The sequence below is a fragment of the Pinus tabuliformis genome, chromosome 6, assembly GCF_031772625.1.
Source record: "Pinus tabuliformis cultivar Carrire ecotype Pingquan chromosome 6, CPIR1, whole genome shotgun sequence".
In the NCBI taxonomy this organism is placed as follows: Eukaryota; Viridiplantae; Streptophyta; class Pinopsida; order Pinales; family Pinaceae; genus Pinus; species Pinus tabuliformis.
In genome coordinates, this window is record NC_142292.1 from 801273301 (window position 1) to 801417479 (window position 144179).

Genomic DNA, 144179 nt, shown 5'->3' on the forward strand with positions numbered 1-144179 from the left:
TACTCCCCAGGTCATAAATGCAAGGAGCCCAAATTTTTTCAAATTGATGCCACTGGCTACAACTCAACAGAGGAAGATCCACCACTGGAGGAACATGAGCCACTAGAAGAAGACAACCAAAAGGACAATGTCTCTGACGAACTAGTTATTTCGTTGCATGCTTTGGCAGGGATTTCTTCCCCTCAAACTCTCAAAATCAGACGTTTTATTAAACATCGCCCAGTAGTAGTCTTGATTGATAGTGGAAGTACACATAATTTCATCCATCAAAAAGTCGCAGAAGCAGTGCATTGTTTTGTACGAGAAGTTTCTAACTTCCAAGTTCAAATTGTGGATGGAGGCACAATGAAATGTGAAGGCCGCTGTGAAAATGTCAAACTTCAAATGGGGGATTATTAGTTGAAAACCCACATGTTTGCCATACACATGGGGGGTTGCGACATTGTCCTCGGCGCTGAATGGCTCCGCACTCTTGGGCCAATCACAATGGATTTCTAGGAGTTATATATGACTTTTAAGTAGAACAACTACACACATACCCTCCGTGGACTCCAGGTGGGAGACCCCTCTATCATCAGCTCGCATAGGATGGAAAAATTGTTAAAAAAGGGCAATCATGGAGTTGTAGCTCAATTTAATGCCATCCAGGAAGTCGAAACCAAGCCTCTGCCAATTCGTCCTGAGATGCAACAGATTTTAGGTAACCATCTGCCAGACTTTGACAAGCGTCATGAGCTTCCACCCTCGTGAGGGGAACATGATCATGGCATCACCTTGGTTCCAAGGGCCCAACCCCCAAATGTGCACCCATACAGATATCCATTCACCCAAAAGAATGAAATAGAAAAAATCATCAAGGAACTCTTGGAAGCAGGTGTCATTCGTCCCAGCATTAGTCCTTATTCATCCCCAGTGGTCATGGCACTCAAGAAAGATGGGGAGTGGCGGATGTGTCCCGACTACAGGGCCCTCAATAAGTTGACAGTCAAAGATAAATTTCCCATCCCGGTGGTTGATGATTTGCTGGACAAACTCAATGGGGCTCAATTCTTCACTAATCTAGATCTTCGCTCAGGCTACCACCAAATTCGCATGAAGGAAGTCGACATCCCCAAGACTGTTTTCAGAACTAATGAAGGCCATTATGAGTTCCTAGTCATGCCATTTGGTCTTTGTAATGCCCCCTCTACTTTTCAGAGCCTTATGAACCACATTCTCAAACCATATCTCAGGAAATTTGTCCTTGTCTTCTTCGATGACATCCTCATCTATAGTTGCACTTGGGCCGCACATCTTCAGCATGTAGATCTACTCTTGTAACTGCTCCGCAAGCATAAATTATTTGTCAAGATGTCCAAGTGTTTGTTTGGCATGGAAGAAGTAGAGTATTTGGGCCACATTGTGGGGCATGAAGGTGTCAAGGTGGACCCCAAAAAGATCCAGGCAATGCAGGAATGGCCTCAACCTAAGACCTTGAAGAGCTTGAGAGGATTTTTGGGTCTCACAAGCTATTATCATAAATTTGTCCACAACTATGGTCGCATAGCGAAGCCCCTCACCCAACTCCTAAAGAAAAATTCATTCTTCTGGAATGAGGAAGCACAACAGGCCTTTACAGCTCTAAAAAATGCCATGTGTTCCACTCGAGTGTTAGCACTACCTGACTTCACCAAATCTTTTGTCATTGAATGTGATGCTTCGAGTACAGGTATTGGGGCGGTCTTAATGCAGGAAGGGCGACCATTGGCCTTCACAAGCCAACAACTTAGTGGGAGGAATCTGGGCCAATCTACCTACAAGAAGGAAATGATGGCCATATTACATGCAGTAGAGACCTGGTGACCTTAATTATTGGGGCAACGTTTCCAAATCCACACAGATCATCACAGTCTTAAACATTTTTTGGAGCAACGCCTATCCTCCCCACAACCAAATAAATGGCTAGCGAAAATGCTGGGATATGATTATGAGATCATTTACAAGAAAGGGAAAGACAATAGTGTAGCAGATGCATTATCTCGCCAATTTGAGGAGGAAAGTACTCTGCTAGCAATTTCCCTCCCCATTCCAGAATGGATTGAAGAGGCTTGCAGGGAATGGTTTTCACACCCCGAGCTCTCCCAACTCATTTCTCAATTGCAGGTAGATCCAAATTCCACCAAGGGCTACTCATGGCAGGATGATATTCTTCGCTACAAGGACAGAGTCGTAATATCACCAACATCCACCCTCAAAAGTCGCATTTTGGCAGAATTGCACTCATCTCCCATTGCAGGACATTCAGGCTTTCAGAAGACGTATGCTCGCACCAGAAGATCATTTTTTTGGACAGGCATGAAAAATGACATCCTTACTTTCGTAGCAGAATGCGATGTTTGTCAACGCCACAAAGGGGAAACCGTCAACACACCAGGCACATTACAACCATTGCCCATTCCGGCATCAATTTGGACGGAGGTTTCTATGGATTTCATTACAGGTCTTCTAAAGTCAGGGAACAAGTCAGTCATCATGGTGGTTGTGGACCAACTATCGAAGTATGCTCATTTCTGCGCCCTACCCCACCCGTTTACACCAACTTTGGTTGCTCAATCTTTCATGGATCAGATCTTCAAATTGCATGGCATGCCCACTTCTATTGTGTCCGACCGTGACCCGATCTTCACCAGTAATTTTTGGCAGGAACTCTTCAGAATACAAGGCACTCAACTAAAACTCAGTACTTCCTATCATCCACAAACAGATGGTCAAACCGAAGCCATCAACAAATGTCTAGAAACCTACCTTAGGTGTTTCACTTCAGAAAAGAAACACCTTTGGGTATAGTGGCTACCTCTGGCTGAATGGTGGTATAACACCAACTATCATGCCACCACCAAAATGACTCCCTATGAAGTAGTATATGGTCAACTCCCGCCTTCACCTACTTCGTATCTCAAGGGATGCTCAAAAGTACAAGCAGTGGATCAACTCCTACAACACCGCACAACCATGCTAGCCCATCTTCGAGAGAATCTTCATCAAGCTCAGAACCGCATGAAGCAACAGGTAGACTAGCATCGCTCAGAGCGCCAATTTCAAGAAGGGGATCAGGTTTTTTTACGGCTCCAACCATATAAGCAAACATCACTCAAAGACAAGGGGTGTCAGAAACTCTCTCCCAAATTCTACGGACCATATCAAGTACTTCAGCGCATTGGAGAAGTGGCCTACAAGTTGGCCTTGCGACCTACTGCAAAAATCCATCCAGTTTTCCATGTCTCGTGCCTCAAGAAAGTGATTGGGAAAAATTGCAGAATTTAGACCAGTCTACCTGAATTGGACGAAGAAGGGTCCATCTGGCTTCAACCCGAACAGGCCCTAGACACACGAGACAAGCAACTGCGTGGCCACATTATTAAGGAAGTCCTCGTCAAATGGAAAGACACCTCTCCGAAAGATGCAACTTGGGAACCAACCACTATTCTTTAGCAGTTTCCGCAGCTTCAGCCTTGAGGACAAGGCTAGTCTTAAGGGGGAGGGCATGTTAGGGTCCCACCATAACCCCCTTATTTATGTAATGGGATCACGTCATAGTCAAGAGTCAATAAAGCCCATATTAATAATTGTAAGTGGTTAATCCGCAATTAATGATGGAACCACAATTAGTTGCAAATGGGCCGTAGTATTAGATAGATGGTATTAATAAAACCCACGGTATTAGCCCGTGGTATTGCATGTAAGAGTCATATATAAAGGATATAGACTCCTTGCGAGGAGCATCGTGTCTTATTTTGTAATCGAGCTCTGCTCTATTGGAGGTTGCCCCCTCGAAGAGGCAAGTGAACATTACTCTTTGAATAATAAAATCATTGCTATTCTGTGTTCTGGGTATCTTTTCTTCGCATATTATGTATTTGGGTATCATTTTGCAGGTTAAGAGCATAACATGCCATCTCTGGTTGGTTGATTGCATTCATTAATGAGAAATTCATTCCCTTGATTTTCATGTGTAAATGTATTGATGTATATGTGGATTTTATGGATGATATGCTTATGATATTTTTGTCCCTATTATGTTGGTTATATGTATGTTTTATGACAACAACTATGTATGGATCTTAGCATGTTTTTACTTGTAAATGAATGGATAATGTATCTATGGCCTAATAGATGATAATGCAGCAAATGACATGAGGGAACAATGGTTCATAGTGATTCTTAGATAAGTATGATATCCCTACACTTTATTCTATTGTTTACCCCTGTAGGTTACATGTTGATGATATGTTTGAAAAAATTCCTGTCATGGCTAGTAGGGGTCTGATTAAGTTCTTAATCAACTTGTTGCTTTTGCATCATTGTTTCCCTATTTTTTTACTGATCTTAACCTATCATTCCATTCTGGGCAGTGACCTAGGCTCTGGGAGTGAAAAAGTGGCTCAAATCCTGGGGACGCTGGCACAAAACCGGTAAATTGGGTCTCTGGACATTGGTAGGCAAGCTTGTGAGAGTGAATTTGGGATTTTGGATGCTCTCATGCCTATAACATGAGAGCAACTGAGGTTTAAGATGTATATAACACTAGTGAGACCCAGGGATAGGATGTCTGAGTAGCTGGCATGTCTCCTGAGGGTTTTGTTTCTGATGTGGAAAGGTTGGTTGATGTGTTTTGTCAATTCCACTTCCTTAAGGTCATGTAGGAGGTTGAATCCAATAATAGTAGCTTCTCGTTGTGTTTTTACCCCAGTTGGTTGGTTACTTTGGTAGATGTGTAAGGAGGATGTTACAAACATCCCCACTCATTAGCCCTCATAAATTTATTAAGGACCATACCCTCTACTTGCTAACATTAAAAGTTGGCATTGTTAAGGTTTTACTTCAAGAAGGAGATGACAATTGAGAACACATCATCTACTATGTGATTAAAACCTATTTGGATTAACCCTCCATTATGAACAATATAAAATGATTTCTTTCACTTTAGTGCGCACAATCCAAAAGTTGTTTTACCACATTATCCTCAAGACGATGAAAGTAATTGCAAATTCTAGCCCCATGTATTACTTGCTCATTTATAGAATGATGAACCATAAATCTACTCAATGGATAGTCATTCTTCAGGAATTTTATCTCAAATTTTCCTTTCCCAAAACAAAAACTCTCCTTATTGTTAGTTTTTGTATCATCGGATGTGTTCTAACCACAAACATTTGTGGAGAGGCTAGAATACATGAGATCCCCAAAACCCAGAAATCGTTTATGGAAATTCCTCCTATAAGTGTCTCAATTATATTATTAACCAATTTTTAAATATTTCCTAAGTCCAAACTTAGGGAATATGGTTAATTAATCAATATTAATTTAGATAAGGTGTGAATCATCTCAAAACTCACACGGATCAATCCAGAAATGATCCTATCCATTGGTTAAGTTTTAATCTTGGTCGTTGGTGCTCCAACAATGGATTATAAAAGAAAGTCGATGTGGTGATGGAGATCATCCAGTGCAAATAATGAGTTTCCTAGGCAATTTGATTTTCTCAGTAGGAGTGGCTCAGCAGAGAAGATAGAGCCAAAGCGTGAGTAGAAGGAGGAAGAGGAGAGAAGTAGCATTCAGAGAGGAAGTTTTCAGTTCCTCAAAGAGTCGAAGGAAGGAAGGTTGAAATCTTCAGAGGGATAGTGTAGGAACTGCATAGAGGGTGACCCAAGAATCACAACACAGAGGCTGGGGAAGCTATTTCATAGGTAGAAAATAGTTGTGGCATTCAGAAAGGAAGTTTTCAGTTCCTCGAAGAGTTGAAGGAAGGAAGGTCGAAATCTTCAGAGGGATAGTGTAGGAACTGCACAGAGGGTGACCCAAGAATCACAACACAGAGGTTGGGGAAGCTATTTCATAGGTAGAAAATAGTTGTGGGTGAGAGAAAATTCTCACAATATTTTTTCCAGTGTTTTATTCAAAGTATATTTCTAGTTGGGCATCTAAATCATTGTACTTAGAATTGTTGTTGAACATAAATAATAAAAACTCATATGTTGCACTGGTTTTCCCAATTTGGGTTTTTCCAGGAACAATTGTCCAAAAATAACTGCATCAAATTTATTGTTTGTGTGCTAGAATTTCTCAATCTCCAGCATTTTATTTTTTGTTGTTTTTTTATGGTGAAAATTGCAGTTGTGATTTTATTCGTTATTTGTTGTAGCAAATAAACTGCATAATTTATTTTTTGAGTTAGAAGAATAATTTCTAGTAGCTGCAATAGGAAAAATTTCACATGGTATCAGAGCATAATTGAGCAACTAGGAATCTCAAAAGAAAAGAAAGGAATTTCAATATTCAAAGGGAGCAATAGATCGATATTCCCAGAGAAACTGTACAGTGCCTAGAACAGGTAGCTCGAGTTGCTAGGGTAGCAATTCGATTTTTTCAGTTGAAAGGAGGCAGGAAGATCGAATTGCCCAAATTAATGATTCCAACAGTCAGAGGGAGCAGTTGCAGCTTAGTTTTTCACTAAGAAGAATCCTGGTTGGACACAAAGAGCTTTTCCTGTATACTATAGAGCAGAATCCACGTCAAGAGAAAAAGAGGAATAATACACAAAATTTGTTTATGTATAGCCATGGATAGAAGTAACATTCAAGAGACTTCAGATTTGTCTTCTAGATTGGAAGACAAAGTTGCTTTCTTCACAGGATCAACTTCACAGGGATTTTGGTATATATACAGTGGAGCTTCAACTCACATGATAGGGGTTACAGAATATTTCTCTAGCTACAAAGAGAAGCAGATGGATTTCTAGATTACCATGGGAAATAGAACGAAATGTAGTCCAATAGGGAGAGGTACCATAAATTTTCAGGGGGAGTCAGGAGAAATCACCAATGCTTCAAATGTATTGCATGTGCCAGGATTGGGTATGAACTTGATTTCAGTATCCCAGTTACATGATAAGGGATATGATATTCACTTCATGGGGAAGAAAGTGTATGTTAAACACCTGAGCTAGAAAAATGTAAGATAGATTGGAGTTCGAAGTAACAGGTTGTACCGATTACAAATCAATTCTCCAATGGCACTAATAGACAGTAACAGTAGGAGTGGGAAGGATATAAATGAATTATGGCACATGAGAATGGGACATTTACACCATGGATCACTCACGATGCTCAAAGAAACCATAATAGGGGTTCCTTAACATGGAACTAAACACGATGATGTGTGTAGAGGGTTCATTCTCTAGAAGTATGCTGAGGAAACATTTCCAAGAAGTGACAATGGAGTTGATGGCATGTTAGGACTTATACATTTAGATGTTTGTGGTCCGATGTCCACTAGAGATCTCGGTGGTGCCAAATATTTTGTCACCTTTATTGATGATCATTCTAGGAAAACCTAGATCCACTTCTTGAAGATGAAGGATGAGGTCTTCGATCATTTTAGAGAGTTTAAAGCTCTTTTGGAGAATGTGATAGGGAAGAAGATCAAGCTTCTTCACTTAGATAATGGTGGAGAATATATTGATAAATACTTCACAGACTTCTATATGAAGCAAGGCATCAAGAGAGAATGGACAACTCCATATATTCCACAATAGAATGGTGTAGCACAGCGGAAAAACAGAACCATTTTTGGAGCTGCAAAGGCTATGTTATATGACCAAGATCTACCCAAATTTCTATGGGCAGAGGCATGTAACACGAGAGTGTATATTCAGAACATGACTCCTCATAGAGAATTAGAGAAGAAAACACTAGAAGGAGTCTTCATAGGGAAGAATCCTGAAGTCATCCATCTCATAATTTTTGGCAGCGTTGCTTATTGTCACATGCTAGATGATAAAAGGACCAAACTGGATCAGACTGCAGAGAAGGGATTTTTCGTTGGGTTCAGAAAAACCTCAAAGGAATTTAGAATCTACATTCCTAGCAGTAGGAAGATAGTAGTAAGGCGAGACAAGAAGTTCATGGAGGATGGAGATTTTAGGAGGTATCATGAGATGCTTGCAAGTGATCAGAATCAGTCAGCAAAAGCTCCTTTAGTCCAGATATAGGGGCAGCTAGTGAGACAATAGGGGGACAATCACAATGGTAAAAAACTATGACCAGTACCAGTATTTCCTTAGGTGCAGGAAATCTAGGGAGTTCTCAGCAGATGGAGCAGTAGAGACAGGATGGGGAGGAGCTGGCATAACCTCCCACGACTAGTGGATGATCTAGTAGAGAGGTTTGTCAGACATTAAGAGATGTAGAGGATTTTATTGGAACTCCTAGGATGAGTAAGAGATAGCGTGGATAGCCTAATAGGTATCAAGAATTGGTAGCTCAGGTTGCAAAACCTTCCGGCTTTCAAGAGGCCACACAGCATCAGGTTTGGATAGATACCATGGTAGAAGAGTATAGCTCTATCATGATGAATGATGTTTGGGAGGTAGTGCCCAGGCTAGAAGATAGATTGGTTGTAGGTTCGAGGTGGATCTATAAGATCAAATATGCAACAGATGGAAGTTTGGAAAAGTACAAGACTAGATTCGTAGAAAAGGGGTATGCACAAAAGGAAGTGATATATTATGACGAAACCTTTGCCCTAGTTGCCAGATACACTTCTATTTAGTTAATTATATCTCTAGTAGCTCATATGGGATGGAAGATTCACCATATGTACGTCAAGACAACCTTATTGAATAAAGTGATAGAGGAGGAAGTGTACATAGAACAACCAAAGGGATTTCAGACTCAAGAGAGGTGCGCACATGTGTGCAAATTGAAGAAGGCTCTATACGGGCTCAAGAAGGCTCCCAAGGCATGGTATGGTATGATTGACACCTACTTGCAGTAGATGGGGTTCATCAAGAGTGACACAGATCCCAACCTTTACTACTTGATAATAGAGGATGAGCCACTCATTCTAGTTTTGTATGTGGATGATCTATTCTTGACTGGATCATCAAGGCTCATAGAGGATTACAAGAGGAACTTGGCAGTAGAATTTGACATGAAGGATTGGGGGTTGATGCACTATTTCCTAGGATTGAAGGTGTGGCAGAAGGATGGGGAGATATTCCTTGGGCAAGGAAGATACCCTACAAATATTATGAAGAGCTCCAGAATGCAAGATTTCTGACCCATGTCTACATCCATGATTACCAACTAGAAGAAGATAGATGCATCCCATGACAAGGATCTCAACCCTACTTTGTATAGACAACTCATTAGGTATATCATGTATTTGATCAATAGTAGGCTAGATATTTGCTTCGCAGTCAATACCCTTAGTCAGTTCATCGTGAAACCAAAAAGGGTATATTTTGCAGCAGTGAGGCATATTCTGAGGTACATTCACAACATAGTCGAGTATGGGTTGAAATATACTTGAGAGGATGACGTCAGACTTTTTGGGTACATAGATGTAGATTAGGCAGACAATTCAATGGACAGGAAAAGTACCTTTGGGTACTACTTCAATGTTGGATTAAGGATGTTTTGTTGGTGTAGCAAGAAGTAGAAGTCAGTAGCATTGAGCTCTGCAAAAGCAAAGTATATGGTAGCCAGCACAACTACATGCAAAGCTATATGGATTTGGAAGCTACGAGTATGCTTATTCAGGTAGAGGATGGAGGCAACCAGTGTCTATTGTGATAATCAGAGTTTCATAAATCTCTTTGAGAATCTAGTGTTTCATGACAGGTCAAAGCACATCGATATTAAGTGTCACTTCATCAAAGATTGTGTACAACGACGAGCAGTCCAGCTACAGTATGTTCCCATAGAAGAGAAGGATGCATATATAATCACGAAATCTCTATGGAGAGCTAAGTTTATCTATTTTAGAGAACAGATGGGTATGGTCGAGAACCCATTTTAGTAGTAGGGACATGCTATTTTGGATGTTGTAGTTGCAACAACAAAAAATGAGATGGAGTTGAAGTGTAGATGGAGCATTGGTAGCAGTATGGAAAGGTTAGCAGCAATACAGATGTAATGCATTTCATAGTCGTGTAGTAGTTGGTCGGCAGAAACAACCAGGGATTAGCAGCATAACTAGAGATGATGCAGAGATAAAGTGTTTCTATAGGAAGCAGCAATGCTAGAACACATTCCTTGCTAAGAGGGAGTGTTAGTTTTTTTAGCATCGTATGTGTTCTAGCTACAAAATTTTGTGGAGAGGATAGAATACATGAGATCTTCAAAACCTAGAAATTGTTTTTGGAAATTCCGCCTTGAATTTTCTCAATTAGATTTTTAACTGATTTTTAAATATTTCGTAAGTCTAAACTTAGGGAATATGGTTAATTAATCAATATTAATTGAGATAAGGTGTGAATCGTCTAGAAACTCACACATATTGACCCAGAAATGATCCTATCAATTGATTAAGCTTTAATCTTGGCCACTGGTGCTCCAACAATGGATTATAAAATAAATTCGATGTCGTGATGGAGATCATCCAATCAAGATACTCAGTTGCCTAGGCAGTTCAATTTTCTCAGTAGCAATAGCTCAGTAGAGAAGATAGAGTTAGAGGGTGAGTAGTAGGAGGAAGAAGAGAGTAGTAGCATTCTGGGAGGATGTTTTTCAGTTCTCAGAAGAGTCGAAGGAAGGAAGGCTGAAATATTTAGAGGGTCGGCATAGGCACTACAAAGAGGGTGACATAGGCATCACAATGTAGAGGCTAGGGAAGCTATTTTAGAGGCAGAAAATAGTTTTGGGGTAGGAGAAAATTATCACAACATTTTTGCCAATGTTTTCTTTAGATTAGATTGCCAACTGGGCATCTAAATCATTGTACTCATAATTGTTTTTGAACATTAATAATAAAACCCTCATCTGTTGCACCAGTTTTCCCAAGTTGGGTTTTTTAGGGACAAGTGTCCAAAAATAATCGTGTCAAATTTATTATGTGTGTGCTATAATTTCTCAATTTCCAACATTTTGTTTTCCACTATATTTTTATGGTGAAAATTGGAGTTGTGGTTTTATTCGTTATTTGTTGTAGAAAATAAACTACATAATTCATTTTTTGAGTTAGAAGAATAATTTATAGTAGATGCAATAGGAAAAATTCCACACTTATACTCATATAATTCATCATATACTTTCCACCAAACACCAAATATCCACCCATTGGTGATAGTTTCCTTGACTAACATCTCTTCGTTATCTCACATGATGATCCTTGGTGTGGTGAAATTCTCATATATTTTTAGGCAAAACAATTTAGACAACACCTTTCATTGGATAATCATTGGAACATTCACCATCAAGCCCCTCATTATTACCTCATTGGAGACATATTATATAAACACAATGTTGATACCATCTTATATTGATGCTTGAAATTGAAAGAAGCCAAGTAGGTATTGAATGAATTACATAGTGGGTCCTGTGGTGGGAATCTATATAGGATATCCACCACCCAAAATATCCTTCATGCTAGTTATTTATGGTCCACACTCCTCTGGGAATACACTCACACTATCAAGCAATGCACCAAATGTCAGTTGTTGAAGCACAAGACAAAATCACCCCTTTCTCCTTTGCATCATATTATCATAGCAGAACCCTTTCGTAAATGGGTCATTGACTTTATGACATGCAATCCACCATCAATTAATGGTCACAAATATATTGTGATCATCATTGACTACTTTAAAAAGTGGGCTAAAACCATGCTTACATTGAAGAAATGACAAACACTACAACATGTTTCTTCTTCAATCTTGTCATCACATGATTCAGTGTTCCCAAGGAACTAGTGTCTGACCATGGTAAACACTATAATAAAGAGATTTTCCAAGAAAATATCATCATTCCTCAACTTCACCCATAATTTTTCATTCTCTTACTACCCTCAATCAAATGGGAATGTTGAAGATATCAACAAAATCCTTAAAACAATGTTATAGTGCACGGTGAACAAGCAAAAACCCAATTGGCACCACATGATTTTATCTACCTTATGGGAACATTATACATTAGTAAAACCTCCATTATGTTTTCCCCCTTTCATCTTGTGCACAAGGTCAAAGTTATTCTCTAAGTAGAATGAAAAATCCCCACGTTACATGCAACCATCGAACTTCTACAGATACTACTCCTTGTTGCATTGAAAAATGTTAATGAATATTGATGCATTATTTTCCAACATAATGAGGCCTTAAAAAAAAATCCAAATCCTCATCTAACCATCATTTCATCACTTGTACCTTTAATTAAATGGACCTCATCCTTTATTTCGATGTCGCAAATGAAGCCATGGGTTTTGAGAAGTTTGAATCCTTATGGAAAGGGACCTATATTGTCAATCATTTCCTATTAAAGGGGGAATGAATTATATTTTATCTTTATGGAGTGTGTTTCAAGGACCCTTTCAATGGCCTCTATCTCAAAAATTACATCTATAATTATTACATTTGTTTCCCTCTAGAATTTATTGTACATAATATTTCTTTCTTCTTCTTTTACCTTAGTCACTCTGAATCATCTCTTTGATCTCTACACTCAGTTTTATCTATAGATAGATATACCATTAGTGTACATCATAAATTTTGTTGATTGTTCTTCTCAATGGACTCATAACCTAACCTTAGTAGCTTGGGACATTTATTCCCCGATCCAAACTTTGCTTCATCTAAGTGAAGTTTGCATCAGGCCAACCACAAACACTTAAGCCCAATATGATGCATTCCTATTCTTGTTAGTTGATGCTATCTAGATCAACATTATCCACCTTAATGTTCTCCTTGATTCACATGTTGTTGTCGCTCAACTAAACCATCCCATTCAAGTTCATGATTCTTTCCTATTTAGAATGTATATGCATGCAAACTTGTTAGTACATAATTTTATTCACACGAAATTACACATATCCCACAAGATAAAAATTATGTCATTCATCATATTGAAAATAAAATTTTAGATTGGAAATCATCACATTGAGAAAGATACATGCAAAGTTAACCATAATAAACAAAACCATGATGTATAAAATATCTCATCTATCATCGCAAAGAAAAGCATTATCCATCACAATAGATCTCATCATATCATAGACACGTGTCAAAATGAGCTATATGTATCATAATGTGTATATTTCATGTAAAACAAGGCCATAGAAAAATCATAACCATGGGGAATATTCTCATACTAGATGCTTCCCCTAATATAGAACATTGTGTAGAATAAACCCCATCTATAGGGGTAAAACTATTGGGGTTGTAGCAACAACATGATTTTATTTCTTTGTACATAAATAGTATATATATTCAAAAAGGGGAGGGGGGTGGGGGGATGGGGAAGGAAGAAGTTCGGTAAAAAAAATATATAAAAAATTGGAAAAAGAGACAAAAAAGAAATATGTGAAAATTAAAAAACTAAAAGGAAAGAAAACAAAAGAGAGAGCGAGAGGAATTAAAGGAGGTTTGTATGTCCCTAGTTAATTCCTATGCCAGGTGATTCAAAAATTTTCACAATCAAACTATGGCAAAGTGGGTTTTAGGAAAAAAATATTTAATGTTAAGTGGGGCATACGTTGAATGAAAAATCGAATGAAATGTGTCACAAGAAGCCATTTGAGGGTGTGAGAGGCCCCAAATCTTGTAACAGTGTAGAGGGAGGGGGAGGTCTATCCTTTGGATATGTATCCAAACCACTTATAGAGATTGATAGCTCATATATGTTAAGGGACCCCCCTCTTGGTTTTCAAAACTAGGAGAGGGGAGGATCTCTCAAAACCAAATAGTTATTTCTATTGGGATGTGTGTAAAGTTGGATGTGGGATAAACAATAGGTGAGCAAGGTATAAACGCCAACAAAATTGTCAACACAAAACCCAAAGTGCACATCTATGACAATTGGATATTGATGTCTCTATCCACATCAACACCTCATTAATGTGATGTCATCCACAAAAAGGGAAGTTTGACAATTTTGACAGTTATATCAGTTACATCTATAAATGAAAAGCAATTTTAGTTTTGCGACATAAAAGAAAAAAAGAACCACTTAGACGGTTGGGAGATTTTGAGATTTTTATAGTTATGCAATGTTTTGATCTTTTTTGAGAGATAATTTCATGAATATCAGTGTTGATTCTAGTCCGAGAGTAAATTTGTAGTCTATGCATTCTATTTCTTTGTGTATTTATTATTTCATAACTTGTATTTCTCTACCAACATGGATGTGTTAAGCGAAAAGAACATATTTTTCCTTATGAGAAATTAACATGATTTAAGATTGTTAAATTACCTACATTGTTGTTAGTTTCAAATGTGTAACACCCTCCTCCCACATCCACCCAAGTAACCATGCCAATCAGGGTAGTCATGAGACACGATGCTACTATGATTAGATTTGACCTCCTAGGTAACCTTAAGGAAGTGGAATCAATGAAACATCACACATAGTCATCCAACATCATCAACAGAACCCTCAGGAGACAAGTCAACCACTTAGATAGCTTGTCCTTGGGTCCCACTATTTTTTTGGACCTCTGAGACTATAGTCACTCTCATGCTATGGGAAAGGAATGACCAAAGACCTAAAGTCGCTCTTATAGGCTTTCCTGCCAGCAACTGTGGACTAAAGTTTCCAGTTCTGTGCCAATGACACTGGGATTTAAGCCAATTTTTTAGGCCTAAGCCCCAGGCCACTACCCAGAATGGAATGAAATCTCATAATCGCATAAAGTACAGGGAAACAATTATGCAAAATAAATAAGCTCAACAAGACCTTAACCAAACCCCTACTAGCCATGACAGGTATTTCGTCAAAAATATCATCGACATGTAACCTACAAGTGTAAACAACAGAATTAAGTGTAGGGATCTCATACTTATCTGAGAATCGCTAGGAACCATTGTTCCCTCATGTCATTTGTTTCATTATCATCTATTCAGTCATAGACACATTATCTATTCATGTACAAGTAAAAACATGCTGAGAGCCATACATAGCTAATGTCATAAAATGTGCATATAACTAGCATAATAGGAACAAAAATGAAATAAAGATATCAGCCATCAAAATCCATATATACATAAGTACATTTTCACATAGAAATCAAAGGAATGAATTTCTCATTAATGAATGTAATCAACCAACCAGAGATGGGACTACCACGTTCCACCAACCATAGAATGGTTGAGTCAAATCTCTCTTTAGCCATTCATCCCTGATTTGTTTTTGTATGATTTTTTTTTCTATGCTAATAACAATTACAATTTTATAAGCATGTGCTTGCTTCTTGCTTTTTGTGTTGAGGTTTCCTTAGTTGTTGGTGCTTATAAAAAGGTAAATTTCCTTAAGTTAAACAAGACATTCATGAGAAAAACAGCTTCAAAAATGAATAATGAACAACAAACATGTACAGTGCAGCATACCATCAAAGAGACACATTAACATAGTGTTTTTATGAAGGAGTTCACCCCTCCTGGGCTACATCTCCTTGGTCCAACGTCCATGGCTTGGGCCTCTATATTAGCTCAATGTGGAAAAAATGCTATTTAAAAATATCTATGGCTCCTGATACCTACACCAATGTGTTCAGAAGGTCTAAATTAGCCGAGAACACTTCTTTCTGATCTCAATTTGGTCGAAAATTGAGTAACTTATGCCTCAAACAATGTTTCCTAGAAAACCTCCGCTAAATCTAGAGAGACTCCAGTTAAGCCCGCCAAAACGGGCAGTTTCCACCTAATTTGGCATGCCGCAAAATCTGCTGCTAACTTAATCCAAAATTTAAGCTTGATTAATTAATGTTAAAATGGGATTAAGTTAGTTTAAGTGGGATTAGCGCTAAGCACTCCGCTGGCTCTTGGTTTCAAGTTTGTGGTCGCATGGAGAGGGGTTGGCCCCCTCCTCTCCGTCGTCAGTCAACATTTATGGTTTTAAATTAGACTGAGTGCGCCCTCCTTACAACGTGCCATGTTGTGGCTTAACGATATTGCACAAAAATAAAAGGGGGAGGTCACGGGTTCAAACCTGCCCTCCCCCATCACATCTTTTAACACTATATAATATATGCCATCGACTTTGTTCTATGCGCCATTTGAAATATATATGTGCCTTAGGACTTTGGTTTAATGAAATGTGGATTTAAATATTGCTTATTTAATATTAAAATATATGTAATCACATATATATTAAATATAATATATAGTTAAAAAAACTATATAATATAAATAATACTCTATAAATAATATTTAAAGAAAAAGAAATTCGAATTCTACTTGGAGGAGGCAACTCGGAAATTTCTCTTTCACACAACCACACTGGCAAGTTCATAGGTGACACTTATCACAACCCCATTGGGCGAAAACTGAAGAAGATTCCTCTCGCTGACTGGACTGCCATGTCATCATTCTGTCCCATTTTGCAATCTTTTTAGTTGTTTAGGAAAATGAACAATAGGCCATTTCTCCTTCATATGGACTTTGTTTTTGATGAAACGAATTGTGTTGTGATCGACTTGACGAGACGGACACAGCCATACAGTTTTCGAGCCAATCTGAGAACTATGAATTTTTGAGCTAAATATTAAGCACCTCATCATTCCTCCCCACTAGAAGCCTTTTGGACCCCAAAAGATACTATTATCTGACAAGTAGATGAGGATATAAGCCCCTCACCTTTTCAAGCTTAATCCTATTGGCTTTTGATAAAAAAAATTCCTTGAGCTCCTCCCTAAGGAAATCAACATCCACTTGCCTTGAGGACCTCGTTCTATACCTATACTTTTCTTTTCCCCTTTCAAGCTGATCTTGCACTATTTGTTGCACCATTTTTAGTCATTCATAGAAACTCATGGTTTCTTCCATGTTGCCATCAAAAGAAACATCCTTCTTACCATGTCGACATAAAAAAATATAATGAATATGGATGACAAATTTCACTACTTGGTTTACATGACTCAAGCCTGATTGTACATCTTGAAAGTATGAAATTTTATGAACATAAATTTCATGTAAAACATAATGATGCCTGAATACAAAAGTTACATAACTTGTAGGCCTAAAAGGCATAACAATGAACTTGCTTCTTATACCTCTTTTGTACCTTCGAACCAAGTGAAATTTTTGACAAGTATTCATCCAATGAAAGTGCATGGATCGCTGCAACTTAATCTTTACACCATGGAAATATTTTGAATGCAATAAGACAGTGAAGTTGCTTGCATGAACCTGAAACTCAAATGAACCTTTCAAGTTTGAAAGAGCATAAAAAATAATTTAACTGATCTTTTGTTTCGAAGCAACACATGCCTCTTGTTGTTTGCCTCCCCACTAGAAGACTTTGCACACACATGAAAATGCATGCCAAGGAGCTTTGAAAGAAGAAATGTCAACAACAACTCTCCTCCAACATTGGGCTTCTCCCAACAAACCTCTTATCAACATGATGATCTTTGGTGTTGACCAATCAACAATGGCATCCAGCTTGGAGAGGTTTGCCTTCAACTTACCTCCTCCAATATCATAGCCCAAATGCATCAAAGAAGTGAAACCAAACTTGTACTTTGATATATTCAAAACATCAAGCAATTTTCCTTCATAGATGACATGTGCATAAGAAAAATTTCTGAACATGTTTATGTCATCCAAGTGGACAATTTCTTCAAGAAAGGACTCTTTTTTGCCATAATTCAAATACATGTCTATAGCAAAAGTGCTACAAAGAACATACAACATTAAAATCCATTCTTGTTTGGTGTTATGTGTATTCTTCCACTGACCCCTTTTTACAACTTTGCTTTGGTGAAAACTACTCCTTTTGTTTGCTTTCTTGAAATACTTACCATTCCTCTTTGGCACCATAACCATCGATGCACAACATGGTGTAAGGGATGATTGAATGAGCTCATTGTTCAACAAACTTTTTCATTGCATTGGTGTCTCTACACTTTGCAATTTTTTCAACCCTTGCATGCTAACATCACAAAGAGAAACCTCTTGCTACAAAGATATTTCATGTGAATATTCTTTCTCCTTGAAGGACGATTATTTCACAACCTGAAATACTTCATCACTCTGATGAACTAAACCTACCAAATCAGAATTGAAACTTGCATTACATGCAACAACATTTTCATAAACAATATCATCATTTGGCTTGAGCATAATAAGTACTAAACTTTTACTTGAATTCACTACTCTTTTTGCCTCCCCTGCATTAACCAAAGAAATATTCAGCTTTTTGAGATGGGCTCTCACTATATACTCCAGTCCATCCTTGAACAAGTGATACATGTTTTCATGGCAGTAAAAGACTGCTTTCCGGTCATACAAATATGGACTACCCAACACCACACCTGAAATATCAAGCGGTACCACATGTATCTCCAACAAAATTTGTAGTGATTGCAAACTTAAACAAACATTTTCTTGTAACCTGTAAACTTGTGTCTCTTGTTATCCATCTGAAATGGTATGGTTTATGGTGAGGTACAATTTCAATATTCAATTTGTTGACTATGTCTTCAGAGATTAGATTCTCTTGTGACCCACTATCGAAGAGTGTGTCAATCTTTGTGTGTTTAGATATGACCCTAACATGAAATAACTCAATTCATCTCTTTTCATCTGGAGTAATAGTATTGTTACAGCTTTGTGAACTAGTGCTTGCAATATCTTATTTTCCTTTGATTCCCATGATAGTGATTTTTTTTTCATCACCTGATTGAGAACCTAAATCTTCTTCAGTGGTAGCAGTGGTTTTCTATTTCCCTTTATTGTTGAACTTATTTGGTCTCATTTATGGATGCAATTTACAGCAGTGGGCTTCATCATGCCCCTCTTTGGAACAATGTTCACATGTGATTTTCTCCCGTTCTTTCTTCACACTTGCATTTTTATTCCCTTTCCATTTTCCTCATTTCTCTTTCTCCTTACCCTTAGGTGGATTTTTATTACTATCTTCTTCATAAGTGTTCTTCCCTCTAGATTCAAGATACGTGGCTTGCACACATACCTCATCTAAATTATTTGGATTGAACATAAGAATAGTATGTTTCAGAAAGGAATGTAAACCCCTAATATATTTCAACAATGTATCTTGAGAATTTAAATTCACTCCTAATAACAAAGCCCTTTTCCTAAACTCTTATGTATAATCTTGGGTTGTTTGGCCTTTAAGCTACCTAAAATTTTTCCAACTCATAATGGCTTTTTGCGTATAGGCTAAAGGATAAAACTGTCTTTTAATTGTAGAAACAAATTCAACCCAAGTGATGGATATCTTACCATGGATTCTCATTTCCTCTTGATTTTTTACTTCTCACCAAACTAATGCAGCTCCTTCTAGCCTTAGTGAATCCAACTAGATCTTTATGTCATCTTCTTGAAGGTTCTAAATTCTGGAGTATACCTCCAACTGTCGAATCCAATTGTCTAACTTTTATGCATTCACTTCTCCATTGTACATGGGAAGTTCAAATTTTATGTCCAATTTCAGTAATGGATTTTTTTCCTTTTGGGGTTTTGGAATGAGTATGGGCAGTGGTGGTAGTGGAAGATGATGCTGTGTGAGATGGTGAAGATGATGAGGATGGTGGAGATGGAGGTGGCTTTTGTTAGGATATTCCGACACATAGGAAATAGTTAAGTTCAACTTGGTCTAGTATAGAGTTAGGTAAAGTGTGTTTCTTTACCTTTGTACATTTTGTAACTTACAATCTGACGGTCACGATATGTAGTGATCCGACGGTTCACTCTCTCCTCGGTATTACCAACACTTGATCTGTGGCTTGACACCCGATTGGTCCATGAGTTCTATTTAAAGCGCATGGAGGGTCATTGTTTGGGTAATCCATCTATGAGAGAAAGATTATGTAAATTTTCATTCTTTGATTAATAAATTGCCTGAAGTGGCCACGTTGGCTCAGGCCATGGACTGTTTCCCTCTTTGAGGGTTTTAACCACGTCAAAAATACTGGTGTATTGATTTGAGATCTAGTTGTGAGCGGTGTCCCTTTGGTGTTCTTTCTGAGGAACTTACCCTGTAAATTCCTACATGGTATCGGAGCAATTTGAGGGCCGCGTCCGTTGGTGATCCAAATCTGAAGCCGGTAGAACTGCATGCGGCTGTCGTTTCCTAGATCTACTGTTTCTGACTGCTTTCGGGCCGAGAGGACTACTCTGTTGTGTTCGGAGCATCTGTCCCAGTGAGGAACCCCTTTCGTTTCACGCGAAAAGGTTTCCGGTAGCCCTATCTGCGTTATTTTTAAGATCTGGAGGTATACAGTGTTTATCTGCAGTTTACTGTTATTTTCTCTCTGGTTATTTCGGTTTCTGTTTATTTAGCTTTTTTTATTACAGGATCTATACCTTTCATTTCTGTGTATGCTCTTTTCCCTGCGACTCTGTGCGATCTGGGCAAATCAGAAACAGAAAGGAAGTTTTTTTTCTCATGCGTATGCTCTTTTCCCTGCACCTTAGTGTGATCTTGGAAAATCAGAAACATTGAGAAAAATATTTAGTTTCCGGCTAAAGCTAACTTTGAGCCGTAAGGTTCATTTTTCTTTGCATATTCGTGTTGGGTTTTGTGTTTTTGTTTTGTAGGAAAAAAGAGCTTTCTCAAGGCAAGCACGCAACCCAACCCCCCCCCCCCCCCTCTCTCTCTCTCTCTCTCAAATTTTTTGTATAGCTCAATTGGTTCAAAGCTATTTTAAGAGAGTAGAGGTCTTGGGTTCAAATCTCCATTTTGTGGGGGTGTTTTTTTTCATTCCCGCACATTCGCGCACTTTGCCGGCAACTTCAACAATTTTTTTTCAAAAAGCCATAACTTCTTCATCCGGAAGCCTTTTTCAGAGCCGTTTTTTTTAAAACAGCCTAATTTTTCGAGATCTATCCAATGGAAAGTCCATGCCAAGTCATTCTTGACAGCACTAACTACTTCCAATGGATATCCTACATGGAAGATTTACTTAGAAGTAAAGGTCTCTACAGAATAGCCACAGGCCAAGAGAAGAAACCAAAAGATGAAGACAAGGCTGCAAAATGGGAAAATAGACAAGATCAAGCACGTGGTTTGATAGGGATGTCTATTTCTCCTGATCTTAGATTCCATATTGCAGAACTTGATACTCCTCATGAAGCATTGGAACAAATCACTAAAGTTTTTGGGATTAAAAATGAAATTAGAGCCCATCAACTTGAAAATGAGTTGCTTACATTGGATCCTAATAATTTTTCTTGCATTGAAGATTTCTTGTCCAAATTCAAGACCCTTAGATATCTCTTGGAAGGTGTTAAGGTTAAGAAAGAAGATAGTAACCTTATTTATTCCATCCTTACTAAGTTGGGACCAGCCTACTCTGTATTTGTTTCCACCTTCCATTCTACAAGGGAAGCTTTCATTTGTCAAGGAAAAGACTACAAGGCCCCTTCCTTTGACTCTTTTTGTGATTCTTTAATAAGAGAACAAGAAAAACTCTTACACCTTGGTCTTCTTAATCTTGGAAACTCTTCCAAGAAAGCGTTAGCCGCCCAGCAGCAACCAAATTCAAAGAATCCTAAGAAGTCATATCCTAAAAAGAATGGTCCTAAACCAAACAAGGGTCCTAAGCAAACTCAGCCTCAAAATGAAAGATCATTTCAGCAAAATGATAAGACCAATAAAAACAAATGGAAGAAGACTGATAGACATTGTAACTTTTGTAATCGAGATGGCCACTTAGAATCTAAATGCTTTAAGAAGATGGAAGCCTTGGAAGCCGCAATGAAGAAAAATAACATCCATGTGGAGCATTCTTCAACTTCAACTTCAACTTCATCTTCAGGAATGGCACTTTTTGCATGTCATTGTCAATCATCTCAGTCTGGTTATGCATTAAATGTATCTTCTTCTTCTCATTCTCATGAGTGGCTCATTGATTCTGGAGCCTCTTATCACATGGCCAAAAACAAAGCCATGTTTTCTTCTTTAAATGATTGTAACACCAAAAATATATATGTTGGTGATGATAGATCTCTTAATGTTGTAGGGACTGGAACTGTTCATCTAGACAATGGTCAGTTTAATGATGTATTATGTGTTCCAACCTTATCCTGCAACCTTCTATCTGTATATCAGATAACTCATTCAGGTGAAGGTAAAATTGTTGAATTTTCACCTCATGATGTTGTAATCAAGGATCTAAAAGATCCTAAACAGATTCTAGCTACTGGTATTGCTGATGATTCCACAAGGTTGTATAAGTTTCACAACTTTGGGTCATCAAATCTTCCCTCAGTATTTGTTGCTCATAATGATGAAGTGAGCAAACTTTGGCATGAGCGATTTGGTCACTTAAACTATCGCTCCCTTCAGCATCTATGTAAAGAAAATATGGTGACAGGTCTTCCTATGGTATCTTGCAGAGATGGTGTTTGTTCCGGATGTGTACTCGGAAAACATCATCGGGACAGTTTTGAAAAACGTGCCTCTTGGCACGCCTCAGCCCCTTTACAGCTTGTGCACAGTGATTTATGTGGTCCACTTCCTGTTGCTTCATTCTCTGGCTGCAAGTATTTCTTAACTTTCATTGATGATTTCTCCAGACGCACTTGGGTATACTTCTTAAAACTCAAGAGCGAAGTATTTAACACATTTTTGGCCTTCAAAGCCTTTGTTGAAAAACAATCTGGACATCAAATTCTTAAGCTAAGAACTGATAATGGTGGAGAATATGTTAAAAACACATTCATCAACTTTTGCACCGAAAATGGAATTCAAATGCAACATACTGTTCCATACACTCCACAACAAAATGGTGTAGCTGAAAGGAAAAATCGCACCTTAAAGGAAATGGCTAATTGTATGCTGCAATCTAAAGGACTCAGTCTTAGTTTTTGGGCCGAAGCAATTAATTGTGCAAATTATATAATAAATCGCACTCCTACTAAGGTTCTAAAGAATATCACTCCAGAAGAAGCTTGGAGTTCCATTAAACCAGATGTAAGTCACTTTCGTGTTTTTGGAAGTGAAGCATGGGCCCATATTCCAGATGAAAAGCATAAAGCTTTAGAACCTAAGAGTGAGAAATGTACTTTTGTTGGATATTCTGAAGATGTAAAAGGTTATAGACTTATTCCATTTAAGTCCAAAAATGTTATCATTAGAAGAGATGTAAAATTTGATGAAAATAAATCGGCCTGCGAGCCTAGTCCGGCGGATGTGCCACCTCTTCCTATCTCTTCTACTTTTGAAAACATTTCTTCTTCAGATGATGAAAGTGAGGATGACAATCCTCCCCCACCTTCTCAGGATCCTCAACTTCCAAGATGGGTCCGTGCTACTCGGGATGCAGCAGGTGATCTTGCTGGTGATCCTACAGATCAGCGACGTACACGTTCTCAGTTTGAAAAAGCCTCTTCTTTACTGGCTCAAGCTCCAGTAAATCATGATCCTGACACTTTTGCAGAAGCTTCAGGCCATCCACATTGGGAAGCAGCTATGAATGAAGAATATCATTCATTGTTGGCAAATGATACATGGGATCTTGTTCCTCTACCAAAGGGACGCAAACTTGTTAGATGTAAATGGGTTTACAGAACCAAGTATGGACCAGATGGGAAAGTTTATAAACATAAAGCTCGTCTTGTTGCTAAGGGCTTTTCACAGGTTGAAGGCATTGACTACACTGAAACCTTCTCCCCTGTTGCCAAAATGAACTCTATCCGCCTTGTTCTTTCCCTTGCTGCCTCTTTAAAATGGGAAGTCCATCAGATGGATGTTAAATCTGCCTTCTTGCATGGGGACTTGCATGAAGAAATCTATATGGAACAACCCTTTGGCTTCATCCAAACAGACTCCAGCCTTGTATGTCGACTTAAGAAATCTCTTTATGGTCTCAAGCAAGCTCCTCGGGCTTGGTATGCCAAAATGGATAGCTTTCTTTTAGAATCTGGCTTTTTTAGGTGTTATTCTGACAATACTGTCTACACCAAGAAAGTGGGCAACTCTCTTATCATCCTTGTTCTTTATGTTGATGATCTTATTCTTACTGGTAGTGATCCCAACCTTATAAACCATGTGAAGTCCAGCCTTAAAAAGAAATTTGAAATGACAGACTTAGGACACTTACACTATTTTCTCGGTCTTCAAGTCTTGCAATCCAAGGAGGGTATTTCCCTTTCCCAGTCCAAGTATGCTTGTGATATTCTTCGTCATTTTCACATGGAAGACTGTAAGCCAGCCCCTTCTCCCTTTCAGTCTGGAGTCAAACTTTCAGTCTCTTGTACTTCTCCTGAAGTTGATGCTACCTTATACCGTCAACTTGTAGGAAAACTCTTGTATTTAACCCATACTCGTCCTGACCTTTCCTTTGTTTTTGGCCTTGTTGCTCGTTTTATGCAAAACCCCCGTGAAAGTCATTGGAAAGCAGCTAAAAGAATACTTCGTTATGTTCGAGGTACAATACAGTTTGGGATTCATTACAGTGCCAAAGCAGCTCCTCTATTAGTTGGTTTCACTGATTCTGATTGGGCTGGTGACCCTGATGATCGGAAGTCTACTGCCGGTTATGTCTTCACTCTTGGTTCAGGACCTATTACATGGGGTTGTAAGAAACAGGCTACCATTTCTCTTTCGTCAGCAGAAGCAGAGTATCGTGGTGCCGTGGAAGCTAGTAAGGAAGCCTTGTGGCTTCATCAGATCCTATCAGAATTTGGCTTTGAGCAGCAGCATCCAACCACACTTTGGTGTGATAATCAAAGTGCCATTCAGCTATGCAAAGATCCAGTCCAGCATCAGCGCAGCAAACACATTGAACTACACATGCACTTCATCAGAAAGCTCATTCATGACCATGTTCTTGAAGTGCAATATTGTTCAACAGATGATCAGGTTGCAGACATCTTCACAAAGGCTCTCACAGAGGCGAAGTTCACTAAACTTCGGTATATGCTTGGAGTTCAGGAAGTTGTCACTAAGGGGGGATAGGCTCTAGTGCCTCCTTCCTTCTCCTATTGTGTCATATTTGTAAATCCTTCAATCCTATCCCAAGTTGTTCTTAAGGGGGGATGTTAGGATATTCCGACACATAGGAAATAGTTAAGTTCAACTTGGTCTAGTATAGAGTTAGGTATAGAGTTAGGTAAAGTGTGTTTCTTTACCGTTGTACATTTTGTAACTTACAATCCGACGGTCACGATATGTAGTGATCCGACGGTTCACTCTCTCCTCGGTATTACCGACACTTGATCTGTGGCTTGACACCCGATTGGTCCATGAGTTCTATTTAAAGCGCATGGAGGGTCATTGTTTGGGTAATCCGTCTATGAGAGAAAGCTTATGTAAATTTTCATTCTTTGATTAATAAATTGCCTGAAGTGGCCATGTTGGCTCAGGCCGTGGACTGTTTCCCTCTTTCAGGGTTTTAACCACGTCAAAAATACTAGTGTATTGATTTGAGATCTGGTTGTGAGTGGTGTCCTTTTGGTGTTCTTTCTGAGGAACTTACCCTGTAAATTCCTATAGCTTTCCACCATTCCCTTTGGAATCCTTCTTCTCATCATTTTTTTCCTCTGAGCTTCCTTCTCCATGTGGAGGTTTAGAACTCTCTCCAACCATTCTAGTGTTCCTCTCTTCATAGAGGACTTTAACCATCTCAGTCAAAGTATAGAAAGCTTTCTTGAATTCTTCCTCTTCTAAAGAGGGACCTTCAGGCTCTCTTTCTCCAGACATAATGGCTATGGATTTAGGCTGAGAAATTTGTACTGATTGTACCTCTTCAATCTCTATTGAAGGCAAACTTGAGGAGTTTCAAGTGCAACTGGAATTGGAACTTTGGCTGTTGGAGATTGTAGCCTTGTGGCTGTCCTTCTTCTGGGCATTACCTCAGGAGTTTCAACTGATAGCTTCCCTTCTCCTCTCTGCAACTTTAACCTTGTAAGCATCATAATTTTGCAACCGTTAAATCCTAATTGCACAAACTCAAGCAATCAAGCAATTCAACCTTGAGCTCTGATGCCAACTTGATCTGTTTTTGTATGATTAGTTTTGTTGTGCCAATAACAATTACATATTTATAAACATGTGCTTTCTTCTTGCTTTTTTTGTTGAGGTTTCCTTAGTTGTTGGTGCTTACAAATAGGTGAATTTCCTTAAGTTAAACAAGACGTTCATGAGAAAAATAGATTAAAAAATGAATAATGAACAGAAAACATGTGTAGTGCAGTAAACCACCAAAGAGACACATTAACATAGTGTTTTTATGAAGGATATCACCCCTCCTTGGCTACATCTCCTTGGTCCAGCTTCCATGGCTTGAGCCTCTGTATTAGCTCAATGTGGCAAAAATGTTGTTTACAAAGCTCTATGGCTCCTGATACCTGCACCAATATGTTCAAAAGGTACAAATTAGCCAATAACACTTATTTCTGATCTCAATTTTGTCAAAAATTGAGTAAGTTATGGCTCAAACAGTTTTTCCTAGAAAACCTCCACTAAATCTGGAGAGACTCCAGTTAATTCCGCCAAAACTGGTAGTTTTTGCCTAATTTGGCGCGCCGCCAAGTCCACCGCCAACTTAATCTAAAATTTAAGTTTTATTAATTAATGTTAAAATGGGATTAAGTTAGTTTAAGCGGGATTAGCACTAAGTACTAAGCTGGCTCTTGGTTTCAAGTTTGTGGTTGCATGGAGAGGGGTTGACCCCCTCCTCTCCACCATCAGTCAACATGTATGGTTTTAAATAAAATTGTGTGCGCCCTGTTAGCGTTCGAATTTGCCTCAGGCTGAGGAAGCCAAAACTCGAGGCAACATCAAACCAAGCTCAGCCTCGTAGCTAGCCCTACGAGGACAGGAGAGGGCTCTCTCCGGTCAATCTCGGCAAAAGGTAATCAAAGAGGTTCAAGATGACTGAATTGATGAATAATTTTAGGCTAGGTATGAAGTATAAGGATTATGGAATTTATTTTTTGAAGTTTTGTTGAATTCAAGGGAGAGGCAATTTTGGGTGCGGGGATGAGGCACAGCTTTTGCAGAGGTCTACTTGGGGCAAGATAGGCGATTGTTTTGATGCCTTTAAAGTGAGTGAATGAATAGTCCTGACAGGTGAGGAGCTAAGGAGAGCAAGGAAGTCTCAAGGATTCTCCTTAAACTGAAGAAAACATGGAAAATTAAACAAACTTAAAGGCAGAGCATAGTAAATTTATGGATTCTACCTTAACACTTCATTTGTTTAATTGCAGAAGATTAAATAAGGAAAATGGTACACATACACAACTTACAAGTACTGAGAGAAATACACCATCAACACATAAGGCCACATGAATCCCAAATAGTGCTGCAAAACCCTGGTCTATCCTTTGCCAAAATTGTAGAGAAAATATGTACAATAGTGTATCAAGCTATTCCCAAGAGTCCAACCTCTCCAACCATGAAAATGATTTAGAAAATACATAATATAGACCATGACAACCCATTCCCTAGCCTCTAGGGGTCGAGCTCATCATCCTAGGAGCTGTTTCAACCAATTCTAAACAAAGCACTACAATCTAGGCAGTCAAAACAACTTGCCTCTATAAGCTAGGAAACCAATTCATTCATTAAATTTTTGCTATTTTATGAATGAATCATCTAGAATAGGTAAATAAGTGTCAATTCAACATAAATCTCCATTAATTACATCAAGGAGGGTGAAAAATCCCATCACAAGTCAAAACTGGTCAAACTGGCTTCGTTTCCTGAGCTGAAGATGAAAACTTTTCAAAAAATCCTGATGCGTAGCGCGCCTTTCCACCTACGTTTGGGGCACTTCCCGGCATCCAAATTGAGCTCACGATAGCTTGTTGGAAAGTTCTTTGAGTCTATTTTGCAAACCAAGTATAAGTTTCCAATTTGGTGTCCATTTTCCCCTCCAAAAGTGCATTCTCCCAAGACTGCTTCCTGTGTGTCCAAAAAGGGGCAGTGAGGTCATTTTTTGCATGTCTTTTGACCTTTTGGGGACCCAAACTTTGATGATATGCCTTGGTAGTAGCTGAGAAGGTGTATTTAATCATGAAAAATCCAAAAATGAAAACCATTCGTGATTTGGACCTCCCAATCTTATGGGTAGCGCGCGGTGCGCTACGCGTTGAGCCAAAAAACCTGTTTTTAGAGCCAAAAATTCAAAATTGACAAAATTTTCTCCAAATTCGTTGAAATTTGGACTGAAGGTCCCCAATCAAGTACAATGCTCAGACAGAGAATCCTTGGCCAAAACTTGAAGTGGATCTAGCCTCTTTCGCCATTTTAGTGCTTTGCTCAACCTCCTTGGATCTAGCGATTGTATTTTTGACATTTCTCTAAAACCATGACACCTGTGTAAAACGTGAAGGAGGTTTTTCTTCCTTCGCATGTTGTGGAAAAAAACCTCTCTCAGTTTTCCCAAATTCATCTTTGATTGCTCAAAAACATCATGTGAGTAAAACCTATCCCGATGTGTGAAACAAGGGATTTTATCGAAATGAAGCGAAATGAAGGGGATAAGAGGCTTCTAAATTATTGGGGAAATTTTTGGAAGTAGGGAGGGATGTTAGGAAGCAGGGGAAAGTGGAATCGTGGAGATTGAGTGAGGGGAAGGGGTCCAAAAGGGAAAAACACAGGCCCAACCTAGAAAATTGCCAGGTTGTAGCAACAAACTAGGGTTTGTGAAAAAATGAGGAATTGGGGAATCTCAGTGATGGGAAGTGTTTGATAAGGTACATGAAAGATAGGGGAAGGTGTATGAACATCTGGATACAAGTTTTGCTAATGATCTAACCATCCAAGAGAAATTAGCTTTCAAAACCCTAGGAGAGGGAAATGACCTTGCCTAGGCGCAACTAAAGCATGAACAAGATGTAAAATGACTCATTAGACACTGTCATGATAATGACAACCCTATGAATGATGACAGACTTAGCAGAATGATGACATGGACCGACATTTGGACAACTTTAGAAGGAGTGAAAGCAAACCCTAGACCTAATGCCTAGTGACCAAATTTTGCTTGAAGACTCTTTGAAATGACAAAATTTGACCTTGACACTCTGAGACCACTTTGTAAGAGCATATTTGATCACTGGAGGAAGGTTGGAAAGATTGACACTAACATTGGCTCCAATGGGGATGGTAGCTCCTTGGAGGTGCCAAGAATGGCAGATCTTTGGGAGAGCAGACAGTGCCTTCGTCCACTGGGCAATGGAGTCAAAAACTCAAACTAAAATGCATGACTGAAAACTGATGACTCGAATGACACAAATTGACTCGATGGCAAACTGAAATAACTTGAAAAAACTCACTCAATAGACCAAACACAAATGACTCATGACTGACTTAAAACAAGACTTTACAAATCTTTTTGAAGGGTAGCAGTCCATCAAGATTTGAAATCATGATGACAACCACCTGTGTTTCTTACAAGACAATATATCCTCAAAATATATCAAAATGCCAATGCAACCAATCAAGAAGATGGCTTCTTGACTGATTCTTCTTATCAGATCTTCTGGTCAACAGTACAAACCTATCACTGGGCATCCAAAAACATAGTTGACCATGGCTGCAACAAAACACTGTAATAAACACTTTCACTGCTGGTTGCAACAAACTTGCTAGAGGATTGTAAAAAACATGAAGATTTTCCATTGCCACCTCCTGCTGAAAGATCAAGGTCTCCTTTGTTTCAAATTCTGATCTGCCTTCATCATGTGCTTCGGTAAAAGTATGCTCATGGCCTTCAAAAAACTCTGAATAGGTAGATGAGCAGATCTCCTCTTGTAAAAACATTTCAACACATGAGACATATGAAGAATCTGAAAGGTAATCCTGAATGTTTTGTTCTTCTGTGGTGTGAATGTGCTGTAGGTCATTTGTATATGATATGACGGCTAGGTTTTCATGTTCCTTATTACATTCTTCAATCATAAGGAAAGAAACTTCAGATGATCCTTGAAGCACAATATTATCATTTATGTTGTCTACCACAAATTCATTCAGAGAAACTTTTTCACTTGCTTGAGCAAAGATCTCACCTTGCTGTTCATGAGCTGACTGAATGACCTCCTCATGAAGACTCGGTTCTAATGACAGACTAGCAGCACGACTGAGAACATTTGAATCCATACCGCTGTCTATGATCTCAACAACAAAATTCTCCTTTTCAGGATTCAGCACAAGGTATTCTTGGTCATCATGATCTGAATGTTGATCTGAAATAGCTAACTTGACTGCATCACATTCTGAAATTGAATCTTCACTACCCTACACGCTGTCTTCTTCTGTCGGCAGATCTGAAACGACACTTTCTCTTTCATTATTTTCAACCATATGACCATCTTCAGCCTACTGATCTTGATTCTGCTGCAAAATGTCCTGATCATTTTGACAAGTATCCTCTAAGTTTTCTTTATGCTGCTGAAACAGATTTTCGTACAGGGCCTCCATGATTTCATCATCCATAAAATTATCATCTTCATAATATTTCTCAAGGCTTTCAATAAAAGTAGAAGCATGTTTGCAACAGTCATGAACAAAATTTAATGATCGATAAGATGCTTGATATCTTTCAATAAACAAGGCATGAAAATCCTTTAAACAGTAAATACAGGCCAGCGGCAAATTTTCATACCAGGATTGGGCTTCACCTTCCAGAGTGGCTAGGAATATCTTCATCAAGCAATCTTCAGGAAAATCCACCTTCAACTTGCGAATATGCATATGAAATCTAACTAGATGTAAAGCAGCATCCTTCTTACCATCATCATTAAATTTAGGTAGATTTCTTGACCAATCTACCTTGGGCATCTTATTCGGAAAACCTGGAATGTGATCTCGGCTCATGGGAGCATATCTTCTTGTGATTCAGTCCATCTTGAAAATCTCACAGCTACTGATCTCTCTGCAGTGAAGTCACCATGAAGCACTGATCGCTGGATTCTTCAGTGAAAGGAGTCGCCAGGTGAATGATTTCAGCCTTCTTATGCCTGATCGTTGTCCACCATCAACAATCAGATCTGAACTTGATACATGTACTGGGGTAATTAACAAGTTAAATGTCACGGTTACAAGCTAGACCAGAGATTGACTGAAGCAGCGTTAATCTACTTCCGCTAATGCAAAGCAAAAGCGTTTCGAAGGCTACCTGGCATAACTTCAGGCTCCTTCTGTAGCTTATAAAACAAATGACATCAACAAGTAAACCATTTTTTCTTCCCCAGTATGGTCGCCACTATGTTAGCGTTCGAATTTGCCTTAGGCTGAGGAAGGCAAAACTCGAGGCAACATCAAACCAAGCTCAGCCTCGTAGCTAGCCCTACGAGGACATGAGAGGGCTCTCTCCGGTCAATCTCGGCAAAAGGTAATCAAAGAGGCTTGAGATGACTGAATTGATGACTAATTTTAGGCTAGGTATGAAGTATAAGGATTATGGAATTTATTTTTTGAAGTTTTGTTGAATTCAAGGGAGAGGCAATTTTGGGTGCGGGGATGAGGCACAGCTTTTGCAGAGGTCTACTTGGGGCAAGATAGGCGATTGTTTTGATGCCTTTAAAGTGAGTGAATGAATAGTCCTGACAGGTGAGGAGCTAAGGAGAGCAAGGAAGTCTCAAGGATTCTCCTTAAACTGAAGAAAACATGGAAAATTAAACAAACTTAAAGGCAGAGCATAGTAAATTTATGGATTCTACCTTAACACTTCATTTGTTTAATTGCAGAAGATTAAATAAGGAAAATGGTACACATACACAACTTACAAGTACTGAGAGAAATACACCATCAACACATAAGGCCACATGAATCCCAAATAGTGCTGCAAAACCCTGGTCTATCCTTTGCCAAAATTGTAGAGAAAATATGTACAATAGTGTATCAAGCTATTCCCAAGAGTCCAACCTCTCCAACCATGAAAATGATTTAGAAAATACATAATATAGACCATGCCAACCCATTCCCTAGCCTCTAGGGGTAGAGCTCATCATCCTAGGAGCTGTTTCAACCAATTCTAAACAAAGCACTACAATCTAGGCAGTCAAAACAACTTGCCTCTATAAGCTAGGAAACCAATTCATTCATTAATTTTTTGTTATTTTATGAATGAATCATCTAGAATAGGTAAATAAGTGTCACTTAAACATAAATTTCCATTAATTACATCAAGGAGGGTGAAAAATCCCATCACAAGTCAAAACTGGTCAAACTGGCTTCGTTTCTTGAGCTGAAGATGAAAACTTTGCAAAAAATCTTGATGCGTAGTGTGCCTTTCCACCTGCGTTTGGGGCACTTCCCGGCATCCAAATTGAGCTCACGATAGCTCGTTGGAAAGGTATTTGAGTCTAATTTCCAACCCAAGTGGAATTTTCCAATTTTGTGTCAATTTGCCCCTCCAAAAGTGCATTCTCCCAAGACTTCTTCCTGTGTGTCCAAAAAGGGGCAGTGAGGTCATTTTTTGCATGTTTTTTGACCTTTTGGGGACCCAAACCTTGATGAAATACCTTGGAAGTAGCTGAGAAGGTGTATTTCATCATGAAAAATCCAAAAATCCAAACCATTTGTGATTTGGACCTCCCAATCTTATGGGTAGCGCGCAGCGCGCTACGCATTGAGCCAAAAACCCTGTTTTTAGAGCCAAAAATTCAAAATTGACAAAATTTTCTCCAAATTCCTTGAAATTTGGAATGAAGGTCCACAATCAAGTACAATTCTCAGCCAGAGAATCCTTGGCCAAAACTCGAAGCGGATCTAGCCTCTTTCGCCGTTTTAGTGCTTTGCTCAACCTCCTTAGATCTAGCGATTGTATTTTTGACATTTCTCTAAAACCATGACACCTGTGTAAAAAGTGAAGGAGGTTTTTCTTCCTTGGCATGTTTTAGACAAAAACCTCTCTCAGTTTTTCCAAATTCATCTTTGATTGCTCAGAAACATCATGTGAGTAAAACCTATCCCGATGTGTGAAACAAGGGATTTTGTTGAAATGAAGCGAAATGAAGGGGATAAGAGGCTTCTAAATTCTTGGGGAAATTTTTGGAAGTAGGGAGGGATGTTAGGAAGCAGGGGAAAGTGGAATTGCAGAGATTTAGTGAGGGGAAGGGGTCCAAAAGGGCAAAACACAGGCCCAACCAAGAAAATTGCCATGTTGTAGCAAGAAACTAGGGTTTGTGAAAAAATGAGGAATTTGGGGAATCTCAGTGATGGGAAGTGTTTGATAAGGTACATGAAGGATAGGGGAAGGTGTATGAACATCTGGATACAAGTTTTGCTAATGATCTAACCATACAAGAGAAATTAGCTTTGAAAACCCTAGGAGAGGGAAATGACCTTGCCTAGGCGCAACTGAAGCATGAACAAGATGTAAAATGACTCATTAGACACTGACATGATAATGACAACCCTATGAATGATGATAGACTCAGCAAAATGATGACATGGACCGACATTTGGACAACTTTAGAAGGAGTGAAAGCAAACCCTAGACCTAATGCCTAGTGACCAAATTTTGCTTGAAGACTCTTTGAAATGACAAAATTTGACCTTGACACTCTGAGACCACTTTGTAAGAGCATATTTGATCACTGGAGGAAGGCTAGAAAGACTGAAACTAACACGCCCTCCTTACAATGTGCCCTGTTGTGGCTTAACGATATTGCACGAAAATAGGAGGGGGAGGTCACGGGTTCAAACCCGCCCTCACCCATCACATTTTTTAACACCATAGAATATATGCCATCGACTTTGGTCTATGCGCCATTTGAAATATACATGTGCCTTCGGACCTTGGTTTAATGAAATGTGGATTTAAATATTGTTTATTTAATATTTAAATATATGTAATATATATATATATATATATATATATATATATATATATATATATATATATATATATATATATATATATAGATATATATATATATATATATATATATATATATATATATATATCTATATATATAATATTTAAATAAAAATAAATTCGAATTCCACTTGGAGCCAACTAGGCAATTTCCCCTTCACACAACCACACTAGCGAATTTAGAAGTGACACTTGTCACAACCCCATTGGGTGAAAATTGAAGAAGATTCCCCTTGCTGACTGGACTGCCATGTCATCATTCTATCCCATTCTGCAATTTTTTTAGCTGTTTAGGAAAACTAACAACAAGCCTTTTCTCCTTCATCCACACTCTGTTTTTGATGAAACAAATTTTGTTGCGATCATCTTTATGAGATGGATGCAGCCATATAGTTTTCAACCCAATCTGAGAACTTTGAATTTTGATATAAATATTGAGCACCTAATCAACCCCTGTGCCATATTCCAAGCACGAATGTGGGACTCAAGCCAAAAGAACTCAACCAGGGCATACCGAGGCTAAACCACCTCACCCTCATCAATAGAAACTAGGATTTACCTTAATCCATCATGGATATCTAGGCCAACACAATGACCACATCACAACAATATTTACCATGATCTCTAGGCGACCACTAAGCCAAACAAGCATGGATGCCACCAGATTTCTCCACCTACACTGTGAGAAATTTTCATGTCTCCTAGTTTCTCAAGCTTTACCGCAATCCAAACCAAGATCACTAGGCCCTAAACCGAGACCCACTCTCCAGTCTTTATCGTGTATCCCAAACCCGGGATTACTAGGCCAAACAGAGAGAAAACCACCTCTTTCCTTTACCATATATCCTCCCATTCACTGGCAAGGATTCCTAGGCCCACTGAGGCAACACAATCCTGCCTTTACTGTAACCCATAATCTGGCTCAAGGGTCACTAGGCCAGTGGCTTTACTGTGATCCATAGTCTGGTTCAAGGACCACTAGGCCATGTGTTCTATCATTCGGAGATCCACCCCACTCAGTTTCGAATCCATATGGAAATCTAGCTCAACCAAAACATGAGAACCCCATCACACCATGGCTATCCAAAAATGGCAAGGCTAGGCTAAAAAATATTGTTACACCTGGCAAAACCTAGGCCATGATAGAAAAGAACCACATGAAGTGCCATGCATGCCAAGTGTAGCAATGAAAATACACATGAAAGTCGATACCTGCAATGAATTCGGTTGTAGTTGCTTGATCCTGCTTTTCCTTGCTTGATCTTTTTTTCCTCTTGCCTTCTTTCCCTTTCTTTATCCAATGCCAAAGTTCTCCAAGACAACTTAAACTATCCAAGAGTAGGAGAGAGAGAGATAATAATGAGAGTGATCCAAAACTAAACTAACAAAAGGTTACCAACTGATCCTCATAAGCTTTTTTTTATGAATGAGGCCTCTATTTTCTTAATTTTCCATTATTTTCCTTCATTTTCCTCCTCACATGCAACCTGTGACCTTTCACCTCCTTTTTCTCCTAATTTCCATTATTTTCATTAGTAATTGTGCCAAAAATGCTATTTTGCCTTTCCAAAGCCTTTGTCATTGCCTTTGCTAATTTCTTAGCCATAAAAAACCAAATGACCACCCCTAGGATGTCATGCCCAACGTTCAACTTGGAATAAGTGTCCCATTCATACGTGGCTATTGTTTTTAACTTTTATTACATGAAATTTTCACCAGGGTTGTTACAGAACCCTCCCCCTTGGAGGACACTATCCTCAGTGTTCAATCATACATATACCTTAACAACCTGCCGAAAGAATACATACTACTCCTAGAGCTTTATAACATAGCTCGATGCAGTATTTACGATGAAATATATGCTCAAGAGAAAAACATCATGACAACATGATAACATACCGTATAGTGGAGCTTTATAACATAACTCATTACAATATTTACAATGATCATCCTGCTAAGTGCCAACTCATATAACATCATAACATCATGATAAAATAACCACATGATAGCATAATAACATGATAACATAACCATAATGACATGACACCCATACTACATAGTGGAGCTTTATAACACAACTCGTTACTGTATTTACATCGATACACATGGGTACATTTAACAACATCACCATAAATATAGATACCAAAACATATGCCAAATGATATTCCAAAACATATATCAAACATATACTAGTCAACATATCTAAGCACATATCAAAACATCATATAGCATATACCAAACCATCGTAAGAAAATACCAAACCACCATAAGCAAATACCAAACCACCATAATCAAATACCAAACCACCATATCAAGCTGCTTTGCCTCAACTAGCAAACAAGGAAGGATATATAGCCCACATCTGATCGCCATCTCCAATGTAGATTCATCGGGCCCAATGTGCTTCCATTGCACTTTAAATTGCTCGATTTCTCGGTTCGAGAGCATGAGCACTTTTTTCTGAAATATGCACTGAGGCTCTTGCTAAAGTTCTCCATCTAGTTCCACTTGCAATATACACCATTCAATCACATGATCAACATCCTTAACATATGTTTTAAGAAACTATACATGCAAAACATCATGTACTTTCATTGTCGAAGGTAGTGCAATTCGATAGGCTATTGATCCAATCCTCTCAATGATACTGAAGGGTCCACAAAAATGTGGTGCCAACTTTTCACACAATCTAATCCACAAGGATCTCTTCTTTGGTTTGATGCGCAAGTACACCTGTTCACCAACCTATAACTCCTTAAACAACCTGTTCCTATATGCATAACTCTTTTGCCTATCCTATGTTTCCTTTAGATTATTCTTAATCACCTACATCTCTTGTTTCATGCCTGCCAACATATCTGGTACAATCAATACTCTGTTAACAGGATCACTCGAACTGATGGGAGTGTTACAAATCCACCCATACAATGCCTCAAAATGGCTCATCCACAATGACTCCTGATAACTGTTGTTGTATGTGAAATCTACCAAAGGGAGATACTCTTTCCACTTTTGTTACTGTTGCACCACATACATCCTCAAAATATCCTCTAATATCATGTTGACCCTCTCTATGTATTTCCATCTGTCTGCAGATGATAATTTGTGCCAAAGGCCAACTCGGTGCCAAAACCTGCAAACAACTCCTTCCAAACTTGGAAGTGAACTTCGCATCCCTATCTGACACAATCTTCTTCGAAACACCATGTAGTCTAACTACATCTCTAATAATAACATGTGTCACATCACTAGCTGATAACGTAGACTTCACCTGAATGAAGTGTGAAATGTTTGTTAACCTCTCCATAATGACCAAGATGGAATCATGCTACTTCACTGTCTTCGACAACCCTATGATGAAATCCATGCAAGTGACCTCATTTCCATTCTGGAATCATAATCGACTATACCAGTCCATATGGATGTTTACACTTTTCCTTCACTCCTTGACAATCAAAGAATCTAGCCACAAACTCTGCTACATCCCTCTTCAAATTTGGCCAATAGTAATATATGTTCACCACTATCAGTGTCTTATGATAACCTGGGTGACTTGAAGATGGTTTTGCATGAAACTCCCTCAAGATCACCTTCTTGAGCTCACTACTATTTGGAATATATATCTTGTCTCAGACTCTGACCAATCCATCTATTGTAAGACTATAATCCATATCCTGTGCACCTTCAGCTATACATGTACCTGTACTTCCACCTATACCTATACCACTACATGTACTTGTACCATGACCTGTACTATCACCCTACTGCAACCTATGCATAATATCCATATACCTGACATCTTGATGTCCTGCCTACAAGATCCTATCCTGTAATTCTGTCCCATAGGAACTCATAGCTACCAAGTGATGTACCTCTACCCGTCTACTGAGAGCATTTTCCACTCTATTTTCCTTACCTTTGATGTATCAGATCTCGAAATAAAACTCGTTGATCGTGGCCAACCATCTAGCCTACCTAGCATTCATATTTGGCTGGTCAAACAAATACCTCAACCCATTATGATCACTCATAAGCACAAACTTCCTGCTAAGAAGATAGTGCCTCCACATCTTCAGTGCATGTATAATCACTGCTAACTCAAGATCATGTGTCAGGTAGTTCTTCTTGTGCTCGTTTAGATTTCTTGACTCATAACATACCACTTTTTTGTCCTGCATAATGACTCCGCCAAGCCATATCTTGCAAGAATTTGTGCATATCACAAACTCTTTTTTCATATCTGCAATATGTAGTACTGATGCATGTGTCAACTGCTTAAGTTGTTCAAAGCTAGCCTCACACTCCTCTATCCATTCAAAATTCTTACCTTTCCTTTGCAATGATGTAATGGGATAAGAAATCTGTGAGAAGTTCCTTATGAACCTCCTATAATAGCCTACCAAACCCATGAAATATCTCACCTCATTCACATTCTTAGGAGCTACCCACTCCATGATGGCCCTTATCTTCTCTGGATCTACTGCAATGCCTTCATTGGAGAGAAAATGTCCCAAGTAGTGCCCCTTAGTCTGAAATAAACTACACTTGTATATCTTAGCAGACAACTGATGCTCTCTCAAAAACCTCAATACTGTTACTAAGTGCTCAGTGTGCTCTTCCTCATTTTTAGAATATTCCAGTATATCATCAATGAACACAATAACAAACTTATCCAAGTATGGATGCAACACACTATTCATCAAACACATGAATGTAGCTAGAGCATTAGTTAAGCCAAATGGAACAACAACAAACTCATAATGCCCATACCTGGTCTTGAACGTAGTCTTGTAAATGTCCTCCTATTTAATGTGTACCTGATGGTATCCTGATCTCAAGTCAATCTTCGAGAACACTGCTGCTCCCTTCAGCTGATTGAACATGTCATCAATCCTCAGCAAAGGATATCTATTCTTGATAGTCACTTTGTTCAATTGCCTGTAATCAATGCATAATCTGAGGGTACACCCTGTAACTACTTCAACACTGGATATCTGTTCAACACCTCTGCATCCTCAACCTCCTTACCCTTATTACTAGAAATGTGTATTGCAAATAGCTTTCACCCTTCTCTGTGGATACGCTTTGCTTGCATAGTTGTCACCATCCTAATTGAAGTGGCTTTCTTCTTACCTTGCAAGAATCTTGGTTCTCCATTGTCATCAATACACTCAATAGCTTTGTCATAGCAGTCAACCTTGGTTCTATGTAGATACAACCAATCCATTCCCAACAACATATTGTATGATCCCAACGGTAACACATTCAAATGTGTTGTTATAGGCATACCATTTAAATCAAATGTGCAAGCTCTTACCCAATGATGAAATCGCTTCTTTGTACCTATAGCCAACTGTACTAACCAAGACTCTGCATGCAATTCCTTATTAAAACCACACTTATCCACCAAGTCAGGACTAACATAGATATAATTAGATCCAGGGTCAATCAAAATAGAAATAACTTGATCACAAAGCTTACCGTCCATTTCAATGACAGATGTCTGGCGTTCTGCATGCCTATTGCCCATTACTGCACAGATACATGGAATACTATGATCAATGTCCCCAATAATCTACACCTCATGTGCACTTTATATCTAAGGCCTACGTCCATGATTTTATGGACAATCTCTCTTAAGGTGTTCCTTGCCACATGTCCAACACTCCAACCGACTAGTACCAACACCTCTATGTTGCTATTGTGACTCATGTCCCTGTCTAGCTGCGTTAAATCTCTTTTGTAGTGCCACATATTCTTTCTCATTTTCATGTTGACGCCTCGTCTTCTTAGGCTTCCATTTACCTTTACCTTTGTCCTTTCCTTTCCATCCATGCTGATATATGTTCTTACTCTTTGATTTCTCATAACAATGATTGAGCTTCCCAATAACTTCTTCAAGTGACCGAGGCTCATCATACTCAATCTGATATCTAAATACTAATGGAAAACCACTGAAAAACCATTGAATTTCATTCTTCTCATCAGTCAGATAGGTACATAACTCAATAGCTCTATAAACTTGGTCGTGTACTCTTTGTCTCTCATTGATCCCGTCTTTAGCTCATAGAATTATTTTGCCTTACTGTCATAGTACCTTTCTGACAAGTACTTCTTCTTGAAAAGTCTCTAGAACTCCTACCAACTCAAGTCATCTGTCCTTATGTCTCTAACCCACTAAGAATCTTCCCACCAGATGTCTACTTTACTTTTCAAGCTAAAGATAGCTATTCTAGCCTTCATGTTATCCTTATACTCACGTAAATCAAAGAATTTGTTCATCCCAAGTATCCAAGCCTCTCCATCTTCCATCTTCTTCACATCTCCATCAAAAGTAGATGGTTTTTATTTCTTGAATTCATCTGGTAAGTATCCCCTATCATTCCTTCTATAGAAAAGATAGTGACGATGATCATGATATCTATCAGAACCGAAACTCGAATAATACATGTACTCACCGCTCCTTCTTTCTGGAGTGTCCAACAACCTGCCATCTCTCACTGTATCATATATATTCGATGTTATGAAACCAACTCACAAAAAGATAGAAAATATAGATAAATGCCTTAGAAATAAGCCTCTTCAAGGGGGCAACCTCCTTTACATTACACAAATCAACGATTCTTAGATGATACAAATGACAATACCTCCTTTCTATATAGAGGAGTCTAAGGGATCATAATATAATCAGACCCGACACAACAATAATAATGTAAGGGCACAATAATAACAATAGTGGGCTTCTATGGGGCACAATAATAACAATATGGGGACTACATGGGTACACCAATAGAATAAGGGGGTTGTACTAATAACAATAAGGGGTTACACTAGTAGTATAGGGGCCTAATATGCCCCTCTCATTCAAAAAGTGTTGTCCTCAATGCTTGAGTAGTTCTTGATGCTTCTGTATAAAATTATTGTCCTCCCATGTGGAATCTTCAGCGGGTAAGTTCTTCCATTTGATGAGATACTCTGAATTTGATTGATTTCGTAGCTGTCGGGTTCTTGTTTTTGTGACTGCTCCAGGTTCCAATATGATTTTTCCTTCCTCTTGAAGTTTTGGCAATATTGTTTGAAGTGAGATCTTCTGCAACTTTTGAATGAGTGACCACACTTCTTCATCCTTCTTCCATTCATCCCTTGTTTTGTTGATCCAATTTGGTTGGATAATAGAAATATCACAAAACAATGCTTCCACATCCTCATCCTTTCTTGAGAGTGCATCTACAACAAAATTTTGCTTCCCTTTTCTGTAGATGATGTCAAAGTCATAACCCAACATATTTGTGACCCATTTTTTCTATTCTTCTAAAGATAATATTTGTTCTAAAAAGTATTTAAGACTATCATGATCCATTTTTACCTTGAAGTGTCTTCCGAATTTGTTTCGTCTTTGAGAGTCACAGTAGCTTGACCGATGTTCCTCTTTTTCCTTCTCACCCGTCTCCGCAAGCGTAATACTTGCCTTCTCGACTTAGTAATTTCCATTTTTAATTGCATGTTCTCCCTAAACAATGACTGGTACCAGTCCTGGATGGAGGCCTTCCTTTTTTCACATTGTTCAATGAATTCCTATTTAATAATGACCTCTTCCATCGGTCTCATGACCGGTGTTTGGTTTGGCGGATTGACATCAGCGAACTCATCTGCCAGTTCTTGTTTTACCCATATTTCTTCCACTTGTTCAATAACACGGTGAGTGGCTTCAATGCCTTCTTCTGCAGATCTCGATACCTCCACATTTCCTCCAAATGGATCAATATCCACTGAAGGTTCCTAAAGAGTAGTACCATCACTATTTTCTTCTTGTGGTCGTTCTGTTTCCCTATTTTCTCCTTCCACTTGCTCAGGAATCGACTCTAGCCCTTGTCGATCAGTGCCAACAACCATGTCTCTTTCCAACTTCTCATGGGTTGACACTAGTTCTTGTGGAGCAGTGTCAACAATACCCCTTTCTTCAATTCACTCACCAGTCAACACTGGTTCTTGTGTAATAATGTCGACAATAATTTCTTCAATCTTCTCACCAGTCGACATTGGTTCTTGTGTAACAGTGTCGACAATAATTTCTTTAGTTTTCTCACCAGTCGACACTGGTTCTTGTGTAACAGTGTCGAAAATAATTTCTTCAGTTTTCTCACCAATCGACATTGGTTCTTATGTAGCAGTGTCAATGGTAGCTTCCTCTCCCATTGGCTCAGTAGTTGACACTGGTTCTTGTGGAGCAGTGTCAACAGTGGTGCTTTCTCTTGCAAGTGCTCCTACAAACTTTAATACCAGAGGAGAGATTCTTTCTCTTACTGTGTGGGTAGGAGAGTGGAATTTCCTTGCCCCTTTCGGTAGGGAAGCGGGGAGCAGAGAACAAGGAGTAACCTCCTCAATTTCCATTCTTTCAACACCTTCTGCCTCAGTTTCTCAAATTTTGTCTCTATCCCCTGTATCGGCTGGTTGTTCTTTCATTTCTTCCTCCCTTCCTTCCTCTTCTTATTCCACCACTCGTTTCCCCATTTCCCGCAATTTTTCAGCAGTTGATGTTGGTTCTTGTGGAGAAGGGTCAACTGTGGCTCCTTCTTCCTCCAACAATTCTTCCTCAACCCTTGCTGGCATCATAGTTGTGAGCTCCTCTTCTGCTAGTTCAACAAATTGTGGCTAGGTTACAGGGGTCTGTAATAGGGCATGCACCACCAACAACTTGACAAGTCCATGGTTTGTGAGGACTACCAATACTTGGTGCGACCGATGTGCAGACCATGCCATTAATTGAAGATTGTTCCACAAGAAAAATGGAATATCTAGAGAATGCAATTGATGGAACCAAAGACATGCTAGAAGCTTAAAATGATATTTAAACAGAGTAGAAAGCCAAACTTCACAAGTAATGTATCGCATGATGAAGTATGCAACCTCAACCCATGGATGCGTAAATGATTTTCGGTCATATCCTCTCCCCTTCTGAACCACGGTTTCTCCTGCCTGCAAGAACAATTCCAGAAATTTTGGCAAGGGCGTTTTCTGGGCAAACCATTTTTTCCCTCCTTGTGGTAATCTGCTAACAATTGAGATAATCTCTTTTGTTACAGGAATGTCCAGCCCGCAGAATTTTTGAATAATTCCCTTCCAAATTCAATGAAAACTAGATTGTTATGCCTTCATCGAACCCCTGCAACCTCTCAAAGCAGATGTGCCATCTGACAGCATGAAAAACTTTCCATACATCTGGGTGATGTTGAACCTGCACTGTATCTTCTGGCTCGGTCCTAATAGCTTTACCACCCATTCTGCTAGTTTCTCTGTAGTAGCACTCAGAGTAGCAACAATCCATTCAGGGTGGTTTGTTAGCCGGTAAATTTTGCGGTGACAAGGATAACAAGGAATGCGGTAATAGGGAAATCCAGCAGTAATAGGGAAATCCAGACAAGGATTATGGGAAAACCAATGGTAAATTCATGATAATTATGGTAATTAATCTGACACGTTGGAAAAGACCGCAAATTAATGTCATCGTACATGATTCAAGTTTCAATGTGCGTGGATAAGTGTGCAGGGTATGGTGGGGATTATGGATTGATACAGATTACAATGGTAATAATCATGGGATGTACGAGTTGACGTGAGGTTTAATAACAATGATGACATGAAATCATTGTTATTAAATATGATACCTTTGCTATTAAATGTGATACCTCCCCCCAATAAAGGTATGACCGCCCTCAATCATGGTCGATAATGTCATAAGTGAAATACCAATCAAATCCACAGAGTTGGTCGGGGACATACCTAGCGACTTACCTTGGCAGAGTATTAGCATGGGTGGAGTAACAACACCAGTGAAGTGACAACATCGGTGGAGTAACAACATCGAAAAAGTAACATTAGCAGAGTAACAACACTGGAAGAGTAACAACATCAGTGGAGTAACAACATTGGCGACGTAAAAACATCGACATAGTAACAACAATAGTGAAGTAATAATATCGACGAAGTATCAGCACCAATGGAGTAACACCACCTACAAGAAAAGGAGTACTGATAGAGTAGAAACAACATTATACTATATATATATATATATATATAGATTATGTTTTTTTCTTTTTTCTTTTTTTAAGTAAGAGGTGCAAAGGAAGAGTTCTCTACAAAAACAATTTCAAAACCAGAATTTTCGAAGAAATTCTTAATAAAGGAGTCCCTAAAAGTTGGACAGTGATATAATATGAGGCGATGTTCATTTACAAACAAAGAAGTATGTGCCTCATCGATTGTTACAAGTTTAACAGTCCCATTATCAAACATTGTGTCAACTTCATACGATCCCATCCATCTAGAGAAGAGCTTTCTTTTAAAGTCCTTGAACCAAGAGTCATAGAGTAACGCCCAATCTCCTTTTTGAAACACCTTTTTCTTGATGAATTTGTTGTGCCACTTAGTTCGTCGCTACTGAATTGCAGCAGTATTTTGTACAGCTATCAAACAAATTTAATCTAACTCATTTAGTTGTCCCAGCCAATGTTTGTGGGATGCATAAATATCCAAGCCTACTTCAAGAGTTTTCATGAGCGTCTTAATTTTGAATTCCACTGGAAACAAAGGAGATTTCCCATACACAATCTCATATGGTGAAAATCCTGTTGTATTCTGCCATGTTGTTCTATATGCCCAAAGTGCTTCAAGAATTTTTTCAGCCCAATTTCGGCGATGGTTCACTACAGTATTTGTGAGGATATTCTCCAATACCTTATTTGTGCTCTTGACTTGACCATTCCCCTGGGGATGATATGGAGAAGTCACCCTATGCTTGATTCCATACTTTTTCATGAGTGCTGCTATTAGATGTGATGTGAACTGTGCCCCTCCATCTGAAACTATCTCTCTAGGAGCTCCATACTGTGCGAGGATTTCTTCAAATAAAAATTCTGATACAACCTGTTCAGTAGCCTTTGCAACAACTTTTGCTTCTACCCATTTTGTCACGTAGTATATGCATACACGAATATGAAGTTTCTGATGTGAAGGAGTATTTAACAACCCAATGAAATCGATAACCCATTTCTCAAAGAGATCAAGAACTAATTGGGGCTGTAGTGGTATCTCATCTGACTGACTAGGCTGGCCCATCCGTTGGCAACTATTGCACCCTCGAACATATTTCCTAGTATCACAAAAATAGAGGGCCAATAGTATCCCATCTGCAACATCTTATGACCTATCTGCTTGTACGTGAAATTCCCTCTACAAGGGCCATTATGGGAAGCTTTCAGAATGTCATAGATGTCATCCTCACCTACAGAACACCAAATTTACTAATCATGTCCTATATAGAAGAGGTATCCCTCTATCCATGAGTAACGGGAACTATGATGGATGATTTTTTGTTGGTCCTTGTATGAAAAACGATGATGTACTTTTCTTGTAACAAGGTAGTTGCCAATACCTACATACCACGGGGTGTGAGTAAAAATTGAAAAAAAATGTTATCCTCTATAGGTGTACCTTCATCATTATTATTCAGCCTAGACAGGAAATTTGCTACCACATTATCTTTTCCTAGTTTATCTACAATGGTAATATCAAATTCTTGCATCAACAATAACCATCTTGTAACTCGTCTAGGAGTTATGGGTTTGTTCATCAGATACCTGATGGTTGAATGATCAGTGTGCATGAAAGTGGGATACCCTATAATATAATTCTAAAATTTATTAATAGCATAAATAACAACCAAAAACTCTTTTTTAGTTACTGTATAATTAAGTTTAGCAGGAGTTAAGTTCTTGCTGACATAGTAAATCGCATACGGTTTCTTGTCCTCCTGTTGTCCCAAGACTGCCCCTACTGCTGTATGAGAAGCATCTGTAGAGATATGAAATGGGAGTTTCCAGTCAGGACCACGTAATATCGGAGCTTTACAAACTAGTTCTTTGATTTCCTAGAAAGCTTCTTCACATGTATTTTTCCACACAAATTTTGCATCTTTAGGTAATAATTGGAACACTGAAAATGCTATTTCAGAAAAAGTCTCTATAAAACGTCTATGCCAACATAAGGAATAAAGGTACATACCTCCGTTGGTGTTTTTGGTGTAGGAAAATTTAAGATTACCTCAACTTTGTCAAGATCAGCTTATATTCTTGCAGCTGAAAGCAAGTGCCCCAAAACTATTATGTTAGGCCCCTATACTACTAGTGTAACCCCTTATTATTATTAGTACAACCCCCTTATTATATTTTTTTACCCATGTAGTCCCCATATTGTTATTATTATGCCCCATAGAAGCCCACTATTGTTATTATTGTGCCCATACATTATTATTGTTATGTCGGCTCCGATTATATTATGACCCCTTAGACTCCTATATATAGAAAGGAGGTCTTGTCATTTGTATCATCTAAGAATTGTTCATTTGTGTAATGTAAAGGAGGTTGCCCCCTCGAAGAGGCTGAATTCTAAGGCGTTCATCTATCTTTTCTATCTTTTTGTGAGCTGGTTTCATAACATTTGGTATCAGAGCTTTGGATTCTATGGTTTCGCTGCTTCAAATAGGTCATTGTGGCATTTTCACTCTAAATTTTTTTCTACAACGTTTCAGAAGTGAAAAAAACCCATTTGAGATGAAATTGCGCTAAACCTCGAGTCTGAATTTTAGATCTTTTTGTGCAATATTTTCAGAGATACGATCTGAGGAAGTTGGTCTTTTGCATACTTCTGAATTACATTCCAAACAGGTGACCTTGGGAAAATCCTCATAACTTTTGTTTTGAGCATTAGATTGCAATTTCATAAGAAGTTACAGAAAGAGGACGGACTATAGTTTCCTGTGTATATTTTTCAAACCTGAACCTCAAAACAATGACATGTGGCACTTCATACAAGTTCGATCTTCTGAAAAGGTATATAATTAGCTCATCTTGAGAGATTGTGCATAACTCTTTCTTGGAGAATATAAATTCGATCAGACTTGTGGCATTAGAAAGAGGATGTAGAGGGCTACTGTAGATCGCAATTTCAGAACTTAAAGACTAGAAAGTACAAAGTTACAGTCATTTCAAGATCGAGCTCCTAAAATCAAGAAAAAGCAAGATGAGGAAGTTTGATGGCAAGGATCCAGTAAATTGGATACTACAGATGGAGAAATATTTTGATCTACATGGTGTACCACTATTACAAAAGGTATGTATTTCATCTTCATATTTAGAACAAGATCAATTTTTACGGTATAAAGGGCTTTGTTCTCGTAAACAACTTGTTACGTGGTCAATTTTCATAGAGGAAATTATAGCACATTATGAGAATACAAAGAGCAACACCTTCTTTAGATCAACACCACAACAATTGGAAGAAAAAAGAGAAAAAGGGCTTTGTTACAAAGTGGAAAGAAAAATTATGGAAACAAGGAATTCTACCCCTCACATCTATAAAGATGAAAGTGTTGTTTCTCCTAGCCTTCCACAACCTACAAGGGTTACACCACAACAATTGGAAGAAATAAGAGAAAAAGGGCTTTGTTACAATTGTGATAGCAAATGCACTAAAGGTCATAAGTGTGCTGAGAAGAAATTATTTTACATAGAGTATGAAGAAATTTAGTAGAGGTCATGAAGCAGCTAGGCCTGCTAACCATAGCACACTTGTATCCATACAACATCAGGTGGCTTCACCAAGGATTAGATCTCTGATTCAGCCAACATTGTTGCCTTCCCTACAACATCAAGCCCTTCACAGATGAGGTATTATGTGATGTTGCTCCTCTCGATGTTTGTGATGTATTATTAGGACAACCATACTTATGGAAGAAACATGTTGTATATGAGTCTAGACCTCGCTTTGTGATTATTTCTTTGGGTGATATGTTATATAGGATACCAGAGGTAGCCCCACCTACTGCCACCTCTTTGATCTCTGCCAAGAAATGCAGTAAGATCATCTCCTAGACTAGGAAATTTATTTTATTTCTGGCTCGCTCTCAGAGTAAGGGGAAGATAATAGCCACATCCATGGCCCTTGGGAAGGGTTCCTCCACGCAATAGGTGCAAGTGGATATAATCATGAAAGAATACAGGGACATCTTCTCCTCACCCATAGGGGTATCATTGCACTGTCAAGTCAAGCATTCATTCGATTTGACTCTTGGAGCACCTCTACCCAATGGGATGATATATCACTACTCCATTATGGAAAATTCCAAGTACAAGTAGCGACATGATCAACATCGGGTGCTACACAAGTTTCAGGTGGGTGAAAAAGTCTAGTTGCATTTGCAGAAAGAATGCCTTACAAGAGGCCATCGGAAACTTAGACCACTCTGATATGGTCCTTACACCATTACCAAGGTTGTGGGAAATAATGCTTTGGAGCACAACATTCCTCCATTCCTTGGCTTTCACCGCCCTCGACCATGCTTCCCACCATTACTGGACACATCAGAGATTGCAGAACATCTCACCAGGGACCAAGTTCAACGAAAATTTCCTCATCTCATGGAGGCACTCAACATAATGGGGACAATTTCTTCCTAAGGGGGGAGGAATGATCAAGGTGGATATTGGTGGCCACCCACCTATTCTACTTGGACCCCCAATACTGTCTCTTTCATCTTTTCAGTTTCATTAATTGTAGCACAGTTTACTATTTTTGGAAATTTTTCTGGTCCTGAACTTCCGGAGCCATTTTGAGGCCGTAAATGACTTTTTCAGGGAAAATAGAGACATAAAGGAAAGTCCAAAATTGGATTTCCAGTTTCTTTTAGCCTTCTCCTTGAGATCTTCGAAACAAGGTATTATGATATCCAAATGGAGATCGTATGCCAAAGTAATGACCCCAGGAAGTTGATGTACCAATTTACCCAAACGGGGCCCACAGTTTTGGTGCTTTCCTAGGATTAGGTTTTTGGATGTTTAGGGTTATCCATTGTTTCTCAACAATAGATAGCCCTTTGTGCCTCAATGTAACTCAATTCAGAGGCATGTAGCCACCACATCTCTTCTCAGAGATAAGCTATCATCGCACGAGATAGTCTTATTTCCATTATGTTTGTAAGCATACTTCAGTATTTTTCTATTAATAAAATGAAGTGTTATTTTCACTGCATATCTATATTTATGGTTATACCTGTAATTTGTTGTGTTCCTGATTAAATCCGGATCAAGATGGATACATGCTAGTAGAATGACTCTACTCACATATTGCACAGGTTTCAATAGTATTGAGTGGTCATTCCTTCAGTGGGTGATTCTTCCTATATTGAGGGCAGAAATTGGAAATTACCTTCTCGACTTCCATCTATTTTTGGCTTTCCTACAAAACGTCCAGCTGTGAGGACAATGTGCTTAGAATATCAGTCCTCAAATTATCTAGCAAGTTTCCAATTTCTGCTTTTGTAACCCCACTGCTAGATGTCTTGAGAGTTCGTACTCCTTGCTTATGCCTCACAGCTCTGCGTGAACATTTGATGCACAACTCACAGATGATGTTGAATTCTTCCTTTGAGATATCTCCCTTTCCTACCATGTTTAGGAGTTCCAAAGATTCCTCCCTTAGTGCCCAAAGAAAGATTATCTTTAAGATACCCTTATCCAGATCACTATGGCCCGACCTTTGCAGACCATTTTTAAAGTGTTCCACAAATTCCTCCATATTTGAATCCTCTTTCTGCACAGTCTTAAAGATGTCCTCTTTAATATCTCGAGAATTGTGGTAGTCTTGATATTTTTCAAGGAAAATTGGCTTCATGTCATCTCATGTTGTAATAAATTTCCCCCTAAACCCATAAACCATCTTAGAGTTGTTCCTTTTAGAGTAGCAGGGAATATCGTCAATTGTTGAACATCATAAATATAATCATATCCCTAACAGACAACATCAAATTCAAAGAGGAATGTGTCCAAGTCTTCAGAGGAGAGACCATGGAAATTAGGTAATGTTGTCAAAGGAATAGGCTTCATAGGCACATCACCTCTAATATCTCCAATTGGGAATTCAATCGTAGAAGTTGGATGAGCCATGAATATCTTCCAATATTCACTTAGAACCTCAACAAGTTATGTTTGGTATACAATGTGGGGTCGAGCTTGTTTAACAACACTTCCTTGATCAAATTGTGGAGTGAATTCCTTGAAGTCTTCCTCTTCTTCTTCTGAACTTGCAATTCTCAATTCCTCTGATCCTCTGCTTCCTATTTCTTCTTCCCTGAATTTTCTTCTGTTATTGGGGAAGGTTCTGGTTGTGAAACTAACTGCCCTTCGGATCTTGTATGAGATTTGACCCTAACAATAACTCGTGATGATGCCCCTGACTAATCTCTTGAAATGATTTCTTGGATATAGGTAACTCTGCCTAAATCTTTCCTCCCTCTCCTTGGGGGTCTTCCTCTGCCCCTTTTATTTGGATCTCTATTCATGCAATCAGGAAGCAAAAGAAAAACATTTCAACAAATCTAAAGCTCAAGATCTAGACTAGGTTGGAGACTTCCCTTCCCAAGGCGAGAGAGTGCCCCCTAAAATAAAAAAAGACAAAATAAAGATAAACAAACCAACCACAAAATCTAAGCTCAGGACCTGAAACAAGGTAAAAACTTCCCTTCCCAGGACAAGAGAGTGTTTCCTATAATCAATAAAAAAAACAAGAAATTGAAACAACCAAATCAATTTAATACTCAGGACCCGAAACAGGGAAAAAAAAAACTTCCCTTCTTAGGATGAGAGAGTGGTCCTATGGTCAATACTTGTCGTACTTTCGCACCTTGATAGCCTCCCCAAAAATGACACCAAAATGTTGGTGTTCAGATATGAATTATAGAATTCACCCTTTTCCACATTAATTGTCAACCCAGGGCTCGTTTAATTGTTTCAAGGCTATTGTGCAAAGTCTATGCAAGCCACATTTTCCCTACCTAGCATCAAGCATTCAATCAACAATATAACAATGTGTAGCAACAAGCAATAACATCTAAGTAACAACAAATTAAGATTCACAACAACACAAACTTAATGAACCATTACAACGATGAAGAAATAATCATGACAGAAATAAATCTACACACACCACTAATCCAACAACACCTGATCAAGAGAGTGGGTCCAGCTCTTCGATCAGGGTTGTGGTGAAGATTGAAGACTAGATAATACTTCAGAAGCTCAATATTGCATTAATCAAAAAGGAAAATACATAAGTCTATTGTTACATTCAGAACTCTCGTCTCTCTCTCTACTCTCCACCTCCCTTTTATGCCTTTGTAACCTTACTTATACATTTTAATATTACAGGAATAGTATCAACGATTTCCAAATATTACAACAGTTGTCTGCCTACAAATACACAATGATCGTTGAGGCAGAAACACATTACAAAGATAGCAAATGAATTGGTCCAACAGGCTCTCATCGGTTGAACATCATTACAGCTAGCACCCTGAGATTAATGCTACCAACTCATCAATAACCATACATTGAATTGTAGCTTGTTAATCATCATCCTTTTGAGTCTGCAAAGAAACATGAGTTACAAAAGTTGCATAAGCAATGCTTCCCTAGGACTACACTTCATTGATTACTATTTCACAAAGGAGTGATGAATATATATACCTTCGTTGCTCGAGATACAAATTAACCTCGCAAAGACATGAAATTGGTGATGGAAAGGGATAAAAAGGCAAGTAAAAAGTAAGCAAATTTAGCAACCAACACAACCGACAATATGCCTAAGCAATGCCTAGTCAAATACAAATACGAATAAATGCACGTAGTCAAGCATAATCCATTAGTTCTTTCAATCAACCTACAAGACCAATACATGTAATCAAAATACTCAAGGATGTAACCTAACATACAAGGATGTAAGTAGGTGACATAAAATCAACTTGTAAGCGACAAATAACATATACAGTCAGTCACATACTCATGTCAAATACTCTTCACGAAATCAACATCAAATTATCCATGATAACCATACTACAACCCTAATCCAACATCAAGAAAATGCAACAAGTATATAAGTGTAAGAGACACACATGAAACTGACATGCATGCATGACTAACACATTCAACCCATCTAGTCTGAGAGTTGAACAATGCTCTGATACCACTCTGTAACACCCTCCTCCCACATCCACCGAAGTAACCATGCCAACCGAAGTAAACATGAGATGAGAGGCTACTATGATAAGATTCAACTTCCTAGGTAACCTTAAGGCAATGGAATCGATGGAACATCACACACAGTCATCCAACATCATCAACATAACCCTCAGGAGACAAGTCAGCCATTCTAATAGCCTATCACTTAGTCCCACTGCTATCGTGGACCTCTAAGGCCATAGTCACTCTCATGCTATGGGCAAGGGAGCGACCAAAGACCTAAAGTCGCTCTCATAGGCTTGCCTGGCAACGAATGTGGACTAAAGTTGCCAGTTTTGTGCCAGAGACCCCAAGATTTAAGCCACTTTTTCAGGCCCAAATCCCAGGCCACTGCACAAAATGGAATGAAAGCTCATAATAAAGTAAAGTATAGGGAAATAGTGATGCAAAATCAATAAGCTCAACAATACCTTAACCAGACCCCTACTAGCCATGATAGGTATTTTGTCAAACATATCATCGACATGTAACCTACAGGTGTAAACAACATAATTAAGTGTAGGGGTCTCATACTTATATGAGAATCTCTATGGACCATGGTTCCCTCATGTCATTTGTTGCATTATCCTCTATTACGTCATAGACACATTATCCATTCATGTACAAGTAAAAACATGTTGAGAGACATACATAGCTACTATCATAAAATGTGCATATAACCAGCATAATAGGAACATAAATACAATAAACATATCAACCATAAAAATCCATATATACATAAGTACATTTTCACATAGAAATCAAGGGAATGAATTTCTCATTAATGAATGAAATCAACGAACTGGAGATGGGACTACCACGTTCCACCTGACCGTAGAATGGCTGAGCCAAATCTCTCTTCTGTCATTCACCCTCGTGCCATATTCCAAGCATGAACATGGGACTCAAACCAAAAGAACTCAACTAGGGCATACCGAGGCTAAAATTCCTCACCCTCATCAATAGAAAAAAGGATTTACCATAATCCATCTCACATCACTTCCCAACACAATGAACACATCATAATATTCTTTACCGTGATCTCCACCCAATCACTAGGCAAAACAAGCATGGATGCCACCGGATTTCTCCACCTACAGTGTGAGGAATTTTCCTGTCTCCTAATCTCTTGGCCTTTACCACAATCCAAACCTGGATCACTAGGCCATAAACCGAGACCCACTTTCCGGGCTTTACTGCATATCCCAAAACCATGATTACTAGGCTCAACGGAGAGAAAACCACCTCTTGGCTTTACCGTATATCCTGACATTCACCCGCAAGGATTCCTAGGCCCATCGAGGCAACACAATCCTGGCTTTACTACAACCCATAGTTTTGATCAAGGGTCACTAAGCTAGTGGCTTTACTGTGATCCACAGTCTGGTTCAAGGACCACTAGGCCATGTGCTCTATCAGTCAAAGATACACCCCACTTAGCTTTGAATCCATATGGCAATCCCGCTCAACCAAAACATGAGAACCTCATCACACCATGGCTATTCAGAAATGGAAAGGCCAGGTTTAAAAATACTATTACTCCTGGAAAAACCTAGGCCATGCTAGAAAAGAACCACATGCAATGTCATGCATGGAAAATATAGAAAGGAAAATACACATGCAAGTCGATACATACAATGAAGCTTGTTGTAGTTTCTTGATCCTACCTTTCCCTGCTTGATCTTTGCTTCCTCTTGCCATATTTGCCTTTCTTTCTCCAATGCCAAAGTGCTCCAAGAAAAATTTAAGTATCCAAGAGTAGGAGAGAGAGAGAGAGAATAATGAGAGTGCTCCAAAACTGAACTGACAAAAGGTTACCAACTGACCCTCATAAGCCTTTTTATGAATGAGGCCTCTATATTCTTCATTTTCCATTAGTTTTCTTCATTTTCCTCCTCACATGAAACCTATGACCTTTCACCTCCTTTTTCTCCTAATTTCCATTATTTTCATAAGTAATTGTGCCAAAGATTCCATTTTGCCTTTCCAAAACCTTTTCCATTGCCTTTGCCAATTTCCTTAGCCATAAACAACCAATGAACATCCCCTAGGATGTCCTACCCAACATTTAGCTTGAATAAGTATCTCATTCATCAGCCATTATTATTTTTAACTTTTATTACATGAAATTTTCACCATGGCTATTACAAAATTGTGCTTGCAATTTGAGAAAAGTGCATTAATAGTGCTCCACCATTTTTATAAAATACACATGCATTATCTATTTTCTTGTTTCATTCATCATTTCACTCTCAGGGTTTAAACCTAAATTCTATTTTTCTTAGGTTATAAAATATCATCTCTTCTAATTTTTGCTTCTTACCATTACACTAATTTTGGGGTCTAAAACCCTTAAGTATTGGCCATTATAAATAGGTGTGATAATTATTTTACTTAAATTATTCATTCCACTTAAGTATTTTAACTCCAACCAATTTCCTTTAAAAGAATTCATGAAGGTATAGATTCCTAGGCATTGACTTCCTATAACTAGGAGTTGTCACTGTTAGGATATTCCGACACATAGGATATAGTTAAGTTCAACTTGGTCTAGTATAGAGTTAGGTTAGAGTTAGGTAAAGTGTGTTTCTTTACCGTTGTACATTTTGTAACTTACAATCCGACGGTCACGATATGTAGTGATCCGACGGTTCACTCTCACCTCGGTATTACCGACACTTGATCCGTGGCTTGACACCCGATTGGTCCATGAGTTCTATTTAAAGCGCATGGAGGGTCATTGTTCGGGTAATCCGTGCATGAGAGAAGCTTATGTAAATTTTCATTCTTTGATTAATAAATTGCCTGTAGTACCCACGTTGGGACAGGCCGTGGACTGTTTCCCTCCTTGCACTTTGAGGGTTTTAACCACGTCAAAAATATTGGTGTATTGATTTGAGATCTGGTTGTGAGCGGTGTCCTTTTGGTATTCTTTCTGAGGAACTTACCCTGTAAATTCCTACATGGTATCAGAGCTATTTGAGGGCCGCGTCCGTTGGTGATCCAAATCTGAAGCCGGTAGAACTGCATGCGGCTGTCGTTTCCTAGATCTGTTGTTTCTGACTGCTTTCGGGCCGAGAGGACTGCTCTGTTGCGTTCGGAGCATCTGTTCCAGTGAGGAACCCCTTTCGTTTCACGCGAAAAGGTTTCTGGTAGCCCTAGCTGCGTCATTTTTCAGATCGGGAGGTATACAGTGTTTTTTTTGCAGTTTACTGTTATTTTCTCTCTGCTTATTTCGGTCTCAGTTTATTTAGACTTTTTTTTTAACCGGATCTATACCTTTCATTTCTGCGTATGCTCTTTGCCCTGCGACTCTGTGTGATCTGGGCAAATCAGAAACAGAAAGGAAGGATTTTTCTCATGCGTATGCTCTTTTCCCTGCACCTTAGTGTGATCTCGGAAAATCAGAAACATTGAGAAAAATATTTAGTTTTTCGACTAAAGCTAACCTTGAGATTTTTTTTAAAATTTCTATTTTTTTGGCTAAAGCTAACTTCGAGCCGTAAGGTTCATTTTTTCTTTGCATATTCGTGTTGGGTTTTGTGTTTTGTGTTTTGTAGGGAAAAAGAGCTTTCTCAAGGCAAGCACGCAAACCAAGGCCCCCCCCCCCCCTCTCTCTCTCTCTCTCTCTCTCAAATTTTTTGTATAGATCAATTGGTTCAAAGCTATTTTAAGAGAGTAGAGGTCTTGGGTTCAAGTCTCCATTTTGTGGGGGCGGATTTTGTTCATTCCCGCAAATTCGCGCACTTTGCCGGCAACGTCAACAATTTTTTTTCAAAAAGCCATAACTTCTTCATCCGGAAGCCTTTTTCAGAGCCGTTTTTTTTAAAACCGCCTATTTTTTCGAGATCTATCCATTGGAACACTTACTTTCAGCATCTTTAGCTTCAGTGTTTTTATAAAAAATGGAAATTCCATGCCAAGTCATTCTTGACAGCACTAACTACTTCCAATGGGTAGCCTACATGGGAGATTTACTTAGAAGTAAAGGTCTCTACAGAATAGCCACAGACCAAGAGAAGAAACCAAAAGATGAAGACAAGGCGACAAAATGGGAAAATAGACAAGATCAAGCACGTGGTTTGATAGGGATGTCTGTTTCTCCTGATCTTAGATTCCACATTGCAGAGCTTGAGACTCCTCATGAAGCATTAGAAAAACTTGCTAAAGTTTTTGGAATTAAAAATGAAATTAGAGCCCATCAACTTGAAAATGAGCTGCTTACTTTGGATCCTAATAATTTTTCTTGCATTGAAGATTTCTTGTCCAAATTCAAGACCCTTAGATATCTCTTGGAAGGTGTTAAAGTTAAGAAAGAAGATGGTAACCTTATTTATTCCATCCTTACTAAGTTGGGACCAGCCTACTCTGTATTTGTTTCCACTTTCCATTCTACAAGGGAAGCTTTCATTTGTCAAGGACAAGAATACAAGGCCCCTTCCTTTGACTCCTTTTGTGATTCCTTAATAAGAGAACAAGAAAAACTCTTACACCTTGGTCTTCTTAATCTTGGAAACTCTTCCACGAAAGCGTTAGCCGCCCAGCAGCAACCAAATTCAAAGAATCCTAAGAAGTCATATCCTCAAAAGAATGGTCCTAAACCATCTCAGCCTCAAAATGAAAGATCATTTCAGCAAAATGATAAGACCAATAAAAACAAATGGAAGAAGTCTGATAGACATTGTAACTTTTGTAATCGAGATGGCCACTTAGAATCTAAATGCTTTAAGAAGATGGAAGCCTTGGAAGCCGCAATGAAGAAACATAACATCCATGTGGAGCCTACTTCAACTTCAACTTCCGGAATGGCACTTTCTGCATGTCATTATCAATCATCTCAGTCTGGTTATGCATTAAATGTATCTTCTTCTTCTTCTCATTCTCATGAGTGGCTCATTGATTCTGGAGCCTCTTGTCACATGGCCAAAAATCAAGCCATGTTTTCTTCTTTAAATGATTGTAACACCAAAAATATATATATTGGTGATGATAGATCTCTTAATGTTGTAGGGACTGGAACTGTTCATCTAGACAACGGTCAGTTTAATGATGTATTATGTGTTCCAACCTTATCCTGCAACCTTCTATCTGTCTATCAGATAACTCATTCAGGTGAAGGTAAAATTGTTGAATTTTCACCTCATGATGTTGTAATCAAGGATCTAAAAGATCCTAAACAGATTCTAGCTACTGGTCTTGCTGATGATTCCAAAAGGTTGTATAAGTTTCACAACTTTGGGTCATCAAATCTTCCCTCAGTATTTGTTGCTCATAATGATGAAGTGAGCAAAATTTGGCATGAGCGATTTGGTCACTTAAACTATCACTCCCTTCAGCATCTATGTAAAGAAAATATGGTGACAGGTCTTCCTATGGTATCTTGCAGAGATGGTGTTTGTTCCGGATGTGTACTCGGAAAACATCATCGGGACAGTTTTGACAAACGTGCCTCTTGGCACGCCTCAGCCCCTTTACAGCTTGTGCACAGTGATTTATGTGGTCCTCTTCCTGTTGCTTCATTCTCTGGCTGCAAGTACTTCTTAACTTTCATTCATGATTTCTCCAGACGCACTTGGGTATACTTCTTAAAACTCAAGAGTGAAGTATTTAACACTTTTTTGGCCTTCAAAGCCTTTGTTGAAAAACAATCTGGACATCAAATTCTTAAGCTAAGAACTGATAATGGTGGAGAATATGTTAAAAACACATTCATCAACTTTTGCACCAAAAATGGAATTCAAATGAAACATACTGTTCCATACACTCCACAACAAAATGGTGTAGCTGAAAGGAAAAATCGCACCTTAAAGGAAATGGCTAATTGTATGCTGCAATCTAAAGGACTCAGTCTTAGTTTTTGGGCCGAAGCAATTAATTGTGCAAATTATATAATCAATCGCACTCCTACTAAGGTTCTAGAGAATATCACTCCAGAAGAAGCTTGGAGTTCCATTAAACCAGATGTAAGTCACTTTCGTGTGTTTGGAAGTGAAGCATGGGCCCATATTCCAGATGAAAAGCATAAAGCTTTAGAACCTAAGAGTGAGAAATGTACTTTTGTTGGATATTCTGAAGATGTAAAAGGTTATAGACTTATTCCATTTAAGTCCAAAAATGTTATCATTAGAAGAGATGTAAAATTTGATGAAACTAAATCGGCCTGCGAGCCTAGTCCGGCGGATGTGCCACCTCTTCCTATCTCTTCTACTTTTGAAAACATTTCTTCTTCAGATGATGAAAGCGAGGATGATAATCCTCCCCCACCTTCTCAGGATCGTCAACTTCCAAGATGGGTCCGTGCTACTCGGGATGCAGCAGGTGATCTTGCCGGTGATCCTACAGATCAGCGACGTACACGTTCTCAGTTTGAAAGAGCCTCTTCTTTACTGGCTCAAGCTCCAGTAAATCATGATCCTGACACTTTTGCAGAAGCTTCAGGCCATCCACTTTGGGAAGCAGCTATGAATGAAGAATATCATTCATTGATGACAAATGATACATGGGATCTTGTTCCTCTACCAAAGGGACGCAAACTTGTTAGATGTAAATGGGTTTACAGAACCAAGTATGGACCAGATGGGAAAGTTGATAAACATAAAGCTCGTCTCGTTGCTAAGGGCTTTTCACAGGTTGAAGGCATTGACTACACTGAAACCTTCTCCCCTGTTTCCAAAATGAACTCTATCCGCCTTGTTCTTTCCCTTGCTGCCTCTTTAAAATGGGAAGTCCATCAGATGGATGTTAAATCTGCCTTCTTGCATGGGGACTTGCAGGAAGAAATCTATATGGAACAACCCATTGGCTTCATACAAACAGACTCCAGCCTTGTTTGTCGACTTAAGAAATCCCTTTATGGCCTCAAGCAAGCTCCTCAGGCTTGGTATGCCAAAATGGATAGCTTTCTTTTAGAATCTGGCTTTTCTAGGTGTCATTCTGACAATACTGTCTACACCAAGAAAGTGGGCAACTCTCTTATCATCCTTGTTCTTTATGTTGATGATCTTATTCTTATTGGTAGTGATCCCAACCTTATAAACCATGTGAAGTCCAGCCTTAAAAAGAAATTTGAAATGACAGACTTAGGACACTTACACTATTTTCTTGGTCTTCAAGTCTTGCAATCCCAAGAGGGTATTTTCCTTTCCCAGTCCAAGTATGCTTGTGATATTCTTCGTCATTTTCACATGGAAGACTGTAAGCCAACCCCTTCTCCCTTTCAGTCTGGAGTCAAACTTTCAGTCTCTTGTACTTCTCCTGAAGTTGATGCTACCTTATACCGTTAACTTGTCGGAAAACTCTTGTATTTAACCCATACTCGTCCTGATCTTTCCTTTGCTGTTGGCCTTGTTGCTCGTTTTATGCAAAACCCCCGTGAAAGTCATTGGAAAGTAGCTAAAAGAATACTTCATTATGTTCGAGGTACAGTACAGTTTGGGATTCATTACAGTGCCAAAGCAACTCCTCTGTTAGTTGGTTTCACTGATTCTGATTGGGCTGGTGACCATGATGATCGGAAGTCTACTGCCGGTTATGTCTTCACTCTTGGTTCAGGACCTATTACATGGGCTTGTAAGAAACAGGCTGCCATTTCTCTTTCGTCAGCAGAAGCAGAGTATCGTGGTGCCGTGGAAGCTAGTAAGGAAGCCTTGTGGCTTCGTCAGATCCTATCAGAGTTTGGCTTTGAGCAGCAGCATCCAACCACACTTTGGTGTGATAATCAAAGTGCCATTCAGCTATGCAAAGATCCAGTCCAGCATCAGCACAGCAAACACATTGAACTACACATGCACTTCATCAGAAAGCTCATTCATGACCATGTTCTTGAAGTGCAATATTGTCCAACAGATGATCAGGTTGCAGACATCTTCACAAAGGCTCTCATAGAGGCGAAGTTCACTAAACTTCGATATATGCTTGGAGTTCAGGAAGTTGTCACTAAGGGGGGATAGGCTCTAGTGCCTCCTTCCTTCTCCTATTGTGTCATATTTGTAAATCCTTCAATCCTATCCCAAGTTGTTCTTAAGGGGGGATGTTAGGATATTCCGACACATAGGATATAGTTAAGTTCAACTTGGTCTAGTATAGAGTTAGGTTAGAGTTAGGTAAAGTGTGTTTCTTTACCGTTGTACATTTTGTAACTTACAATCCGACGGTCACGATATGTAGTGATCCGACGGTTCACTCTCACCTCGGTATTACCGACACTTGATCCGTGGCTTGACACCCGATTGGTCCATGAGTTCTATTTAAAGCGCATGGAGGGTCATTGTTCGGGTAATCCGTGCATGAGAGAAGCTTATGTAAATTTTCATTCTTTGATTAATAAATTGCCTATAGTACCCACGTTGGGACAGGCCGTGGACTGTTTCCCTCCTTGCACTTTGAGGGTTTTAACCACGTCAAAAATACTGGTGTATTGATTTGAGATCTGGTTGTGAGCAGTGTCCTTTTGGTATTCTTTCTGAGGAACTTACCCTGTAAATTCCTACAGTCACCAAGAAACAAAACATCAAATTGGTGTCATTGTCAGAGAAAAAAAGAATGAATATATATTTCCTAGGTGTATGACATGACAAGGTATGTTTCTTGATGGTGAATAAGATTTATACATGAAATATTTGTTGCTTACCATTCACCTGGAAACTCTATGATCAAATACTCCACTAGGAAATGAACCATGCTAAGAAAAAAATCAGGATGTATTATGGAAATGCCAAGTATCAGATTATTATGTTTTTTGAAGAACATGTATTATTTTTCGTTAGTTCTTTCCTCTATTTTACCTTACATATCAAAGAATTATTTGTTGTTTTATATACTCGAGTAAGCACAAACCTTCAACTATATATTCCTCATTGAAACAAGAATATTTATCCTCTTCTTGCATTTTTTATACTGATTGGATTCCTTCCTTTGAGTCATATGAGAAAAATTATGTCCATATTACAATTTCTCCTAAATATGACCAATCATGTCAACATGTAGACAATAATGTTGATGTACCATCTCCTCTAGTCACTATTGTACCTTGCAATCAGGGCACTAAGTTTTAGTCCAAAATTAGGAATAACTTTAAAGCTATGAAGTTGTCATCCATTCTTCATGATTATCCTCCCAAATATTTCAAGTATCTTCCAAAATTAATCTGAAAGACAATGTTACAACAAAGGAACATATGGTAGCCTTTAAATGTTTCATAGATAATTTTGACATCATACATAAAGATCTGATTATGAGAAAATTTTATCATTTTGTAAATGGAGAGGCTAAGAAATGGTTCAAACATTTGGAGACTACTTCAATAAGTTCATGGCTATAATTTCATAATACTTTCTTGAGTTAATGGGGTGAAATCAAATATGATAATCAATAGTTTTATGCTATGAGGAGGAAGAAGGATGAATTTATTACTAGGTTTAATAGAAGATTTCAAAGTTTTCATCTTAGTATGCCTAAGGACATTCAACCTTCTGAATCTACTACCATGTTCTATCACTTAGTAGCTCACCATCATGATTTGGATTTTTATCTAAGAGAGAGGAAATCTTCAACCTTAGAGTAGAAGTTTACTTATGTCGAATAGATCGAAAATAACCTTTGGGCTTGTGGAAAAAATTCAAATCATATTTGGCATGGATACTTGGATGCAAAGGCGTAGGATGAAGGAGATGAGCAACGAAGACCAAATCTGAGTTTTCAATATGATATCACATCATCTTCAAATTTTTATTCTTCTCTAGATCTTAAAACTAGTAAATAATATTTTTTGATAGTCAAATATGTAAAAATCTTGTATCAAAAAGATGATGTTATAAATATAGTAGAATATTTTTCTAGTTATGAATAGAAAGATGATTTTTCTATCAAGTTTCTTGAAGATAATTTTCTAAATGATGATTTTACATGCTCACATTATATATGACCTTTTTTTGATAGTGGTGTAAACATTTATAGTCTTGATAAAGAATTGTTATATGATCATTTTTTTTTGGGGAGGAGCATATTGAAAGTTCTCCAAATTTTTCTTACCAGGTTAATATTTCCCCAGAAGCCTTTTGTGAAAGTGTGAAAAGAGAATTATGCATGCATAATATCTCTGAGAGTAAAAAATGGTTATCAAATTATGGTGAAGAATTTTCTTTTCTCGAATTCAATAAGTAAGGATATTTAATGATCATCAAGACGTTGTTCTTGAACTTTCTCAAGATATTGTAGTAGTCTATCTATAGATATTCTTTAGTTAAAATTCTTCACTATCATATCCTTATGAGTTTGATAACCCCATTATAGTTTGGATGGAGTCTTCTATTTTGAGGATCCTAAAAGTTACAAATTCTATCTTGCTATTAGTTTGTAGTAGAAAATATCAATTTACCATGGAAATTTTGCAGCGTACACTATGTTCTTTAGGTTTTTTCTCAAAAGGTTGTATGCAACTAGGTATTTCAAGTAGTCACATGCTTACTTGGTGTCAATGGAAATTTTCTTATACTTGAGAAAATCAGTTCAATTGATTAGAGTAGGATTTTACATAAATAAGCTCACCTTTTAATCATTCAGTTGGCAATAAAGTAGTGAATAAGACTCCATAGAGAAATGGAGAAGCACTGAAATATAGTAGCTTGTCTTCAAAAGATTAGAAGTGTGCATTAAATTTCAACATAGTTGTTTTCAATTGAACATAGCAGGGTTATAATTGCAAAACAGAAATGGATTAAAGACACATGCCTTCAAATCCATGAACATGATTGTTATAGCTCCAAATCTCACTCTTATGGTTTGTGATGCTGCACTTATGGCCTAGGGCAACCCCTCCTTCCAGACCTGGTCCAAAAATTTAAAAAACAGTGTTTTATTCCCTATACGCGACTTTTCCCTGTGTTAAACGCGTGTACACGCGGGTCTGTCATACCCAACCCGCGTGTATCTATTAAAACACTTAAAAAAATATAATTTCCTCTTTTTCGGGCGGTGATCGCGGGTTTACCTGCTGGATCACCTGTTAGTGCCCGTGGCCCAACTGTTCCCAACCAACTCCTAACTAAAAAACTACTTTGGAGAGGGTATAAAAAGACATCAAAGGGAAGGCCAAGGGGAGAGAGAAAGGAGAGCAATATTATTATGCTGAGATTTTTCCCTTAGACCAGGTCTGAAGTCCTTGGTGCATTCTGCATCATTGACAGTTTTATATGTGATATTCAGACATGTACTTACTCATTATGATCAGATGATCCATTATGTATTTTACAGTCATTTATACTTGTATACTTAGTGGATCCGCTTGTACTTGATATGCGGACATGCTTTACTTTTCCTGAGCATGGGTATGCCCGCCTCAGACAGTGTTTCTTTCTGATCTCCTTTCGGTGGCTTGGCAGGCTGAATTCTGGTGAAGTCCTCCTCGGTTTTTCGGCAGAGTTCCTTTCCTTGTACTTACTTAATGTATTTCGGCCATCATGTTCCCCTTCTGATCTCATACATTAGGGGGCATCTGTTATAGCTCCAAATCTCACTCTTATGGTTTGTGATGCTGCACTTATGGCCTAGGGCAACCCCTCCTTCCAGACCTGGTCCAAAAATTTAAAAAACAGTGTTTTATTCCCTATACGCGACTTTTCCCTGTGTTAAACGCGTGTACACGCGGGTCTGTCATACCCAACCCGCGTGTATCTATTAAAACACTTAAAAAAAATATAATTTCCTCTTTTTCGGGCGGTGATCGCGGGTTTACCTGCTGGATCACCTGTTAGTGCCCGTGGCCCAACTGTTCCCAACCAACTCCTAACTAAAAAACTACTTTGGAGAGGGTATAAAAAGACATCAAAGGGAAGGCCAAGGGGAGAGAGAAAGGAGAGCAAGATTATTATGTTGAGATTTTTCCCTTAGACCAGGTCTGAAGTCCTTGGTGCATTCTGCACTTCCCCCATTTTGCATAGGAAACCCTTGTTTCCATGTGTATTGGTGATCATTCATCCTTGACATCATCATTGAGTAAGACTTGGAAGGAGCTCTTGTTGGAGGCTGGAGGCTGGAACGAATCCGGGAGGAAGCTTGCTTGGAGCCTGCTGAAGGTGTTCAGGTGATATCTTTCCGAGATATGTACTTTATTTGCCTTTATATATAAAGAAACACGTCTTTGTTCCCGAATAATCTTTCTTTATGCTTATGAGATTCTTGTGTTGAATTCTTATGAAAGTGGTTACTTAAAGATTTTTTATAACTAACTTTATAGCATGAAGATGATTTATATATAAGTATTTGCACTTGTACTGTTGTGTTCTTTGATTTGTTTGTCTTGCAGGTCAAAGAAAGAAGAAGGGAACTCCAAGAAGGGTTTGCACCCTAACGGTCTTCTCGAACGTAGGACCTTAGGTATGTACCCTAAACATTAGAATTTGCTTAAAAGTAAAAAAAGATGGCTGTGTGTGTGTGTTTCTTTGTATAAGCAATTTTCAGTCTGGTAGAGTCTTAGCCCAAAGGACCCTAGGGGTACTTTCCCTTCAACCAATGATTAAATTCTATCAAGAGTATGATATCATCCTCAATCATTCTACTACCTACCCTCCTCAAGATAATAGCTTGGATGAGTCTTATAACAAAATTATGGTAAGAATAATTAAGAAAATTCTTACTAACAATAAAAAGAATTGGGACACCCAACTCAAGTATGCATTATGGGTGAACAGATTGAACACTAAGAGATCAACTAGGAAGTCTCCTTTTGAGATTGTTTATGGTACCTCAACAATGTATCCTAGTCAACTATATTTGCCTATAACCAAGTTGTTGTAGGATGCAAAAAGAAGAAAATAATTCCTTGAACATAAGGATAAATTAGCTAGTGGAACTGCAAGAGGATCGAGAGCAAGTAAAACATAATTTATAGAAATATCAAGACAATATGAAGATGATATTTGATAGAAAAGAAAAAGATAGATAATTCCAACAAGGAGATATGGTACCTAGATGGGACAGTAGTGTTGAAAAATGTGCAACAAGAAATGTTAAATTTAGAATGTGCTAAAAATAGACCGGCTAAAAATAGCATGTCTAAAAATAGTAGTTTGGCCAGTGAGGTCATTGGCCACATTGGGTGAGAGGTGAAACTGCTAAAAATAGAAAGTTATAAAAATAGCATTTCTGGGTCCCTTCCTATTTATAGTAGTCCCTAGTCTATCTATAGGAAGTAAAATTAATTTTGGTAATAACAGCAGTTGGAAATATTAATTAATTAATTCAGTTAAGTTAATTAGTTAAGGAAATTCAAATTTAAAGTCTTTGTGAGCATGCACATGATTTGTGTTAGGTTCCTATACCAATAGGTTACATTTTTCATGATTGACTATGGAAGTGCCAAATATGATCATCCTTTCCATGTTGCAAAGGTTCCATATTTTGTATACAGAAAAAGAAAATTAAAAAATGTAAAGAGGGTATGCCCTAAAAGAAAAATCAAAAGGCAAAAAGATTAAATTGGTCAAAAAAAATAATAAAAATGAACCCCAAACCAAAAGACCAGGAAAGTAGCCAGTCAAAAATGTCACTGCTATCTTAGTTGCAAGTTCACAAGGTGCAAGCACTGTTTCATCACACCTAATGGAGGGCCCAACAGTTCAATCTGGACCACTCCATATTTAAATTTATTGTTGTAGAATAGAGAATGAATATCTGTCCAAACAGTTCAAGCTTGGCAGATGAGTAGATAGATAGAGAAAATAAGGAGCCCAACTGCTTAATCTGGGCCCTTGAAAGAGATAAGGGTAGATTTAGATAGGAGGGCAGTCAAAAGAAAAGAGTTATATCAGGGTTTGCAAGTTCAAATACACCCAATCAAAATGAAGAAAAAATGCTAGGTGCATTAGGCTGGGTAAGCAGTTTGAGGTTGCAGAAGCAAGATTATGATCACTTTTTGTCTTGTCAAGAAGGACTCATCTCATCAATGACACAAGGACCATGGCAGTTGTTTGGCTGCAGAACAATGGAAGCATGACTTTCCCCTATCATTCCCCCAGAAATCATTTGCTAACATCCCCTCAAGGACCTTGGGATCTGCCCAATAGTCCTATTTCACTTCATTTTATGAGAAATGCTAAGTTAAACTATGGGTTTACTTAGTGAAAAGAAGCCACATTTCTTGTGTTAAAATCATCATTCCACACTCCTTTAATTTTCTTATGCCTAAGTTTTCACTTTATAAACTTAGCATTTGTTCTTACAGTTTCATTCCATAAAGTCATATTAACATTCAACTTTATTATTGATCTCCCTCAATCATTTTTCCTACCCCTATTCTACAAAAAACTATATAAAAACCCAAAAAATATAAATATCCCTACCCATTGGCAATTATAGCCATATAATACAAAGTTTGGGGAATATTAAGTTCATTTGGGACTTTATATTAACCCTTCCATGTCCGTGAAACCTTGGGGTTTATTTAACCTCTGGTTAAATAAATAACCAGGCTAACCCCCGCACAAACCATACATTTATACCCTCTGCGCATGTACAACAAGGAATTCGTTTAAAAGTTTGGTTAAACGAATAACCATGCCCACCCGTATAAACCAAAAAACCCATAAACCCTAAGTTTTTAACCCCCGCGACATTTTAAAATATTAAATATACGGGCGGGTCCCCGCGCCGTATCGTACCGGCACCTGCGCTTCCCGTCAACCATTGGATCGCGCCCGCCAGATCCAACGGCCTGCATTGATATCGGAGCCGCCCCGCAGTACGAAGGTTACCTCCTGATAGAAAGCGGTTTTGCCGCCGTACGTAGGGACGCGTGGCCCGTTTCTATTGCATCGGGCCCGCTCTGACAGAAACCGCTCCCGTACCAAAAGCGGTCCGATGCAAACCACTTACCGCTTGTCCTCCCCGCCGCCCACGTCATACACCACGCCAGCACCCGCGCTACTGTACAGTCCGCCGTGGCCGCCCCGTCACCCATCCACGTCAGCTGCCACATTACCCTCCGTACCATGCTACAGGACTAGGTGACATCATGCTGACATCAGCACAAAAAGTGCCAAAAAGTCCGAAAAACCACAAATTTTCGTTAAAACTCACGAAAGTGATGTTTTTTGTTTGTTTTTATGCGACCAATGGTGAAAGTCTATGCATGAGAATTACGTCCAATCCGCCATTGACGTCCCAGTCTGCCACCCAGGCATATTCAACCTGCAAACCCGACCTCCTCGGCTCTACCTGCAACTGCATTCCACAGCAAAGTCTCGAATAAACAGGTATTTACCCGGGAACGCCCATAAACCCTGTTTTTTCATAATTTCTCTGCAAAAGATCACCAATACAGCTAAATTCAACTCAAAGACATTATCGCTCGCAAGCTCCTCCGCTCTGCCTCACTGTATAACCATACTTACGAGCAAAACCTGCCAATTATATAACCCTCTGATAAAATTGTCCATTAAAGCTTGAAATCCAGCTCCTGTTCGCCTGCAAAACCACCAAAAAACCTGTAAAATCCCTGCTCTTTCCACTGTTTTCAAGCTTCCTCGTTGAAGAATCCTGTAGACTCTGTATTCCCGTTGAGTTCCACTCAGCAAGGACACCTTCGCACAGAACTCAAACTGCAAATTTCTTGCTAGAAAGCCCTCTGTCAGGACTCTGTTTCCTGTTAAAATATAGACCAAATCCAACTATAATCACAGTCAATCATGGAGGCTCCAGTAGCCCTAAATATTGCACCATTAAATGCACCTCATAAAGAGTTAGAGTGGCTGCCTCTTGCTGACAGAGACTATCAAATTGATGATATGGAGGGAATCAAGCCTCACCTTCAGGCTTTCTGTGAAATAAGGAATAACTTCAGAAACAAAGCTGACCTATTTGGAATATGGGAATCTAATATGCCTATATATTACCTGCCCTCAGTGAATGTCTTCCCTGACCTCATCCATCAATGTTGTGCTAATTATGAGCCTTCTCAAAGGGCAGTGATGGAACCTGCTGGAAATGTCCTCTTCTACATTACCCCTCAGTCCATAAATGAGATGTTGCAATTCAAGCCAACTCAGCTTTTGGTCCCCCTTTCCATGAAACAATTGCTGGATCAAGCCTCAAAGTTGTCCTTTGCAGAAGTTAACCGAATTGCTAAGCTGTTTATGCCACTAGAGCGTTACTCCAAATTCAAATCCTCTATCACCATGCTTGGTTTACTGAGGATGGAAAAATGCTCATAGACATGGTTTCCTACATCCTGGGATTCAAAACAAGTGAAATTGTGGATGAGACTGTCTTTGCTTTGATGTCCATGTTTACTCCAGGACAGCCCCCTGCTGTCAAGTATGACTATGCCACCTTCATAGCCAACAAGATTCATGAGCAGTTCATGAACTTAGAGAGGGAAAGGGTGTTCAAATACACTTCATATATATATCATTTGCTGTTGTACTATCAGTCTAATAGTTTCCCGATCTTCCTTAAAAAATTGGATGCTAGGGGGGAGCGAAGGTCTATAATATTTTGGTCCTCAGTGTTCCATCATGTAAATTACTCCCCATACACATACTGTGAGTTCATTGACCTTTTATCTATCCAGCCACTTACTTATTGTCAACAGATCCTCCTCCCAGGCTCACTGCTGAAATGCAAAGAATCCTACATCTCTCAAAGGGATACAGCATTGGTGACTGGTACTTCTACCAAAACCACACTATAATCAGGATTTATGGCTGTGAATTAACCCCCTACAGACTACCAAAATATGTCCCCATGAGACTCTTTGCCTTGGAGTACTATCGGCAATTCAACAGTGCAGATTTAACTCACTTCTATGGTGCTAGGAAAAAGGCACAGCTCAAAATAAGACACCAATTGGGCCCTTTTATCTTTGATAAAAGGGAAGAAGCATGGAAGGATGCTGACACTATTTTGAGAGAGAAACTTAAGCTCAAACTAAGTTTCCAGTGGTCACCATATGACCCTGAACATTTCATAAGCTTTAGAAGAGTTAAAACCAAGCTCACAGGATATGTGCACCGCAGAATCCTTGAAATTGAACAATATGCCAATAAAAAAGAATGGGTAGAGGGCACACTAGTGGAAGAGCTTACTGAAGAAGAGATAATGGAAAAGGCAATCAAAGACCTTGAAAAATCAGTTGACCTGGAATCTTTTGGACAGGTGTTTTGCACATTGCCTCGACACCTTGGAGCGGGCACATCATCTACCACAACTTCCCAACAACCTGCCCAAGTAAGTGCTCCACCTGCAGGGACAGCTAAAGGAAAAGAGGTGCAACATTCAGAGCAGCAGGTGCACCATTCCGAGCAGCAAGAGACAATGGCAGACCAGCCAGTTTCAACAAATGAACAAAGTCAAGGGCAAGACCCTTCAACACAAGCAAAGGTGACTGAAATCCCTGTGTTACAGACTCCTCTTAATGAGGAAAGGGCCAAGAAAAGGGATAGATAGGAAGAGACACCCACAGGGGCATCTACAGATCAGCAAGGAGAAAAAAGACAAAGATTAAATCCTTATTCAGAAGAAGAATTGCCAGAGGGACCAACTGAACAGCAAGTTCCCCCAAGTATGGAAACATCAGCTAGCTCCTTTCAGCCAGAGCAAGAGAGACAACAAGGTGTGGAGGTTACATCCACCAGGAAACAGAGCAGACAGGGCTCTGACATCAAGAAGGCATTCACGGATATCAAGGCCAGAAATGAGCCAGTAAGGTTCCAGCTCTATAACCAATTGCTAAGAATGGCTCCCACTAATCAGCAAAGGCTAATGGCAGCCTATGACATCCAAGAAGGGAAAATGACCCTCAGTCATTTTAGACCTACAATGCAACAACCACAATCAGCTGCTGACTATATCAGAACCAATCTGGAAGTTCTCTCCAAAGATATCCATCCAATGGACCAGATTGAATTACACAAACAAACCGGTGAAATGGTATATTCTACCTTGGCAGACAAAACATTACTGGCTCATAGATTGCAAAATTCATTGCACAATACTTCTGCCCAACTAGAATTAGAGAAGGCCTCCTCAATGGCTAAGGATAATAGAATCAAATCCTTGGAGGAGATTATTATAGAGTTGGGACATGATCCCAAGGATCCTAAGGGCATTCAGGCCTTGATCAAAAAGAAAGAGGAAGACATAGCAGCCCTTAGAAGACAACTCAGGCTGCCACCTACAATTCATCCTCAAACCACAGAAGTAGCACAACAAAAAGAAGAGGAGGATGTGGTTACTTTGCTTATGAGGATGCATAAAAGACTGATAGAAACAGAGAGTGCCTTGGAGGCATCACTACAAGGGAGACAGGGAGAGTTGGCCTCTCAGCCAGTTCAAACAGCTCACATTCTTACAGCTGCTCCTCCTATGGTCACCGCAACAGTCCCCCCTACTGATCCAACATCAATAGCAGGTACCTCAACTCCAACCTCAACTCCAACCTCAACTCCAGCCTCAACTTCAGCAATAGTTTCAGCAACAACTACAGTAGCAGTAGAGCAAGAGGCCAGCCTGAGTATGGAGGAGATGATGAAAGAAATAAAGGCTCTAGAAGTACAGATGGTAGAATTGAAAGAGGCCAAAGAAAAGCTGGCCAAAATTGAGGTAAGATATGACAAATCAAAGATGGATGTAGCAGAGAAGATAAGGGAAGTAAAGGCCTTGGAGAAAAGAATAAAGGAGCTGGAAAATGAGCTTACCCTTGATAAGACTCTAGTTGAAGTCAAGAAAATTTTGTGGGCCAAAATTGGCCAATCCATTACTGACCAATGGCAATCAATTGAAACTATACATGAGCAAATGGAATTGATAGGCTTAGCTCAATTCGAAACTCAAAAGGCTAGAGCATCACTAGGAAATATGCCTGAGCAAGCCAATAGAATGATTCAATTTCTGAACACTCATACCAAAGAGCAGTTGGCAGCAATAGGTATCAGGAACAGGACAGATACCATCTTACTAGTGAAAAGGGTGCTGACCCTAAGGAATTTTGTGCAGACTCTGGAAAGAAAATGCCAAGAAATGCAGGCAGAGATAAATGATTTCAAAATCAAGTTTGCAACATTGCAGAGCAAAGGGCTACCCAGTTTATTAACCAGTGCTGGAAGACTGCTATCACATGAGCAATATGCCCACAGGGTAAATAACTATGCCTCCAATCAAATTACAACATCCTCAAGCACCTCAGAAGAAACAGGGCCTCCCTCAGGACAGAGTCTCTATGACAAACTGGAAAATCTGTTCTACATTGAACATGAGATAAACCACCTTTTCGAAGTCCAGCCCAACTTTTATAGATACACTGAAGCTGATGAAACACTGATAAAGATACAAAGACATCAGTTGCCTACAGAGGATTGGTGGAAAGGAATGATGGAGATATTGCTCAGGTAACTTTGTTTTTATTTTTTCTTTTGGTCAGCTACAGGTCAACAATTACAGAGGCATGGTCCACCTGTCAAAGGGTGAAGAACAGAAAAAAAAAAAAAAAAAAAAGCAGAAAATAAATGGTGACTACAGCTCGTTGATGAAAATTGAGCATTGATGACAAGGCCAAGACAGCGGCACAGCAACATAGCAACATCAAGGCAGCAAACACAGAGTAAATGCGCAGAAACCGACCGACTCACTCAGTCCAAAAGGTCAAATATCTCTGACAATCTGGACAGCTAGCACATTCACATGTACTGCATCATTTATTTCCCTCATTTACTTCTTCTTAAGAGTTGGTAAAGGAAGTTATGACTTCAGAACTTATCTTGATGATATTTTGTATCTCCCTATTTGTATAAAAACCTCCCCATAATATGTATTTGGGGTTGGTGATTTTCTCTCTGGACTGCGCTATAAATCCTGAGGCTATTTTAATACAAAAGCTATTGAAGTTCATTGTTGCTGACCGTCTGGATGTGGATTTTATGTTCTGGGACCTGCTACAGAATTCCTGTGTCATTCTATGGATCAATAAGTTATTCTAAACTGTGTTTTATGTTTTCTGTGTTTGCAAATTTCACATATGTTCCATAATCTTGGTAACAGAGAAGAAGAATAGCCCAGGATTTGTTTAAATGCACCCTGTGTTCAATCTCTGCTATTAATTATGTTTTCTTCAGAATTAGTCATAAATATGAATTCTTAGTTGCTCATGTTTGCACTAATTCTTTCACTTTGAATATTACCTAGGAATTCTTCATTTCTCCTTGATAATATCCATGCACTCTCCCCCGGCCAGCATAATGAAAGATTCTTGATTGCCTTTCATTCCCTAACTTCACTCCATCAATTTCAGATTTGAAAATTGTTCCAAAACTGCCTATCTTGCTCTGTAGCATTACCATTTACCCAAGAAACACTTTCAGCAGTACACCATCATTGACTCCATTGCCCAATAGTATAGACTATTTTGGACTTGCATCCCAGCTCTGCCTGAAATCACCATCCAACAAACTTAAAACAAAATCCTATACATCATAACTAGCCTAAAATATTTCAAAACAAAGCTAAATTACAAAGAAATAGCCCTCTCTGGTTGCAGATTGGCTAGAATATGCAGCTAAAAGACTGGTTAGTGGTTACCTCGACCGTATTCCCTTCAGGAGGTAGGGAACAACCTGAGCGATAACATCATTGGCAACTCCACTGGGGATCTCTCTGAATGACTGTTTGTAACTGCTATCTATTTTCTAAAGCTATAGATGGAGCCTGAAGTTAGCCAGGTAGCCTTTGAAACTGTCTTTGCTCTACATTTACAGGAGTAAATAAAAGTTGCTTCAGTCAATCTCCAGTATAGTTTTAGGCTTTAAACAACTGTTCCAAAGATTTGCTCAGTTTCCTCTGTTTCAACATATTCAAAGGAAAGCCTAAAGCCTCCTATATTTCAAAGAAACTCTTGTAGAATATTGTGAAAAAACTATGATTTTAAAACATTTCCAGAAAATACCAAAAACAAATTCAGAAGCTAGCTCCAAAGAAGAAAACTCGTTACACCAGGTCAAACCCTGACCCAGACCCTCCAACTGTTTTTGAAAATCCCAACTTGATCCCTAAGACCCTTAGGAAACAAGAAACTCAAGAAAATTCTGCTGATTCAAACCTTCAAACAGTTCAGCAGAACTATATCCCAACTCCTTCTAAAGCGTCAGTCCGTCATCACATTACTGTTACTTCTCCTAGTTCTTCATCCACCTCTCAAAGCACCTTCTCCACACCTCCATCCACTGCACATATTTCCATCGCTGTCCCTGCAGTTTCCGTTGTCCCATTCCTTCCTGTTACCCCATTTATCCTTGTAAATATGGCAAACCGTTATGCTCCTCTACAGTTGCCTGGAAATCCAGGGGCTATGCCTCAAGATTATCAGAGCAAAATCACATATTTTGATGGTACTGGCTCCTATACAGCCCAGAAACACACTAAGAAAATGCAAGATTATTTTGAGAATTATGAAATAGATGATGATGATGTGAGAATGAAGATTTTTGTCCAAAGTCTAACTAGTGATGTAAGGATTTGGTTTAGAGCACTTGCTGCAAATTCTATAGCTGATTCAGAAGCTCTCTATCAATCCTTCTTAAATAGATGGGAAAAGAAGAAAGACCCTTTACACATCTTAATAGAATATGACAATTTGAAAAGAGGCCCACAAGAAACTGTCCAAGACTATTGTGCTAGGTTCAACAATGTTTATAACGCTATTCCTCAAAACCTTAGACCTCCACCTGATTTAGCTTTGATCAAATTCCCTGATGGATTTGATTCTGACATGGCATACCAACTGAGGGAAAGAGCCCCTCCAAGCTTAGTAGACATGCAAAATATAGTTGTTAGTGTGGAGGCAAACCTAATTGCTAAGCGAAATCGGGAAAGAGCTGAAAGAAGAACAACTTTCAAAGAAGAGCCTTCAGCATTTGAACAAAAACTTGATGCAATCATCAAAGGTATGGACAGACTTGGAGATAGGGTGGAAACCATTGAAAGGAAATCATCATGGGAAGGTCAACCAAGTAACACTGCAAGAAACCCAAACTTTAGAAAAAATCAAAATCCAAATGTTGGAAGGGCTGGCCCTGACCAGAACATCAGACCTCCATTTCAAGAGAACTATGTCGAAGCCTCAACATCTAGTGAACCAATAGAGGACACCCAAATCAACCTAATGGGGTTAAATAGTGAGCAACAAATTTTTCTAACACAAGATGACCAAGAGGCTCACAATTTCAATCAATTTCAAACCAAATCTGGAGAGTCATTTGATTTTATGGAAGGCTATGATGCAGCAGCCTATGAGGTTCATAAATAGTACAAACTAAGAAGCAAAAACATAGATGTTCCTAAACCTGCCAAACTGAAGGATACCAAGCAGCCAAAGAAAACAAAGGATGAAGCTGTCCTGATAGAATCCTCCACTAAAACAAACCAGACCCAAAAAAAGTCACTGTGGAAGATATATCAGACTTACAGCCTTCAAAGAACCAGTCATTCACACCCCATTCTTCAAAAGAAAAATTGAATCACCCTCCCGAAAATAATTTCAAATCAAATGTACCTCAAAACAACACTCCTAATCAAGAGAAAATCACTGAAAATTTAGTTGAAAAGGAAAAGTCTGCTGTCCATAATGCAAAAATTCAGATAGAAAAACCTTTTAACTTAGAAACAGAAATAGGTAAGCTGAAAATAGCGATTCCTCTCTCTGAATTGGCTAAACATGAAGTGTACAGACAACAAATCAATAGGTCACTACAAATACCAGAGAATAAGGATGCAGTCAATGTTCTAGATGATCAACCAGAACTGATTTTTGGTCCTGAAGTCAACGATAAAACAGTAGATGGAGGGATTCCTCCATTTTATGTGAGCTTAAACATTCATGACAAAGTGCTCCATAATGCTTTGTTTGATTCCGGAGCTTCCCATACCTAATGCCTAAATCTATGATGGAAAGATTGGATCTAGACATCACAAGGCCGTATAAAGACTTGTTCTCATTTAATTCCAGCCAGGTCAGGTGTCTAGGCCTAATCAAAGACCTTTGTGTATCTTTAGTCCAATATCTAGCTAAAACAATCTTGATGGACGTGGTGGTAGCTGATATTCCACCTAAGTATGGTATGCTTTTGTCCAGATCTTGGGGTGCAAAACTCCAAGGATCTTTGCAATTAGACATGTCCTATGCCACTATTTCAGTCTTTGGACAGCCAAAGAGATTATACCGGGAAACACTAATGAAATATGTGGTTAGCAGTCAAGAAAAACCCCAAAACTTCCCCATCTATTCGATGCATTCCGACATGGATTCATTCATTTTATATAATGTTGAGATGTGTCCCAAAATTGATGTCAAACTCCTAGAAACAACACAAACAGAGAGTATGAATGAACAATCTAGTGCCCAAGATCAAAAAATTGTTGATATGATTGATGCAACAAAGGGAAATGATATATCATATGAAATACAAGAGCCAAATCTGCCCACTGAACAAGCTTCTAAAACTCTTAAGGCTAGTCATAATCAAGAAATCTTATGGTACTTGGAGTTTGATGGCTCGGTAAACAAATTAGGAGCAGGGGTAGGGGTTTGGACACACAACATGCAAAATAACCATGCTGAAGGTCATGCATATAGGTTAAATTTCAGATGCACAAACAATATGGCCGAGTATGAAGCCCTTTTGTTAGGTCTTAAGCTCATTAAACGTCTAGGTGCAACCAAGGTTTCAATTCTAGGGGATTCAGATTTGATTATATAGCAGATGAAGGGAAATTTTGTTACAAATGATCTTAGGTTGAGAGCTTACAGAGGGGCAACCATTGAAATACTTAACACTTTCTCAGAATCGCAGCTCACCAAAATCCCTAGAAAGCACAATTTACATGCACACAGCTTGGCAACTTTTGCCAACACTTGCAAGCTACCATTTGAACCCAACCACCATTTCACTGTTGAAATCAAACACAGACCTGCTGTCCCAGATAATGTCAAAAATTGGCAGGTCTTTGAGAATGATACACAAATAAATAACTTCCTGACTTTGAAAGAGGAATTCTCTAGCATAAACATTGATACAAGCACCATGGATGATCAACAACAGATAGACAAAATTGAACAAAGTATATCAGCTGAAACAACAAATCTGATTTTGCACCCAACAACTTTTGATGACAAGAATTTACATGAACTAAAGCAAACAGATTTTGATGAAATAGCTGAGGCAGAAGCTGAAGTAATTGAACTAAAGGATAATTTTCTGCCCACGGGCTTAACTCCTTTAGAGGACATATTTGATTCAAATGACATTCCTAGAAAGCCAAAGATGCAACCTCTCAATGCAGAAATTGAGGACTGTAACATTGGAACTACAGAAAATCCCAAAATGGTAAAACTATCCAAGACATTGCCTGCTGATCAAAAGCTAAAATACATTGACTTGTTTAAGGAGTTCCAAGATGTCTTTGCCTGGAGCTATGAGGACCTCAAATCCTATGATACTTCGGTCATCCAACACACTATACCTTTGAAAGAGAATCAAAAACCTTTTAAACAAAAGCTTAGAAGGGTGAACCCTGTCCTCCTTCCCCTGATTGAAAAAGAAGTTAAACGAATGTATGAAGCTAGAATCATTGCACCTATCAGGTTCTCAAAATGGATTTCAAATCTAGTGCCTACTAGGAAGAAAACGGGAGAGATAAGATTGTGTGTTGACTTAAGAAATTTGAACAAAGTCTCTCTCAAAGACCACTACCCCTTACCAAAAATGGATCATATCCTACAAAGGGTAGTAGGAGCTTCTAGGATCTCATTGTTAGACGGATTCTCAGGATTCAATCAGATTTTAGTCCACCCGGATGATCAGGATAAAACTGCCTTCACAACACCTTGGGGAACCTTCAAATATGTCAAAATGCCTTTTGGACTCAAAAATGCAGGGGCCACATTTCAGAGAGCAATGGACATAGCCTTTGCCAAAGAGATCCATGATTTCTTAGTCATATACCTTGATGACCTCACTGCTTTTTCAAAATCAGACCAAGAACATTTAGAACATTTAAGGCAAGTGTTCCTAATTTGCAGAAAATATGGCATATCATTGAACCCAAAGAAATCATTGTTTGGCCTGGAAGAAGGAAAACTCCTAGGGCATATAATTTCAAGAGATGGCATTAGAATTGACCCGGACAGAATTCAAGCTATCCTCCAAGTCCCTCATCCAAGAAACATCAAAGAACTGCAAGCTTTTTTAGGAAAGATCAATTTCCTAAGAAGGTTCATTCCCAATTTAGCCGAGCTAATAAGACTATTGAATAATATGCTGAAGAAAGATTCTAAAGTCAAATGGACCATGGAAGCTAAACAAGCCTTTGAGGACATCAAAACAGCCCTAACAAAAACACCAGTCCTCACCAGTCCCACGTTTGATAGAGATTTCATAATTTTTTTCTTTACATCTGAGCATACTATTGCTGCTATCCTATTACAAAAACATGACCAAGGTTGTGAGAAGCCCATTGCTTTCTTCAGCAAAGCACTTAGAGATGCTCCACTCAAATATCAAATCATGGAGAAGTAGGCCTATTCCCTTGTAAAAGCCATCAAGGATTTCAGAGTTTATATCTTGTACTCTCATGTGATAGCCTATGTTCCAAATGCTGTGATTAAGGATATTTTAACACAAGAAGGAATTGAAGGTAAAAGGGGCAAATGGATAGCCAATATCTTAGAGTATGACATTGAAATCAAGCCTGCAAAACTCATAAAGGGACAAGGGTTGGCTAAATTAATGACTGAGACCAATTTCCAAGCCCTTGACATCAATGAACTAGATAACGAACAGGAGATGGTGACTCCACAGATCAATCAAGCCTTTTTACAATCACCTTGGTATGCTGACATATGTTTTGTATTGTTAAACCTGCAAGCTCCTCCAGGGTTGTCCAGGACTAAAAAGAGATTCTTGAAAATGAAGGCATCAAAGTTTTGTATTATAGACAATGTTTTATTTTGGAAAAATCATGAAGGTATTTTGCTTAATTGCCTAACATTGGATGAAACTGACAAAGTCCTCAAGGAATTTCATGCAGGTGACTGTGGAGGACACTTGTATTGGAAGTCAACAGCTGATAAGATCCTAAGGGCTGGATTCTATTGGCCTTCCCTGTTTGCTGATGTGAAAAAGTTTGTAGTTTCATGCCATAAATGCCAGATCTTTGAAGGCAAGAGAAAGCTATTACCTTTACCCCTCAAACCTATTTCAACTGAAAGACCGTTTCAACAATGGGGTTTAGACTTTATTGGTGAAATTCACCCTTCCTCCTCTGGCCAACACAAGTGGATTTTGACTGCCACAGACTATTTTACCAAATGGATAGAAGCCATCCCTTGTAGGCAAGCCAATGACTCAATCATCATGCAATTCTTAGAAACCAACATCTTGTCTAGATTTGGCTGTCCAGAAAAAATTATTACAGACAATGCTACTGCATTCAAATCCAAAAGAATGATCAACTTTTGCCATAAATACCACATTACCTTGGGCCACTCCACAGCCTACTACCCTCAAGGTAATGGCCTAGCTGAGTCATCCAACAAAAGCCTCATCAACATCATTAAAAAGGTCTTGGAGGAGAATAAAAAGAATTGGCATAAGAAACTGGTAAATGCACTATGGGCAGACAGATTGACCACCAAAAGATCCATTGGAACAAGTCCATATGAATTGGTATACGGTTTAGAGGCCGTTTTTCCCTCCTCCTTAGGAATCCCTGTGATCAAGTTGCTGCAAGAAATACAAGCAGAGCCTAATGATATTCAGAGAAGGATCAATCAAACTATTCACTTGCAGCAGACAAGAGAAGAAGTATATCAGAGAACCCAGGTTTTGCAAGATAAACTCAAGAAGATCTTTGACAAAAGAACAAAAGCTGAAGATTTCTTCATAGGAAACAAAGTGTTGAGATGGGACTCTAGGAGGGAAGATAAAGGGAAACATGGGAAATTTGATTTTCTTTGGAAAGGACCATTTATTATTCAGGCTGTACAAGGTAACAACACCTATTTTTTGAAGAGTTTGGATGGCAAAGATACTGAGGAAGGCCCAGTCAATGGGCGAATGCTCAAGCATTATTTTGATTCCCTTTGATCAACATAACACAACTGTATATTGTACATAAATAGTTGTATTTCCACCAGTTTTCATTTACAACAATTAGATAAGGAACAAGATACAACAAATTTTGAAGAAAAGTCAGGAAAGCACATTACTTTTTGTGTGAGATTTTGAATTTACCAGAAGAGATCAAAAAAAAAAAAAACTTGGGAATTATAAAGATGATGACAAATATTCAGAGAAACCAGCAAAGACAGAGTTGCAATTTCACACAGATTAGCTCATAAGGAGTGCACACAGGATACAAAGATTCAAATCATTGAATTACAGCAGGAAGGAAGTTTTGAAGTATAACAACCAATTGAGAATAAGGCCATCTGACCTGTTGTTCTTGGCATTTCACCAGGAAAATCCATCCCCAAGTGGAGCCACTGTTAGGTTCCTATACCAATAGGTTTCATTTTTCATGATTGACTATGGAAGTGCCAAATATGATCATCCTTTCATTGTTGCAAAGGTTCCATATTTTGTATACAGAAAAAGAAAATTAAAAAATGTAAAGAGGGTATGCCCTAAAAGAAAAATCAAAGGGCAAAAAGAGTAAATTGGTCAGAAAAAATAATAAAAATGAACCCCAAACCAAAAGACCAGGAAAGTGGCTAGTCAAAAATGCCACTGCTATCTTAGTTGCAAGTTCACAAGGTGCAAGCATTGTTTCATCACACCTAATGGAGGGCCCAACAGTTCAATCTGGAACACTCCATATTTAAATTTACTGTTGTAGAATAGAGAATAAATATTTGTCCAAACAGTTCAAACTTGGCAGATGAGTAGATAGATAGAGAAAATAAGGAGCCCAACTACTTAATCTGGGCCCTTGGAAGAGATAAGGGTAGATTTAGATAGGAGGGCAATCAAAAGAAAAGATTTATATCAGGGTTTGCAAGTTCAAATACACCCAATCAAAATGAAGAAAAAATGCTAGGTGCATTAAGCTAGGTATGCAGTTTGAGGTTGAAGAACCAAGATAATGATCACTTTTTGTCTTTTCAAGAAGGACTCATCTCATCAATGACACAAGGACCATGGCAGTTGTTTGGCTGCAGAACAATGGAAGCATGACTAATTCCCCTATCATTCCCCCAGAAATCATTTGCTAACATCCCCTCAAGGACCTTGGGATCTGCCCAATAGTCCTATTTCACTTCATTTTATGAGAAATGCTAAGTTAAACTCTGAGTTTACTTAGTGAAAAGAAGCCACATTTCTTGTGTAAAAATCATCATTCCACACTCCTTTCATTTTCTTATGCCTAAGTTTTCACTTTATAAACTTAGCATTTGTTCTTACAGTTTCATTCCATAAAGTCATATTAACATTTAACTTTATTATTTAGCTCCCTCAATCATTTTTCCTACCCCTATTCTACAAAAAACTATATAAAAACCCAAAAAATATAAATATCCCTACCCATTGGCAATTATAGCCATATAATACAAAGTTTGGGGAATATTAAGTTCATTTGGGACTTTATATTAACCCTTCCGCGTCCGTAAAACCTTGGGGTTTATTTAACCTCTGGTTAAATAAATAACCAGGCTAACCCCCGCACAAACCATACATTTATACCCTCCGCGCATGTACAACAAGGCATTCGTTTAAAAGTTTGGTTAAACGAATAACCATGCCCACCCGTATAAACCACAAAACCCATAAACCCTAAGTTTTTAACCCCCACGACATTTTAAAATATTAAATATACGGGTAGGTCCCCACGCCGTATCGTACCGGCACCTGCGCTTCCCGTCAACCGTTGGATTGTGCTCGCCAGATCCAACGGCCTACGTTGATATCAGAGCCGCCCCGCAGAACGAAGGTTACCTCCCAATAGAAAGTGGTTTGCCACCGTACGCAGGGACGCGTGCCCCGTTTCTATTGCATTGGGCCCGCTCTGATAGAAACTGCTCCCATACCAAAAGCGGTCTGATGCAAACCACTTACCGCTTGTCCTCCCCGCCGCCCACGTCATACACCACACCAGCACCCGTGCTACTATACAGTCGGCCATGGCCGCCCCCTCACCCATCCACGTCAGCTGCCACGTTACCCTCCGTACCATGCTACAGGACTAGGTGACGTCATGCTGATGTCAGCACAAAAAGCGCCAAAAAGTCCGAAAAACCACAAATTTTCGTTAAAACTCACGAAAGTGATGTTTTTTGTTTGTTTTTATGCAGCCAATAGTGAAAGTCTGTGCATGAAAATTACGTCCAATCCGCCATTGACGTCCCATTTTGCCACCCAGGCGTATTCAACCTGCAAATCTGACCTCTGCGGCTCTACCTCCAACTGCATTCCACAACAAAGTCTCGAATAAACAGGTATTTACCCGGGAACGCCCATAAACCCTGTTTTTTCATAATTTCTCTGCAAAAGATCACCAATACAGCTAAATTCAACTCAAAGACATTATCGCTCGCAAGCTCCTCCACTCTGCCTCACTGTGTAACCATACTTACGAGCAAAACCTGCCAATTCTGTGACCCTCTGATAAAATTGTCCATTAAAGCTTGAAATCCAGCTCCTGTTCGCCTGCAAAACCACCAAAAAACCTGTAAAATCCCCGCTCTTTCCACTGTTTTCAAGCTTCCTCGTTGAAGAATCCTACAGACTCTATATTCCCGTTGAGTTCCACTCAGCAAGGACACCTTCACACAGAACTCAAACTGCAAATTTCTTGCTAGAAAGCCCTCTGTCAGGACTCTGTTTCCTGTTAAAATATAGACCAAATCCAACTATAATCACAGCCAATCATGGAGGCTCCAGTAGCCCTAAATATTGCACCATTAAATGCACGTCATAAAGAGTTAGAGTGGTTGCCTCTTCCCGACAAAGACTATCAAATTGATGATATGGAGGGAATCAAGCCTCACCTTCATGCTTTCTGTGAAATAAGGAATAACTTCAGAAACAAAGCTGACCTGTTTGGAATATGGGAATCTAATATGCCTATATATTACCCGCCCTCAGTGAATGTCTTCCCTGACCTCATCCATCAATGTTGTGCTAATTATGAGCCTTCTCAAAGGGCAGTGATGGACCCTACTGGAAATGTCCTCTTTTACATTACCCCTTAGTCCATAAATGAGATGTTGCAATTCAAGCCAACTCAGCCTTTGGTCCCCCTTTCCATGAAACAATTGCTGGATCAAGCCTCAAAGTTGTCCTTTGCAGAAGTTAACCGAATTGCTAAGTTGTTTATGCCACCAGAGTGTTACTCCAGATTAAAAATCCCCTATCACCATGCTTGGTTTACTGAGGATGGAAAAATGCTAATAAACATGATTTCCTACATCCTGGGATTCAGAACAAGTGAAATTGTGGATGAGATTGTCTTTGCTTTGATGTCCATGTTTACTCTAGGACAACCCCCTGTTTTCAAGTATGACTATGCCACCTTCATAGCCAACAAGATTCATGAGCATTTCATGAACTTAGAGAGGGAAAGGGTGTTCAAATACACTTCATATATATATCATTTGCTGTTGTACTATTAGTCTGATAGTTTCCCGGTCTTCCTTAAAAAATTGGATGCTAGGGGGGAGCGAAGGTCTGTAATATTTTGGTCCTTAGTGTTCCATCATGTTAATTACTCCCCATACACATACTGTGAGTTCATTGACCTTTTTATCTATCCAGCCACTTGCTTATTGTCAACAGATCCTCCTCCCAGGCTCACTGCTGAAATGCAGAGAATCCTACATCTCTCAAAGGGATACAACATTGGTGACTGGTATTTCTACCAAAATCACACTGTAATCAGGATTTTTGGCTGTGAATTAGCCCCCTACAGACTGCCAAAATATGTCCCCATGAGATTCTTTGCCTTGGAGTATTATCGGCAATTCAACAGTGCAGATTTAACTCACTTCTATGGTGCTAGGAAAAAGGCACAGCTCAAGATAAGACACCAACTGGGCCCTTTTATCTTTAATAAAAGGGAAGAAGCATGGAAGGATGCTGACACTATTTTGAGAGAGAAACTTAAGCTCAAACTAAGTTTCCAGTGGTCACCATCTGACCCTGAACATTTCATAAGCTTTAGAAGAGTTAAAAACAAGCTCACAGGATATGTGCACCGTAGAATCCTTGAAATTGAACAATATGCCAATCAACAAGAATGGGTAGAGGGCACACTAGTGGAAGAGCTTACCGAAGAAAAGATAATAGAAAAAGCAATCAAAGACCTTGAAAAATCAGTTGACCTGGAATCTTTTGGACAGGTGTTTTGCACATTGCCTCGACACCTTGGAGCGAGCACATCATCTACCACAACTTCCCAACAACCTGCCCAATTAAGTGCTCCACCTGCAGGGACAGCTAAAGGAAAAGAGGTGCAGCATTCAGAGCAGTAGGTGCACCATTTCGAGCAACAAGAGACAATGGCAGACCGGCCAGTTTCAACAGATGAACAAAGTCAAGGGCAAGACCCTTCAACACAAGCAAAGGTGACTGAAATCCCTGTGTTACAAACTCCTCTTAATGAGGAAAGGGCCAAGAAAAGGGATAGACAGGAAGAGACACCCACAGGGGCATCTACAGATCAGCAAGGAGAAAAAAGACAAAGATTAAATCCTTATTCAGAAGAAGAATTGCCAGAGGGACCAACTGAATAGCAAGTTCCCCCAAGTATGGAAACATCAGCTAGCTACTTTCAACCAGAGCAAGAGAGACAACAAGGTGTGGAGGTTACATCCACCAGGCAACAGAGCAGACAGGGCTCTGACATCAAGAAGGCATTCACGGATATCAAGGCTAGAAATGAGCCAGTAAGGTTCCAGCTCTATAACCAATTGCTAAGAATGGCTCCCACTAATCAGCAAAAGCTAATGGCAGCCTATGACATCCAAGAAGGGAAAATGACCCTCAATCATTTCAGACCTACAACGTAGCAACCACAATCAGCTGTTGACTATAATAGAACAAATCTGGAAGTTCTCTCCAAAGATATCCATCCAATGGACCAGATTGAATTACACAAACAAACCGGCGAAATGGTATATTCTACCTTATCAGACAAAACATTACTAGGTAATAGATTGCAAAATTCATTGCACAATACTTCTGCCCAACTAGAATTAGAGAAGGCCTCCTCAATGGCTAAGGATAATAGAATCAAATCCTTAGAGGAGATTATTGTAGAGTTGGAACATGATCCCAAGGATCCTAAGGGCATTTAGGCCTTGATCAAAAAGAAAGAGGAAGACATAGCAGCCCTCAGAAGACAACTCAAGCTGCCACCTACAATTCATCCTCAAACCACAGAAGTAGCACAACGAAAGGAAGAGGAGGATGTGGTTACTTTGCTTATGAGGATGCATAAAATACTGATAGAAATAGAGAGTGCCTTGGAGGCATCACTACAAGGGAGACAGGGAGAGTTGGCCTCTTAGCTAGTTCAAACAGCTCACATTCTTACAGCTGCTCCTCCTACGGTCACCGCAACATCCCCCCCTATTGATCCAACATCAATAGCAAGTACCTCAACTCCAACCTCAACTCCAGCCTCAACTTCAGCAACAGTTTCAGCAACAACTACAGCAACAGTAGAGCAAGAGGCCAGCCTGAGTATGGAGGAGATGATGAAAGAAATAAAGGCTCTGGAAGTACAGATGGCAGAATTGAAAGAGGCCAAAGAAAAGCTGGCCAAAATTGAGGTAAGATATGACAAATCAAAGATGGATGTAGCAGAGAAGATAAGGGAAGTAAAGGCCTTGGAGAAAAGAATAAAGGAGTTGGAAAAGGAGCTTACCCTTGATAAGACTCTAGCTGAAGTCAAGAAAATTTTGTGGGCCAAAATTGGCCAATCCATTACTGACCAATGGCAATCAATTGAAACTATACATGAGCAAATGGAATTGATAGGCTTAGCTCAATTCGAAACTCAAAAGGCTAGAGCATCACTAGGAAATATGCCTGAGCAAGCCAATAGAATGATTCAATTTCTAAACACTCATACCAAAAAGCAGTTGGCAGCAATAGGTATCAGGAACAGGACAGATACCATCTTACTAGTGAAAAGGGTGCTGACCCTAAGGAATTTTGTGCAGACTTTGGAAAGAAAATGCCAAGAAATGTAGGCAGAGATAAATGATTTCAAAATCAAGTTTGCAACATTGCAGAGCAAAGGGCTACCCAGTTTATTAACCAGTGCTGGAAGACTGCTATCACATGAGCAATATGCCCACAGGGTAAATAACTATGCCTCCAATCAAATTACAGCATCCTCAAGCACCTCAGAAGAAACACGGCCTCCCTCAGGATAGAGTCTCTATGACAACTGGAAAATCTATTCTACATTGAACATGAGATAAACCACCTTTTCGAAGTCCATCCCAACTTTTATAGATACACTGAAGCTGGTGAAACACTCATAAAGATACAAAGACATCAGTTGGCTACAGAGGATTGGTGGAAAGGAATGATGGAGATATTGCTCAGGTAACTTTGTTTTTATTTTTTCTTTTGGTCAGCTACAGGTCAACAATTACAGAGGCACGGTCCACCTGTCAAAGGGTGAAGAACAACAAAAAAAAAGGCAGAAAATAAATGGTGACTACAGCTCGTTGATGAAAACCGAGCATTGATGACAAGGCCAAGACAGCGGCACAACAACATAGCAACATCAAGGCAGCAAACACAAAGTAAATGCGCAGAAACCAACCGACTCACTCAGTCCAAAAGGTCAAATATCTCTGACAATCTGGACAGCCAGCACATTCACATTTACTGCAACATTTATTTCCCTCATTTACTTCTTCTTAAGAGTTGGTAAAGGAAGTTATGACTTCAGAACTTATCTTGATGATATTTTGTATCTCCCTGTTTGTATAAAAACCTCCCCATAATATGTATTTGGGGTTGGTGATTTTCTCTCTGGACTGCGCTATAAATCCTGAGGCTATTTTAATATAAAAGCTATTGAAGTTCACTGTTGTTGACCGTCTGGATGTGGATTTGATGTTCTGGGACCTGCTACAGAATTCCTGTGTCATTCTATGGATCAATAAGTTATTCTAAACTGTGTTTTACGTTTTCTGTGTTTGCAAATTTCACATATGTTCCATAATCTTAGTAAGATAGAAGAAGAATAGCCCAGGATCTGTTTAAATGCACCCTGTGTTCAATCTTTGCTATTAATTATGTTTTCTTTAGAATTAGTCATAAATATGAATTCTTAGTTGCTCATGTTTGCACTAATTCTTTCACTTTGAATATTACCTAGGAATTCTTCATTGCTCCTTGATAATATCCATGCACTCTCCCCTGGCCAGCATAATGAAAGATTCTTGATTGCCTTTCATTCCCTGACTTCACTCCATCAATTTCAGATTTGAAAATTGTTCCAAAACTGCCTATCTTTCTCTGTAGCATTACCATTTACCCAAGAAACACTTTCAGTAGTACACCATCATTGACTCCATTTCCCAATAGTATAGACTGTTTTGGACTTCCATCCCAGCTCTTCCTGAAATCACCATCCAAAAAACTTAAAACAAAACCCTGTACATCATAACTAGCCTAAAATATTTCGAAACAAAGCTAAATTACAAAGAGACAGCCCTCTCTGGTTGTAGATTGGCTAGAATCTGCAGCTAAAAGACTGGTTAGTGGTTACCTCGGCCGTATTCCCTTCAGGAGGCAGGGAACAACCTGAGTGATAACAAGTTGTCCCACTGATTGAGGAATTTATCCTTAATTTCCTCCACTAATTGAGGGAATAAGTATGAGTTCTATAATGAGAGAATCAGTTGACTTAGTTCTAACTAGTCAAGTCCAGTTAGATTATTTTAACAAGTAGTTAAAATAATAAATATAGTTTGTTAATGCTTGCATGCATGTGACAACTATTATTTTAGATAACTGAGGATTCACTCATGGATAATCGTTGCATGTTAGTTCTGTCAGAGACCCAGTTGAGATCAGATGTGGGACAATGTACTATCAGATGCTTGGATATTTATAGTAAGTATTCCTTGCATGGAGAAGGATCTATTATAGGAGATTTGAGGACTTGTGGCCTATATATTGAGGCCTAGGTAGTCCATGATTTTCATCTTCTGATTGAGGATCATCAGAGCACAGAAAGAGTAGGATAGCTATTGAGTTGATTCTCTTTGTATGTTGAAGATGATTTCCACTTGATTGATAATACAGAGTTGGGGTTTTATGCTGGTGCTTTCCCCAGTGATATATTCTGTGTTATGTGTGATTATTTCTCTTGATCAGTTATCCATGTTTCTACTTGATGTTGCTCATGAATTTGATTATGCTTCCACTTAATTTTTTGTAGAAGTAGAACAAGTATTATGCTTTAGGAAATTGCATATATTGGTTTGTTCTATAGGTGAAATTTCTACATGGTATTGGAGCACAGGTGATCAAGCAAGAACATTGTATTGAGAGGAGATTTCAAAGTTTTGAGTTTTGGGCCGAGAGTTTGCAGAGAAAATATGAAAATTTCTGTACAAAATTTTCAGAAATAAATAGAAGATTTGGATTCCTTGCGGAAAAATACCCAAAATCAAAAAAAGAATTGGCTGAATCGAAGTTCGGATGAGGGAGATATCGCTGATTTAAAATCAGCTCATTTTCTAGAAAATTTCTTGACGGCGAGAAAGCGGAAATAGATTGGTGTGCTAGCCAAGAACCTGTATGCACTTGAGGTACAAGATGCATGCAAAGCCTTGAGGAGCAAGGCAATTGATGGAGACTTGGTGGTTGAGAGGGAGGGTATATTACCTCTCAACATGCAGAGCCAGAAGAAGTCTCAGATGATTGTGGAGGAGCCACGATTGGTGCAGCAACTTCAGGAGGTTGTGGAGCAGCCACAATAGGGGAAGCTGAGTGGAGATCGAGTAGAGACATCTACTCATGCAGAGACCTCCAGTAGGGGGAAACTTCAAGCTAGGTGGGCTGAGGGATCACATGTAGCCATACCTCTAAGTAGGAGGTGGGGCGATATAGAGTGATCGTCCCAAGGAGGAGGGGCGGGATCCTTGAGGTACCCAACCTCTTGGATGAGACCTTGCTATGGGAGCCCCAATGTGGAGTAGTAGGAACTGACTGATTGAGTAGAGACAGATGCAGATGGAGCGGCAGAGAGAGCGATAGTGCAGGGAATCCCAGGACAGGGCATAGCTAGCAGGCTGCAGCATTGTGAGAGGCACAAGTGTTTTGCATAGTGCTAGGTGGCACAGAGAGGTGTGCAATGGTGCGAGATGCATGGAGATGTTGCAGTAGCACAGATGTCAGAGAGGGAGCACTTGTCAGCAGTAGTTAGAGCTTCAACATCAAAGTATGTTCCTAGCCCAACAGAGTGGTGAGTTGGGAGTGTTTTTTTCCAAGTGTTGTTGGAGCAAGTGGACTGGGTAGATGTGTTGCATGCAGAACATTCCAGAGTTACAGGATCGGGTTCGAGAGAAAGCCTTTCTTGTTGAGAGGGAGTGTTGAAAAATGTGCAACAAGAAATTTTAAATTTAGAATGTGCTAAAAATAGACCGGCTAAAAATAGCATGTCTAAGGAAATTCGAATTTGAAGTCTTTGTGAGCATGCACATGAGTTGTCACACTGATTGAGGAATTTATCCTTAATTTCCTCCACTGATTGAGGGAATAAGTATGAGTTCTATAATGAGAGAATCAGTTGACTTAGTTCTAGTTAGTCAAGTCCAGTCAGATTATTTTAACAAGTTGTTAAAATAATAAAATATAGTTTGTTAATTCTTGCATGCATGTGACAACTATTATTTTAGATAATTGAGGATTCACTCATGGATAACTGTTGCATGTCAGTTCTGTCAGAGACCCAGTTGAGATCAGATGTGGAACAATGTACTATCAGATGCTTGGATATTTCTAGTAAGTATTCCTTGCATGGAGAAGGATCTATTATAGGAGATTGGGGGACTTGTGGCCTATATATTGAGGCCTAGGTAGTCCATGATTTTCATCTTCTGATTGAAGATCATCAGAGTACAGAAAGAGCAGGATAGCTATTGAGCTGCCTCTTTTTGTATGTTGAAGAGGATTTCCACTTGATTGATAATACAGAGTTGGGGTTTTATGCTGGTGCTTTCCCTAGTGATATATTTTGTGTTATGTGTGATTATTTCTCTTGATCAGTTATGCATGTTTCTACTCGATGTTGCTCATGAATTCGATTATGCTTCCGCTTAATGTTTTGTAGAAGTAGAACAAGTATTATGCTTTAGGACATTGCATATATCGGTTTGTTCTACAGGTGAAATTTCTACAAGTAGAAGGGATGAAAAAGGAAAACATGGTAATTTTGACCCTCTATGGCTTGGGCCATTCAAAATTACAGTTGTCAAGGAAAACAACACTTTACTACTGGAGAATATAGAAGGTGATCTATTACAATTGCCTGTAAATGGGAAGTACCTCAAACACTTCATTTATTATTGAAGCTGCATTTGCTACCACTTCATTGTATATACCAGTGTGTTTTAATTTTCATATGTATCATTCTCACCACAATACAACTCTATAGCCCAAGGTGAAGGTACTAATTTGTGGCTCTTAACAATTTTTATTGGAATGCTATCTCTAGTCGGAGTCGATGTTGTAGCAACAACATGATTTTATTTCTTTGTATATATATATATATATATATATATTCAAAAATAAAGGGAATGGAGAATTTTGTAAAACCAAAAAAAAAGATTTGGAAAAAGAGACAAAAAGAAAAATGTGAAAAAAAGGAAAAAAAGAAGAAAAGTGAAATTAAAGGAGGCTCATATGTCCCTAGTTAATTCCTGTGACATGTGGTTCAAAATTTTGTGCAATTAAACTATGGAAAAGTGGGTTTCAAATGAAAAATATTTAACATTAAGTGGGGCATACATCAAACAACAAATCAAATGACATGTGTCACAAGCCACCATTCGATGGTGTGAGAGGCCCCAAACCTAATTGTAGTTTAAGGGGAAGGGGGGTCTCTCATTTGGATCCATTTCCAAGACACCTGCAAATATCGATGACTCATATGTGTTGAGATACCCCCGTTCTCAATTTTCCAAATTGGGGAGTGAGGGGCTCTCAAAACAACTTAGTAGTTTCTATTAGGATGTGCATATAACCAGACATGGGATCAATGATAGGTGAGTGAGCTACAAGTGCCATCATGATTTCAAACATTGCATCTAGAGTCCATGTCACTAACAGTTGGATATTAATGTGGTTATCAACATCAGTACCTTGGCATCATGACGTCGACTGCAAAAAGTGGCAATTTGATAGTTTTGATAGATATATCAATAACTAAAAAATAATTTTGGTTTTGTGACATAAAAGAGAAAACAAACCATTTAGAACGGGTAGGGAGATTTTGATATTTTTATAGTTGTGCAATGTGTTAATCTTTTTTTAATGATAATTTAATGAAGATCAATTTTTATTCCATTTTTTGAGTAATGTTGCAGTCTATGCATTCTCTTTCTTTGTGTATTTACTATTCAATACCATGTTTTCTTCTACTGAAATGGATGTATGAAGCAAAAATATTATATTTTGTCTTATAAAAAATTAGCATGATTCAAGCTTGTACAATTTCCTATGTTTCTATTAGTTTCAAATGGTACCTATAATTGAGAAAAGTGCATTAATAGTGCTCCATATTTTTCAGAAAATACACTCACACTATGTTTTCTTATTTCTTTCATCATTTCACTCTTAGGGTTTATGCTTTTCTTAGGTTTTAAAAATATTTTCTTTTCTAAGCTTCTTACCATCACACTAATTTTGAGGTCTATGACCCTCAAGTATTTTCCATTCTGATTATGTGTGATAATAATTTGAGTTAAATCATTCATTGCACTTATATAGATTAACTCCAACCAATTTTCTTTAAATTATTTCATGAAGATAGATATGCCCGGACACTAACTACCTATAGCTAGGAGTTGTCTCTATGAAACACAACAGACGCTCCACCCAATACCCTTCTTCCTCTAGTAGGAGGACCTTGTCCCACACCTCTGTCAGGGGCCAAAATCAAAATTGATGTTATTTCTACTATTTACACCCTCCTCAATGTTTTCCTCCAACGTTAGTAGTGAATCGCCATGGCATCCACTATTTCCTCCCCCAACATGGCACATCATACCTATAGAATCCTGAAAATTACAGTAGCCATCCACTCTTGAATTTCATGTCCCACCTCTACAAATACACATCTTGATGGAGGTTTCGAATATCATGGGGATCCTTTCCCTTCATATCCCCTTGAACATGGGAAGAAGCAAACCCTCAATTAAAGAAACCCCTCTACTAGGGTCACTCTACTCCCTCAAGCTAGGCACACCCAACTAGTATGAGTAGGATTTTGATTGTAGTCCCCTCGAAAATCCTGGCCCAAGACAATCAACACCTCTCACTTGCATGGTCGCATGTATACAAGTATAATAACAAATGAAGTGTTAGAATCATCATATACATGTATCAATCAATAAATGAAATGAAAAATGAAAATAAAAAACTAACACATGAGGCTCACCAAGCCTCTCCTAGGGGAAAGGGCATCTAAGCATCCCCCCTCCGCACCCCCCCCCCAACACAAAAAAAAAAAAAAAAAAAAATCCATCCCAACGTAAGGGAATTCCAAGATAATTTTTGGTGTGGAAAGCCACCATTGGTAAAACCTATGGGTCCAAAACATCCTGGTCTCCCCTCCTTAGTCCCAAATCATAAGGTTCCTTTGTCACATGATCTTGGGCTAGAAGGAAGGAGTCATGTGCACATGAAACTAAGAATGAAGCAAAACTACTTGCTAAAAAAACGAAGATGTAGAGGAGGGTACCAAATATTCCTAGAGGTAACCCTCAACTTCATAAGTGATTTTTGTGACTAGGCTCACACGAACCAAGTAGGCCTAGTCAAATAAGGTCCTTTTAATCACTTAGTCCAACATCCCTATTTTATATCCCATAATACAATGAGTGGCTATCCCACCATACATGTGGACTACCATAGCCACTGCAACCCTAATAACGTCATCTTAAATCTTCATGATACAAATAATTACACCCTCCAACAATCTTACAAAGTAATAAAAAAATTCCTTCTCATCCAAATTCATAAGTAGGTACAATGGATCTAAGGGAACTTTCTCTCCTTGGTGTTGTAACCCCATCAAGAAATAGATATCAATCTTCGCTAATATATCTAGCTCCTTTCATTGGATATCAAATACCCTTAATGGGGCTTCCATAGGTCACCAAAAATATCAACAACTCCTCCTAAGAGCGAATTAGGGAGCCAAAAATGTACTTAAGTAGCCCCCACCTAGCCAAGTACTTTCAAGCATGTGTGGAATCAAACAGTATAGTATTTATTTTAGTGTAATCTCATTCTCACTTATGTATCACCATCATAAGAACCTAAAAAATGTATTGGTCACTTCTCTAAACACGCACACACATAATGGCTACACTTGTGTGACCGCACCCCTCGTTAGAGAAATTTTGAGGTAAAAAATGGGCCTCAAAACAAAAACAAAAAAGTAAAAAATAAATAAATTTTATAAGAACCAATGGAATTTAATATGATAATGTCAATCATGGGGGATGATTCAACATTTTTGTAGTAAAAAGGTAAATAGATAAAAATAAAAAAAAATAAAAAAAAAAAAAGAAAAATAGAAACTTTTTTTCAACTCATATTTTCAACTTATCTCCCTGTGATTTTACTCAAATTTCGAGTGGAAGCATTCATTGGATGAAAAATTTAATTTTTCTTCTAAAGAGTACCATGTTGCATAATTTTGATGGACCCTACTACACGAAAAATGTGAAATACATGAAAAACCATTATGACAGTCATGTTTTTTCATGTATTTCACATTTTTCGTGTAGTAAAGTCCATCGAAAGTATGCACATGGGTACTCCTTGGATTCGAAACTAAATTTCACATGCAATGAGTGCTCCCGATCAAAATTTGAGTAAAATAATAAGGAGATGTATTCAAAATATGAGTTGGGAAGATAGTTTTTTCTTTTTCCCTCCAAAATGTGATGAGCTAATCTAATCTTATTTTATTATTTCCACTATTATTTTATAATATTCCTTAAGAGGCCCATTTTAGACCTCAAAATTGATTTAATGTTCAATCATGTTGGTCCACATAACTATACCCCTCTCAGTTGCACTAATCCATGTGATTGTACCATACCCAACTACACGATGTTCCATGCAACTATATTATAGGTAATTGCATGGATCACTATGAGTATCTAGCTTCCCCTCACACTATTCCATGTGGATGCACACTTTCCAATCACACTAATCCATATTAATATAATCTTTTGATTCACATGATCAACCATCATCACATGTATTAATGCAATTACATATATTAGCCCCATGTGAACCCTTGTGTCTCTTTAGGAGTCGTCTACATGATTGTGGACCCCATACATCAAGATTTTCATACGTCCCCCTAACCTATATGACACTCCTAACCCAATGTAAAAACATAAATTATTGGGTTTCAAAACTCACATCTCTCTCTTGTGCTAAAAAATGGTCATCTAGAAGTTGTTGGAATGCCTCAAAGGTCCACCATTTTGTCCACAATTTCCACCTCACCAAACATAAATGAGGTGGCATGGTGGAACCCACTACGCTTTTATACAAGGATACATAAAAACTTCACTCTAAACATACACAAGCCATTTGGGGATTTTTTTGGTAAAAATGGCCCTCAAAACAAAAAATGTACCAACAAAATTACCTTTAAAAGGACCAATAGGATTCAAGATGATGATGTCATCCCTAGGGATATATATTTTGGAGGGAAAAGACAATCTAATTTTTTTAATTGTATTTTTAGCTTATCTCCTTATACATTTACTCAAATTTCAAGCATAGACACCCATTTGTTTTGGATTTAAATTGCACATGAAACGAGTACCCACTATGCATACTTTTGAGCAGACCCACATCAGAAAAATTTGAAAATACATGACTCACCAACCTAAACATGATATGTATATCAGACATAGGGGACATGCTAGGGGTATTACATCCCCCTCCCCCTTATTTATGCATTATCCTCAATGCATTACACACACACATAAACTTATTTAAAAGGATGATGATACTCTACCCCATGGCATCTTCATGTTTCCATGTGACATCCTGAGGACCAAAATTTCCATTTCACCTTTACCAAGGAGATCATTTGATTTTTGAGCACCTTAACCATCTCATTTGAAATTCCCATTGGCTGGACCTAGAATTCTCCCTTGTTCTCCACCTAAATCATATTCCAATCAATTACATGATCAACATTAGGAACATAGTTTTTAAGTAATGAAATATGAAACACATTATGAATATGCTAGATGCAGGAAATGAAACCTTGTATGCAAATGGGTTGGTCCTCTCTAGAATTTCAAATGGGCCACAAAATCTAGCTTCAAACTTTGCACTTCCACCTAATTTAAGTGAAAATTTATTTTCCTTCACTCTCAAGAAGACACTATCACCAACTTTGAATTCCTAGTTTAGTTTGTTCTTATCTTCATATCTTTTTTGTATATCCTTTGCAACATTTAAATTCTACTTCATTTTTACTACTTCCTCTTTCATTTCCTTGAGAAAGTTTGACCCAACAATGGCCATATCCACTAGGTTGTCCAAACTCACAAGTGTGTTACATTTCTTCTATACAAGGCATCAAATGGGATCATATTTGAATATTCTTGGTACCCATTATTATATGAAAATTCCATTGGGTGAAAATATTATTCCCATTTTGATGTTTTTTCAATCACATTTATTCTCAACAAATTTGCAATCACCAAATTGACTCTTTTTTCCTTTCCATTTGACTCTAGATGTTACATTATACTAAAATTCAAGTTGGTTCCAAATAACTTGAATAAACTAGTCCAAAATTTTGATTTGAACTTGGGATCCATGTCTAAAATAATTTCCTTAGGCCAACCATGTAGCCTAGAAGTTTTGTTCATATAAATTTTAGCAGTATTCACTACCTTGTGTGTCGACTTTACTAGAATAAAATGGGTAGCCGTAGTGAGCTTATCCATGACCACCATGATGGAATAAATTGTCCTCCAATGGTCATATTTGTAATAAAATCATAGAGAAAATTTTCCATTTCCACTCAAGAATGGGTACTGGTAGTAGCAATCCAACTAGATGTTTATGCTCAACCTTAACCTTTTGGCACTCTAAACACCTAGATATATAATCAACCACCTCCTTCTTCGTACCTAGCCAAACATATTATTACTTGAGTGATAAAATTGGCTTTGGTACCCTAGGTATCCAACATAAGGTGCCTCATGCACATCATTCAACAACATACCTTTCATCCATTGATAATTTGGAACATAAATTATTCCTTTCCACATGACAATTCCATCATCTTTCAAATTACTCATAATTTATGTGCTTTGTATGTAAATTATTTTGTTTATCTCTTCTTTTACTTCCATGTATTGCTAATTTGAATTTTCAACCTCCAAAATTCTGATTTTTAAATCAGAATTGCATACACTTATGGTTGTAGCATGTATTGTATGCACCCTTCGGTTGAGCACATCAGCCACCTTATTCTCCTTACATTTTGATTGTTTGATTTCAAAGTCACAAGTAGCCAAAAATTCCATCCATATAATTTATTTGGAATTTAATGTTGGATGTCAAAACAAGTGCTTCAAACCATTGTGGTCTATTCTCAATTCAAATCTCTTCCCCAAGAGGTAGTGCCTCCACATTTTCAAAGAATGTATGATGGATTCCAAATCCAAATCATGAGTGGCATAATTCTACTCATGCTCCTTTAACTTCCTTGATTCATAGCATATCACATGCCCATATTGCATGAGGACACCTTTAAGCCCCTCCTTGCAAGCATCAGTGCACACAATGAAATATTCATTTGGATAATCTAACCTTAGTATTGTTGCACTCATTAATAACATTATTAAATGTTGAAACACCTCTTTAAATTTGTGATACCACTCAAATTTCACACCATTCTTTTGCAAATATGCATACAATATTGGCATACAATTGATGTTATCTAAGAACATACAACATAATTTTCAAATGTTGGTCATGCTCTTCTTTAGATTTTGAATACACTAGAATTTCATCCAAAAATGCAATGACAAACTTATCCAAATAATTCCAAAATAAGTCATTCATAAGGTAGATGAAAACACTTGGTGCATTAGATAATCCAAATGGTACCACCACAAACTCATAATGTCCATATCAACTTATAAATTATGTCTTGTAGATTTCCTCCTCTTTAATTCTCACTTGATGGTACCTTGACCTCATATCATTCTTGGAGAACACTTTATCTCCCCTCAGCTTATCAAACAAACCACCTATCCTCAAAAAATGATAGTTTTCCTTCATCATTACCTTGTTTAGTTGTTTGAAATCAATACAAAACATTATTCTACCATATTTATTTTTAACGAAGAGCATTGGGGAACTACAAGGTGACACACTTGGGTGTATGTATCCCTTATTTAAAATTTGTTCCAACTACATTTGCAATTCCTTAAGTTATAGTGAGCTCATCGTGTATGGTGCCTTGAACACAAGTAAAACTATAGGTACTAAATATATAGAAAATAAAGTATCCCTTTTAGGTGGTAAAACTATGATATGAACAAATACATCTTCAAATTCCTTAAGTACCTGATGATCTTGTATTCTTGGTGGTTTTTCCTTGGATTGCATCTTCCATGTGGGATGAATAAATTTGGCACCCTTTTCTAAAAAAATTCTTCAATTTCATTGTTGATATTTCCATGATAGAAAGTAGCCTTGGAATCCCCTTCACTTGTATTTGTATCCCTTCTTCATCAAGGAAAGTAAATGCCTTATTATAACAATCTATGTATGCATGGAATTTTTCCAACCAATCCATAAAAATTAGGAAATCATATGAACCCAATGGTATGATGTTAAAATATGAAATTTTTCTTATCCCAATCATGTTAATTTGATATTCCTTGAATAGTTTAGTTATTGTTGAAAATGCAACAAGAAAATCCTAATTTAATTTTGTCCTTGAATTAAATTAGGAATAAAATTGTAATTCCGCATCTCATGACAACTTTTATTAGTTAAATAAGTTAATTTGACTTAGTTGGATCAGTTAATTCAAGTTGAGGGTCTAGCTTGAGTCATGTAGAGTGTATACTACTTTATAGGAGCCCTAGTTGAGTTTATTTTGAGTTGTAATTAATTAATTTAGTTTAATTGAGTTAAAGCTAGTTAAACTAGTTCCAATAGTTGGAGGAACTTGTGCGAGGTCTAGTACTGTGGTGCTTCTTGTAGTGTAGTGTGGTATTTCCTACAATTATCAACCAATAAACTGATGATTCACTCATAAATAACTCATGCGTGTTAGATCTGAGAGTTACCCAGTTGAGATTGGAGTTCAGGGACAATGTACTATCAGTTGTATAATCATCTAAATTCTACAGGTGGTGCATTCAATCAGAGGAAGGTCTATGAAGATTGCACAATTCCAATTGAGGAATTTCCCTAATTAATAGGGGGTTAATTCCCAAGGAAACAACACCAAGGAAATAGGGACGTGGGAAAGAAGAAAATTGGTTAAGTATTGGCCTAGGCTTGTTTAGGAAGCAGTGGGACAGATAAAGATAGTGCAAAGGGTGCTCGAGCTTGAGAAAAAAATTTAAATCTTCTCATATTTTCTTACTAATGCAATATACAGATAGCAGGGGTTTTTAGCTATGGACTTTCCTAGGAAATTATTGTGTAATGTGTTGATTGAATTTTTTCTCTTGTATGCTTCGTGATTTCGTGATCGTTTAATTATTTCCGCTGATGAGTAGAGTAGATTCAAGTCTATTGTTTTAGCAAATTACAATTAGAATTTTGAATCTACAAGGAATTTCTACATGGTATTCGAGTAGGATGTTGAAAATAGCAACAAGAAATGATAAAAATAGAATCTAGAATATTCCAATTTTAATTTGTCCTTGAATTAAAATTGCGAATTAAATTTGAATTTAGTCTCACCAGCTGCTTGGAAATAATTAATTAATTCATTATGGATTAATTAGTTGGACAAATTCAAGTTAGAAGTCTTTTTGAAGTCATGCAACAGTTATCCCTTAAATTAAGGAGATTATCCCTTAATTAAGGAGATAAGATTGAGTTATATTTGAGTTGTAATTAGTTAGCTCAGTTTACTAAGTTAAGTCTAGTTAAATTAGTTCCAAATTGTTTGAGGAACTAATTGTGAGTTATCAGTCAGTTGATGCATGCATGCACTCAACAAGTGGACTCCAAATAACTGAAGATTCTCTCATCAAAAACTCATGCATGTCTATTCTGAGAAAGACCCAGTTTAGCTAAATGTCAAGGATAGGTTACTATCAGTTGCATGTGTTTTCCTATAAAGGAAACTCATCCATAAAGTCAAGGTAAGGTTCCTGGAGGATTGCACAGTTCTGATAGGGTGTAGGATCAATGTGAGTGATCAGTCTTCCACTTGGTAATAGGAGGATAACCCAGGAGAAACTGTGCAAGGAAATAGGAGCTTGGAGGGTAGAGGAGAAGGCTTGTGAGAAGCTTTGTTTTCCTGTGAGCATCCAAGAGGATTGTACTGAGAGCTGGTTAGCTGTGAGAGCTAAGGCTTTATGTAATTCTGATGTATTTCCACCTTGTATGATAATACAGATAGTGGGGTTTTTAGCTGAGGCTTTCCCCTGAGTATTTTCTGTGTTTCATGTGCATTGATTCTTCTTCTTCTGGTTATATGTGTTCAACTCTGATTTAGCTCGATCTTTAAGCTTTCGCAGGTTTGATAGTAGAAGTAGATTATAGTATTTTTCTTTGTTATATTGCATTATCGAGTTAATCTACAGGCAGATTTTCTACATAGATCTTAGAGGTGGATTTGTAGAGAATTTGAAGGAATTTCTACATGGTATCGGAGCTGAGTTTATCGGAGCAGTGAACAGTATACGGATAAGAGAATTCGAAGTTTGAAGTTTGGGGTTGGAGGTGAAAATTGAATCCTTATCATACTGCAAGGTTGGTCAATGGCATTCTATGGCTTGAGACTCGAGTATGCCTTAGAAGGCAGCTCGAATTACATAGCATTGAAAGATCACATGGAGGCTATATTAGAAGACAATGACTTGAAGGATTTCATTGATCAAGAAATCCCAAAGCCAGGTTCAACTAATGCACAAGAGTTGGCTGAGTAGAAGAAGTGTGTGGCGAGGGTGAGACAGATCATCCTTGAGGGAGTTTGAGACCATATTGTCTCGAGTCTCCATGTGAAGGATACTCCATATTCAATGTGGAAGACATTGAAGGACCTCTACCAGAACAATAGCAACTAGAGGAAATTGGCGCTCAAGGATAAGCTTCGAAGAATCAAGATGGAGAACAACAATACTATTTCCACATATATGAACAAGCTCACCACTTGCAGAGATGAGCTTGGTAGTGTGGGAATAACTACTAGCGATGATGATATGGTGAACCTCTCTCTCCTTGGCCTTCCAAAGATTTGGAATAACTACCAGGACTCTATGAATGGAAGGGAGAAACTACCAGATTGGGAACGACTGTGGTCGGATCTCATGCAGGAGGAGATCAGGAGGAGCACTTGAGATGGTTCTTCATCCAAGGATCATGATGAAGAAAATCTAGCCTTAGCAAGTAAGGTAGGAAAGGGAAGGGGAAGGCATCCCATTCCGAATCGAATTCTTCTCATGGAGGGAAGAAGGTTGATAGGTCCAAAGTGAGATGCTTTAATTGTCATGAGATGGGTCATTATGTGACTAATTGCCCATAGAAGAAGTCCAAGAAGGGATCCTCGGAAGGATCAAAAGGTGAGGCATTAAATTCTCAGTTCGAAATGGACTTCACCCTCATCGCATGCATGGTGTCATCGATGATGTGTTGTGTTTGGTATCATGACATTGGAGCCTCATTCCACGTGACCGGCGATAAAAGTTTATTTAGTACCTTGGAGGAGAAAGACCTCAAGATGTGCATAGAGATGGGTGATGATGAAAGGTATAGTGTTTCAGGAGTGGGCACGGTTGCTTTTCAGAGGGAGCATGGACCTCCTATCACCTTGATAGATGTGAAGTATGTGCCTGAACTGAAGAAGAACTTGGTATTGGACGTGATGTTGGAGGACAAAGGCTATGATGTTGTCTTCAGTAAGGGAAAGGTTTTCCTTAGACACATCACCACGAGACAGGTGAAACAAATCGGTTCATGAGTCAAGAACATGTATGCTCTTGAGATTCAAGATGCATGCAAAGCCTTGAGGAGCAAGGAAAATGTTAGAGACTTGGTGGTTGAGAGGGAGAGTAAATTACCTCTGAACATGCAGTCCTACAAGAAGTCTCAGACAATTATGGAGGAGCCACAGTTAGAGTCAGCAGAGGGATCACATGCAGCCATACCTCCAAGTGTGAGGTGGGGTGATGTAAAGTGATAGTCCCAAGAAGGTTGAAATTGGGCAGGGTCCATTGAGAGGTTTTATCTCATGGATCGTACCTTGCTACAAGAGCCCAAAGTACATAGTAGCTGGAGGAATCAGTGGGATTGATGCAGTCAAAGATCAAAGTGATAGAGGGTAGAGCAGTCAGATACTAAAGAGAACAAAAAAGGATTGAAAATAGCGTAGAAAGGTTGAATCATCAGAAGCGCAGAGTTTTCAGTTGACAGAGGCAATAGCAGTCAGAGACTTTGATGACAAATGCATCATACTGATTCAGGTTGGATTTTTTTTGTTTCTGGAGTTGTTGGAGCAACGACACTTGAGAGAAGTGTTGCATGCAAAACATTCTAAAGTTTTAGGATCGGGATCGAGTCGAATTCCTTTCTTGTAGAGAGGGAGTGTTGAAAATAGCAACAAGAAATGATAAAAATAAAATCCAGAATATTCCAATTTTAATTTTTCCTTGAATTAAAATTCGAATTTAGTCTCACCAGCTGCTTGGAAATAAATAAATAAATAATTCATTATGGATTAATTAGTTGGAGAAATTCAAGTTAGAAGTCTTTCTAAAGTCATGCAATAGTTATCCCTTAAATTAAGGAGATTATCCCTTAATTAAGGAGATAAGATTGAGTTATATTTGAGTTGTAATTAGTTAACTCAGTTTACTGAGTTAAGTCCAATTAAATTAGTTCCAAACTATTTGAGGAACTAATTGTGAGTGATCATTCAGTTGATGCATGCATGCACTCAACCAGTGTACTCCAAATAACTGAAGATTCCCTCATTAGAAATTCATGCATGTCTATTCTGAGAAAGACCCAGTTGAGCTAAATGTCAACGACAATGTACTATCAGTTTCATGTGTTTTCCTATAAATGAAACTCGTGCATGCAGTCAAGGTAAGGTTCCTTGAGGATTTCACAGTTCTGACAGTGTGTTAGAGCAGTGTGTGAGAGCAGTGTTCCATTGGGTGAAGGAGAATCATCCCAGAGGAACTGCGCAAGGAAATAGGAGCATGGAGGGTAGAGAGGAAGGCTTGTGAGAAGCTTTAATTGCCTGTGAGCATCCAGGAGGATTTTACTGAGAGCTGGCTAGCTGTGAGAGCTAAGGCTTTGTATCATTCTGAAGTATTTCCGCCTTGTATGATAATACAGATAGTGGGGTTTTTTAGTTGAGGCTTTCCCCAAAGTATTTTCATATGTATTGTGCATTGATTCTTCTTCTTCTAGTTATATGTGTTCAGCTCTGATTCAGCTTGATCTTTAATCTTCCACAAGTTTGATAGTAGAGGTAGATTATAGTATTTTGCTTTGCTATATTGCATTATCAAGTTAATCTACAGTCAGATTTTCTACATAGATCTCAAAGGTAGATTTGTAGATAATCTGAAGGAATTTCTACATAGGAATCACTCTAGAAGAGGAGAATACAAGTTTGCCTTTTGTAGGTGCAATCAAATTTGCAGTATCATACTTCAGAGCCATCCATATGTCATTCTACAGATTGAGACTCGAATATGCCCTTGAGGGAAGTTCAAACTATATTTCTTGGAAGTACAGGATGGAGGTAGTGTTGGAAGACAACGATCTTAAGGAATTCGTAGAAAAATATATTCCTAAGCCTCCAGTAGTTGATGCTCAAGATCTAGCATAGTGGAGAAAATGTGTTGCAAAGGCGAGAATGATTATCATAGAAGGAGTTTAACATCATACTATATAAAACATCCATGGTAAAGAGACTCCATAGGCAATGTGGAAGACTTTGATAGACCTATTTCAAAACAAAAATGACCACAGGAAGTTAGCACTGAAGGAAAATCTCAGGAAAATCACGATGGAGAAGGGCAACACAATACCAAAGTACTTTACCATGTTCACCCAATTTCGAGATAAGCTTGGAAGTGTCAGTGTTATAGTTGTTGAAGATGATATGGTTAGCCTATAACTTCTATGCCTTCCCAAGAGATAGCACAACTACTAGGACTTAGTGAATGGGAGGGAGAAGCTACCAGAGTGGGAGCATTTGTGGTCCGACTTGGTGCAAGAAGAGATTCCAAGGAACACCAGAGTTGGATCCTCATCCAAGCATGATGATGAGGATAATTGTGCCTTAGCTAGAAAGGCAAAGAAAGGGAAAGGGAAGTCATCCCATTCCAAATAAAATTCCATTCAGGGTGGAAAGAAGAAGGACATGTCGAAGATTAAATTTTTTCATTATCATGAGCTGGGACACAATGCCATGAAGTGTTTGCACAAGAAGGTCGGCAAGAAGCCCTCAGGATTAGTGGTAGCTGAAGCTCTCTCTTGAAAATTTGAGTTGGATTTCACCCTCATCGCTTGCATGGTGACATCAGTGATGGGTAGTGTGTGGTATCTAGATAGTGGAGCCTCATTCCATATGACTGACAACAAAGAATTCTTCAGTGAATTGGAGGAGAAGGACCTCCAGATGCACATCGAAATGGGAGATGATAGGAGGTATAGCGCGACTAGTATTGGTACTGTTACCTTTCAGAGGGAGTTTGGTTCTCCTCTCACATTAAAATATGTCATGTATGCTTTGGGTTTGAAGAAGAATTTGGTTTCAGTTACCATGTTGGAGGACCATGGCTACGATGTAATATTTATTAAAGGAAAGGCTTTCCTTCGTCTCATAGCCTCAAGAAAAGTGAAGCAAATCTGGATTCAGGTGAAGAAACTCTACAAATTGGATGTAGAATATTGTGCTACTTTCAGCATAAAAGAAGAGGTGTAGAGCCAAGACATCAGTGAGTTGTGGCCATGGAAAATTTTAGGGGCTAATGTTCGCCCAGTGGGCTAATTTTCCATGATTTTTCCACAAAAAAGATTCGCCAATTTCCAATTTTATAAAAGACGGTTCGCCCAAATTTTAGAATATAAAATTATTTTACCTTAAAAATCGCCAACATTATATAGAGACTATATATAAAATAATTATAAATTTGATTAATTTTACAAATATATCAATAAACATTTATAATTTGCATATTAGGGATTAGTGAGATTCGCCAATGTTTTAAACTTCAAGAAAATTTTCCATCCTTAAAATTTTCCTTGGTTGTGGCATAGAATATTGCGTCACTTGCACCATGTAGCTTTGAATATCATGCAACAAATTTATACAAGACTTCCTAAGGGTACACTAGAGCAGAGAGACACATAAAAAGGGTGTAAATTGGGGAAGTACACCAAATATACCTTTCATGATAAGGACAATCGAGCGCAAGTGATCCATGAAAGAGTTCATTCAAATGTTTGTGGACCATTCTCAACAACCTCCATGGCCAAGAACATGTATTATGTAATATCTGTAGATGATTTTTCTCATAAGTGTTGGATTTTCTTCATGCAGAAGAAAGATTAGATGTTCGCTAAATTTTGTCAATTTAAAGAACTTGTTGAGAAATACACTGGCAGGAATGTTAAAGCTCTTAGGAGAGATAACAGTGGAGAATATGTGTCGAATGCATTCAAGAAATTCTATGTATTAGAATGCATTTGATGAGAGTTAATAGCACCCCATAACCCACAACAGAATGGGATGTCTGAAAGGAAGAACAAAAGTATTGTGGGATTTGTGTGGGTGATGATACTTGATCAAGGCCTACCATTGTACTTGTGGCTGAAGCATGCAACAAAGTTGTATATATGCATAACATGAGTCCTCATCGGATTCTCAAGATGAGTACACCAGAAGAAGATTTTTCAGGTAAGAAACCATATGTGGAAAACTTTAGGATATTTGGTTCATTAGTCTACTATCATGTTACCAAGGATGCAAGGAAAAAGTTAGAACCAACAACTGAGTTGGGCATATTTATGGGGTACACTGATACACCTCACAACTATCGGGTGTACCAGTCATCTCAGAGAATGACAGTGGTTCGTAGAGATGTGAATTTTGATGAAGAGAAGGCCATGAGATATTCCCTTGAGAGGGAGATTCAGTTGCATGGAGAAGAGGATATTTTAGCTCCAAAGGAAGAACCTCAAGATGATGTGGAGCAGCCACATGCAGAGGAGCAGAGAGTGGAAGCACCCACTCATGCAGAGACTTCTAGAGATGGAAGGAAGTACACCAAAGAGGATGAAAGATTGATGCATGATGCTAGAGAGAATGTGGGAGCACCCACATCACAACACAGGGAAGAGGATGTCACTAGATTGGTATGCTAGCTACATGGATTTTATGAGCAAGGGTGTAGAGGTTGATCCATCCTCATTTGAGGAAGAAGTACAGAAACAAGTATGGGTTGATTCCATGGTTGAGAAGTATGAATCCATTATCATAAAAAATGTTTGGGAAGTGGTCCCAAGACCAGCAAACATGTCAGTGGTGAGTTCCAGATGGCTTTACAAGGTAAAGCAAGTATTCAATGGGAGTGTGGAGAAACACAAGGCTAGATTTGTGGCTAGAGGGTTCTCTCGGGTGGAGGGAATTGATTACAAGGAGACCTTTTCTCTAGTAGCAAGGTACTCTTCAATCAAATCTATTCTAGCACTTCCAGTGCAGATGGGATGGAAGATACATTAGATGGATGTGAAGACAACATTCCTCAATGATGTGATTGTGGAAGAGTTGTACATTGAGCATCTGGAAGGATTTGATACCTTCAACAGAGAGTTGCATGTGTACAAAGTCAAGTGAGCATTGTATGGATTGAAACAAGCACCCCGTGCTTGGTACACCAAGATTGACAACTATTTCACCAGGTTGGACTTCACCAAAAGTGAAGCAGATGCAAACCTTTACCATATTGTGGTTGAAGGAAATTGTTGATTATTGTATTATATGTCGATGATTTAATTTTAACACGTGATGAGAAGCTAGTAAAATATTGCAAAGAAGATCTTGCAAGAGAATTGAAGATGAAGGACCTGGGGCACATGCATTATTTCCTTGGTATGGAAATATGGCAAGGAGATGAGGAACAAGTTGTCTCTTAGGGAAAGTATGCCAATGTGATTCTGAATAATTTCCACATGGAGAGAAGCAAACTATGGAGACTCCTCTAGTAGGGAAATGGAGGAAGGAAGATGCTACTTCAGGTGAAGTAATTGAGGCTGCTATTTACAGGCAGTGTGTGGGTTCACTTATGTAATTAGTGAACACATGACCAGACATATGTTTTGTAGTTAAATCGCTTAGTCAAGCAATGGTTAATCCAACCAAACTCTATTTGAAGGCAACGAAATAAGTGTTGAGATAACTTAGAGGCACCACTCAGTTTGGTCTTTAGTACAGAAGGATAGAGGGAATGAAGCTTCAAGGCTTCACATATGCAGATTGGATGGGGATTCCATCCAACATGAAGAGCACATCAGGGCAAATCTTTAGTATTGGTTCAACTGTGGGTTCTTAATACAACAGGAAGCAGAGATCAGTTTCACTCAGTTCGACAGAAGCAGAGTACATGGATGCTATTCAAGTAGCTTGTGAGGCTATCTAGAAGAGGAAGATCCTTGTTGGGTTATTTGGTCAACAAATGGATCCTACAATGATTTAATGTGAAAATTAGAGTTGTTTCAAACTCCATAAGAATCCAATTTTTCATGATTGATCCAAGCATTTTGACATCCTATATCACCATCTATGAGATTATGTGCAGAGGAGAATCATGTTGTTGGAATACATTCCTACAGAAGAACAAGATGTAGATATTTTAACAAAGGCATTGTCAAGATGCAAATTTGAGTTTCATAGAGGCATGATTGAGTAGAATATAATCCCTTTGTTATTGAGAGGGAGTGTTGAAAATGCAACAAGAAAATCCTAATTTAATTTTATCCTTCAATTAAATGGGGAATACAATTATAATTCCACATCTCATGACAACTTATATTAGTTAACAGATTTAATTTGACTTAGTTGGCTTGGTTAATTCAAGTTGAGGGTCTAACTTGAGTCATGTAGAGTGTCTCCTACTTTATAGGATCTCTGGTTGAGTTTATTTTTATTTGTAATTAATTAATTCAGTTTAATTGAGTTAAATTTAGTTAAAACTAGTTCCAACTATTGGAGGAACTGGTGGGACGACTAGTAGTGTGGTGTTGTTTGCAGTGTAGTTTGGTGTTGCCTGCAGTGAGCAACTAGTAAAATGATGATTCACTCGTAAATAACTGATGCATGTCAGATCTGAGAGTTACCCAGTTGAGATTGGAGTTTAGGGACAATGTATTATCAATTATATAATCATCTGAATTGTACGGGCAATGCATGAAGTCAGAGAAAGGCCTATGAGGATTACACAATTCCAATTGAGGAATTTACCTAATTAATATGGGGCTGATTCCCAAGGAAACAAGGCAAGTAAATAGGGACTTGGGAAAGCATAAAATTGGTTAAGTATTGGCCTAAGCTTGTCTAGGAAGCAATGAGATAGATAGAGATAGTGTAGAGGCTGCCCAGGCTTGAACAAAGCATTGCAATCTTCCCATATTTTCTGACTAATGCAATATATAGATAGCAAGGGTTTTTAGCTATGGATTTCCCAAGGAAATAATTGTGTAATTTGTTGATTGAATTCTTTCTCTTGTATGCTTCGTGATTTTGTGATCATTTAATTATTTCCGTTGATGAGTATATTAGATTCAAGTCTATTGTTTTAGAAAATTACAACTAGTAGTTTGAATCTACAAAGGAATTTCTATAGTTATCCTCCTCCTAGTCCTAGTAGCTAATTAAACTAATGAAGTCCTTCCATTCTTGGTTATCTTTAAATTAAATCTTTCAACAATTCTAGGATCAAGATAACTATGAATAGCTCTAGAATCAATTAAAATGGCAATGTATTGAATATTTATCTTACCTTCAACTTCATTCATATAAGCCTAATAATTATATTTCCTATTGTATGATGATGCATAAATTATGGGAATGATTTTTCCCATGTCCTCCACTATATTATCTCCTTGAATGTGGTGCACATTCCTCGCTTTGTCTCCTTTGTGAGGGAAGTCCTTGTATATGTGTTCTCCCTCACAACCCCAACAAATAATGGGCTTAAATATTGATCTTTTTCCCAACGAATCAGCTCCCCTTGGTTCACTTTGGCTAGCTAAGTTTGTTGATTTTCTTGGGATTTTGTTTAAATCCCTTCCTCCTTGCTCCACCTTGTCCCTCTTCTTGTCATCCCAAGTTTTATAGAAGGCTGGTTTATTTTTACCATGTTGTTGTAGCGGCTACAAACACCCTCCAAAATTTTTCCTTAGCTTCATTTTGGAGCCTCCCTACCAACCATCCTCAACAACATGTCTTTCACCATCTAGCATATAGGCTTCAGCTGGCTTCAGTTGTTTCTTAGTGTCTTGTCAGCCTGTGCATGTTAGTTTGCTTCACTCCCCTCACAGTTTGTCTTTCCAGACTTAGACCATGTGCTAGCCAAGAATCTCCCCCAAAAGATTGCGCAATTCTGAAGGGGAACCATCCTTCCATCCAAAAATTGCGCAAATCAGCCTGGCAGCCTGTTGGGCTCCAGAATTGCACAGAGCAATCAGGAAGTCTTCATCTAGAAAACTGCACAATCTGACCTAGCACTGTTGCTCAACCTAGAAATTGTGAAATTTTGGGAGGCAGTCACCTGCTGACCCCAAAAATTGCGTAATCCCTCTCGGATAGCTAGCCCAACTCAACCCAGGAACTGCGCAATTTTTCATCCTAGGCTCACAGACTAATGCATGTGCCTTCAGGTTCACCAGTTCCCTTCGGGACTAAGAAAAAATGATTTGCATGCATGGATTTCTTTTCCCAAGGAAACATGCAAAGGCATCCCTAGATTTAGGGATCTATTTTTAGCAGTTGGAGGTTACATGCAAGGCTCATTTTAGAAACCTCCCGCCAAGTGTCGCCTTTCCTAGATTTGTGGCATGCGCATCATAACCCCGATTCTATCAAAAATTATGAACCAGACACTGTAGAGCTCATTCCTCACATCGATCTTGCAGCAATGACATCCCACTTTGCATCTAGGAGTCGTCAGCGCATTCAGCTCAGCTGTTTTGGGGTAAGCCTACTTTGCATGTCTTGCACTGTGTTTCTGTCACTTTTTGTGTTTTTCTTTGTGTGAGTATTATTTGCTTGATTTCAATAAGCACTTTCTATTGTTTCAATGTATGTTAGATTTTAGAAGCATCGTTTCAGTTTTCATTCACATCTCACTACTGTCGCATGCATGAAATTGTTTTTTCAATGATGGTTGTCGTTGTGAAGACTCGCTTCACACACATGCATGCTTTCCCATTTATGAATCCTACACTTACTATTTGCATGCATGAACATTCACTCTTGTTTACACTTAGTTTCACCACGCATTCAAACTTCTCATGTTTTCGGTCGCTTATCGATGGGTCTAGGCTGCCTTAGCCCAAACCTTACCTTGCACGACTAGCATTGTGCATTTCTGGAAGTGAAGGCCCTACCTTCCCTCCAGAAATTGTGCAAACCTGGCCTAGCACTAACCTCCAGTCTTAGATTGCGCAATTTTGGGAGGCAAGGCCTTGCTGGCCCCAGAAACTGCACAATGCAATTTGCTAGTTTGCATGTCACTGCTAACTAAAATTGCGCATTTTGTAGTTTCAGTCCTCAGTAGGCCAGGCTGGACTGTGCATTACACAGTTCTAGCAGTCAGTCAGCCTCTCGAAATCCTTATTTGTGCCTTGTGCAGTTTTGGCAGTCTGTCTCCCATCCTCCTAGTGAAAATTGCACAATCTTCATGGACAATCACACGGGTATGTTGCATGTCAGTCCTTTAGTTTATTTTGGTTTTCCACTGACAGATTTATTGTCATTAGTGTTGCTATGTCTCTAGGTATCACATGTGTTTTTCTGCCTCAGCAACACAGGTACAATGGCTTATAAGAGAGCAGAGTCAAAGACACCATTCAAAGCACAAATGGGGATGCAGTCGATCAAGTGTCTATGATCTTTCCTATCTATGAAGACATCAATTTTTTCATGGAAAAGGATATCAAGATGAAATGGTTGTTGACTGATAAAAGGTGCCTTTTCAACTCCTAATTATCTTCACATTAATTATCAATCCAGGAAAGTATTTCTATTTCAAGAGTGTACACAGTATGTGGCGGCTATTTAACTTAGAGAGTAATGCTTCTAAATTGCGTTATAGATCATTTAAATATAAGAGTAAACAGATGCAGCAAGTAAATTCTAATTTCAATTAAAAGAAAACTCAATCCTTTAATGAAATCAAATCCTACAACAATTCAAGCAACAACAATATGCAATTCAAGTAACAGCAGTATCAGTTAAGAGTACAGCAATGATAACTCCTCTTTCAGAAACTGATTGGATTTAAATCAAACTCATTACTCTGTAAAACAACAATGATATCAATCTGAGAGCCTAACAGAAGTAATTAATTATCATTACAATTGATTACATCGAGCAGGATATTCATCTAGGAAACTCAATCCAAAGCAAAAGGAAACTAATTAAACAACAATGCTGTAAATTATATAAAATAGAGCTATTTTGTCAACACAAAGAAATAAGGAACAACAACGAAATAAAATAGTAGAAAGCAATAATACTATCAAACTGTCACACTTGCAATAATTGAAAATATATGACACAGGTGAAGCAGTGAATTCCACCGGAAGCCAGGCCCTTAGCCGCCAGCGTACACTGCTGGTTACTTCAGATAAATGAAAAGGAACAACAACTCCTCTTATGTATTAATCATGAAAGAGTATTACAATGTATTTGCGTTCTTCGCTACAGCGAGAGTCTGTAATTAAGAATTACAATAATAATAACAACAGTCATCCCCTTTCTGCTTACAATCATTGCCTTTTATAATGAGAAAGGGGTAAAAAGATAAATGATAAAAGTGATCCCTCAGGATCTCTCGATCCTAAGGGATTCGTGCAATTTTCTAACTTCAAACATATTTCCCTTCTTGCACTGATTCTGTTGATTTACTTTTGGACGTATCTACAACTGTCGTGTTCCTTCCTTAGCCTGTTGATGTTTGTTGTTTCTTCATAGGGAACAACATTTGTCCCTTTCGTTGTTTTCCTACAGAAACGAAGGTAATAATTAGCCAAAGTGTAACTGCAAATAATTTTTGTATTTCTTACCATAATTTCTTAATAGATTAGCGCATTGGAATATAGAAAGGATAAGAATAAAGGAAAATGATAATAAGTTAATAGTAAATGCATACCTTTTCCATGACCCAACAATGGCAGCAGTGTCATAGTGAGCAGCACCATCAATAGCAGTAGAAGGTAGCGCACCTGCATGTGAAAAATGCAAGAGGGTTGTTGACAGCGCAGAGGTAGAACAAAGTTTCAAGCTCAAGCAAATCCACCTGTAATGAAAGCATATTTGGAGTTTGAGGCTATGAGGTGATGATGCGACAATAGGATCATGTGAAGGCAGAGAGAGAAATAGGAAATGGGTTGCAGGTGCTGAAGAAGCAACTCAAGGAAGAAAAGTAGTTGCATAGATAAGAGAAGGAGTTGTAATAGGAATAGGTACATCAAGAGTAACAACATCCACAGACCAATGAAATTTCCCCCATACAGGTTATGGATCCATACAGTAGCTGACATGGAGCAGACAGGGTGAGCAGTGATGTCGATCGCATGCAAAGGTGTTTAGTAGCATGGATGTCATTGTGTGCACACATGCGATCCCACCCATTTGGCACACTCACCAAGACGAAGACAATACGCAAGTCCGACTGGAACTAAACATGCATTTTGACAAGTTGATGTGAACGGTCACCAACACACACTCGGAGATCAGCACAAACACTATGCATCATTATGTTGTTGGTTCAACTGCACTCAAGAAAATGATGTGCATGTTGTCAGACGAGTTGGACGAAGGATCCATATCAATATACCTAGATGCAATAGAGGCAAGAGTTCACTTTTAGCAGGATTTCACCATTGAGCACACAGACACCATCACGGATTACCAAGCTTCGCATCAGTTCGCCACCATCGACCATCACAAGGATGTCGAAGAGTTGGCCTTACCACAACGGTCTGAGTGTTATTGATGTATTGCATGGCTTTCTCAAGCCATTTTGTCTCACATGGGTACATGTACAGATTGTATGTAACGTCTTGTCAAGTGGAATTTCAAGTGTCGATAGTTGAATGTAACAATCATAGAGTAGTTGAAGAGTCATGAGGGTAGACGAATAGTCACAAATGGGAATGTCAAGGGTTACCCCACCCTTTGCTATAAATAGTCCCTCATAACTCATTGTAGAGGCATTTGGTCAGCCAAGCTTCTGATAGAAATATCTTAGAGAAAGTTTGGAGAGTATTGTAATGAGCCTTGGCTTCTCCATTGTGTAGAGCTAGTATATCTCTTTGGAGGAGCAGGCGGCAGTGACTATAACGTTTCGTTGTCGAAACTAGGGGTTGGTCATGGTTGTATTGTATGATCAAAACTTTAACTTCTTAATATAACAGAGCCAACACGTTTCATGCATATGTCGTATTGTATTTCAGCTATCTTGTTTACTCTAAATGATATATGTATCTGTTTTCTTACGCATGTGTGTATCGAATCTTTTTTTATATGTATGTATGAATCTAACTAAAATGTGTTGTTGGTTTAACCATCACTTTGGATTGCTAGCTTACTTTCCTTCCAGTTTTTGATGCATCTTTGCTCGTGTGTTCCCTTCTTAACTAGGTGCTTTCATAGATTTCCAAGGGGCACACTCACCTCACCTTCCATGTGTTAGAACTGCTCATGCACCTTCCTTGATTTTTTGCATATGTTACACCCTTTCTACCAACAAGGACATCTTACTTGCCCCTACGTGCAACCATGGTCAAGGCGATATCGTACGACCCACTTCTGGGACTCCTAAACCAAATGGTCTGAGGTCTAGTTGGGACTTCTTACCGAGGAGATCCCTTGACATGTTGATGGGTCCAACACCATAAAAACATGCTCATAAAGGTATTATATATTCCTCATAATTTCATCCAAATGATTAGGCCCACTAAATTTAATTTTGTCACCATAGAATGATGACAACCCACTTAAAAAAAAAAAAAAATAAGGCTTTCAACCTTCTGTTGAAGCCCCGGAATTCCATTGCAACAACAAGTGGGATAACCACCTGGTCCAAACCTTGGAAGAAACACCTTTTCTGTTTGGTATGGTGGCTCCAACTGGGGATTGTTAGGGCCTAAATCTACCTCAGGCTAAGAAAGGTAGGATCGAGGGTAACATCCAACCAAGCTTAACCTGGTAGCTAGCCCTACCAGGTCGGGAGAGGGCTATCTCCTTTCAATCTCAAAAAAAATGATCAATGAGGCTTGAGATGACTTGAATGAAGACTGATTTTAGGCTAGGTATTTGTGCAAAATGGCTTGATTGAATTTGATGATGTTTTGTTGGCTCAAATGGAAAGGCAGTTTTTGGGTCTTGGGAATGAGGCTCAGTTTTGCAGAGGTCTCAATGGGGCAAGGTAGGAAAGTGATTTGATACTTCAAATTGAATGAAATGGAAAGATTTAGACAGGTGAGGAGTTGAAGACAGCAAGAAAACCTCAAGAATCCTCTTCAAACAGCTGAAAACATCAATAACTAAGCAAACCCTAGGTAGAGCACTACAATTTCAATGGATTCTACCTTTATCCTTGTTTGTTTTAGTTAAGAAGAAGCAAGAGAGATAATGGCATACATAAAACACATATAAACTTACATTTATAGAAGGAAACACAATATCAAAGCAACATGCCACATGAATCCCATAGAGTGCTGCAAACCACTGGTCTATTCCTTAGCCAAAACTGCTGAAATGAGTATACAATAAGCTCCAAGCTTTCCCAAAAGTCCAACCTTCTACCAAATTCCAACCCCTACACTATGAAATTCATAAAATATATACATTTTCTCATCCTTGTACTAAGGGAATTGAGCTCAACCATTTTCTTCAAAATAGAATCAGTTACATTAAACTTGGGCCGAATTTCTGAAAATAGGTGTTGAAGATGAACTCGTATCTCATAAACCATAGTACCTGTTACAAAACTGAAAGAGGTTTTTGTATATAAGGTAATTTTGGAGAAAAAAATCTCTCAAAGTTTGGAAATGCGTTTCCAGTTGCTCGCAATCGATTCCACAAAATCATCTCTAAAACAGAAAATCATTAAAAATTTAATTCTGTGAAAATGAGCTGTAAAGATCTAGTGACATATCCCAATTCATGATACCTGGGAATAAAATGAAAGAGGTTTTTGTTACATGGCTTGTTTTTAACAAAAACCTCCTTTGATTTTGAAAAATTACTTTCCATCTGTTGTGAAATGGTCCCTCACTAAAATGACTAAAACAGTAAAAAAATATGAAAAATTTGCTTTGCTTTAATGTAAGCTCCAAATATCACTGTATATCTCCCACATAGTAGCACCTGTGCATAAACTGAAGGAGGTTTTTGTTATTTGGTATGTGATGTCACTTTTGAAAAGTTCCTTACCATTATTTCACAAACTGAATTTGTACTAAACTTGTCATTGTGTGCAGCAACTGACCTCAAAACATGCATAACCAAAAATCACTCATTCATTTTGATCATATCTTCTAATTAGGGAACCGATTACGGGAGTGTGATATACCGTTGGAAATATTTTTCCGAGCTTCTTCTAATGGACAAAATTTTGAAATGTTTTGTGCTAAAAATCATGTGCAAAACATCTAACAAAACCAGACATAGTAAGAGCTCATGTTGATCCCTGGTGACAGGCTGCCAAGACTGGAACTAACAGGGATAATGGGACCAATTTCCCAGCAAGAATTGATATGATGATGATGTCGGTTTGATATAAGGTATAATGGGAAATGAATTAACTAAAATGATCTAACTAAACAATCAAACACATGCATCTATCTATTCTAACATTTATCTTAATATATACCCAAGAAATAACTTAAATCATGCGATATACAAAGACATCTTAGAGAAACAGGTAATATAGATCCTTCAATTGCTATAAGAGATGAAATCATTAATGATCATTATTTTGACTAAATAGTTAGGCAAAATAATTGTGAAAACTATATCCCATATATCAATTGCTCATGTACTTAACAAAGAATTATAGCTAAAACATTTTACAAAAGTGCAATAATGTCCAGATTTCATACATAACACAATATAAGAAAGATTACTGCCAATTCATAAACAAAACTCAACCATAAAAATATAAGTACCAGATATGAGAGGTTCTACTCATGAAGTCAGCAATATTGATTTGCTTCCTTTCAACTAAATATACTCTAAGAGTAAAAAAGTGAAAATTCAGTAGAGTATGCTTCAATCTCTAAGAAAATCAAGATCTTGTTCCAATTATCTCATCAAGACAATCACAAAAGTACAAAAGTGCAAGCCTTTGCAAAGTGTTTTTGATAAAATTTTGGACCTCTCTCTAAATGCATGAGAGAGGTTTAAATAATACAACATATGTATCAAAAATAGATTATTACATAAAAATCTAAGGAGGTTTCAAACAACCTTCCTCAGAATAAGTAAAATAAAAACTAAAATAGAAAATAAAATGATGACGAGCTTCTTCAAATTGAATGGTTCTAGTTAGCCATTCAGTCCTTGAGTTCGCAGATATCTATCATTGGCTTCACCTGGGGTGGTGTTATAGCTCCAAACCTCACTCATGATGTTTGTGATGCTGCACTCATGGCCTAGGGCAACCCCTCCTTCCAGACCTGGTCCAAAATTTAAAAAACAGTGTTTTATTCCCTATATGCGACATTGCCCTGAGCTAAACATGTGTGTACGTGGGTCTGTGTATACCCAACCCGCGTATATGCCTTAAAACACTTAAAAAAAATAAATCTCCTTAATTTTGGGTGGAGATCACAGGTTTCACCTGTTGATTACCTATTATTGCTCGTGGCCCAACTGTTCCCAACGAATTCCCAACTAAAAAACTACTTTGGGAGAAGTATAAAAAGGCATCAATGGGAAGGCCTAAGGGAGGAGAGAAGAGAGAGAAAGGTTACTATGTTGAGATTTCCCTGACCAGGTCTGAAGATCCTAGTGCCTCCTGCACTACCCCCATTTACAGGAAACCCTTGTTTCCTTTTGTGATGATGTCTATCTACTACTTGAGATATCATGGAGTAAGTCATGGAAGGAGTTTGTTAAAGGCTTGAGACTAGACGAATTCGGAGGACAGTTTCGCTTGGAGCATGCAAAAGGACGAATCAGGTGAAATTATTCCTTTTTGTACTTTATTTGTCTATAATAAAAGAAACACTTGTCTTTGTTCCTGATATAAATCTTCTCATGTTTATGATATCCATGTTATGATTCATATATGAATGGTCATTTAATTGCATAACTAACTACCTTTCAATATATTATGAAGATGATTTCTTTATGATGTTTAGTCCATATACTATTGCACTTTCTTGAATTGATTGTTTTGCAGGTTGAAGGAGCAAAAGGAACTCCAAGAGGGTTTGGACCTTTGCAGGATCTTCTCAAAAGAAGGACCCCCAGGTACGCCCCTTATCGTATAGTTTGCTTATATTAGCATTATGGCTATATGGAATGTGTGTTTCTCTGTATAGACAACCTCTGATATGCTAGGGTATCAACCCAAGACCCTAGGGGAATTTATCCCTTAACAGAATTGGCGACTCCACTGGGGACAACAATATTGTTGTTCCTAGTTTGGGTTTATTCAAGCCAATCAGGGCTCAACTATCTGTTTGCTTGCTGTTACTGTGTAGTCTGTTCCTGTAGGAACTTGAATTGTAAGTTTGATCAGTTTCTTCAGACTGTTTCTTGTTTTTTCTTGAAATCTTTTATATACGTTGTTTTTCCTGTTTACAGAAGCATATATACGCATGTTTCCTTAAGTTAACCTGCATATACACAAGTTTCCTTAGGCTCAGTCGCGTATACACGCAGCTGTACATCAATACAGTCACGTATATCTTGTAATTTTCAAGATTTTTCAAATCTTTTGTTTCTGAAGGTCTGTCTGCTGGTCTGGTTCAGTCCTGAACAGTTACTTTTCTGTGTCAGTCTTTAGTTTTATAGCAAGTATCTGATTTCAAATTCTCTCTGATTGTGGAAAGTGTTGGTCTTATTTGTTTTTCTTGCAAACATCATCATTTTTTCTTAAGCACACAAGATTTCTTGCTAGGAATCTTGGTTGCTCTGTGTCTTCAGGGTAGAAAGATTGATTTCAATCTTTGTGTCAAGTTTTGTTTTGGTGACTTTTTGGTTTGCATGTCAAAACTGTATCTTTATGACCATCTGCTTTTCTTGCTTTCCGAAAGTTGTTGGTTCACACTTTCTTGAAAGTTGTCTTTTCAATCTTTTGGTCTTTATTGCCAAGCTCTTGTTGCTACTTTTTGATTGTTAAGAGCATTTTGAAACACATTTTTGTTGAGTTCTCACTTGTTTTGTGTTGCAAACTCGCAAAGAGTTTCATTGCCTATTCTTCGATCATAAAGTTTCAGTCTTGTTTAGAGCACTTTTGAAAAGTCATTTTTTGTTTTTCTTTTGAAGAAAACTTCTTGAAACTTGGTTTTGCTTTCTTGAACTTGGTTTTGATTTAGTTCCTTTTAGTGAATGAAAGTGCATTTTTGTTTGTCTTGAAACTTGCTTTTAGTGTAGAGACAAAAATGAGCATTAGCAACTCATATTCCATCTAAACATTTTAAGTGGCAAATTAAAAATTGATAAACAAGTAACTTTCATTTCTTCATTTAAGAGTAGTTTTGAGTTTTGCATCAGCATGTACTTGTTGCATTAGGATAAATTTGTGCATCTTTTTAGGCATCCATAGTTTTGTTAATTTTTGTGAGTGTGAAGCATGAGTAAAAGAAAAGAAAAGAAAAATTTGTTGCTTTCTTTGAAGTTCCTCTGAACCTAGTAGAAATTTCTTTCATCGAAAAACGAAAACAAGTGCATTTGCATATAGTTTGGTTTTTATTAATTTCTTTTGCATCAAAACACCACTAGTTTCACTTCCGCTTATCCCTTGACTTAAAGAACAACCCATTTAAAAACAAGCACTAATTAAAATATACTAGAACTTTTTATAATTGTCAAGTTAGACACACCAACAAGTTTTAGGATATTTTAGGGCCTTGGATTAGGCGAGTGGAGAGATAACTCTCCAAGGCCATTTAAACTGTCAAACATAGGAGTCTGAATAGTGAGTGAAAATCCAATAGCGTTAGGGAGACTGGGAAAGCTCTGGATCTGGGAGTTAAGCACGAGGGTTTTTGAAGACAGGGAAGAGAGATACCCCCTCTCCTACTTGTTGGATCTAACCTCAAGACTGTTCCGCCTAGCTTCTGATACGAGTTGGTAACCTTAGTTGCTACTCCTAGGGATCTACATAGGTGGCTGCGGAGGGGAATCCCATGGCACCTGAGGTCGACGTTGTATCACTCTCAACGGTACTACTGGAGGGCACCCTTGCGAAGCTTGGGGGCTTGCACCAGTGCAGGCTATTGTTAGGAGGTTAGCGTAACTTCCTCTGTTACCTTCGCTGATAGGACTGTGCTGTCATTATCCTAGACTATCTTCAGAAGGCCCCTTACTTCACTTTCTTGTATTTTGATGTCCGGCCCTCATCACCTGGAGCAGAAATACTTGAAAGTTATTTGACTAGCTGATATCTTTTAGGGACTTTTTAGTGTGTGCTCTGTGCTCCTAGTTGGCCTAGCTTTCAATTTTTTGAGTCTTTAGCTAGATCTTAATAAAAAATTCAAAGTGGCTGACCGATCACCTAGACGGTCTCGAAGACTTCGTGGTCTTTCACCACCAAGTTTAGAGCCTTCTCCTAGAAGGCGCAGAGGTAATACTGCCAGTGGGTTTCATCCCGTGGCAGCTGATGCATCAGGGATTGATCCTCCTCTTGGGGGCATTAGTGTTCAGAATAGGCCTGGTACTTCCACAGAACAAGAGAGGAACACTCCAGTTCTTTCTCGAGTTCTCTTTCAGACGGAAGATAACATAGAGGTAGAAGAACTCCCAGAGTCGTTAGCGGCTCCAAATTCTCCCCTACCTACTAGTTATCCAGAAGTATTATGATACGTTGGGACTCCGACGCATAGACCGTCAAGTCCAGGTCACATTACACACTTACCATTGATGACCACTACTAGAAGCATGGCTTCTACTACAAGTGCTACAACTATGCAGACTCCAACATCAGTACAAGGGGGAGGAATGATTTCCATCCCCTCTGCTTCTTTATTTGGATCTTTTGCTAGCACATCCTTAGTTGGGTCTACCTCCATTCCTTCTACGAGTGGAAATTCCCAAACCAATGCTTTTAGTTCTGGATTTTTTCTGTTTGGCACCCATTCACAGGGTATTCCATCAGTTCTGTTTAGTGCCTCCACATCCATGATGGGTGGATCGACTTCATTCCAGGGTTTTCCTTTCGGAAGTGGTCATATACCACATTCCAACCCGACAGTAGGATCTATGCCTTTTTCTTCTACAAGACAAAGCAGCAATCCTTTCCAAGGTTGGACTAACCTTGCAGTTAGTGGCATGGGAACTGGGAATCCATTTTTCGGCCAACAAGGGAATGGGTCGTACTCCACAGTTAGTTCATTTCGAAGTATTCCTCCCTTAGCTTCTACTTGGAATCCTTATCAGGGGTTATCGACTCCTTATAATCCTTTAGGAGGAAGCTTCGCTAGTTATGGAGGTTTTGCGGCCGGAGTTGGTCAAACTCCGAGTTTCGCTGGATCACAAGGCTTGCCTTTTGGTTCAGCTGGTTCTGCTGGATACTTCGGGCAGCCTGGTGCCTTTCAAAATCTAGGCCAATCTTTTCAGAACTTTGGGAGCTCCGCCCAGTCAGGGTGGAACCCCCAAGGTCCTCCTAGGTTTCCTTTTCTGGCAACTTTAAACTTTCCAAATCTCACAAAATTAATAAAATCCAATCAAATAAAATCTAGCCTGGCCTCCAGTCCCAACCAAACTCCCTTCGGACATTCCAAAATTCGAAGGGAAGGGCGGTGAAGACCCAGGCGACCATGTAACCACATTCCATTTGTGGTGCTCATCAAACTCCCTTATTGATGACTCGATTAGGTTGAGACTTTTTCAATGCACCTTGACTGGTAATGTGGCCAAGTGGTATATAGAGTTGCCAGGGAGCAACTTTACATCTTTCGCTGACTTAGCTAATATTTTTTTAAATCATTTCCAGTTGCATGTCCATTATGATGTCGGAACTGAACTTTTGGCCACTTTTCGTCAGGACACGGCAACTCACATTTCTGACCATATTTAGGAATGGAGACGGAGAAAGAGGCTCATTAAAGCTGAAATCCCTCCATAATACCGTCTCGAATGGTTTTTGAAATTTTTACAACCTGAAATCTCTAAGGATGTCTCCATGTCCAGAGTCTATTTTGAGGAGCAAGCTATTTTTAGGGCCCAGCAATTAGAATTGATTTACTCTCAGTTTGGGATCCTACAAAAAATCTTGGGAGATGCTCCTGGGTCTAAGGTTGATATAGCCATGTCGAAGCCAGTTCCCCATGCAGATGGTATCATTGGATCGGTAGACACAAATGCAGTGAACTTGTTGAGCCAATTGCAGCAGTTGTCTTTGCAAACTGCTCCTAACAACCAAGTCACATCGTCTAACCCTTCGTCTTCCCAACCCTCTTCGATTAATGCCATCCAATCTGATAACCCCAAAGGAAATCAAAATTCCAATGGGAAAAAGAAAGGACGAGGTAAGAAAAAGAGTCAGGATGGGAAGGCTGACACAAATAAATCCGGCAATAATGTTGGTGGTGGTAGAAATGAGTCTAAAAAGAAAGTTAAGTTTCCATGCAAGTTATGCAATGGAGACCATTTAACTCATCTTTGCCCCAAGATTCAAGATGCTCAGTGCTTGTTAGGGCAGCAAGGGACTTCTAGCTCTCAAGCTGTGTTAACAAACCCTTTTCCCCAAGGGCAGCAACTTCTTGCTGGTGCGAGTTCAAACCCTGGTACCTCCACAGGGGGCAACCAGGAAGGGGAGAAATCATCAAATGTTTTCATGATGGGTTCTAATGTCCATGTGGCCACTCGGTCATGTGATTACGGTGAAGTTGAAACTTCCAAGGACAAAACTGCTCTCGAAAATACCGACCTTCATATTGAGTGACCCTCTGTTGAGACTATACCACGGATACCGAAAGGTTCCGCTAAACGTGTGACTATCAACCCTAATATTAGGGCAACCCAGAATTACTCCATTGTTGAGGATCTAGCGCAGAGTCCATGTGCTATGTCCGCTTTAGAGGTGCTCCAGTCGTGTCCCGCTCAAAGAAGTGCCTTGCTGTCAGCAATGGGGGCAGTGGATCCAAATAATTCTTTAGCTCTCACTTTTGATATGCATAATGTCAAAAAGAGACTCCCTCATCATATGGCTTTCCAAATAAAGTCTACCTACCGAAAAACTAATATTTTTCAAACATTTATTGATGAAGGAGCTTCCACGTGTGTCATGTCTATGTCATGTTGGAAGGCCATTGGGTCACCTTCGGTTGTTCCTTCACCTACCCTCTTGACAGCGTTTGATGGTCATTCTCATAGGCCATACGGGATTATCCCGGCCTTTCCTATATGTGTTGGAGGGAAGGTCGTTGATATTGAAGTAGAAGTCATTGATGCTAACCTAGACTACAATCTCCTCTTAGGAAGGAACTGGGTATACGAAATGGACGTCGTTGTTTTGACTTTGTTTCATGTCATTTGCTTTCCTCATGAAGGGAAAATCGTTAAGGTTGATCAATTGGATTATTGTCCAGTCGATCCTCGAGCAACTTCAGACTCTACTGTTCCCTTAGTGGATAACCCCCGTCCGCCTACTGAGAATTTAGGAGTCGGGATGTACTCTTCATTAATGGGTACGTTTTATCTTCCCCCTCCTACGGCTAGAATAGATACAATTTCATCCTCCAGAGACCCTTTACAGAAAGAGTTTGTTCAAGCTCATTATTTTTCAGATCCTGGAGCCTTATCTTCATCTGTGACCACATCAGATGATGGCAAGGTGGGTGGAATAAAATCTCTTATGTCTACAGCAGAACCTAGATGTGAATCTATCATCAACTCTGTAGACAACCATTCTACTCCTTCCTCTGAGAAAGAGATAGATGGTGATGTGGCTCATCCTCGGACCCTTGATTCCACTTCTGCATTGGATTTCTTGGATATTGTTTTTCCATCTGACGAAGCGATATTCAAAGCAATGACGACTGTAGATCGACCTTTGGAAGATTTACATCGTCGGTCATGTTTTCGTCCCCCCTTGCATGAAGTTGAATCCAGGTCCTCCAGTCTGACTAGCGATGTTTGTACGGTTCCTTTGGCTCCAACACAGTTATTCGCTGAAGGAAGTATATTGATTGGTTCGATAATGGTACCGATAAACATCCCTAGGAGCAAGTGGGCAGAGCCCCCTGACGGGCTCTACCTTAAGAAGTATTTTTCTTAGTAACTAGGCAATGGCTTCTTTATACATTGTGTATATTTGTACATATCTCATCGAGAGTTTTTGATATCAACACTTTTTGGTCTACTGTGGAAAGTGTTGATGGATGACTTGGTCTATTTTGGATTCGCCAATGGTGCTAGTCGGCACACTCGAAACCTCGCTTCCGCAGCTTGCGTATTCTACTATCCAACTGGTCAGTTGATGGTATCAAGGGGAGTATGCATTGGTCCCGCTTCAAATAATATGGCTGAGTATACTGTCGTCATTAATTTACTATCCAAGGCAATTTCTCATGAAATCAACTCGTTGGTAGTTTATCTTCATTCACAATTGATAGTGTCACAATTGAATAACATTTATCGGGTAAGGGATCCATGTTTATATCGCCAGTATTTAAGGGTGAGGTTGTTGCAAATATCGTTTACTTATATTAATTATTTTCACATTCCAAGATCTCATAATTGGTTAGCTGATTCTATCGCTAATCAAGCATTAGACTGGCACATCAATCATTCATCACAATAAAATCAAGCATCAAAAAGTCGAACTGTATATATATATCATAAAACATCTCGAGTGTACATAAGTCTGTCCAAAAATAATATACAAAATTGGGACTCAAATGCCCATAATCATGTCTAGTACATCTAATGCCCCAGCTCAGGATGAGCGGCTAAGTAGGCAGCTACTGCATTGCCCACAAGCTTAAGAGTGCAGACCCAGTCACGTGGCATGCCAACCACATGACGTTGCATATCTACAGGAAGATCCTCTACGGTTGCCATCGGTACTCCGTGAGTCAGTCTCACCCAGTGCCGTTGAACTGTGTGAAGTAGTCACTCTGTGTCTGTAGCTGCCTCTTCGGCCCCTCGGCCATGACGTTTGTGCCATGGGAACTCATCTAGTCATACCGGCCCAATATCTGGAATATGATCATGATATTAGTCATTTGAATCCTATCAAAAACATTTTTCAAAATTCATTATTATATTTGAAAAATCCAAAAAATCATAAAAAAAAAAAAAACCATGTACCAATGTCGCCCCATGCTGCGATCGGTGGTAATACTAGATCAGGATCTCCTCGGAAGTCCAACCCAGCATAAGGGTAGTCATCTATGGTAATGATCTGCTGCTCCCACCAGGAGAAGAAGTCATCGTCAAATGCAGTCCGTGGGACGTCCCCACCTCCTAGACATTTCATCAAGTCAGCCCACCTGCCCATGCGTGGATCTCGTGGGGTGCTGATTGAAACCGCTACTCTAGGGCGGAGTGTAGGGACCCTCTCAAAAAAGAAAGAACACAAAATAGTCCCATATCCAAAGTTTTTGGTCTGCCCTCTCTTGATGGAAGTGAGCTGGCTTTTCAAGCTAGCCAGAAGAGGAGTACACTAGTCAAATACAGTGGTGAGACAGTCTACCGCTAAGCTCATGGCTAGCCGTGATGCCTGGTGTAGAGAAGCTGATCTGTTCACTCTAGCTATGGTGAACAGGATTATCCTCAGCGATAAACTCTCCACATGTGATTAAAATTTGACTTCCAACCTTTTTTGGATGTCTCGAGCAATATATATGTACGTAGTCCTCGATCAAGAGACTGCCTTGTGTCCTGCCCTGGGAATGTATTACCTCTCCCCTTCGGGAAAGGCCTATGATGAAATAAATATCTTCCACTTCTATCCTAAGTGGCATCTGGTCAATCATAAATGCATCATCCTCGATACTCCAGTAATCAATGAGCATCTCAAGCAGACGTGTGTTTACTTTCATATTTGGCAATTTGAATAATTTTAGCAAACCACATCCCCGTAAGGCATCCAAAGCATTAGGATCGTTCATGACCTCATCATCCACTGAGGTATGCTCTCTTTCTCGCCAAGTGACTGGCATCCTGAAGAAAAAATGATTTTAGACCGTTAGTTTTTTTGTTTGAAATGTTCGCGGCGTATACGCGGGTCCATTTACACACAGTTACGTGTAGGGCCCGCGTGTACGCGGATTTAATATATCCAACCCACGTATATGTCGCGGGGAAATTTTTAACAAAAAATTCAACGGTGAAACATAAATTAAAAATTCTAAAACTAGTCACAATTGATTGCAAGACAAGTATAAGAGTTACCTGGGGATTTTGGAAGAATCTGAACGGTTGAATTTGGCATATGGAAAAGTTTGCTCCTTTTGCTCCACTTCTCTGCTCTCAAACTCAAATGGTGAAAATGGTGAGTCCAAAAACTCTTTTATAGGCTTTGAAAATGAAAAAAAAAATCAAAACTTAATTTTGTTTCGTCTCTTGTAACTTTTAACTTGGGAGCTTGGAATGTCGAGAATGGTTTGACTTTCAGGACATTTTGGACGTTTTTTCAACGGTTTCGAGACGGTTCCATGACTGCTAACCCGTCATGTCAGGTATCATTTTCTCACTGGAATATAGGTTAAGGAAGCCATTTTTTCCATTGCATTATGCATACTAGCCTCCATTTGTCGATACATTTGCCATAGGGTCAATCCCATCGTGTTATGGTTCATAAACCATCTTCACTCACCGATAATTTAAATCATGAAATGATGGTAGAATCCATCCTTTACATGGGCATCGTAGTTAGCACCTCACTGACATTTATTGCCCATGCTGCTCCGATCTGAGTAGGCTCGGGAGTCCTCTGTAGTACCGCCATGACTTATGCGATGAAGACTCATTTCTCTTTTCTTCTTCGCTTTGTTCTAGCCTTATACACTAGAGGCTCCTTTGTGTTGAGTTGTACTACTGCATTGCATTTTGACTATTTGCACCTTTTGGCCTTGAGCCGGCTTCACTTGGACTCATGTTTAAGCCAACTTTTGACCACGACGACTACAAAATCAAAATTGCATACCTTTAACTTCTGCAACTTGACATACCTTGACCCATGGAAGGAACACACCTTTGAGTGTCTTTGACCAGTTTTTGCCTCCCTGCATTGAGCATAGAAATGTTCTAATCCTAGGAACTAGATCATCTGCTTCACCGACACTCGTTCTTTCCACTGTACTATAGCATTCTTTTATTCTTTTTCCAGCTTAACAGAAAAAGACAAAAGAAAATTATATATTCAAAGAAAGAGCGAGAACGGGACAATATTTCCATTTATTGTTGGTAGCTAGACTCAGTCGTGTCGCCCTTGAACAAAGCACTCAAAAACAAAGTCTCCTCCGTTTGGGCGGGATTTAGTTTGAGTTAGGTACACCTTAACCTTGTTATTGAGTCAGTTCTCCCCCGATTGGTTATCTCTTCCAATCATATGGAGGGTTCATTCATGCCTCCTACATGACAAACTTATACAGAGTCATTATATGCTGCCACATAGTCACATTGAGTCGTGCTTTTGTTCAAGGGAAGTTAACCTGAGTCAACCTCTCTGCGGTGTCTCTTGACTCATTTTTCAGTCGGTTATCCCTGGTTGTCAGTATCATGTCTATCATCACATCAGCTATATTGGTACTTTACTCGTGCCGGTTTGAGAAGGTCTCCATTGACTTCTTGTTGGTGGGTCTTGTCCTTATCGACGATGACATCTTGCTCTGAGGACAGGCCTAGAGCTGCACCCTGGCCCTATTTTCATTATTGATAGGTCACCTTGTGCTTAGCATCGATCAGTATCATGGGTCTTTGACTGAGTGGTTTCCCTTATGTTCGACATCAGCTTACATTATCACACATTGGGATTCATGCAGTACCTTGGTTTCCATTTGACCCTATTGGTGGATACCTCACCTCTGTGTCAGCTTTCATTATTTGTTGGTTCAGAGGGTTTCTGGCGTGCACTAGCCACATCGGAAACTTACTTCGGTCGGGTTACTACATCTTTTTCGTCCAATTCCTTCCAAATTATTGACCTACAGGTTACACTCGCGCTAGATTGATGAAGGATGCTTTAATGCCTTCCTTCTAGTGGATCTTTCCCTTTCAACTTCGACTCATTGCTCTGGGGCAAAGATCTAGAGTCCATTTAGTAGTACCTTGGGGTTTGCAGTCATTAGTAGTAGATATTTCGCTATCGATAGTGGGAAACCACCATTGTCTCCTGATTGATAGATTCTTATAGGTGTTCGACTTCAGCTCATCCATTCACACTTGTTAGATTGTACTGGGTACCTTGACGCTCATTATTATTATCGGTGAGTAGTCTCGCATTTGTTAATGGTATACATCAATGACTGGTAATCAAACGATTTCTCACATGGTCGAATTCAGTTCATTTATTCCCATGGTGTAGAAATGTACTATAGTGGTCGGTGAAGACCTCAAGTTGCATCAGCATTCATTGGTTCACTTGACAGATGCTCCTGTTACTGCTAGTTGATACCATTCCACCTTATATGTTGCAGTCAGTCATGGCAACATTCTATATGCTTGCACCTGAGTTTGCAGTGTAGTACCATCCTATTCCATCAAGTTCATTTGGTACCCTTTTTTATCAGTCTTTGATATCAGTGATCCAGTTCATTCTTCAGCATCATTGACATTCTTATATGTGATATTCAGACATGTACTTGTTCGATCGTGATCAGATGATCCATTATGTATTTTCCAGTTCTGTATACTTGTATACTTAGTGGATCCACTTGTACTTGATATGCGGACATGCTTTACTTTCTCTGAGCATGGGTATGCCTGCCTCAGACAGTGTTTCTTTCTGATCTCCTTTTGTGGCTTGGCAGGTTGAACTCTGGTGAAGTCCTTCTCAGTTTTTGACAGATTTCCTTTCCATGAACTTGCTTAATACATTTCGGCCATCATGTACCCCTTCTAACCTCATATATTAGGGGGCATCTGTTATAGCTCCAAACCTCACTCTTGATGTTTGTGATGCTGCACTCATGGCCTAGGGCAACCCCTCCTTCCAGACCTGGTACAAAATTTAAAAGACAGTGTTTTATTCCCTATACGCGACATTGCCCTGAGCTAAACACGTGTGTATGTGGGTCTGTGTATACCCAACCCACGTATATGTCTTAAAACATTTTAAAAAAATAAATCTCCTTAATTTCAGGTGGAGATCATGGGTTTCACCTGTTGATTACCTATTAGTGCCCGTGGCCCAACTATTCCCAACAAATTCCCAACTAAAAAACTACTTTGGGAGAAGTATAAAAAGGCTTCAATGGGAAGGCCTAAGGGAGGAGAGAAGAGAGAGAAAGGTTACTATGCTGAGATTTCCCTGACCAGGTCTGAAGATCCTAGTGCCTCCTGCACTTCCCCCATTTACAGGAAACCCTTGTTTCCTTGTGTGATGATGTCTATCTACTACTTGAGATATCATGGAGTAAGTCATGGAAGGAGTTTGTTAAAGGCTTGAGACTAGACGAATCTAGAGGACGGTTCCGTTTGGAGCATGCAAAAGGATGAATCAGGAGAAATTATTCCTTTCTGTACGTTATTTGTCTATAATAAAAGAAACACTTGTCTTTGTTCCTGATATAAATCTTCTTCATATTTATGATATCCATGTTATGATTCATATATGAATGGTTGTTTAATTGCATAACTAACTACCTTTCAATATATTATGAAGATGATTTCTTTATGATGTTTAGTCCATATACTACTGTACTTTCTTGAATTGATTGTTTTGCAGGTTGAAGGAGCAAAAGGAACTCCAAGAGGGTTTGGACCCTGGCAGGATCTTCTCAAACGAAGGACCCCCAGGTACGCCCCTTATCGTATAGTTTTCTTATATTAGCATTATGGCTGTATGGAATGTGTGTTTCTCTGTATAGACAACCTCTGATCTGCTAGGGTATCAACCCAAGACCCTAGGGGAATTTATCCCTTAACAGGTGGCTAGCCAATTCTAAATCTTAATTGTCCTGTAAATACAACATCAGTGAGTGGTAGTACCATATTTTGAGTGGAATTTGTTAGACAGTGTAGAGTCATCCATTGATTGTGTGGTTTCACGAAAAACTGTGAATAGGTTTCCCAGTCAAGCTTAGACAATTGTTTGATTTCCTTAAATTGAATTTTGGTGGTTTCTTTCCACTATTTTTCTAACTGTTTGATGTCTAGGAGAACTTCCAGCCTACATTATTTAATGAGATTGGCACTATGAAGGTTTTCAATCACAACCTCAATTATATTGTTTGTTGTACTAGCTTCTCTTGTTGCTGCCCTTTCTGCTTGCTTTAACTGTATGTCCCAATCTATGAATAAAATATCCTTGTGGGACTCCTCGATCTTTGGCAGATCGACTTTTCTACCTTCTTCAGATTCCTGCCAAGAAATAAATTCTGAAATCCTCTTATTGACCTCTTCATATTCTAATCTCTGATCAACCACTTGATTGGTTAATGCATCACTTGTTTCACAATATGGATTGATCAATGAGATTTTTTGGCAGAATACTTCTTGTTGTTGTGACAACAGAGAATTTAGTTCAAGTGCTTCTTTAATGAATTCCTCTGTTTGAGGGTTGTCTCTGAGTTTATCTATTATAGTGTGCATTTGATGAATCTGTGAATCCTTTTCTGCGATGTCTGCTTGATGTTGTAATCTCATTTTCTCAAAATCTTTTTTAAGCTGTGCCATCTGCATCTCTGCTTGTCTATTGGTGCTCTGTCTTTCTAGCTCAAGTTGTTGTTCCAACAACTGAACTCTTTCTTCTTTTTCTTTAAGAAAAAGCCGAACTTTTGCTGCCTTATCAATTGTTGTAGTTGCATAGGTGCCTGCAAATTGTGATAGCTTTGTAATATTTTCTAATGGATCGATGGGGGTGTCTTTCCATACTACCTCCATTGATTCATTTTCAAGAGTTTTTGCTGCTAATGCATTGAATTTCCTTTTCTTCCTTTGCCTCTTCACTACAGCCTTATGTGTTGGGCTGTAGAATATATCCAATGGGGGTATTTCCTCAATATTTAAAACAATCTCTGAAGTTGTGTAGGTGAGGATGATTTCAATATCTTGAGTAGTTGTAACTCCTTGTAATGTTTTTTTCTGGGTTTATAACCTACTGAGTCTGTTTAGGAGTCTGAAATCTAGATGTTCCTTCAAGACTTGTCTCTGTCTGCTGCACTTGGAGCTTTTTATTAAATTGCTCCCATTCTTTATCTAGATCAATGACTTTGATCTTTTTTGTTTGAACCTGTGTGGAGTTAGTCTCCATGTGTTCCTCAGTCGAGGCCTTTTTGGTTGTTTCTTTAGCACTTTCCTTTGTGTCCTTCTTAGGATCTTTCTCAGGGCTTTCTTCCTTATCTTGAGATTAGTGTTCATAATGTTCTTAACCTTGAACCAAATTCCCTTTAGATTCTCCATCAAAATTATGCTCGAAAATTTTCTCGAGGCTTACGCTGGGAGTGCGTTCTCTTATTTCTTCAATCTGCAATAGGTCCAAAGGGACCTTTGTTAGTCTTTTATTCATGTATTGTGGAAGAATTTGAGGTCTGCTGGGCTCAGTTTTATTGATGTTAAATGTAAGGCCTGTGAAAATGTCTCAGCTGCCTCAAAGCGATCATCCAACTTGTTATCACAAAATCATGCACTGAAGGCTGCCAATCAGCAAGACTCTGTGTAACTATTTCAAACCAGGCTTTTGACTAAGGCTTAGCCTCCTTAGTCTGAGAGGGCTCTCTCAAAGGTTATGAATGTTGACTAATGACAAGATGGCTAACTCTTATAAGACACATGAAAAGTATGCTGGCTAGACAAACATTAAATTGATTCCCATTGGGCTTATGGAGTCACTCATATCTCAGTAAACAATAACACTATCTTTCATAGAAATCAGGGCACTTAACATCTAAATGTTCAAACATAACTTACATGAAACCACAGTTTGCAAAGGCATACAGGAAGTCAGAGCATGATCCATGAGTTCTGAGTGATTATGCATTTACCAAACTGTAAAAGAACATTAAAGAAAATATACCATCACACATTTGAACAAGAAGATCCATTGTGAATCCTGAGAAGAAAAACAGTCCTCTGTATTACTAAAACTCTGTTTACACACAAGCCAAAACAGTCTTCAAAATATCCAACCCTTTGTCTATCTCTGTTTCAGCTATTTATAAAGTGCTTATTCTATCTCATTCGAGCTTCCTCCTCCAGCATGAGGGGAGCTCGATGACTGCCTATGATGACACCTACTAACTTTTAACTAACTAATAATTACAGCTGATTACTAATTGACAGCGCTGGAATCATAAAACAATTAAAATTCTAATTCCACTAAATCTTCTAGACTTCTAAATTAAATAGGAATTAAACTCCATAACAGCCTTGATCTTCAATCCTTTTCGTTCTCTGACATCTAGAGTTTGGCTGAGATAGTTGTAATGAACCTTTAATGCTCCATGTTTGTTTTCCATGACACATCTTTTCTGTTATCCTGAAACATAGGCCCCTGTTTGTCGGTCTTTGATATGCTGCTCCATTTATTCGAAAATGCAGCAGCCTGTCTCCAGCTCTTTAACATCCCAAAAATGATGAGCACTATCATGTTTCTTGGTGTGTTGGATGCTTCGTTGATGGACAGGTGTGCAGACCAAAACTCCTTGTATGCAATTCCTTCCAAACCCTAATGACTGGTCATAAAGTACCTTTATCAAAGCTTTAACTTAAGACAAAACATTTCACCTTTACAAAAAGGTACACTTGTCATTATCTGAATGGCTATGCTAGCCTCATGTTGTCTCCTAAATGTCCCTTAGACATTTCCTTTGAAAATTTTCTGATCATCATATCAAACTGTATGTCTGCGTTCAAAAACAAAACCTACAGCAGTTTCGTAGCGCGCTATGAAACTGCTGTGTAATTTCAAAAACATAACTTCAACCCAAAATCCTTATCAACTGAATATTGCCAGTGGAATTTGCAGTCACCATTATTTTTTATTTCCTTCTCCAGCATACACTTGAAACAAACTAACCACTATCATCTTCCATTTCTTGACTAGATATAGGGTCTTCAAATCCAAATCTATGTGATCCCATAGGCATAGGCAGAGATTTGTAGTAGGCAAAAACAGAATTGATCTTTGAACCACATGCAATATATCCATCCATGACAGAAAACCCCACAACAATCTTCTCATTGGTATGACCAGTATAGGTCAGAGTATAAGCATTATTGGATAACCCAGAAGGATTGGCTTTTGTAAAATCCCACAACTTGAGTGTGTTATCTGTAGATGCAGAAATTTCACTCTCTCTATTGCTAAATTCCAACGTTCCTCTGTTTCTCATCTTTAGCTTCTCCATTTCAAACCCCATTTTGATCAGTTTCATCTCAAACAACATGGAATCCACTGCTGCTTCAGCATCACTCCACAGACTCTTGTAGAGACAAATCCTTTCATCCCTTTCCTTCAGTTCAGACCTAAAATCTTGTTTCAAATTCTCCAAGAAGTTTTGCAGCTTATTGTGCATCATCTCAGAACACTTTACCTGTTAAGATTGAGAAAATCTCATGGATGTCAAACCTTTTGAGTGCTCCTTAAATTGCCAGAAATAGAGGACATCTCAGGCTTTGATGCATCTCCAATATTTGATATAGGAAACTCCATCTTTTTTACAAGATACTCGTTTGTTATTATTGTACTTTCTGAAGGGGAACCATCATCAGTCGCAGAAAAACCTTGAGAACATTCAACTGCTGCAGTTTCATTGAAATAGAGAGTTGGTAACTGACAAACCTCTAACTTCTGATATTCTGACGAATCTTTTAAAAACTCTGGCTCAGAAACTGTAAAATCCATTAAAGAGGGATGAAGCAGTGAGTTTAATCCTAAATTAATAGGTCTTGTTGATCTTTTTACAAGCTGTGCATTTGAAACAATAGGCGTATTCTCCCTTGAAGACAAAGGAAATAGTCTTTTAGGCGTAGGCGGGTGGTAGTCCGAGGATAAAATATCCAAAACTGGAATAAAATGGCTATGATTGGCTGCAGTATCTCAATAAACGCCAGTGGAGACAAAACTGTTGGGTTTCTTGATTCATGAAAATCATTAATAAAAGTTGGTGAATGATAACTTAGGAGAGAATCAATGCCTAGACTTATTGGATTGGCAGTGGAAATATACGCTTGTGAATTAGCTGGACAAGATGCCGTTTGTCCAGATTTTGGATCCGCTAATTCAACTGATTGTTGCAGTTGGCTAGAAGGAGGCCCATATACTTTTGACTTCAAGTCTTTTTGAAAAGAGAGAGTTGAGATATCTTGTGTCGATTTGCCTGCTGTCTATTGCCCAGAATCTGGATGTCCATGTTCAGAAAGGGCGGTATTGACCTTGTCTTCAAACGGCTTCTCCTATGTGTGCTCGCTTTAACACCATGTATAGAAATTGGAACTGTCACTCTGAATTGGACAATCAAGGCTACTTGTGTTAACGGTATTTGGAGAATGGGAAGTTGAAGCCAAGGACCAATCCTCCTGAGAAGTAATACAAGTGGTTGAAGATACTGGATCTTGCACATATGGAGATAAATAACAATAAGGACTGAGATCACTAGTAACAGGCGGGTAATATGAGCTTGACGGAGCTTTAATCCCCAAGTACCACGGTTGATTATGAGATGGTAGAGGATTACGATACCAATCACCACTGTAATCAGAAGTATTTACATGAGAAGATGAAACAGAATGCTCAGGTAAGTAAGGGACATAGTAACAAGAAGGATCATAGTAATATTCATTTGGACCCATTGAATTGTATTGTTTAGAGCCACTTTCTGGATATGTATATGGCAGGACAGAGGCTCGGAGCTCTGAATTAGTTGAGGATGGCATGGGGTATAACATACAAGAATAAAAGCTGCTTACGTATTCGTTGCTTTGCCTCTAGCAGATACAGTCACAATACCGTTTGCATCAATGTGCTGGTGGAATGACCTTGACTAATACGACCCCTTTTCCGGCAAAGAAAAACAAATGTCAACCAGGTGTCTATGTCCTCTGTCGGTGAAAGAAATAATGCACGAACAGCTAGTAATGTTTGCCAAACCTCAACATCTCGTTTGGTTCCTTGTATCCGATCAAAACACAAAGATTAGAACATGAGGCACATACTTAAATGCAAACACATTTCGTTTGTCAAAAACTCATTACTGACACGTACACGATCCCCCAACCATGTATTCCCAATGTACTTGGAGATGATATATACACTAACACTTAGTCGATAACCATCTTCATATATATCTGCTGCTTTTCCAACATAATTAACCTAAGTTGGGATCAGAAGGGCTTCATTGACTTGAGAAAGGCGGTTGTCCCAGGAAAGGATCTTCAAGGTATTCGTCTCAGGGAGAGCACTGAGCAAATCTGTGTTGCTACAAATGAGCTTAATGCACTGCTTCCTTGAAAACACTGTCGCTGCTCTCATCTGCATTTCTGGAGGGAAACAGAACTCTGTACAATAGGCATGCTAGGATTTTGGCCTCCACTGAAAACTCGAACAAATCCCCAATTTCGTAGCACGCTACGAAACCACCTAAACATGTAGCGCTGCGAAACTGCTAAAGGATTTATGCGCTGCGAAAACACTTTGTCCTTAAGCTAGTCTGAGCAATTTTTGGAAACAGAATTTTCAGTGATAACAGTGGCTCCACTTGGGATAGTGTGCCCTTGTGGTACACTAAGAACTCGCAGGTCCAGTGCCTTATAAAATTTATTTGACAAACATCTTCTTTAATTTCCTTGGGCCTTCACCTCGGGCTTTAGCTGGATGATCACTGTAGGAGAAAGAAAACTACATCTACTGAAAAAAAAATGCTCAGTCAACCTTGAGCTTATTTGCCATTTCCTACCTACCTACCCTATCAATTTCAACTTCTTTCAGCTCAATCAATGTGAAATTTCCAATGTAGCCAATCATTTGTCTTATCTAACATTTGAGTCCTTTGGCTATGCTTGAAACAAAAATAAACCAGATGTTATAGCTCCAAATCTCACTCTTATGGTTTGTGATGCTGCACTTATGGCCTAGGGCAACCCCTCCTTCCAGACCTGGTCCAAAAATTTAAAAAACAGTGTTTTATTCCCTATACGCGACTTTGCCCTGTGTTAAACGCGTGTACACGCGGGTCTGTCATACCCAACCCGCGTGTATCTATTAAAACACTTAAAAAAAATAATAAATTCCTCTTTTTCGGGCGGTGATCGCGGGTTTACCTGCTGGATCACCTGTTAGTGCCCGTGGCCCAACTGTTCCCAACCAACTCCTAACTAAAAAACTACTTTGGAGAGGGTATAAAAAGACATCAAAGGGAAGGCCAAGGGGAGAGAGAGAAAGGAGAGCAAGATTATTATGCTGAGATTTTTCCCCTTTGACCAGGTCTGAAGTCCTTGGTGCTTTCTGCACTTCCCCCATCTTGCATAGGAAACCCTTGTTTCCATGTGTATTGGTGATCATTCATCCTTGATACCATCATTGGAGTAGGACTTGGAAGGAGCTCTTGTCGGAGGCTTGAGGCTGGAACGAATCCGGGAGGAAGCTTGCTTGGAGCCTGCTGAAGGTGTTCAGGTGATATCTTTCCGATATATGTACTTTATTTTCCTTTATTTATAAAGAAACACGTCTTTGTTCCCGAATAATCTTTCTTTATGCTTATGAAATTCTTGTGTTGAATTCTTATGAAAGTGGTTACTTAAAGATCTTTTATAAGTAACTTTATAGCATGAAGATGATTTATACATAAGTATTTGTACAGGTACTGTTGTGTTCTTTGATTTGTTTGTCTTGCAGGTCAAAGAAAGAAGAAGGGAACTCCAAGAAGGGTTTGCACCCTAACGGTCTTCTCGAACGTAGGACCTTAGGTATGTGCCCTAAACATTAGAATTTGCTTAAAAGTAAAATGATGGCTGTGTGTGTGTGTTTCTTTGAATAAGCAATTTTCAGTCTGGTAGAGTCTTAGCCCAAAGGACCCTAGGGGTACTTTCCCTTCAACCACCAGATACTGAAGTAACCGAGGCAGCATGAGGTGTAACTGTTCTTCAACATGAAAATATAACTGGAAGCCGCCTGAACAGTAAATCTTTTCCATGTATTCAGCTATAGGGTCAAAAAACACATGGTTAGTTTGCTGATTCTCAAAACTTTCTGTATCTTTAGACAACTGATCCTTAGCCACACAAAATTCCTTTGATATGCTATCCAACTGCCTTTCTGCATGATTCTCATAGACAATGTAATTTTCCTCACTATTGTGATCATTATTTGAAGTAAGCTGCTGCAAGGAATTACAAAATTGAACAACCTTTTCCTCTGCCTGAGGGTCATAGAAAATTTCCTCCAGTACTTCTTCTTGCTGTGTGTAATCATTTTCATCTTCATTATGATTCGAAGACGGAGAAGTCTGTTGCATCTCTACATCAATCTCAGAGGATATAATATGACTTTCATAAGTAAACCCCTGCTGATCTTCATGCTGTGTTTCATGGGATGTTATATCTTCTCCTTGGTGCTGGAATGCATTGTTATGAAGAGCCTCTAAAATTTCTTCATCCGTGAATTCATCATCATCATAACCATCCTCTAAATACTTAATAAGACTTAAAGAATGTCTACAGCAATCTTTGAGCAGCAATAAGGATGGATAACCTTCTTTATACATTTCACAGAATTCATTATGAAAACTAGCAAGCGAATATATTGAACCATTTTCTAGACTTTTGTACCAAGACCATGCTTTTCCTTCTAAAGTGGTCATAAACATTTTCATGAGACAATCTTCAGGGAAATGAACCTTAAGACTGCGTACATGCATATGGAATTTAACCAGATGAAGAGAAGCATTGTCCTTCTTTTCATCTTTGAATATTGGAAGATCCTCTAACCAATCAACCTTTGGCATAGGATTTGGAAAACCAGGGATATGAGACCGATTCATAGGAGCATACCTGGCATTCATTCTTGCAGTGGAATTCATCTTGAAACTTCATCAAGCTACTGATCTTCTAGCAGTGGAGTCACCTTCCAATTTCTTATTTGATGTGTGGAGTCGCCAAGGTAGTTTTGCAGCCTCAAATAGATGTCTGAGCTCCTGCTACCTTCAGAAGTTCAACCATTGATTTCGGGAATGAGTAATCTTCAGACTCCCGGCAGACGCACCAAAATGTTATCACAAAATCATGCACTGAAGGCTGCCAATCAGCAAGACTCTGTGTAACTATTTCAAACCAGGCTTTTGACTAAGGCTTAGCCTCCTTAGTCTGAGAGGGCTCTCTCAAAGGTTATGAATGTTGACTAATGACAAGATGGCTAACTCTTATAAGACACATGAAAAGTATGCTGGCTGGACAAACATTAAATTGATTCCCATTGGGCTTATGGAGTCACTCATATCTCAGTAAACAATAACACTATCTTTCATAGAAATCAGGGCACTTAACATCTAAATGTTCAAACATAACTTACATGAAACCATAGTTTGCAAAGGCATACAGGAAGTCAGAGCATGATCCATGAGTTCTGAGTGATTATGCATTTACCAAACTGTAAAAGAACATTAAAGAAAATATACCATCACACATTTGAACAAGAAGATCCATTGTGAATCCTGAGAAGAAAAACAGTCCTCTGTATTACTAAAACTTTGTTTACACACAAGCCAAAATAGTCTTCAAAATATCCAACCCTTTGTCTATCTCTGTTTCAGCTATTTATAAAGTGCTTATTCTATCTCATTCGAGCTTCCTCCTCCAGCATGAGGGGAGCTCGATGACTGCCTATGATGACACCTACTAACTTTTAACTAACTAATAATTACAGCTGATTACTAATTGACAGCGCTGGAATCATAAAAAAATTAAAATTCTAATTCCACTAAATCTTCTAGACTTCTAAATTAAATAGGACTTAAACTCCATAACAGCCTTGATCTTCAATCCTTTTCGTTCTCTGACATCTGGAGTTTGGCTAAGATAGCTGTAATGAACCTTTAATGCTCCATGTTTGTTTTCCATGACACATCTTTTCTGTTATCCTGAAACATAGGCCCCTGTTTGTTGGTCTTTGATATGCTGCTCCATTTATTCGAAAATGCAGCAGCCTGTCTCCAGCTCTTTAACATCCCAAAAATGATGAGCACTATCATGTTTCTTGGTTTGTTGGATGCTTCGTTGATGGACAGGTGTGCAGACCAAAACTCCTTGTACGCAATTCCTTCCAAACCCTAATGACCGGTCATAAAGTACCTTTATCAAAGCTTTAACTTAAGACAAAACATTTCACCTTTACAAAAAGGTACACTTGTCATTATCTGAATGGCTATGCTAGCCTCATGTTGTCTCCTCAATGTCCCTTAGACATTTCCTTTGAAAATTTTCTGATCATCATATCAAACTGTATGTCTGCGTTCAAAAACAAAACCTACAGCAGTTTCGTAGCGCGCTACGAAACTGCTGTGTAATTTCAAAAACATAACTTCAACCCAAAATCCTTATCAACTGAATATTGCCAGTGGAATTTGCAGTCACCATTATTTTTGATTTCCTTCTCCAGCATACACTTGAAACAAACTAACCACTATCATCTTCCATTTCTTGACTAGATATAGGGTCTTCAAATCCAAATCTATGTGATCCCATAGGCATAGGCAGAGATTTGTAGTAGGCAAAAACAGAATTGATCTTTGAACCACATGCAATATATCCATCCATGACAGAAAACCCCACAACAATCTTCTCATTGGTATGACCAGTATAGGTCAGAGTATAAGCATTATTGGATAACCCAGAAGGATTGGCTTTTGTAAAATCCCACAACTTGAGTGTGTTATCTGTAGATGCAGAAATTTCACTCTCTCTATTGCTAAATTCCAGCGTTCCTCTGTTTCTCATCTTTAACTTCTCCATTTCAAACTCCATTTTGATCAGTTTCATCTCAAACAACATGGAATCCACTGTTGCTTCAGCATCACTCCACAGACTCTTGTAGAGACAAATCCTTTCATCCCTTTCCTTCAGTTCAGACCTAAAATCTTGTTTCAAATTCTCCAAGAAGTTTTGCTGCTTATTGTGCATCATCTCAGAACACTTTACCTGTTAAGATTGAGAAAATCTCATGGATGTCAAACCTTTTGAGTGCTCCTTAAATTGCCAGAAATAGAGGACATCTCAGGCTTTGATGCATCTCCAATATTTGATATAGGAAACTCCATCTTTTTTGCAAGATACTCGTTTGTTATTATTGTACTTTCTGAAGGGGAACCATCATCAGTCGCAGAAAAACCTTGAGAACATTCAACTGCTGCAGTTTCATTGAAATAGAGAGTTGGTAACTGACAAACCTCTAACTTCTGATATTCTGACGAATCTTTTAAAAACTCTGGCTCAGAAACTGTAAAATCCATTAAAGAGGGATGAAGCAGTGAGTTTAATCCTAAATTAATAGGTCTTGTTGATCTTTTTACAAGCTGTGCATTTGAAACAATAGGCATATTCTCCCTTGAAGACAAAGGAAATAGTCTTTTAGGCGTAGGCGGGTGGTAGTCCGAGGATAAAATATCCAAAACTGGAATAAAATGGCTATGATTGGCTGCAGTATCTCAATTAACGCCGGTGGAGACAAAACTGTTGGGTTTCTTGATTCATGAAAATCATTAATAAAAGTTGGTGAATGATAACTTAGGAGAGAATCAATGCCTAGACTTATTGGATTGGCAGTGGAAATATACGCTTGTGAATTAGCTGGACAAGATGCCGTTTGTCCAGATTTTGGATCCGCTAATTCAACTGATTGTTGCAGTTGGCTAGAAGGAGGCCCATATACTTTTGACTTCAAGTCTTTTTGAAAAGAGAGAGTTGAGATATCTTGTGTCGATTTGCCTGCTGTCTATTGCCCAGAATCTGGATGTCCATGTTCAGAAAGGGCGGTATTGACCTTGTCTTCAAACGGCTTCTCCTGTGTGTGCTCGCTTTGACACCATGTATAGAAATTGGAACTGTCACTCTGAATTGGACAATCAAGGCTACTTGTGTTATCGGTATTTGGAGAATGGGAAGTTGAAGCCAAGGACCAATCCTCCTGAGAAGTAATACAAGTGGTTGAAGATACTGGATCTTGCACATATGGAGATAAATAACAATAAGGACTGAGATCACTAGTAACAGGCGGGTAATATGAGCTTGACGGAGCTTCAATCCCCAAGTACCACGGTTGATTATGAGATGGCAGAGGATTACGATACCAATCACCACTGTAATCAGAAGTATTTACATGAGAAGATGAAACAGAATGCTCAGGTAAGTAAGGGACATAGTAACAAGAAGGATCATAGTAATATTCATTTGGACCCATTGAATCGTATTGTTCAGAGCCACTTTCTGGATATGTATATGGCAGGACAGAGGCTCGGAGCTCTGAATTAGTTGAGGATGGCATGGGGTATAACATACAAGAATAAAAGCTGCTTACGTATTCGTTGCTTTGCCTCTAGCAGATACAGTCACAATACCGTTTGCATCAATGTGCTGGTGGAATGACCTTGACTAATACGACCCCTTTTCCGGCAAAGAAAAACAAAAGTCAACCAGGTGTCTATGTCCTCTGTCGGTGAAAGAACTAATGCACGAACAGCTAGTAATGTTTTCCAAACCTCAACATCTCGTTTGGTTCCTTGTATCCGATCAAAACACAAAGATTAGAACATGAGGCACATACTTAAATGCAAACACATTTCGTTTGTCAAAAACTCATCACTGACACGTACACGATCCCCCAACCATGTATTCCCAATGTACTTGGAGATGATATATACACTAACACTTAGTCGATAACCATCTTCATATATATCTGCTGCTTTTCCAACATAATTAACCTGAGTTGGGATCAGAAGGGCTTCATTGACTTGAGAAAGGCGGTTGCCCCAGGAAAGGATCTTCAAGGTATTCGTCTCAGGGAGAGCACTGAGCAAATCTGTGTTGCTACAAACGAGCTTAATGCACTGCTTCCTTGAAAACACTGTCGCTGATCTCATCTGCATTTCTGGAGGGAAACAGAACTCTGTACAATAGGCATGCTAGGATTTTGGCCTCCACTGAAAACTCGAACAAATCCCCAATTTCGTAGCACGCTACGAAACCACCTAAACATGTAGCGCTGCGAAACTGCTAAAGGATTTATGCGCTGCGAAAACACTTTGTCCTTAAGCTAGTCTGAGCAATTTTTGGAAACAGAATTTTCAGTGATAACACAACTCATCATCCTCATGAATAATTTGTCTGATTTTGACCATACTAGTGAAGTTTCGGGCGACCTTGTTAGGGTCATATTGTCTTCCTGGCATAGTAGCCATATTTAGGGATGTGATGTTCTGTATCTCTTTTGTTGCATGCCCAAAATCATGTAATTCGAAAGCACCATATTGCACCAGGAAGGTCAGCCAGATGGATTTCCTCATTTATTTGAGGGTTTTAGTAATACCATCCCCTACTGTTTGATAGTCAATCTCTCTTGCCAATAATTTATCAGGAACATAAAATGGAAGAACATGCAGAGCTGTAATACACCCAAAAATTATGACATAAGTAAATAATTCCTCACCAAACCATCTTGCCACTGACAAGATGTTTCTTTTAGCTCCCTCTGATAACCTAGGGGCATTCTTATAAAAAATGGTTTGGTAAATTGGCAACATGATGCCATGAAAAATTTTGGAAAATTAGGAGCTAAACTGTGATTCCCACAAAATATTATGATAAACATGGATGGGAGTAGGGTCCTAGAGTCCATTTCTAGCTTATGTTTGGAAAATGTGAACAAAAACATATAACATCCATCACATATGCACTCATGTAAAAGGGAGGGATAGCCTGAGAGGAGATAATTATCTTGTATCTGTATTCTCTAATGGAAATAGCCAAATTGTCGGATAAAATATTGCTCTAGTTCATAATTATAGCATTAACAGTCGCATCAATCAATGGGACCTATTCAATAGAAAATTTGGTACTGTCAACCTTTCCAAATAGCCTACACATCATTACAGTTGCAAAAATATGTGGGGCTGACAAAGGTGCAATTGGGTACATACCATTTTTCTCCAACATGAACTTGCTGGAGTCAGACCTCCAATTCTGCATGACATCCATCGGGTCTTCATTTTATTTCACAAAATGCTCAATAAAGGCTTTATCATAAAGCTTCTCCGGTTCTTGCAGATGCTACATTTAGCGCAAATTGTCTGGAATAAATGACCCCATGACTTCATGTCTGGAATTACTAAATTTTCTATCTAAAATGTCGACATTTACAATGATCCATCTTACCATATCAATGTATGGCAATATTTTAGGCTCGCAGCTATTTTGTGCAAGAAAGAACATGCTGCTTCAAAATGAGAAGCCTCAATGAGTCTTCGGCATCTGTTGTTGCTTTAGTTTCTAGGACCCTTGAGTTTTCCTCCTCTAGTAAATTATACATTGCCTCCCATGATGTAGTCCTACCATCCTTGTTGCATGTAGTATCAAAGAAGAGTGGAAGCATGTCTGAATCCTCAGACGCATTAGCCTTTTCAGTCCTCTTTCCTTTCTTAACCATTTTTCCGAGCATTGTTTTATTCAGAAATTTCCTAAAATTTAAGTAATGGAGAAAAAAAAATGAAACGTAGAGCAGCAATGAAAGCGAAAACACAATAATACAGTAAATTCTGAAAGAACGTAAGGATAAAGATTTTATTTCAAATACGGGTAAAAAGATATCAATCTTCTTGAGCTGTGAAAAGAGTAAATGTAGTTTAAACCTTATTAACTACTCATTAAGGCCCTCATGTGATTTCCTTTATGACTCATCAGATATGGCATTGCAAGTTCTAAATGATATTTCAAACTGGTGTGTGTTAAGTGTGATATTGATCATGCGATTGCGATGAGTTGCAATATCGCAATATTGCAATATTGCAAATTGTAATATCGGTGATATCGGGTTATTGGGCATAGACCAATTCAAAGTTTCTTTGGTATTTTGCGATTTGAGATGAGTGACATACTTTTTACTTTTTCGAGCGTGTTTCCTTAAATGGATGATTATTCCATTGAAACAACTATTTCGCGATAGGTCAAACTTAATTCAAGTTATAACAATATTTATTATTCCATCCCATCCGCACCACATCACAATTCACAAATTTTTATGGTTTGCATGTTTGTGCCTTTGTAAAAGCCGCGATGTGATTGCGATAAATACTTTATTTTATAAGGAATATTCTAAGCCTTAAGTTTTATAAAAAATTTCAATGTTGCCTTCGATCTTTTAAGGAGGGTCTTTTATCGCATTTCACAGACTCCGACTTATGAATAACCTTTGTTACTTTGGATCATGTGATTTTCGATAAAGTGAGAATGCCTAGCCATAAAGTGACTTGGCTCAATATCTTGAGTTTGCCTAAGGTTTTATTCTGAATGGTTTCAAAAGGCAAGCTTTTATTTGTTAAGTTTTTTGAATTTTTTTTTAAGGTTCCCCATTTATTAATACAATGCTAACTATTTATATAATAAATGGGGGGGGGGGGTTGTTGAACAGTACAAAAATCGGCAATTCACACGAAGAACCAGTTATCTCTGATAATTTTGAAATTTCTAAAAATTTCAAAATAAAGATAGTTTAGGAAATAAGAATTATATGAAATTTAAGATAAGTAATATTTCTCTGAAAAAAAAAAAAAAAAAAAAAACTCACCTAATTACAATTCATTCGATATCCTCTTAAAAATGAAAATTCCTTTGTCTATTCAGTGTTTACTTAGTTTAAAATTAAAGTAGGGGGCTTTTTCAGATCAACTTTTAAATGTACTCATTTGTCATAGGTAGAGCCTCTGCTGCCAGTAGGCGCCCATAGCCTTGACAGAGTTACCTTTTGACCAGCAATGATTCAGTGTCCCATCCAGATAAGAGTGCAGTTTTTAGAGATAAATTCAAAATCATATACTTATTTCTTTTCTTATATAGTTTACCTTTTTTTGCAATTTTATCTTTTTATTACTTAAAAGTCATTGTCTTGGTTTGGTGGCCAAATAGTGACAATTCCATTCATCATTTGTAATTCAATTGAACAAGTTGGCTCATGATGAGACCCCTTATCTTTTAATTAAAATAATCTCAAGCCATTACCCTGTTTTGGTATGTAGTATTGGTAATGTCAGTCTATTATTTCCCTGTGAACATGGTAAGCAAGATCTTGATGGGACCTCTTATCTTTTAAGTTTCAGTATATTTTAGAATTACACTCTAAAAGGAGAAAATTTTACTGGATGGGGAGAACCATTGACTCCTTAAGAGTTCTGGATGACAATTATAGAGTTAAAGATGCTTATCTACAAAGAGTCTTTACTTTGTTAAAGATACTTTTCTTGACTGATAGTAGAACAATTTTTTTTTATAAAGTTGGAGGTTTCTCAAAGAATAAATAATTTTGGTGGAAACAAGAAAATTTCAGAGAGATAGAACCTAGTTAATTTTCAAATGTTATAATTATTTCCTTAACAATATCTACTTATAAAAGTGAAAAATCAAAAATATTTCAAGAGAATTTAGTGTAAGGTCAATAGTTATCCTATTTAACTTTTATTTTCCTAGGAAAAGTAAAAGCGATAATGTACAGGGGATAGAAGAGGTTGTCTCCTATGAAAAATAATTTTTTAAAATCTACCCATTCACAAGCAAAGAATCTCTCTTGCCTGATAAATCTTGCAATAGAAACGTTGATGGGCTGATTTGTTCTAAACTCTAAAATGGTCCAAGCCACATTTTTTGGAATTTGGTATGCTTACCTTTTTCCTTGTGTGCTTTATCCCACTTCAATACATGGTGTCCAAGTTGAAATGATTTTTTGTTAACATAATTTGCATCAAAGGAAGATTTAATTAATTGTTGATGATGGGCTTGGATGATTTTGGCTTTCTCTCTTTCTTCTTCGAGTTTGAGGATTTGTGATTGCCTTAATTGGGAAGAAGAAGGAGTTTCTTCAATAAATAGAACTAGGGCTAAAGAGGGAATAACTATATTCGTAGGAAGACAAACTTCTTTCCCATAGACCAGATTAAATGGAGAAGTCCCTATTGAGGCCTTCTGTGTTATATGGTCTTCTCATAGAGAAAATGTTAAAGATTTATGCCAGTTTCTTTGACTCTGATCAATAATTCGTTTAATGAT